General features: G+C 41.2%; 1 protein-coding gene across 4 annotated transcripts; it reads left to right on the forward strand.

Annotated features, from left to right (window-relative positions):
- Positions 1–42,875: 42,875 nt before the first annotated feature.
- On the forward strand, positions 42,876–114,277 carry PCGF5 (polycomb group ring finger 5). Of its 4 annotated transcripts, XR_007145336.1 has the most exons (11): positions 42,881–43,066; positions 45,097–45,390; positions 62,372–62,468; positions 70,952–71,007; positions 71,122–71,181; positions 73,685–73,833; positions 92,299–92,397; positions 95,257–95,346; positions 102,640–102,699; positions 108,547–108,668; positions 111,341–114,277. XR_007145336.1 is itself a non-coding variant. In XM_047825236.1 (10 exons), the coding sequence occupies exons 2-10, from the start codon at positions 45,279–45,281 to the stop codon at positions 103,233–103,235; spliced, it is 888 nt and encodes a 295-aa protein (XP_047681192.1). In that variant the 5' UTR covers positions 42,876–43,066; positions 45,097–45,278; the 3' UTR covers positions 103,236–103,250. The 4 variants fall into 4 exon arrangements, 3 of the variants coding, with proteins under 3 accessions (XP_047681192.1, XP_047681193.1, XP_047681194.1); XM_047825236.1 differs by lacking the exons at positions 108,547–108,668; positions 111,341–114,277 and adding an exon at positions 103,071–103,250 and having other exon boundaries at positions 42,876–43,066; XM_047825237.1 differs by having other exon boundaries at positions 42,882–43,066; positions 108,547–114,277.
- The last annotated feature ends 29,902 nt before the right edge of the window (positions 114,278–144,179 follow it).

The following is a 144,179-nucleotide window of genomic DNA, read 5'->3' on the forward strand; positions in this document are numbered from 1 at the left end:
CTCTCTGCCCCTCCCCTGCTCAGATGCTCTCTTGCTCTCTCTCTCTCTCTCTCTTTCTCTCCCCCTCCCTGCCTCTTAAAAATAAATAAACATTTAAAAACAAAAAGTCTTTTGTGGCATCCAGAAAAGGATTCTCTCGGATAAGGTTTCCTTATGACTAAAAAAAGAAAATGATGATAAACGTTAATTGGAAAAATATCTTAGCTGATCTGGTGTATGTATAAAAACAAAAGCTATGGGTGTTTGAAAATTGGTAAAAAAAAAAAAAAAAGAGGCTCATCTTTTGGGGCAGTTTCTGTGGTTGTAAGATTTGGATATGGCGGCTTCGGGTTAGAATTTGGTGGCCTGAACATGTGTTTAGTGTCAGTCCTGCCAAAACACCACTGTAATGATGGGGAACACAAGAGGCAACAGCAGATGGGCAACACCAAGTTTTTGGAGGATGAAAAGCAAACAGACCTGTGGCAACGGACTTAGTGCAGTGGAGAAAGTTGGTACTCAAGTGCCCTGAAAGGAATTTGGGACTAGATCCTGGGAAGAAACAGCCAGTTAATCTCCCAGAATCCCAGAAAGCCTCTGGAATGAGAGGCTCTGGAACGGGGTGATTGCAAGCCTGTGAAAGGAACCAGAGCCGCAGGTGACTTTCCCCATCCTGTGCGGTAAGATGAAATCCTTGCTGGACACTGGACATTTGTTTCTGGAGAAGCTAAAGTAAATTAGTGGTTTTGGATTTAGAGATACCAGGCAAAAAAGAGGATAAGGGCGAAATGCTCAATGAAAACAGACGAATGTAATGAAATTCAACATACTAAGCAGTGAGACCCTATGCTCTTTTTCCCCCTGCCCAGTCCTAGGAGAGCAAGGTGATGACCAACCCAGGTAGGATATTGAAGGACTCTTCTCTGGATGTAAAGAACAGCCCTAGGGAAAAGACCTAAAGTACAGGTACCGACATCTGAGGCCTCACGCTGAAAACACTGACTTACTACCCAGTGTTCCTAAAGTGAACCCACCAGGCAACAACCCTCTTCCCTCAACTCCATGAGCCTGCAACTTGCAACCAGCTTTTTAGGACCTTACTCTTGAATCCAATTAGACTATATATTCTCTTACTAGTATGATGTAATGCCTGCTGAACGGATCCTCTCATTGTATCTCTTCTGGTTTTCTATCGTTTTGCTTTTATTTCAGCTTTATCTTCTCCTTCCAATGGTTTTTTTTTGCCATCTGATTTTTAATTTCTAATATCTGTTTCTTATTCTCTGATGATTATTTTGTACAGCCTCATTCTTATTTTATGATTTATAGGTGGATTTAGGAATATGAAATTAAATATCTGAAGAGATAGCTAGAAGTTTTAAATGTAGTTTACCTTTAGAAAGTGGGTTTGGGGGTGACGAAGAGGTAAGACAGGCTACTGCTGTATTTTCATTTTAAACATGGTAGTAGTATATGAATTTTAAAGTAATCTATATGAGATGGACAGAAATGAAATTAGTTTTTTTTTTAATGTTTATTTAATTTTGAGAGTGAGAGCGAGCAGGGGAGGGGCAGAGAGAGAGGGAGACATAGAATCCAAAGCAGGCTCTAGGCTCTGAGCTGTCAGCACAGACCCCGATGCAGGGCTCGAACTCATGAACCGCGAGATCATGACCTGAACCAAAGTCAGATCTTTAACCAACTGAGCCACCCAGATGCCCCAGACAGAAATAAAATCGGTAAGAAAAAACTAGTGTGATGCCAGTAAGTGGATTAGGGAATGATTTACATGTATCCAGAGGTTAAAAAAGATAAATATTAAAAGTTAAGAAGTGATGTTTTGATGTTGGAATCCCCCGTCACAACTGGGATTCCAGCCCTCAGTCTGTCTCAGAATCATTTGAGGGAGCTTTTCAGAAACTCACATGATTCCCTTTAACCCAAGATTCTTATTTATTTGGCTTTGGGTGGACCCCTGGGAAGGAGACATTTTTAAAGGAACTCCAGCAGCTTCTGATACGTGGCTCAGGCTAACTCCTAGTCAAATAGTTTAAACACCTTTGTTGCTTTCTTCAGTGTTTCTTGTATTCTTCTTATTCTCTCTCTGTCTCTCTGCTTCTGCTTCTGCTTCTGCTTCAAGTCAGATCTTCCCTCTCTCCCAGTTCTGAATTGATACGGTCTATTTTAGGTCAGAAGAGTAGGAGGAAAGAAAGGGAGACATGGGAGAGGTCATTTGGATGACCATAAGTAATGAGAGTGGCTGCACACAGAGCCAATATTTATTTCCTTTCGTTTTGTAGAAACTACTTAAATTGATGACCTTATCTTGAATTTCCTATGGAGTAATTTTGGAGCTCAACTTGAAGTAAATTTGAACTTAATAGCATTTTGTTATTTGTGTACCTTTAGTGTTGCCTTTTGGGGGTAAATCAGCTGCACCTTCAGGTTCCCCTCAAGTTCTTTTACCTCCCTTGGGTTTTGCCCCTGCCTCTCCCAGCTGTGGTCTACCAGATGTTCACCAATTGCAGCATTTCCATTTTGCACCTGGAATCAACAGTAATTTTCATGGCTCTCTAGTTTTCTGTGAGGGAATTCTTAGAAGAGTGGTTAGCAGACAAGAGATGAAGGAATGTAAAAATTACATAATTTCCCAAGGGTGGAGGTCTTGTTGCATTGGATCTTTGACTACAGAGGATTTGTGTATCTAAAAGAAGAAATGTTTGTTGTGTGGAGGAGAGAAACATTTCAGACTCCAGGGAGAAACTTAAAAAAAAAAAAACCTGACTAACTTGAAGTTTATAAAAATACCAGTAATTACAGAGAGTTGAGGTTTCCTTTGTACCTTTTCCCAGTCCTACTCCCTGCCTCCCTGGACTCAACCACTCCTGTGAATCGGGTGTGTCCGTGACTTACTTGTCATTTCACATCAAGTAAGTCGTCAGGTAACGTCACATCAAGTAAGGCGTTTCATGCCCTGCTCCATAGAGTGGGAGGACTTACGTCTAGCATTCTGTCCAGTGTAGAGAGCTTTTTAGCTGGTGTCTGACGGATCACTTCACATTTAGTACATTTATACAGCTAGGCCAAAGAATGATCTTTAAGGTGAGGGATGGGTTCATCTCATCAATAAGTCTTATTTAGAGCTTGCCCACTTGATGCAAGACTTCTAGACTAGGGCTTCTCACACTTGACCGTGTACACACGTCACTGTGGATGGCATTACATTGCAGACTCCAATTCAGTTGATCTCAAGTGGGGCCTGAGCTTCTGCATGTCTAATCAGCTCCCAGGGGATGCCACTGGTCTGCAGACCACAGGTAGAGAAGCAAGATCCTGGCTAGTGGTTCTCAGCCCTCATTGCTCATGAGGATCACCTGGGTGCCTTTTGGACCTATCCTTAGTGATTCTGAATTGACTGGTCTACGGTGGGGCCCTGACGTGATATACACGTGTGTGTGTCCATGTGTAGTTTAACTCCCCAAGTGACACTAATGTGCAAATAGGGTTGAGAACCACTGTTAGAAGTTCTGCCCACCTTTGCTGTGACTCATAGGTAACGATCTTCATGGATAGACTTTTGTAGCAATCTGGGAAGCACCTTAAATAGCCTTTATGAGGTAGATTCACTTGCTTTGTAGATACAGTCCATGAAGAAGAGATTCCTCTTGGATTGCTAGGTTCCTAAAGATAAGGTGGAGGTGCCTATCAGAGGAGGACATATCTAGGAAGAAAAAAAAGTGGCCTTTTCATTGAAATCCAGTTGTCACCTGATACCAAAATGATATTTGAAGTGATGAACAAATGCAAAGTTGGGGTCTCTTCATTTAGCAGATCTTTCTGTTTTCTACATCCTTTCAGTAAGAGATTGGGGAAAAGTATGTTATAAACTTTGATGCTTTGTGTTTTCTTCAGAGAAGTCTATAAATTTACTTCTTACTATTTCTATGTATATGTTTGTCTATAAATATATGTACTTGCAAAGTTCCTGCATAGCCAGAATTCTAGTATGTATTTATATTTTTCCTTTGCCAATTATTTAGAAAAATTTAGAGTATTTTCTATGCATTTACTTTTAGGTCCTAATTTGTCCTAAAAAATTCAGTGACGGCATTCTGATGAAGGGACTGTTATTCTCAGGAGCTTCCAATGCTAATGGCAGATTAATGATTCAGTTTGCTCATAACTCATAGGCCTTAGCCCAGTTCAAATTTTGTTGTTTTATTATTATTACAAGGATGATCCTAGAAGCAAATAATACAGTTTTATGTACATTAAAATTATGTGATTACAATTTCTTGGAAACAATAAGCTTTAAAACCAGTGGGTTAAAGTTAAATATAATTGTGCTGCTGAAACTTTGGAATCCTCTCCTCTACCTCCCCACCATTCAATCATAAAGTAGGCCTTTGATTTTATTTCCTTAACATTACCTTGTCTGCTTCATAGCTCCTGACTTCAGTCAGATTGTCATTACTTCTCATTCACCTTAATTTCCTCCTTGGACCTCACTCCCTCGAGTCTTGCCCCTTTCTCTCTCGTGGAGGTAAATCTATGGGTCTCCTTTGTCTGAGGATAAAGTTCAAATCTCCAGAGTGTCATGTAGAGCCTCTGACCTGGCCCTCCCCTTTCTCTGCCCTCATCCCCTGTCACTTCTCTGGATGGCAGTGTATGCATTCCTTAACTCAGTTTGAGGACTGGGGAGGAAGTATTGGAGGCTTGAAGAGAAAGGGAAAGGCATGAACGAGTGGTTTAGGAGAGGGGGACAGGAGATGGCATGAGGGCCATGAAGTGTGGTTGCTGACAGGGGATGATGGACATAGACTGAGACCAGTTAGCCTACAGCTGCAGGGTTCCAGATGCACAGGAAGTGGCACCTTGACTAAGCCATTCTACTTTTTGTCTCTGTATTTGTGCATGCCAGGTCCTCCATCTAAAATACTCCTCGTATCTTCATTACCCAGAACAATCTTTCTCCTCCTTTGAGAAACCCCAGTTAATAGTATTCTCCTTTTTCCAGATATTCTCCCTTCATTCCCGTGGTATTTGATCATCGTCCTCCATTTTGGCCCCACTGTTCCTTTGACCAGTCCCTGTTAATTGCACTTACTACGCCACCTGCTTATACCTGGGTCTACTGGGCTGTGAGCTCAGCAAGGGCAGGGACACAGTCTTCTGAGATTCCAATTCATAACACAGTGCCTGGCACATAGTAGACACGTATAATAAATGCTGGATGCATTCATATAAGCTTTCTCTGTGAAGTCCTACTGGATTGGAGGTCATTTTATTTTTTTAAGATATTTATTTATTTATTTTGAGAGAGAAGAAAGAGCAAGAGAGAGAGGAAGGGGCAGAAAGAGAGAGAGAGAGAGAGAGAGAGAGAGAGAGAGAGAGAGAATCTGTGGTGACAGCACAGAGCCCGACATGAGGCTCGCCCTCAAAACCACGAGATTATGACCTGAGCCGAGATCAAGAGCTGGATGCTTAACTGACAGAACCACCCAGGTGCCCTTGGATTGGGGGTCATTTTAAAAATGAATTTCACTTAATAGTAAATGACATGAAATTTTTATTGCCTTAATTTTTAATTGATCTACCTCTACCAAATATCCAAGTTAATAAGATCTGTCCAAATATACACATGTATGTACACATGTGTGTGTATACACACACACACACACACACACACACACACACACACACACACACGAACTACATAAAAATGGAGGAAAGTTAGAGACCAAAGAGTATGAATAAATATTAAGTAACAGTTCGTAGAGGCCTGTACAATACACATGGCTTATCTGCCCCCTTGGCTAGCAGGGAACAGATTGAACACATCTGTATTTCAAGTTGCGTTGAAGTTACGAGTAGAAAAATGTAGTTTTGAAAAGGTTTTTCCCAATCATGTAGAAACATGGAGATTTTAACTGCCAAAACAATTTCATAGCATTTGCAAATGAAAAAACCCAGAGAGAAATTAAGAGGTACCTTTTTTCTGAGGTAATGGTTTCACATTTTTCCTTATGAATGAGGGGACTTGAGTTCTGTTGTGACGTGCCATGAAGGGGCCGTGTTGTCGGATGATCTTTACCACCTCTCTAAGCTTCAGTTTCTCCGTGGATAAAATACGAGATTTGGTCTAAATTATTACCAAGGTCATTTTGAATCATCTGTGATTCTGGAAAGTTATGAAACATGGCCTGTAACCATGGTGAGGCAAGTTGATTGGTGATTCCAAAAATAGACTTATTTTCTCCTTCTGTACAACATTGATGCTCTCCCATTGAATAAGTCACTCTGTGTACATTGCCATAATAAACCAGTTTCTTGATGTTTTTTTCTTGATGCCAAGCGCTCAAAAGTGAATGAAAGATTATCTGAAGAAATACCAAACAAGCTCTTGTCTCTTGTTTTAAATATAGATCTGAATTATTATGCTCTTTTGCATTCCTGTTGCAGGTATTCATAAAGCAGAAGGTGGTGATTTGGTAAATTAGAAACTATTTCGCATCAGTTCCTGCTGCCTTTTGTGTTTGTGTGGGAACCTCATTCAAAATATGTCTTGCCTATTCTTCCCTTAAAATATGCACTTTCCTTCATTTTTGCATTTGTACTTATAGATGTCCTCAAGGTCTTTGGGTAACAGTTATTTTTCTCTACTAACACGTAGATAATCTCATCAGATATCATTACATTTTCTTCCTGAAGCCCTTTAATATCTTGATATGTAGCATGATAAGCCTGTCCTCAGTGCAGTGATGTGTAGAGGGGCCCTCCTGGACTCACTCTGAGGTTGCAAGGTCTATGGCCATGCCTTGCCTTTCAGGGACTGTCCCCAGGCTGGAGCACTCCACCTGAACTAAGATATCTTGACCTAGTTGGGCTAGGCACAGTGCTGGTAGGCAGAATCTCCCTGTCTGTGAGCATCTGTGCTGGATCCAGCCCTTTGAAGCAGAGAATCAGCTCATTAAATGAACATTTTCAATGCCTAGAGAGATAACAGAAATTTAATTTTCACCATATTCTTTAATAATATATATCCAAAGAATCACATCACTGTCTAGCTCTGTGAGATTAGAGAAGTCATTTACCTTCTCTGAGCCTCAGTTTCCTCCTATAAAGTTTGGATTTGATTTCTAAAATGACTTTGGCTCCAAAATTCTTTTTTTTTTTTTCTTTATAGCTTTGTCATCATCCCTCTAGCCCTAAACTGACTGATGGCAATCTGTATTCTTAAACTCCAGTAAGTCTTAGTCCTTTTTGTGGTGCAGAACAGTTCATTTTTCCACCCACGGGCATTCGTAGAGATTTTTAAAGAGCATCTAGGATGATTTTAGTCCATTTATTTTTTTGTATGGTTTGAGACCAGATGATGTCAATAACTCAGTTGTTTTACTTGTGTACTTAGATACTGGCATAAAAGTAAAGCATGCTTATTTTTGTGGAAATAACCAACTTTTTTTTTTCAGCAACATTGCTCTGAGAACTGAGTTGGTTAGTGAGAACTGAGCTGTTAGTGAGAACTAGGCTGATTAGATGCGGGAATATTAAGAGAGCAGTTATTTGATACTTACCCATATTCCTCCCCATAAATCAAGAATCTTTGTTCTAATTAGTGTTTTAAAACCATTGAAGCTAAAAACAGTCTGTGGAAGTGGGGTTTGAAAATATTTCAGGATAGAATAAGTTTAGTTATTTATTCAAGAAATATTCACTGAGTGCCTACCAGGGACTCTTTGGACTATCAGTGAACCAAACAGAGATCCTTGACCTAATGGAGTTTATTTTCTAGCAAAGGAAGACAGGTAATAATCAATAAGCATAATAAGTATTTGTTATACGGTTTGTTATAAAGTGATAAGAGGTATGGAAAACAGAAAAAGTTGAGTAGGAAAAGGGGAATGAAAGGTGGGTGATGAGTGGAGAGCTGAGTTGCAGTGTAAATACCATGGTCAGGAAAGGAGGTGTGGAGCGCAGAATGGCCCCCAAAGACATCACTCCCTGATTCCTAGAATCTGTAGATGGGTTACATAGCAAAAAGGACTTTCAACCTTTAATTAAAGTTACAGACTTTGCAATATGGAGACCATCCTGGCTATGTGCGTGACCCAATCTACTCAGAGAGCCCTGGAGAGTAGAGTAATGGTTAGAATCAGAGAGATGTAGCTGATGTTGAAACATGAGAGAGACTGAACCCACAGTGCTGGAGGGCAGAGGCATGGAAAGCATGGGAAGGAAAGAGGGAGCCTCTAGGAGCAAAGAGCAACCTCCCAGTGATAGTCAGTGAGGACATGGGACCTCAGTACTACAGCTGTAAGAAACTGAATCTGGCCAACAACCTGGAAAATCCTGGAAGCAGATTTATCCTCAGAGCCTTCATAAAGGAATGCAGCCCTGCTGACAACTTAAATTTGGCCTTGTGAGACTCTGTGCAGCAGACTCAGCTGAGCCATGCTGTACCAGAACTTTTGACCTACAGAACTATGAGATAATAAACGAGTGTTGTTTTAAGCCACTGAATCTGTAGTAATTGCTCATGGCAGCAATAGAAAACTAATACAGGGACAAGGAAGTTAGCCAGGCTGGGAAAAGAATCTTCCAGGCAGAGGGAACAATGAGAGCCAAGTGCTAACGTGAAGTCTGCTTGGGGTGGTAGAGGCAGAACAAGTGGCCAGTGTGGCTGGAGTGAAGAGCACAAGGGAATGAGCAGTAGGAGATGAGGTCATGAAGGCAACTGGAGTGGAGAATGGAGACCACGAAGGGCTTTGGCTATAATTCCAAGTGAGCTAGAGAGTCATTGCAGCATTTTGATCAGAAAAGTGATCTGATGTGACTTAATTGTTGAGAGGATCATGCTGGCTGCTCTGACAATAGGTTGTAGGGGAGAAGCCAGGAGACCAGTTAGGAAGTGATAGTAGAAATCTTGGCACAAGGTGGTGGTGGCTTAGACCAGTGGTAGTGGAGATGATGAGAAGTGGTCAGATTATAGACCTATTTTGAAAATAAAATCTGTTTCTTTGTGACTTATATGTGAGATAAGCGAGAGAGAGGAGTCAAAGATGATACTATAATTTAGGTCCTGAATAACAGGAAAGATGAAATTGCTGTCAACTAAGAGGTGGAAAGCTGTGGGTGGAGGAGATCTAGGGTGGAGGGGAGAATTCAAGTTCAGTTTCAACACACCAAGGATAGCTTATCTTCTAGACATCCAATTGAAGATGCATAGTTTGGTAGCAGAATAATGGCTTCCAAGTATGTCCACACCCTAACCCCGGCACCTGTGAATATGATATCAAGAGGGACCTTGCAAGTGTGATTAAGTTAAGGATCTTGAGACAGAGAGACTTTTCTGGATTATCCAGGTGGGCCCAACCTTAAAAGTGGAAAACCTTTTCTGTGGTGGTAGGAGGGAGCTACGACTCTGGAAGAATGGTCAGAGAGATGCGGTGACTTTGAAGATGCAGGAAGTGGGGCACTGGTCAAGGCACATAGAGGTGGCCTCTAGAAGCTGGAAGTGGGAAAGAGATGAATTATCCCCTGGAGCCTCAGGAAAAGAACACAGCCTTGCCAGCGTCTTGATTTCAGCCCAGTCAGACCCATACCTGACCGACAGAACTGTAAGATAGTAAATTTGTGTTGCCTTAAGTCACTCAGTTCATGGTACTTTGTTACAACAGCCATAGAACATGAAGATACAGGATAAGCAGTTGGATATGAGTCTGGAGGTGTTGAAAGCATAGGGATGGTCCTTAAAGCTGTGGGACTGGATGAGATCTCCAGTAGAATGAACAGAGACTGGGAGGAGGAGGACAAAGCGCTCAACAGTTGGCACTGAAAGAAGGGAATAGCAAAGCACACCGAGAACGATCAACCAAGGAGGAAAGGGCTGTGTCCTGGAAAGTCAGTGAAGAAAGCGTATCAAGGAGGAGGGAGTGGTTGCTTGTGACCAATGCTGCTGCTGGGTTAGCTGAAGTGGAGAGTGGGGCAACGCTAATGAAGAGTTTTGTTGCAGAGGAGAGGAGGCATAAGGATGGTCTGAGGGCTTGAGTCGGGTGCCTACTTCGATAGGAGAATGGTGAGTTCTTTATGGTGTTCGTAGAGAAGGCAGAGAGTACAGAGTGGGTGAATGTGGTGGGAGTGTGGGGGGTTCTCTTCTGATGCTTCCATTTTCTCAGAGGAACAAGAAACAGTTGAGAATGAGGATGGGGAAGATGGTTTGGGTGATTTAACAGACTAGGGACATGTAGCAGGATTACCTGGCAGCATTAAAAGCCCATTAGAAGTTTATGGTCATGAATTCAAAGGAGTAAATACCACCACACACATTGGAGAAAAATGCCTCTTAATAGCTAGATACCTCCTCCCTCCAAAGGAAAAAGAAAAGCCAAATATTAAAGGAAAATTCCAAGTGGAATCATGTAAGGAAAGCCCAGTATTTCTTTATTTTCTTATCATTTCTATTGGCACCTAGATTCCTATAAGATAGCTGGCCTTATAAGGGTTATTAATACTTCTAAGTTGTTGAATATAAGTCATATCTTGCTAAATCAAATTTAAACACTGTCCTAGCCTGGGTTCCTCTGAATGTCATAATGTGGACAAGGGTTTAGGGACAATTTGTTTATTTGAGGAGTAATCTCAAAGAACAGGATTTGGGGACTGGGAAGACTTAACAAGGAAAGAAGAAAACCCAATTTAAGGTTCATTCAGTAACTTGGTCACCACTGTGGGCAGCTGGGGCGTGATCTCACAGGGGACTGATGATCCAAGATTATGCCTTAGAATTGCCCGATGGAAAGACAGAGTGAGGGAGGGGTAATTCATTTTCATCCCTTGCTCCCATCCCCTCCTGGTCAGGTGTTGCCCAGGGGGTGTAAAGTCCATCACAGGACCATGCTTGTGTCAGAATGCTCAGCAGGTTCCTACAGACGAGATGAGAGGAACTTGGCAGCAGTATCCCCAGGACTACCTGGAAGGAGCTAAGTTTCTACTCGTTGGGTGCATGGCTTCATCATTCATCTTCCTGTGTACTTTTTTCCATGCCGTGTGGCTCCTCTTGCCCAGTGAAGGTACTTGCTAGACGAGGAGCTGCTGGGGCTCTGGGAAGTCACTGGTGGACAAGACGCAGTCCCTGCCTTCACATCTCACAGTCTGTTGAGGAGCTTCCGGGTTCTTTTTATCCCACGCATGAGGTGGAGCCCCACTTGAATCCTTTTTTAAACAGAAGAATCACTTGGTATGGTTGCTGTATTAGAAGGAGACGAGGGAGTTGATTGGCAGTGTTCTGGTTATCTAATGGTGAGAGGCATGCCACCCCAAAACTTAATGATTTAAAACAACTGTTTTAACATCTGTTATCTCTCATATCTCTCAGATAACATCTGTTATCTCTCATGGTTTATTTGGGTCGGGAACTTAGACTGTGGTCGGCCGGGTGGCCTCTGTTCCGCTCAGCATCAGGAGGGAAGACTCAAAGACTGGGGGCTGGGACCACCTTAAGGTGTGCTCACTTATATGGTGCCGGGTCTGGGACACCTGGGCTCTTCGAACAAGCTCTTCACCCTGTGTGATGTCTCCATGTGGTCTCTCCAGCACAGAAGCATCATGGGAAGCAGACTTGCTAATGGTCACTGAGGGCTCCCAAGGAGCATGTCCCAAAAGAGAAAGAATCAGAGAAAAGCTGTATCACCTTTTATGACCTAGTCTTGGAAGTCACAGAGGGTCACTTCTGCCTAGTCAGAGGCCTGCCCAGATTCAGGAGGAAGGATCATAGACCCACCTCTCTCTGGGGGAGCATCACACTATAAGTAGAGCCTATGGGATGGGACATGTATGTCAGTGCCACATCTTGGGAAAATAAGGTCTCATGGGCAGTATTATCATCACAATTGCTGACATTTATTGAGAGCTTACTGAGGTCCAGGCATTGAGCTCTACATGCTGGATGTATTCTGTTATTTAACTCCTGGCAGGTGTGATTTGTAAAATAGCCCCCATTGTACAGTGAAACAGGAAGACCCTGCGAGGGTAAACAACTGATGTAAGTCCACAAAGAATTTCTAAATTTAGTGATAAAAAGGCGAATAGTTGTAAGGAGTGTGTGGGAACCTTGCTTCCAGAGGGGAAACGGAACCTTAGGCCCCTTGATTGACTCCTCCTTCAGCACCTCCTGGACAGCTTTCTGCCACCCCCATTCCCTCCTCACTTTTCCTCCCAGCATCAGCATATTTTCATTGTGTTCATTAAATTTCAGAGATGTTTTCCTACACCCTTTTTCCCACTATGCATGTAAATCATTTTAGTTATGTTTGAGTCTGTGGATTGATCTGAAAACATAAGTATTATGAAAAGGCACACAAACTGATTTAAAAAAAACTTTCTGGATCATAAACTATCGGTATGTTGAAAACTTTTATATATAAAAAGGACACGTTTTCTTAAACCAGTGAATCTCAAACATTTTTACATCCAGAAGGCACCCCTGAAAATCGTCTAGGTCAGTGATTTTCAAAGAAGAATCTCCATCCTGACAGGTTGGGAACTAGTGTAGTTTGGAAATACCCCACCCCCCCACCCCAACTTCCTCCCTCCTGCCTTGAGAATTGCCAGCCTATGGCACCCAGAAAGCCAGTGGCTCTGAAATCCTATTCATTTTACCCTTCATTTTTTAAAGTTTATTTATTTTGAGAGACAGAGAAAGAGAAAGAGTGCATGAGTAGGGGAGGAACAGAGAGAGGGGGGAAGAGAGAGGATCCCAAGTAGGCTCCTCGCTGTCAGAGAAGATCCTGACATGGGGCTTGAACTCATGAACCATGAGGTCATGACCTGAGCCTAAATCAAGAGTCAGTTGGCCAACCGAATAAGCCACCCATGCACCCTCCAATCCTATTCATTTTAAACCTCATTATTGAGCATCTCATAGACACTGTCACTCAATATGTATTTAATGAATGAATTCCATAAATGTAAAACCTCCCCCTCCCAAACTGTTGATGCTTTTGTCATTTCCTCCTGCATCTAGGCATCCGGTTCTTAGAAATTAGAAACATATTTGGTTTTAGGGCCTTGCCTAGGTGCCTAAAAGAGCAAATAAATAGTTATTTGGTATTTTGGCCTTACAGGACTGATTTAAACACACACCTTCCAAGGATGCAGAAATATTATTCTCCTTGTTTGGATTTGGATTCATATTGCCATTTAGAAAAGAGATCTTCAGCTTCTTCTCAAGACAATCCATTCATCCATTCAATAAATATTGATTATTAAGTGCCAGACACTGGTGTGGCCATGGAGAAGAGGGGTAGTCTACAGCAATGAATCCAGGTGACAAAATTTGTCTGCCCTCATGGAGCTCAGATTCTAATGTGTTGAGATAGCCAGTAAGTATATAACATATAATTTGTCAGATAGTCAGAACCGCTATGGAGAAAAATCAATCCAGAGAAGGGAATAGGAGTGTCAGAGCTTGTCGCTGTAGCTAGTTATGTTTCCCTGGCTTCCCATCTTCCCCACGTAGAAGGTCTTATGGTGGCCCAGAAGGCCCTGCATGATCTGGCCATTATCCTCCCTGACTTCAGCGCCTTCTCAGTTCTCAGTCACTCTGGCCTCCTTGCTGCTCCTTGGGCATCAGCATCCTTCCTGCTAGTGGCCCTTCCATGTCGCTGCTCATCACCACTCATTCTTCAGATAACCATAAGACTAACTACTCATCTCTTTTTGGTCTTGGCTCATGCGTCACCTTCTCAGTAATGCCTTCCTTGTTTTAAGTTTTAGTCACCCTCCTTACCCACCCCTTGCACTCTGTACTGTCCAGGAGGTCACAGTCCAGCAGAGGAGGTGACTGGATGCCACCAGTTGGGCACCACCATAGGCCAAACAGCATCACGGGCTTCCTCTCAAGAGGCAGACCTGCCTGTGGTCGGAGAGCCCTCTCTGACTTTCAGTGTTGTTGGAGAGTTCTCAGCAAAGGCCCCCCTAGGGGCAGTACCATGGGACTCTCCCTGGCCTCTTCAGTAGCAGTGATCCAACCCTGAGCTTAATTAGTGGGAATTCCCAGGATGGCACTTGCTTTTGTCATACCATGGCATAATACCTCTTATGCATTAGTTGTAGTCTCTTGAAATAGAGGGCCCTCTTTGAGATGGATTATTTCTACCCCATGATTTTTGACTGGGTGTGTTTGGTATGTTTAGTCTGTTTCTCCTCCTTGGCGAGGCCGTTCTTGTTTTGCTTCTCTCTCTCTCGTCACCCACTGTGACTGCCTCATCTGAGTCCTCAGCTTCCAGTTTCACTGACTATGCTGACCTTTTATATATTTCTTGTTTTTGTTCAGAAACCGAAACTGCATCTCATACATGACTGGCTTATATCTGCCTCATTCCCATTTTATTAAAAAAAAAAAATAGCTCTTTCCCTCCTTGTCTCTGGCTTCCTGGTCTTACAGCATTAAAAAGAACATCCCTGCTTCCACAGGCCAAGTTCAAAAGTCTATGACTTTCATGGCATAATAAACACAATTTAAAATGTGATTGTCATGGGTTGGGTTTCCCGGGAAACAGACTCTGAGGTGGAGCTTGGCATTCAGAATGTGTATTAGGGGGTAGGAAGGAAGGGGAAGAAGGAGAAGTTGGGCTGCGGTGCAGGCCCAGCGACAACCTTGGTCAGCCCCATGGGCATCTCTCTCTGGAGCTAGAATGGCTCTTCAGGGTTGTCTTGACTTGGCTGGGATGGTCAGGCCTTTACCCGCCAGTATCCCTCAGTCATTGCATGTTGGCCACCTTGGGAAAGTGTGTGACCTTGAGCAAAGAGGACCCTTGCAGCTGAGGTCATCCCTGTAGAGGCCAACAGCACCCCCGGCAAGTATGTTAAGAGGACCTCACTGAAAGGGAATCTGGGCAGTGCCTCTCAGCTCCTTCCACATTAACGGAGGTGCAGTGCGGCAATAGCTCCAGGATCTGGTGCAATGTTTTCATTAAGAAGTAGCCTCCATTGTTACTTTTAGTTTGTGATCGAAACTGGCTTTATTTCAACTGGAAGCATAGGATATTGGAGCCTGAAGAGGCCATAGAGATCCTCTATCCAGCCTTCTTGTTTAATGAATGGAGAAATGCAGTAATAAAGGAGAGGAGATCTCAGTTTGGTTTCCCCAGAAACATACCCTAAAGCAGGGTTTTGAAGAGGAAGTGGTTTATTGGAGAGGTTCTCCCCAGAAGCGGGCAAGTGGGACAGGGAAGAGAAGGAAGGCAACAAAGGTGCATTTGCGAAAGAGTGACTTCCGTGGGCGCCTAGAGCTCAGTCCCTTAGGGGAACTCGGGAGAACAGCGCACACGCTTCCAAGTTGCCCTCTGTAAAGGGCAAGGAAGCTGGGGTATTTGCTCAGCAGCTTGCCCCATCCATCCTTGACGGAGGATGGCACTAACTTCCCTGCATTCCCAGCTCGCTCAGTGAGTGGGCCCAGCCTCTTCCTGGAGCCAGAGGAAAAGCCACAGGTGTTCCCAGAAAGCTGCCTGCCACATGTAGAGGTGAGCCTTCAGGACATAGGAGGGAGCGAGAGACAGAAAGAGCAGGGGACATAGTCCCTCTTTTTGAGAAACAGTCTAACTGGAGGGCCAAGCACACACGCATGTCGGGGAGAGCACAGAAGTTCCCAGGCATCTGCAGCAACGTGCGCGGATGACACTGTATCCAAAGCTGTGGTGCGCATGCCAATGTTGAGAAGTATGAATCGCTGCCTCAGAAGGAAAGGTGTTCTTTTGTTTTGTTTTGTTTTGAAATTGATTTATTTATTTTGAGAGACAGAGAAAACAGGAGTACAGGAGGGGCAGAGAGAGAAGAGAGGGCGAGAATCCCAAGCAGGCTCCACACTGTCAGCACAGACCCCAGTGCAGGACTGGAAGTCAGAAACCATGAGATCATGACCCCAGCCGAAGTCGGACACTTAACTGAATAAGCCACCCAGGCGCCTCTTGGTTTTTTGTTTGTTTGTGTGTTTGCTGTTTGTTTTTAAGCACGAGTCTCAGTCAAAATTTTGCACGTGGATTGATGTGGACTGAGAGGCAGGGTAGAATACTGGTGACGAGTCAGGGGCCTTTGGAGTGGGCCGTCTAGTTTTTCATCCTGCTTCCATCACTCTTGGTCACTGGATGGTGGGCAAATTAAGCCTCAGTTTCCTCCTCTATAAAATGGGGACAGTAATAGAACCGAATTCCTAGAGAGCATATTCATGAAATAATTGATGCAAACACACTGAACCAAGAGCCTACCATGTGGGAAGGAGTTTGATAAACGTTGGCAGTGGTTGTGATAATTGTTGACAGAGAAGAATGGTAAGGTAAGGTCAAGTGGGAAAGTTATTAGGGCATGAGATTCAAGAAGCGAGAAGAGACATACTGTGAGGTACAGCCTCTGGGATGCTGGGGGAAGTGTTGGGGAAGGCTTTATAAGGTCGAGAAGGGCTGCCCACTCAGACTGAGTTCTCATGGGAGCCTAGGTCCCATCAAAATGAAAGTTTATGGGGAAACCCAGTAGGTTAAATATATAAACACAGCTACTCATTTGAAGGTGGAGTGGGGAAGCAAGGTCCTGTCTTCTCCCCTCCTCCCTCAACCACCCACAGCCCCTGAGGGAATTCTGAGAAACCCCAAAGCTATGAGAACAAAAACAATTTCTACAGAAGGATTTTAAAAAGCTACTGTAACACCTCATTTGTTCTGTATTGAGTTAGCTTTCCAGAAAAACATTTTTTTAGAAACTCATCTTGGTTGAAATTTTGTTTAAGTGTGTTACTTTTTTGCCTTCTTAACAAGGCTGAGTGAAAACCTTTTAATCTGTTCTTGATGATTTTTGATTATAGTAATGAACATTTAGTTATGGTTCTGTGCTTTAATGCGGTGATTTCCAACCTCAGAGGTTCTGAAGAGTTAGGACTGTTTACTTTACTCTGCTTTTTAAATTGTTGCAAGAAGCACCATGGCTTCAGGGAGGGTCTTGGATTTGGGAGCCAGACTACCCGGGTTTCTCCCCCAGCCTTGCATCTTTTTAACATAGTGACCTTGGGCAAGTACTTAACATCTCTTTGCCTCAATTTTTTCTTCTGTAAATTTGGAATAATAATCCTACTTACCCCATATGTTTATTGTGAGACATAGACAAGTTTTTGTATGTCCATTGTTAGAGTAATGCCTGCATATTAAAAAAATGCTATGAAAGTGCTGTTGTGATGATGATGATGGTGAGGATACCTGTTTTTAGAATCCTTCTGTTGTCTTCTTTGATGTAGCATAGTGGTTAAGCCTATGGGCTCTCAAGCTAAATAACCTGAACTTGACTCCCACCACCATTGTGATTTGGGGAAAGTTCACCAATTTTCTGTGATTCAGTTTATTCGTCTGAAAAACGGGGTTAATAACACAAACCAGTTCACAGGATTGTCGTAAGGATTACATTGGATAAAATTTGTAAAGCTTCTATTAGCACAGTGTCTGGCACATTGTGTCATAGCCATAATTAGTATTAATTATTAAGGCTCTAAATGAAGGATACTGAGTATAACATGTAATGTATACGTGTAATGTAATATAGAGCCGGAAGTTTTTACTACATTGACTCCTTAGAAGCCTTTTGAAAGTTCCTTCTTGTTACTCAATTGGTTTTCAGTTAGTAGAGGTTGTTAATCTTAAACAATAAACATTTTTTTTTCAACGTTTATTTATTTTGGGGACAGAGAGAGACAGAGCATGAACGGGGGAGGGGCAGAGAGAGAGGGAGACACAGAATCGGAAACAGGCTCCAGGCTCCGAGCCATCAGCCCAGAGCCTGACGCGGGGCTCGAACTCACGGACCGTGAGATCGTGACCTGGCCGAAGTCGGTCGCTCAACCGACTGCGCCACCCAGGCGCCCCCAATAAACATTTTCAATGTGCCTCTTAATTTTGGAACAAGGAGTGCATGGGCAAAGGGGTTAACCATTGATACTGCGTAATGTGGTGTTTATTATTAAACCCTGACTTAGAATGTTTAGATGTATTTATGTTGAAGGAGTTAGATATTTTTTGGTTAAAAGGTCGACATGATTGGGGCACCTGGATGGCTTAGTCAGTAGAGCATGAAACTCTTGATCTCCGCGTTGTGAGTTTGAGCCCCACGTTGGATGTAGAGATAACTTAAAATCTTTAACATAAAGTGAAATGAAATAAAGGTAGATATGACTAGTATTCATACAAAGGGATACTGTCAAAGGAAGAAAAACAGAAAAGAAATGTGTTGGTAGAAGCAACACATGATAGGCAGCAGATTCTCTGATATAGAAGAATAGAGACTAACCATGTGCTAAAAAGCAGGGAAGTGGATAAACTGATTTTGCAGCCTTGGTTGGGGGGCAGGGAGACTGTTCAGCCATCAACCATCAGTGTGCCCCTTAGTACTCAGCATTTCGAGGTCTAAATTAAAGTCTGTAGAGCATGTCACTTTCAAGACTAACTCTTGCACAAGGGTGTTGTATACCCAAGGTTTTATTGCATATCCAGGTCGTAAGAAAAACTATCCAGTACTTAGGAATAAGGCACAAGGATGACGCATGCCCTTTCCATGTTAGACTGGAACATTGTCAGACATACCCAGCCAAGGATCACATCATTCTCTAGGGAAACATACCTTTATGTAACTTACTATATGCTGTTGATTGAAACCCAGATTTTATGAAGTTAGATGTTAATTGTAGATAACTTGCAAATTATTTGTCTGATGGAGAAGATAATCCCCAAAGTTTAGAGTTTTATTGACCTATAGGACATTAACTAGTTTTATATCTAAACTATTTTTTAAAGCTTATTGTATTCTTTCATTGACTGTATATACTCCAGTCTTTCATATATTCACCGAACCAGATGTATCATCCTGCTGGTTTTCTCATTAATAGTTTAAATAAATGTTTGACAAATGTTCAGTTTATATTTGTGTAAGTCACATTTTTAACTTCTTGAAAACTATATGCCAACAAATAAACTACCTATTAATGGAAATTTTCTTTCTTACTGTTTTTTTACTTTCCCTAACATTTTTGTTTCCTTTTCATTGTAATTTCAAAATTGGAGTATATGTTATATGTCTTTTATTTTTTTAATGAAGGCATCATGTGAAGAACAGAAGCAAGTGTAGGAGTTAAAAAATTTTAAACCTTCTTTTAGGGTAAGTTTAATTGTGAATCTAATATTTTCAGTAAGATCCACATTTTTGAAGTGTGTGTAAGCTGATATAATGCTTTTATAGTTTTCATGTGACTGTACAACTAGTTGCTGTTTGTTGTAGTCGATTGAGTTTGTGGAGCATGACATCAAAAATTGTTAAGATGTTCAGGGCGCCTGGGTGGCTCAGTTGGTTAAGTGTCTGACTTCAGCTTGGGTCATGGTCCCGCAGTCCGCGGGTTTGAGCCCCACGTGGGGCTCTGTGCTGACAGCTCAGAGCCTGGAGCCTGCTTCGGATTCTGTGTCTCTCCCCTCTCTGCCCCTCCCCTGAGCACGTGTGCTCTCTCTCTCAAAAATAAGTGAACATTAAAAAAAAATTTTTTTTTAATTGTAAAAATGTTCCATTTTATGGAACTGGAACTACAAATGAAATAGTGTTAAATTTAGAGAAGGCATTTTTAAATAGTTACTCTCTTTTATAAAGAAATGTTTTAGAATTACCAATATAATGTTTCATTTACATACATTCCTGCCCACTCTTTACTCCTTATAAAATATTCTGACTAGCTTTGCAGTATAGAAGAGAGGTATTGTTAGGGACGTCTTAGACAGGGTGCCAGGCTTGGATAATAAATTTAATGTGTGACCTTTAAGGTCACTTGGATTGTTTACGTTATGTGATCCTAAGTTTTTCATGAAAAATTTCTCATGTTAGTCTCTCCTCCTTTTGTTAGAAGTTTGCTTTCAACTGTCTTAGATACCTTAACTAATATTTACTTTACAGATATTTAATATTTAATTCTTTTGGAATATAAGCTCCCTGAGGAAAGGGTCATGTCTGTGTAATTTACCATTGTTCTCAGACACCTGTCACAGTACCTGATATACAGTAGGCCTTCAGCAAAAATATTTCTATATTTCTATAATACACTCTATTATAAAATGATTTAGAATGCGATCATAGACAATTCCTGCTGAATCCACATGCTGAATGTGGCTAGAGATGTAGTCTGGGGCTTTCCCCAGCAGTGAGAATCATGCAGACACAGCACACCTTTCAAGTTCTCTTCATGGTCCTCCGTCTCAAACCCCTCTATTCTCTGCAGCATTGGTTGTCATTGTTGTTTAATTAGCCTGTTTGGCAACTACCAACATCGGAAACAAATTGATATGAAATGGTAGAGCCAGCTCTATCCAGACACACTTTTGGTTCTCAAAAATCTTGGGAGATGATTAGCATGAGAACCCCCAAAAAATACAAAGAGGGAAAGCTCAGAGAATAAAAGCAATTAGTTGTCATAGCAAAATTTCCCCCAGTCCCAGTTGATGGTTGCTCTGTCCTTGTTTTCTCTCTTCCTCCTCCAATTCCTTCCCCTGTTAACTGCCTCAGTTTCTGGTTCTGAAAATGAGTGCTCTGGGTATTGATTTAGTGCTGTGTAGGCCACCAAGTTTGAGAAATGTAACAAACTGCCTTTATCTGGGCGCAGTGTTAAAAGTTTTCTAACTGTACAAGTTTTAACTTCTTTCTCACAAAATGCCAGCAGTGAAGATTTTTGTAAAATTCAGAATGTGTGTTCAGTGTATTTAAATTGAGTATCTATATTATGTATATGTAATTGGATATATTATGTATTAAATTTGTAATCTTTCTAAAAACGGTTCTTTTTTAAATTTTTTTTTCAACATTTATTTATTATTAAGAGACACAGAGACAGAGTATGAGCATGGGAGGGGCAGAGAGAGGAGGAGACACAGAATCCAAAGCAGGTTCCAGGCTCTGAGCTGTTAGCACACAGCCTGACACGGGGCTCGAATTCACAAACCAGAGAACATGACCTGAGCTTAACCGACGCTTAACCGACTGAGCCACCCAGGCATCCCAAACCTATTCTTTAAAATTTTGTGGGCAAACCAAATTATAACAAATACAGATTTAGTACCCTAGTCCTTCCAGTCCAGTGGGATTAGATCTGTAAATATAATCTTTTTTTTTCAATTTTTTTAACGTTTATTTTTGAGACAGAGACAAAGCATGAACAGGGGAGGGCCAGAGAGAGAGGGAGACACAGAATCTGAAGCGGGCTCCAGGCTCTGAGCTGTCAGCACAGAGCCCGATGCAGGGCTTGAACTCACAGACCATGAGATCATGACCTAAGCTGAAGTCGAACGCTTAACCAACCGAGCCACCCAGGCGCCCCTAAATATAATCATTTTTAAAACATCAAATGTATTTCTGTCCCTCATTAGAGTCACTAAGTTGGGCAGAATCTTTATTTCCTTCATTCTCTGTCATCCATTCTTTTATTTTATTTTATTTTATTTTTTTTTATTTAAAAAAAAAATTTTTTTTTCAACGTTTATTTATTTTTGGGACAGAGAGAGACAGAGAATGAACGGGGGAGGGGCAGAGAGAGAGGGAGACACAGAATCGGAAACAGGCTCCAGGCTCTGAGCCATCAGCCCAGAGCCCGACGCGGGGCTCGAACTCGCGGACCGCGAGATAGTGACCTGGCTGAAGTCAGACGCTTAACTGACTGCACCACCCAGGCGCCCCTCTCTGTCATCCATTCTTGAGCACGGTTGCTCTCAAATAGTTTGAAAGCATATTATTGAATTAATTATCTTTTTTCTGAGTTTCCAAATTATGTGGCACACCTCTCTGCCACCGGTCCCCAATAGTATGTGAGTAAAAACGTACCTGTGGTCTCAGATACCAATATTACAAGTGACAGTATTGTATCCAAAGTTCATTTATGAACTAATTGCTATGAACCAAACTCAAAGTACTTTTTTTTCCTCTAAAAATTCTATTATAAATATTATAAGTGATGGGTTTCACAACTCCTATCTGATGTGTGGTCAGTCGTCCATCTAACCATCCCTCCATCCACCAAATGCCTGGCAAGGTCCCTACTATGTGCCAAGCAGCTTGCCCTGCATCAGACTGCATCTGAATAATTTACAGTTAATAGGAAAGGTACAGTATTAACATCTTGGCAGCCCTCATAACAAGCTTAACCAGAAATTGGCTTTTTAATCTTTTAATCTATAAACCAGTTCCACAAATATTTACAGAAGAACTTTTATGTGGCAGACTTTGTGCTCGTCACTGGGAAAAAAAGAGCGAACAGGGTGATCCCTGCCTTCAAGTAGCGTAACAGCAGAACTCTTAAAGAAAAGCGAGTTTGGTTAAAGGCAAATAGAGAGGTAGGCACAGTTTTCTGAAGCCTGTTCTGGGTTTTGTGAAAGACTTTTTTGTAGTGATGGCACCAATGGTTTATTGTGCTTCAGTCCCCTTCAAAACTGCACATCCAGGAAAGGGCGATGATTCTGTGAAAACCAGCACTGGACGTTGTAAATACAACTCTCAAGCTTGTCAGCTGTGATAGGGCTCATTTTTTTTAACCCCCCCAAACCAAAGAGAACATTTCTGAGGCCTTTGAGGGTTAACAGAGAGTGAAGGGAGGAAGGAATTAGGCAGAGTATGTTTCCTCGGACGTGGAAGAAATAACCTGAGATGGAGAAGGGGAGCTTGTATGGAGCTCTACACACTGAGCGGAGCAAACTTAGCTGTTTACCCACAGTGGCCCCTTCCTGGTGGTACTGCAAAGTTGGCTGGCCAGAGCACAGAGGACATTCACTGGACAAATGGAGAAGTGGGAGATAGCAATCAGACTAAACAAGAAGGCCTTGATACTGTCCTGTAAGGGATACTGACCTCTGATCTCATCTCCTACACCCTCCACCTCACTCTGTGATCGTGCCTCCGTGCCTTTGCACATGCTGTGCTGTCTGCCTGTTACACTCTTCCCCCAAGACACTCATATGGTTTAGTCCCTCACCTCATGTAGGTCTCTGCTCAGTGACCCTTGGCTGCAGTCCTCTGACCACCCTGTTTTAAACAGCACTCCTCTGCGGTCCCTCTCAGCTTTAGTTTTCTCTATAGCACTTAACTGCTATCTGACATTGTTTATTTGTTTATTGTCTGTTTCCTTCTACTTAAATGCAAGCTCCATGAGAACAGGCTCTTGGTCTGCCTCACCTTTCTATTTCCTGTGATGATAACAAGCCATGGCACATTGTAGAAGAATTATGTGGTGCATTTCCAGAAAGTGGGCTTTTAGCCCAAAAAGTGATTTTTCCTAAAAATCTTTTAAAGAGGGATTTTTTTGCAGCCTGCCATTTCATTGTATTCAATTTCAAGACTGCTCTGTGTGGGGAGAGGGTACAGTTAATTCTGATATTCTGTATCCTTCTACCAGAAGGTTGTGGGTTGGGGGGCCATTTGTGATTGAATTGTTTTTTGGTCTTTCACTGTTTTTTTTTTCTATTTCTAATTTTTTATTTTGACAAATTTGAACTCTACAGAAAATTTGCTACAGTCATTCAATGAATATCCATATACCTTTCACTTAGATTTATTGTTTAACATTTTGCCATATTGCTTTGTGTCTCTATATGCATATATTATTACAGTTCTCACTGAACTACTCAATGTTTAACAGTAGGTTGCAGATATGACCTTTGGCCTCTAAATGTTTCAGTTTGTATCTCCTCAAAAGGAGATACAGTTACCATGTTTAGGAAGGTAACATTGATACAATAGTAGTGTTACCTAATGTGCAGACCTGTCTCAATGATGTCTTTATAACAATATACATCTAACAACAGGAAGGAAGTCTTAATCCAGGAAACAGTCCTAAAACTATAATCTGTAATCACAGATTACATTTAGTTATGTAGTTTCTTTCATCTTTCTCAGTTTTCTTTGTTTTTCATGACATTGACATTTTTGAAAAGTACAGGCCATTTGTCTTATAAAATAAATGCCCCTTAGTATGGGCTTATTTTATATTTCCTCATGATTAGAGTCAGGTTATGCATTTCTGGCAGAAGTATTATGCAGGTGATCTCCTATCTCAGATCTCAGGACTCATATTCTCCTAAGTGTATCACCTCAGCAGGTACATTGACGTCAGGTGGTCTCATTACTGATGACATTAAATTTAATCACTTGGTTTAGGAAATGTCCAACAGAATTCTCCACTGTCAGGATACTGTTTTCCCTTTGTAATTTAGAAGTAATCTGCAGAGAGATAACTGTAAAACTATATATATATATATATATATATATATATATACACACACATATACGTATATGTATATATATACACGTATACGTGTATGTACATATATATACATATACATATATATACATATACATATATGTATATACATATATATACATATACATATATGTATATATACATATACATACATATATGTATATATCCTACTCCTCAAGAAACTTTCACCTAATGGTTTTAGGATCTCTGGAGATTCTTGCCTGAATCCATTACAACCGTGGTTGTTGCAAAATGGTGGTTCCTGACTCTTTCATTCCTTATATATTTATAAATCGTGAATTCTATTACACATTCCATTGTAAAGAAGAGCATCCACTTCACCCATTTGCTTATTTCCTTATTATAAGCATGGATTCATGCTTATTATACGCATTGATTTCCTTAAATTCAATGTGTGATAATTCATTACTGTCATTCATCTTGATGTTTGGATTGTCCTAGAAATGGCCTCACCGCATTGATCCCTCACATGTGGGGAGAGAAATACCTAATCACAGGAGTAAGAAATATTTTTAGTACATTCACAGTGCTTCTTAAATTTTAATTGCATACAAATCACCTAGGGCCCCAGATTCTGCATTCCTAGCAAGGTCCCTGGTCATGCTGATGATGATGGTCTGTGGACTACAGTTGTAGCAGTCTGTAGGCTGATCTGGAAGACTTTAAATACATCCTGCTCTCCCCATAAAATTCACCTCATTAGCATGGAAGAGACTGATCTTTTGAACAGTGTATGAGTTCTGGTAGGCATGGAGAGAGAGGAGGTACACCCCAGCTACTTGATTCCCAGAAATCATGATAATGTGAAACACTGTATTCCCACTCACATTTGCATTTCCCTAGAAATCCTGACCTTTCAGGAAGCTGTCTTCGGCTGGGATCCAACACCTGGGATCAGGGGACAATAGTGACAACGTTCATGGAGGATGTTTCTACCAGTGTTCTCCATTAGTCAGACCCAACTTTATTGATACCCAGGGAAGTTAGGCAGTTTGAACTCCCCTCCTCAAAAAATAAATATTTATTTATTTACTTATTTTGTTCCACAAGAGGTATGAGTTTTCTCTCATTGGAAGATTTCGATGGCTTTTGTTCAAATAATTTCCTTTTCCCCCTTTAAAGCCATTTTTAGATAGATTGTTGTTGGCACTCTGGCCCTTTGCAGTTTGCAACCACCCCATTCATAAACATTACAAATGTCCATGGAATTTTGTATTGCTTAGTCATATTGTCTAATCTGTTTACATTTTTTAAATCAGTAATCCTTTCTTCCCTTGGCATGATTTCATTTACCCATCTGTCATCTGACTTTTCTATTTCCCCTTATTTTCTTCTATTAAGAATGCATGGCATCTTCCTTAGAAGAAGAGAGCTTTACAGCTGAGGGGATCCCTCTGCGGAGGTTATAGAGGATGCGTCCGAAATCCGAGGCCATCTAGTGTTAGGGACTGAGTGTGTGTGCTGCTAATCACCGCTAGGGAGTGAGTGTGGAACCCATGGGCACATAGCAACTCATTTAACAGGATGCTGAGGATTACTAAAGTCAATGTTTTGTTTCTGACTGTATGTTTGTTTTAATCTCTGCCATTTGTATCTTCTGCTGTCTCTGGCATTTACATAGATAGCTGATAATAATAATAGAGTTGAGTAAAACTTGGGCAGTTTCTGGCTTAGGAATGATTCACAACTTCCTACATCCCAATTAGTGCTATTAGTGCCCACTTCCTTTCAGAAGGCCAGTCCCCACCTCCCCGCTAAAGGATGCAGGACACTCTTACCTTTATTGCAAAGAATCTGTCTGCTCCCAGAGCCTCCTTCTCTAAAAGAAAGTGCTACAGCTCTTGCGATCTTGTTCTTGGTCACGGCACATACTAACATGTCCATTGAATTAGGTGGGGCTACAGGGGGTTTTATTCCCCCTCTCTGAGTAACATATGTTATAGAGGGTGTTTAATATGGCCCCACTATGAAAACATTATGTCTAAAAGCTAACCTGAAAATCTCGTGAGATACACCAACAAGTAAGCAACTTTAGTGTTTTCTTTGTTAGAGGATGCAACCTGAAGATTTCTAGGATCAAACAGTATAATCGACTTAGCTTGGTGATAGATGGATTGCCCCACAGAGGGTCAGTGGTTGCTATAGAAGGTCAGGGCCAGAAGAACTGTGGTCTGTGCAGGCCACTTTCAGGGTATTCAGGGGCTTGGTCATGGCGGGTGCCAAGGCCCTGTGGAAAGCAGAGAGGCTGCGTCAGTGCCTCAAATGCTAGGCACCTGGTACCAATTAGACCACACCTGCTTTCTGCTGTTGGGTCTCTCCCTTCCTCCTGTGAGCTACTTATTTTTTTTAAGTAATTTATTTATTTTGAGAGAGAAACAGAGCAAGTGGGGGAGGGGGACAGAGAGAGGGAGAGAGAGAAACCCAAACAGGCTCTGCCGCATCAGTGTGGAGCCCAGTGCAGGGCTCGAACTCATAAACCATGAGGTCATGACCTGGGCTGAAATCAAGAGTCAAATGCTTAACTGACTGAGCCACCCAGTGCCCTTCTTGTGAGGTACTCTTAAAAAAACAAATCACTGAAAACCAGAAATGTTTCAGATTCTGACTCAGATCTCTGTGTATCTTTATAACCTCTGGAAACTGAATTCTGGTGATGGCAGTAAGTAGGAGAGAAGTTTCACCTCTTCTCTCCTTCAAATGTAGAGGAATATCTCATTCTAGCATTGAAAAATTCTCGGGTGAGCTGCTTCACACACATACAACACACACACACACACACACACACACACACACACACACACACACACAAAACCTCAGCAGGACGATGGCAGCATCCTTCACCATGTACAAAACAGTGTTTAACATGTAGGTACTGGGAAGTGCTTGTTAAATGATCCAAAGCAAAAAGGCCAATTGAGTGCCTTTTATTTCCATTTCCCATCTTATCAATTTTTTCAAAACATCATTTTAATTCCAACAAACTTGGATCCCTCATTATGTTTCTAATGTTGTATTTGAACGTTGCTTGAATGTCTGTCCCTGGCTGTTTAGGCGCACACATATGCATACACTGACTCTCTGTATCCAAACACAGAAATGCCTTAACTTAGTTGATGTGATTAGCTGGAGAAATTGGCTGTTAGGTTGAAGAATACCCTGGAAGTGAATATGTGCCTTTAATTTTACCCAAAAAGTCTTGCGATGATTTCTAGAGTGTTACTTTATGACCATGAGCTGCATGAATTTTACTTCCCATGTTGCTAGAGAGGTTATATAAATTCAGTCAACATTTACTGAGCATCTGCTAGGTTCACAGACCTGTGCTGGGCCCCGTCTGTCCATGCCTTCAGGTGTCCGTCTTACCTGACAGACTACATAAACACAAAACATTAAAACTCACACTAAACTAGTTAAATATCAGGTGCACAGGTTTCAGGAAACAGAGATTCCAACGAGGTAGAAAGGTTGGAAGAAGGAACAGTTTGGAAAGCTGTGTAATTGCCACTGGCCTTCATGGATGGTGAAAAGGAGGAGAAGGAGGGAGAGCATTCCATTTAGTGGCACATAGTGTAAGCAAAGGCTAGAGGTTGGCATTCACATTGTATTTGTGGGTCAGCGAGAGCTTGGTCCGGTTGTGGCGTAGAGGTTCTGTGTTGGAAAGAGCGGAGATAAGGTAGCGAAGCTTGTCTGGGTCCAGGTCCCAGGGGTATTATGCTGCCACAGAGCAGAGTAGTCTGGAACGTGGTTTCAGCAGCACCAGGACCTTCTCTGCTAGCTTCCGCCCTTGCCTCCATCAGTCCTCAGCTTTGTGATCCCGTTGTCCCACAAGCTCTGGGCCACTGCTTCTTCATCTGTAAAATGAGGGCAGTGATTTTATTTATCACGCAGGGTTGCTGTTGGGAGTAGAAGAAGTAATAGTCACACAAATTGCTTGGCACCGTTCTGGGTACTTGGTAGGGCTTATGACGTCATTAGTTCTTGGCAAGGGGAGAAGTAGTGGCAGCTATGCCTTAGAGAGCTGACTTTGATAGAGGATAAAGCTTTGGTACAGGACTGAAACTTGGAGGCTGGGTAGAATTGCCTCCCGCCTGGACGGAGTTGAAGATGGAATTTTAGAGCTGTCCCCACCATTTCCAGCCTCCACAGGAAGGCACAGGAAAGGGTACAGGGTGATGTGCTGTGCAAAGCCTTTCTGCTTCCACTGCATCTCCATTTCACAGATTTTAGGAATGATTATGCTTGCTCATCCTTCAAAAATGATTTGGTAAGAGTAATTGGCAATGTCCCTGAATCACTAACCACAGAGAACTCCTAATGCTGGTCAGTAGGCAGAAGTGAATCGTTGAGCCAGAGGTAACTGGAAGTTTATTTGCTTGCTCTTTTTTTGGTTAATATTTTATAGTGTGTACCCAGAGGCTGCTGTGCTGACAGGGATAAGATAGAGAATTGAATCTGAATAAATCAAAATGGAAAATAACTCTGAATATCCCTGTAAGAATTGCAGCGCCTAACTTCCATAACTCATGCATGCTAATTCTGCCTGTTGTATTTACACTTTGGGTGGACGAGAAAATGGAAGGCAGGCCTCTCTGTAAAGACGGGAATTCTGTTTCGGACCTTTCCTTGAAGCTTTTCTTTCTTCTAACCGTCAGGTTTTTAGCCTGAAGTAAGTTTAATTCATCTAGTCGGAGGTTTGCGTTTTTACTCAGCTTGTCTTTGTACAGGTATGAATAAGTTGCACTTTGGCCCTACCGTCATGGTGGCAAGTTGTATGAAAAAAATGTACAACATGAGCACTATGCTTCATGAAGAAACAGAATCTTCAAAGGGTAGCATTACAAAACATTTACATTTTTGCTTATCACAGTGAGTTTTACTTCCTAAGTGCTACTTGTCTATATTTTGATTCTGAATATTACAGATGGTCCCATCTATGGTTGGGAGTGCTCTTTTGTGCAATTTAAAAATGGATTCAGGAGTCAGGGCGTATAAATGTTGGTAGTTCGGGTACAGAGCTCCAAGTGTAATGCCCAGTGTGTACTGACATGTACAGTTGTTGATTAGTCTTGATGATATTTGTGCCTTACAAAAGAAAAGAGATAATCAGTTAAAATGAGTGTGACTGTACGTTTGAAGAAGCACATCTCTCTAGTTCTTTGCTCGTGCAGTCTTTAATATATACTACGCATATGTGTATACAAATACGTACATATGTGTATGTTTACGTATATACGTATCAAGTAATCTCTGTAACTGCTTAGCTCTGTATAGCACAGAGTAGTTCTATGCCAGGTATTTTAAGTATTAACCTATATCAGATTCCCTTGAACTGATCCAAAAGAATGTCTAGAATTAAGTACAGTATAACTTGGTTTTAAAATAAGCATATTTTAGCTTATATGCTTGGAAAGTCCGTTGATATAAGTGGGTATTCACTGCCCCTCCGTTTCTGTTTAGTCCAGCCAACCCTGTCTGGATCCCTCCCTTCCTTGTCTTCTTCAGCCCCCGGTGTGATCATCCTGACCCTTCTCTTAGCTCCTTCCTTCTACCCACTGTGTCCACAATCCTTTACCCTTTGGGCCGGTCCGTTTATCCATTTGTGCTGCTTCTCTACCACCATGGCTGTCTGCAAATCTGTACCGCTAGAAGTGTGTTATCCAATTCAACTGGGTTCTCAGTGCTGCTGGGTTTTGTTTTGGGTTTTTGTTTGTTTGTTTGTTTGTTTTGGTTTGGTTTTGGTTTTGGTTTTTTGTGGGAAGCGTTGTTTGTTTGTTTGTTTGTATTCTTCTTCTATATGTGCCTGGACAAATTGTCTCCCATTTCCTATAGCCGTGATCATAAACTCGATCAGTGTCCGTAAATTCTTTGACCCAGAGGTAGTTGAGCTGCGGTGCCCCCTTCTGGCGGAAACCTCCCTGGAGGAGGCTTCCCCTATGGCGTGTTAGTTGTGGTGCCGCTACCCCAGTCTCTGCCTGTGTCGTCATATGGCCTCCTCTGTGCGTCTGTGTCTGCACACGGCGTTCTCCCTGGGTTTCTCCTGCTCTTCCGAGGGCACCAGTCCTATTGGGTTACAGGCCCAACTACTCTGGTATGACCTCCTTGGAACTTCATTATGCCTTCAAAGACTTCACTTCCTAATAAAGCCACATACGCAGGTACCCCGGTCAGGACTTCAACATGTCTTTTTGAGGCACACAGTTCAACCTATAACAGGCATTTAGAATAAATGTGTGTAATATTTAACATGTATCCTTAACATGTGTGTTAAGGGTTTGTGTTTAATGTGGCATTTAAAGATCACGAAGTCAGGAAACAAGGTACAGAAGTGTGAAGCATTCACACCGGTGTTGGGTATGGGCGTTGTAGTATCATACAACTTTTAACTTTTAAAACTTTTTTTAACTTTTAAAACGAATTCTATTTATTCAATTTTATCAATGACTAGTTTCTTGTTGGATACTTCTAACGTGAATTAACTTACATAACGTAAAGTCTTCATGCAAGCATTCATGCCTATGCATATAAGTTCAGTTTCTAATTACAGAAATTCTTTCTTTTTCTAGCAGAAATGAGTACTCCACTTAAAACTTCAGACTTCACTGGTTAAAAAAAATGATTAAAAAATAAATTGTTCAGGAAATACTGTAAAGGAAATGGTGATCTACTAATTTATAATTATCAAGTTCCAATTAACCTCGTCAGTATTTGTGATAAGCATTATCCTTCCAAAATTTTTAGGAAGTGAAATACCACTGTAAGTTGTTCAAATCAAGAACAACAATTCTTGACAAAACTTACCTTTGAAAAACGTTAAGTGAACCCAATTTGACAATAAATTATATAAAGAGAGAGAGAGAGAGAGCGCACAAGTCGGGGAGGGGCAGAGAGAGAAGGAGACACAGAGTCCGAAGCAGGCTCCAGGCTCTGAGGTGTCAGCACAGAGCCTGACATGAGGCTTGAACCCACAAACCGTGAGATCATGACTTGAGCCTAGGAGCCCGATCTGATATCTCTGATAAGAGAGTTCTGTGTTCTATATTCATCGGCCTCTTTTCTGTGTGACCACCATTCAGCCTTATTTATGATGTTCTGCTTCTGCACAATCTGCTATTGTAATGATGAAAAAAGAGGGACAGGTTGCCTTTAATAAAAAGAGTAATTTTCTTATTGGGGAAGAAAAAAAAAGCGTTACGTGAATACATGTAACTACCTCTTTTCTTCTGATTTTTCTGCAGTTTTCTTAATTTAGTAAATTAAAATGCCAGTATTCAAATGATCCAATAGCAAAGCCTCCTCTTGTAATTCAGCAGTACAGTAGTGAATGGACCTCAGTTGTGATGACTTACGGGAAAAGTACTTTAAACTCTTTTACCCTTTTCGCAGATTCTTCTTGATTTGCCTGTAACAGTCATCCAAAAAAGCTAGAAGGGGAGAATATCATCTTGACCTATCAATTGCATCATAGGAATAGAAGCATCCCTCCTTCTCCTTAGGTTGTCAGGCCAGATCTAGTTCCCACAGTATCCTCATTTTAAATGTGCCCTCTCAGGCTGCCTGGGTGGCTCAGTTGGTTAAGCTACCGACTCTTGATTTTGGTTCAGGTCATGCTGTCATGGTTCATTAGATCGAGCCCTGCCTGGGGCTCTGCACTGACAGCATGGAGCCTGCTTGGATTCTCTCTCTCCCTCTCTCTCTGCCCCTCCCTATGCACATGCACACTTTCTCTCTCTCTCTCTCAAAATAAATAAACATTTAAAATAATAGTAAATAAATGTGCCCTCTCTCATTGGAGCTGCTGTTCTTCGAAGGAGATGGGATGGTGAACTCTTCCCACCCGGTCCTTCGTGGCCTCTTCTCAGACCAGGATCCAGGCTGCCAAAGCTGGCCACAGGGAGGCTGGCGGTGACATACACACACATTGCAGTGTGACTTGCCCAGGTCAGGCTAGCTTGCAGCACTGTCTCTAAGTATGTAAGCAGATAGCTTACCCCTTGAAGCCCTGTGTTTTCTCTTAAATCAGCACTCTAGAATCTCAGGTAAAATGGGAAAATATTTAAAAAAAATTTTTTTTAACGTTTATTTATTTTTGAGACAGAGAGAGACAGAGCATGAACGGGGGAGGGGCAGAGAGAGAGGGAGACACAGAATCCGAAGCAGGCTCCAGGCTCTGAGCTATCAGCCCAGAGCCCGACGCGGGGCTCGAACTCCCAGACCGCGAGATCGTGACCTGAGCTGAAGTTGGACGCCCAACCGACTGAGCCACCCAGGCGCCCCTTAAATATTTTTTATTTAGGGGCGCCTGGGTGGCGCAGTCGGTTAAGCGTCCGACTTCAGCCAGGTCACGATCTCGCGGTCCGTGAGTTCGAGCCCCGCGTCGGGCTCTGGGCTGATGGCTCGGAGCCTGGAGCCTGTTTCCGATTCTGTGTCTCCCTCTCTCTCTGCCCCTCCCCCGTTCATGCTTTGTCTCCTTCTGTCCCAAAAATAAATAAAAACGTTGAAAAAAAAATTTAAAAAAAAAAAAAAAAAAAAAAAAAAAAAAATAAATAAATAAATAAATATTTTTTATTTAAATGCCACTGGGACTATATGGTGTCTTTAAGTCAGAGGTGAGAGACTAAGTCTGCTCTTCAGCAAACAGGACAGAATGTGTTTATTTAATATTCTTTTTCTCTTTGTTGGTAGATTTTCTCCACTGTGACATAGGAGAAAGATCAGATTATGATAAACCTTTAAACTAAAAAACAATTTTTTTTTTGTTTTTTGAGAGAGAGAGTGAGAGAGCGCGTGCACATGAGCGGGGGAGGGACAGAGAGAGAGAGAGAGAGAGGGAGACACAGAATCTGAAGCAGGCTCCAGGCTCTGAGCTGTCAGTACAGAGCCCGACACAGGGCTTGAACCCAGGAGCCATGAGATCATGACCTGAGCCAAAGTCGGATACTTAGCCGACTGAACCACACAGGTGCCCCATGATTATGGTAAACCTTTACAAAGAATGAAAGATAGTTTCTAACTCTCTGAGCTGTTGATGGTGGTGGTGTTGGTGGTGATGAAGATGATGATACTACCACCATCTTTTGGTAGTTAAGCCACTGCATTCTACTCACTGCCTGGAAAATAGAAATCATAACATTAAAATGTTACACTAAAACAAGAGCTTATTGGAATTGTAAACATTATCAACCCTGGGACACAGAAGAATTTTAACTGCTATCCTCTATACATATTCACAGATATATGCTCTAGGTCAGGAATTGGCAAACAATAGTCCCAAAGGCCAAATCTGGCTTGCTGCCTGTTTTTTTTTTTTTTTTAAGTTTATTTATTTATTTTGAGGGACACAGAGACAGCAGTGAGGGACACAGACACAGTGAATGGGGGAGGGGCAGAGACAGGGAGAGATTGAAAATCCTAAGCAGGCTCCACGCTGTCAGCGCAGAGCCTGATGTGGGGCTCGAACTCACAGACCTCGAGATCATTACCTGAATCCAAACCAAGAGTCAGTCGCTTGACTGACAGAGCCACCCAGGTGCCCCTGCTGCTTGTTTCTTAAATAAAGTTTTATTAGAACATAGCTACAGCCATTCATTTGCATATTGTTTTTGGCAGCTTTTACCCTATATAGGCAGAGTGGCATTACAACAGAAACTATGTAGTCCACAAAGCCTAAAATACCTGCCATCTTGTCCATTGCAGATAAAATTTGCCAACCTCTGCTCTAGGTAATGCTTCCAAAGGGTCATTAGAGATCATGTAGCCCAAGTCTAGAGCAGTTTTATAGATGGGCAGATCAAGGCTCATGAAGTGATTTGCCAAGGGTCTTAACTATTTGCTGTGATTTACTTTTTCTTTTTTAAAAAAAAAAATTTTTTTTTTCAACGTTTATTTATTTTTGGGACAGAGAGAGACAGAGCATGAACGGGGGAGGGGCAGAAAGAGAGGGAGACACAGAATCGGAAACAGGCTCCAGGCTCTGAGCCATCAGCCCAGAGCCCGACGCGGGGCTCGAACTCCCGGACCGCGAGATCGTGACCTGGCTGAAGTCGGACGCTTAACCGACTGTGCCACCCAGGCGCCCCTACTTTTTCTTTTTAAAAAAACAAAGATTTTTTTCCCCTAACATTTTTTTATTGTGGCAAAATATACATAACAAATTTTACCATTTTAACCATATTTAAGTGCACAGTTCAGTGGCATTAGATACATTCATATTGTTGTGTGGCCATCTCCATCATCCATCTGCAGAACTTTTTCTTTAAAAAAAATTTTTTTAATGTTTATTTATTTTTGAGACAGAGAGAGACAGAGCATGAACGGGGGAGGGTCAGAGAGAGAGGGAGACACAGAATCCGAAGCAGGCTCCAGGCTCTGAGCCTGGTGTCAGCACAGAGCCTGATGTGGGGCTCAAACTCAAGGACCACGAGATCATGACCTGAGCTGAAGTCAGACGCTTAACCGACTGAGCCACCCAGGCACCCCCAAGCATCAGTAGTCTTTAACGTTTATTTATTTTTGAGACAGAGAGAGACAGAGCATGAACAGGGGAGGAGCAGACAGAGAGGGAGACACAGAATCTGAAACAGGCTCCAAGCTCTGAGCTGCCAGCACAGAGCCCGACGCGGGGCTCGAACCCACGGACCGTGAGATCATGACCTGAGCTGAAGTCGGATGCTTAATCGACTGAGCCACCCAGGCGCCCCTGCAGAACTTTTTCACCATCCTAAACTGCAACTCTGTCCCTATTAACCTAACTCTCCCCTCCCCTTCCCCCTAGTCCCTGGCAACCACCACAGTACTTTGTGTCTCTATGAATTTGACTACTCTAGATACTTCATATGAGTAGAATCATATAATAGTTGTCCGTTTGTGACTGGGTCATCTATAACTTTTTTTAATTGAAGGAAATGTGCTTTACAGAAACAAGAAAATTCTATCCTTACCCCTTACTTGACTTGGCCCAGGGTAAGCTGGCCAACCTTACTTCATGTCCCCAACTCTAAAATGGCACCTTTTAAGAGATATCTATGAAGAATTTAATACGATGTCATTCATGGTATTAGTCAGTTACAGTAAAAAAGAAAGATCTTAAACTTTACAGTGGAATAGTCACAAATATTAATTTTACAGTTCAAGTATTTGTTTTCAGAATTTTGGTATAGGAGAACACAAGTGCATACTTAGAGAAAGTAACTTTGTGGGCATTGGAATCAGGGCCAAAGATGAAGGGTGGTAATTCAGGTCTTAGGAACCACTGCTGGGTAGGATCAGAGCATGCTTCTCTGGTGACTGTTTCAGAGTTTGCCAGATTCAGTGTCTCCCTATCCTAGACAGAGCTGTCTACACACAGGTCACATCTTGCCCTTTGTTCATCATCCTTTGTCTATTTACATAAAGTTACCCCAGATGAGATAAACTATAATTGATTTTTAGTTTACTAACTGTCACATTTCAGTTCTGCCTCCCTAAGACTATATGCAGATCACTCAGTTGGAATTTTGAGTGTTCATAACACTCTTCAGACTTCTGTGCACATCCTATTTCTTGATTTCATCTTGAGTAGTAGAAGCTGTGAGTTTCATATTTTACTCATTTGCCGCTTAGAGAGTAAGCTTGTTTTAAAATTCTTCCAGGGCAAGGAAGGGCAACTAGCAGGAAAGTTAGGTGACTGAAAAGCAAATAAATTGTACAAGGCATTTGTTCAAAGTATTTGTTTGTCATCAGGCCTTAAATTCTGTCTTCTGTTTTACTGTTGTTTTGTCTAAATAGCAAGGAAGCGTATAGATCTGAAATTCTTAAACTTAAGTCAGCATTTTCTTGCTTACTAAGTGCATTGCTTGAATTGTCTCCTATAATCCCCTTAAAAACTCCTAAAATGTGTGCTTTTATTATATCCATTTAAGTCATGGGAAAGCTGAGACACAGAATAGTTCTTTGCCCTATGACATATAGCCAGGAAGAGACTGTGCCAAAATTTGAACACTGGCACTCTTGAGTGCGAAGTCAGATTTCACTTATTTGCTTGTTCATTTGTCCATTCATTTATTCAACAAATATTTAAGGAGAGCCTGTTATGTGTTAGACTTGATTTAAGGGCTACAGCAGTCATGATAAAAAGTCTTGCTCTCATGGAGCTTATGCTGTTAACCACTTTGCTGTGAACCATCTTGCATTCTCCTTCATCATCTAGTCTAAGATGCTTAGATGCTGGTGCTTTTTTCAGCTTCTCATCAAGAAGATATCAGGAAGTTTTGGTAACTGGTAGAAGCTTTTCCAGTCAGCTAGTATAACCCATTTCAACAGCCAGAAATTAAGAAACCATTGAAGACAAATGTATCATTTCTTTCTTCTTGAACTATCACAAGTTATCATGGCTTCTGAGACTGTTGTGGGGTTTATCACCCGGAAGGTAAAGAATTAAGAATATCTAATAGCTAATGTCCCCTTGCTTTAATTTAGGCCAGTGTTCTCTTATCTTCCTGCACACCTGAACACAAAGTAATCGGCATCTTAGTCATTAATTCTGAATAGTTGAAGACATTGTGAACATACCAATTTGCCTTTTGTTTTCAAGAGTGTTTTTGTTTTTGATCCAAGACAGAATTGTGTGAAGTACAAGAGAGAAGGTTGTTTTTGGTGGTTTGCTTTCCTCCTCTTGCAGTTAGGCTTTCCTTCCTCCTACTGGTTCCCCCACCTCCCAGCCAGCAAAGTGTTACAGTTAATATCCTGCTAAAGTGTTAAGTAATAACTAAAGCCTCCTGTCCTTCCCTGGCCTTTCTCCCTTCCTATGGCCTTTCTCCCTTCTACTAATCCTGGTGAGCTGGGAACCCATAGCTTAAGAGGTGGCTCATAAGAGCCTAACTGTGACCCCCTCCCCCCTGATATTTTGCATTTTAGTGGAAAACCTTAAATTTCTGCTACCCCTTCATTTGAGGGGAGTGAATAAAGATTTAACACATACCTCTGAGATGTTCAACTAACCCAAATTATTAAACATTTGGGGATTTAGTTTTCTTTGTCACTGAATTGCTTAGTGTGAAATATTTAGGGTTTCCCGTCTTGTTTTTAAGCATTGGGTGGGAGAAATACTGAGTTCAGAGGAAGGAATACTTTGTGGCCATTGCGTGCCTTACTTTATGCTGTGTCCTAGATCCGTTGCTTTGCCTGAAGTGTCTCATTCATCCTACAAACATTCTTTGGATATATCTCAGCATCAGGACCTCTGCTGGGTGGGACAAGATTACTAGGTACCGTTCAGTGCTGGTGGCCCACAAGATTACCACTTATACCTTTCATGTTTATAGTCCTTTATGGTTTATAATTTAAAAAACATTTCTCACTTACCATCTCATTTAATCTTCTATATGCTCATTATAATAACACAGAAGTATATAAAGAAAATAATCTTCCCTGTAGACCAGTGATTAAGATGATAATATTAATCGTAGTTTTTATAGGAGGAAAATGAAGCCAAGGGAAGTTAAGTGACTTGCCCTGACCGAAAATCAAGTTCTCTTATTAGGTCTAGTGTCCCTTCCTCCAAACCACAGCTACCTGTAAAATAAGGACTTTTTCAAATCATGTGCCTAGTCTCCTCTGGTATTTGAGTGTTTATATCACTAAATTTTCATATTGCATTTGCCCCATTTGAATTTCACATCTTTTTTTGGTAGGGCTTTTTTTCTAACTTTTCTATAATCATTCCTAACTTAGAATCATCTACATTCAGATTTGATGGAATATTCTTAGTTTCTGCATGTCAGTCACTTGTCCATTTATAATCCTCGGGGATTTAATCTGACCTCCCAAAATAACAGTTGTGGTTTTGTCATGATGTTTTAAAATATCCATAGCCCTGATGATTGGAGTAAATGCAGCTTTTCCTTATAGTCTGTACCTATTTTAGCTACATCTCTGTTCTTCCAGTATAAATGGAACTTGCTCTAGCCAACTGTTGAAATCGCAGTAAAGAAAATACAGCTAGTTTTTTCTGCCTCTCAAAAGAGGAAAAAAACAAGTTGTGTTGGTCTGTCTCTTTAGCATAGTGTATTTAAGGCACTTTAAAATATTTAGCTAGTTGCACTGTGTTTCACAGACTAATCTTGTCCCTATACCTAATGCTATTTATTTGTACTCACTTTTAGCATATTGACTTAATTTCCCTTTTTTTTCTGGCTTTCTCATTTATTTTTCATATCCATAGCTTTTGGTATTTTGCCTTGCTGTATTTATTACTGGTAGAGTCATAAGCATGTAGGACTAGTTTCTTGACCTCCAATAGCAGTGCCTCTTTCAGCTGGAGTTTTTGTCATTTAACACCTTATTAATAAGTTTGGTGTATTTGCTCCCTACTTGTTTCTTGTGGATAAGTCTCTGTTGCCTGTTGTGATTTCATTTAGTAGTCCTAGATGGCAGGGATTATGCCTAACATATCTTTGGAAAGGTCCCTCCAGGAAGAAACCAGAGAAAGAGTACACAGAATAGGTCTTAGAGTGCCTACAAATATTCAGCTTTCAGTCAGTGTTTATTTGAATGCTTACCATTTGCCATCCATAGTGCTAGTGAAGCACAGTCGAGCAGTGGATCCAGAAGGGGGCTCAGCCGCGTCAACCAGGTAACCCAAGACAGTGTGATATGAGACTTGAGAGAATAAGCTGAGTTGTCATGTAGGTACGCAGTGTATGTATATCATGGAAGTTCTTCAGCACCTTCAGGGTGTCTTGGAAAGTGGCCTTTGAGATTTCCTGATACCTAAAGGATAAACAAGGGCTGACAGATTTAGCAAGAGTGGGGAGGGGTGAGGGAACTGGGACAGGATGTAGTTCGAAGGTAAAAATGTTCATTAGGGCTGCAGCCTAGACTTCAAGGGAGAGGCTGTAGAAGGAATGGGAATCTGGGATGGGTTTATTAAGTGTTTGGGTCGTTAGCCTAAGAAGAGAGTTGTGTTTTTTCTTTGTTTTTTTTTTTTTAACTGGGGAGCAACACGATCCGATTTGTAGTTAGAGAGTCCTCTGGTTATGCTGTGGAGAAGGGTTTGACAGACAAGAGCCATAGCTTTCTAAGAGTTCGTTGAAGTGATGGAAGGTAGACATGGTAGTAATCTCAACCAGGGTAAGTGGAAGGATTCAAAGGCATTTAGTAGAGAGAGTCCTTGACAATTATTGATCATAAGGGAGGGCTGCATTAACAGGAAAAGAGACGTGGTTGAGGGGGATTGGAAGGCCTTCAGTTCTGTTCCCCTCTCATTCCACTGTCACTGATTTTAGGTAATCATAGATTTTGAGCTGTAATATCCATGGTTATAAAATAAATACATTTTATTTTATATGTCCCATTTATTTTATTTTATTTTATTTTTATTTGTTATTTTTATTTATTATTTATTTTATTTTAAATGTCCCAAGGGGCATTCAATTTGAATATTTCCTAAAATCTCTGTAGGAAGACTTTTAGATTACAGAGGATAGTTTTATGTTAGAGATATTCTGTATAAAACGATTAAATAGCATACTTAGGTAGATAAAATAATTTACAATAATGAAAAAGCCATCTTATTTAATATCCCAGGGGAAATGTAAATAAAGTTCTAACCCGATTTTTAAACATTATGCTATTAAACATCAGTTCATTGATAATATATTTATTAGCCAAGGACAGAATGTGAACTTTTCAGTATAGAATTACTTATCCATTACCAGGCCTTGACTGAAATAAAAATCTAGACATAAAATATAAAGTAATGAAAACATTTGTCAGATATACAGGTACCTCCAAATAGTTCCAAGAGTTATCAGGAGCCGTTTGTGGTTCCCTGGAAGAGTCTGGATCAATGATGAAATGAAGCAAGTTATTGCTTTGGGATGATGCTTCTTTGATAGGAGATCACCAGTGGCAGTTCCTCCTGCATGCCATATCAGCAGTAATTCCCCTCTCTCCCTTCATCCATTCTTCTCTCCCTTTGTTCCTTATTTTCTTGTAAGCTCATTTGTTTCTTACCAAACCTCCCCTAAAATCCCGGACTTAGGAAATTCCCTTTGAGAGATGTAAATGATATCGGTACCTTTGTTTAGGTGTTGGCTTTACCAAAAGCAGGTCTGTGATTACGAACTTGCCACTTCCCAGGATCTTGGTTTCTACGTTTGTAAAATGAGAAAGCTGAAGTAGATTAGTGATAAGGGGACTCTCAGCGATGATTCTTTTATCTGCCTTCCCCCCCGCCCCCAGTCCTGTATATCCAATTGCTTCCAGGCCTTTGTTTATTTGAGGGTCTACTGGTACTTGAGATTTGTTATCAGAGCACCTGCTCACATGGAAGCTTCTGTGGTTTGTTCCAACCCCATGTCAGAACCAAAGAACTAAGAGGTAAGTTACTGGCAAGTGTTCCCAGGGAAGAAAAGGAAACAGCCACCGAAAGTCCTATGTTTAGATGCTCAGAACCTACACCTAGGTCAGGAAACTTGTCTCTTTGTAACATTCTCTCTTACCATTTCTTTTGATACTAATTTTTTTAACCAGACAAATGTTTGAGGTTTTTTCTTATTTTTTTCACATGTGCATTTTTTTTTCTTGGGCTGGGAAAGGTGGGTGGTTGCTGAAGAAGGGAAAGGAGGCACCACCGAGCATTTTACTACATCTTGTGCTACCTCTGGGTACACAAGGCACAGATTTCCTTACCAAGGTTGTAATTCTTTGTTACCCCCAAGCCCACCATTTGTGGTTCTGATTGTGGCAATGCCACCTCTACATCCGTGTTCAGATACTGCTCTAGCATGTTCATCATCCCTCTTCCATTGCTAATAGAAGCCTTCCTAATATCCATCCTCAAGCTCATTTCCTCAGGGAATGCTGATTAACCCCACTTACTATTGACCACCAATTGCATTTAAGCCCCCCTGGACCTTCTGTAAGTGGTGTGTGTGTATGTGTGTGTGTGTATATATATATATATATATATACACACACACACATATATATATATATATACACCTATATATGTATATACACACACACATATATATACACATATATGTATACATATACATATGCATACATATACATACATATACAAGTGCATATACATATATGTATACATATATGTGTGTATATGTGTGTGTGTATATATACATTTTCCATTACATGTTTTACACGCACTTGAAATAGGGCGACTTTTCACATATTCATCTGTTTTGTCTCTAGGATGAAAGATTTGAAAGTAATCCTTCCACTCTAAAGTCATTTGACCAATGTACACATTGTGATTGCTGTGACTTATTGAAGTTGATCTTAGCATGGAAATTGGCATATATATTTTAGGTTCTTATAAGGATGATAAAAATGTCATTGAAAGCTGTTTGAGAAAATGTATTGCTCCTGCTGTAATATTAACAGTGGTATTTTTTAAATGTTATGTCCACTCTACATAAGTTTTATGATAAATTGGATATTTTTAAAAGCTGTCTTTGTCTACTTGTTTGGTGTATTCACATTTGAAATAGATCTTTGAACACCTGTATGGTTGCTGGACCGGTGGTTGTTGGGTTTGTTGGCCACTAGAACCATTTCCACAGTCTGTCCCTCTGGTGATAAGGAAGGTTACTCCTGTCAACAGGAGATCAAACAAATAACTTTGCATTAATCGCCCCCCCCAACTGTCAGTTCCCTAGCCCCCACTGCTCTCACTTCTGCAGAAGCAAAGATGATGTAATTGCAACACCTTTCCCTCTTATGCACAAATTGAAGCCACCTTTGCTGATTACCTTTGGGATGTTCACTTTGACTTTTGTTTTACTGGTGGAGACCACACGGATTTGCCTGCCACCGTAGGATTACTGGGTTGCAGTCTTCTAAGAAGCAAAGAACCAGGTCTAATTTAATGTTTAGCAAAAGAGTGGTTGTAGAAGAAATTTGTTAAATTTTTGGAGTGCAGTGGAATAGGATTGAATGACTTTAAGGAATCCTTTAATGCATGGTTTTGAATACATTTTTGCAGTAAGTGGTCTCTTGCAGGTCTCAAAGCCACTAGGAAGAGAACTGGGGTTTTTGTTTGTTTTGAACCTTGAAAATAGTAGTAACTCTTTACCTTTCTGCTAATACCCCCACCCCCACCGCGCTCCTTGCTCAGTTGTCCACGATCCCCACCCCACAGTAGTAAGTTCGTTAGTGATTTTTACATTAGGTGTAAATCAAGGAATGTCTTCGTCCCCGCTGCTGCGCAGGTGGGACTGGCTTGGGGAAGACGCAGTTGAGTAGACAGTTTCACAGGGTGACTCATTATCAGCACTGACCGTTGCTTTTAAACGCACCAGGGAAAATGTACCAGACATTGTTATGATGAAAACAACCGGGAGGGGTGGCGAGAAGAAGAACCGAGATGAAATTTGGCCAAGGCTGCGAGTCGCGCTGAAGCCAAGGAGGCCAGGGCGGGCGGCAGGCCTCAGCACCTGCGAGGAGCGCGGGCAGGCGGGCGTGGCCTGCGGGCGTGGCGCCGGGGGCGTGGCCGGCCGGCGGCGCCGGCGGTTGGAAGGGGGTGGAGTTGCCCTTGGAGGCGGCACCGGCTCTGGGCCCCGAGGCCCGCCGCGCCCTATCGGGCCCGAGCCGAGTGGCCCCGCGGAGCCGGCGCGCTCCCGCCTGCAGGGGGAGGGCGGACGGGGCGCGGGGACCGGCCAGGCCGCGGCGGGCGCTGTTTCTCTTTCACTTTCCTTCCCTCTGAGGCCGGCGCGCTGGCGGGCGAGGAGCGGCGGCGGCGGCGGCGGCGGCCGCGGGGTAGGTACCGGGCGGGCTTGAGAGCGGCCGAGGGGCCCCGGCCGCCCCCGCGCTCCCTGCCCAAGTTTGCGCCCGGGGCGGGAGCGGCACCTCCAGGCACCTGCCGCGGCCGGCCTCGCCTGGAGCCGGGAGTCTCTCGCAGCCGGGGGCGGGGTGTCCGGCCAGGGTCTGGGGGCTTCGGGGCCGCGTCCTGGCCTCGGGCGCGGAGAGGGCGGCGAGCTGCCGGCGCTCGGCCCCGGGAGAGGCGGCGCGTCTTCCCCGGCGCAGCCCCGGCCCGGCCCGAGCGGCGCGTCCTCCGGGCCCGGGCCCGCGCACCTGCCAGGCGGGCGGGGCGGACTTGTGCTTGGACCGCCCCGGGCCGTGCTGCCGGGTCCCGCCGGAGGACGCGGAAAAGTTCCCTTCCTCCCCGTCACTGCAAATACTTGCTTCCTTTAACCGTCGTGGTGACAGGACTCTGTGGCTCGGGACCGTGCATTTCCTCTTTCAGAAGACTTTCTCTTAACTTTGGAGCTTCCTGGCAAACCTGTGGACAAGGCAGGGCCCTTAGTCCCAATGTGTACAAGGAGAAGCCGAAACCCAGGCACGGATATTAAATGCCTTGCAGAAGGTCATAAAGGGCCGCAGACCAGACCCCCCCCCCCCCCGCCCCGGCCGGCTGTTATTTATGCTCCTTTTGTGTTACACTCTCGACACAGTTCTCCTGAGCGGTTAGGATGACACCCCCAGAACGTGTACCGTGCACATTCTTAATGGCGATGTGTCAATGGAGTGATGCCTTTTACCTCTCCCATTGCTTTATACTCACCTGTGAGTTAACCGCTAAGATAGGAGAAAAGTTCCTGTTCATAGGATTCACTTAGGAAATCAGTACCTTCCTTCATGCTGTTTTCTCCTAGAACACATTTGTTTGTAAGAAACCTTTAAAACTTTTTCTCCAGCAACTCCACGGACCAGCCAACTGTGCTAAACATTTCTGGGAAAAAAGTTAATGACGTTCAGTTCTTATTGTGTGCTAGCTTTATGTATCTGGTCTTATTTAATCCTTACCACTGTAGGGCGCGCGCACTCTTTTCATTAATAGTTTAAAAACTGAGATTTAGAGAGGATAAATAACATTGCCCATGTTATACATTTACTAAATGTGACCAGTTTCTATCAAAGAATTTGCAGTCTAATACAGGAGATAAAGAATGAATGGAACTATAAATTAAAAGAAAGATGTAATAGGAGAGCAGTAAGGGTTAAACCCGAGAAGAGAGTACACTGAGCATAACTTTGGAGAAGGGTTTCCAAGGATACAGGTAGGATTTAGAGGAGAGGAAGGGCTTGTTGGACGGTGGGTATATAGAGCCTGCAAAATGGACTATGAGAGATCCTTTCACTTTGCCTGAAGAAAAGTGTTGAAGGGTATGCTAAGGTCAGCCTGTGAAGGTCTTGTATGGAAAGCTAAGGAATGTAAATGTCTGTCTGTTTGTAAAGAGGGAACACTGACAATCTTTGAAAAGAGGACCTGAATGTGATAGAATAAACTAAATCTGGTAGAATGTAAGATGGACTGCAGGTGGAGAGGTAATATTCAAATAGGGTGGCTATGGATGGAATGGAAAAGGACATCAACTTGATTTCACTGGCTGGATGCAGGGTACAAAATGGAAATAGGAAGCATTTTGATAGGATAATGATTTCAATTTTGAATCTTGTAACTTGTATTGGTAAGGACTCCTACTAGAGAAGTCAAGCAGGTAGTTAAACTGCATTACTGAAGAGGTAAAGATATCAAAACTGGAGTTAACCGCTTTGGGTGTCACTTGTAGAATTGAGAGTTAAGGCTCCAGGATTGGATGAATTTGTCATTTTCCTGAATGACACCATAGCAGGTTTACAAATTAATGTGACAGTGAATGAAGTGTTCTGTTCACCCATACACCAAATTTGGAGCATATAACACTTGCTGCTAATATGTTATTAATACCGTATGAGGAATTTGACACTCTTTTTCTCTTATCTTTTTAAAATTACTGTGGAAACAGATATGGGAAAGCAGAACCACCAAAAGGAGTGATGACCAGCGATCTCATGATAAATCTGGATGTTAGTTCTCATGCCTCAGGACATCCAGTTGGGAACTCCACGCCGGCTCCTGGGATCAGACTTTGTCCGCTTACTACCCCTCTTTGCCTGAACTACTAAAGCCAGTCCTAGCTAACCACGAATGGCTACCCAAAGGAAACACTTGGTGAAAGATTTCAATCCTTATATCACCTGCTACATCTGTAAAGGGTACCTGATCAAGCCAACTACAGTGACAGAATGCCTCCATACCTGTGAGTATTCTTTTTTGTCATTTATGCCTCAGAAGTTATGGGCTACACTTGTTCTTCTAAAACCACCACATTTTGTTTTTATCTAGATTTTAGCTTTCAAAACAATGAGTATTCCAAGAATTAACTTTGAATCTATTTTCAGGATTGAATTTGTCATTAAGATACCAGGGGCATGAAATTTTTCTTGTATTATTATGTAATAGTTGACTTTTGTTTAATTTTCATGTTCTAAAAACCATAAACATATTATTGGATATAGTTTTTTGAAAAGCGAACCATTTTAGCTTTTTGATTTAAAAAAAATTATATTGCAGGAATTAATCTCACAGGTTTTGTTTGGGTATGCTTGCTTTAATTCTTTGGCTTTTTAAGACTTTATTGTATGGTTGACTTACAAAAAGCTGTACATATTCAGTGTATGCAACTTGATGAGTTTAGAGATAAGTATATGCCCATGAAATCATTACCATAGGTCATAAACCTATCTATTTCCTCTAAAAGTTTCCTCCCATGCTCTTGTTATTATTTTTTTGTGATATGACCACTGAATATAAAATCTATGCTCAGCAAATTTTAAGCATACAACACAGTAATATTAACTATAGGCTGTATGCCGTGCAGATCTCTAGGACTTCTTCGTCTTGTTGAACTGAAATTTTCTACCCTTTGACCAAAAAACCAGCAGCCTATGCGTCACTTGGGAACTTATAAGAAATGCACATTAACAAGCCCCACTCCAGAATTACTGAATCAAAAGGTCTGGGAGTGGACCCAGCAATCTGTGTTCAATAAGCCCTCTAGGTGATTTGGAAGCATGATCAAGTTTGAAAACCTCTGTTCTAATATGGTCATGTCTATGGAACTCCTGTCAAGTTTCTTTCTCACCTGGCCTATCAGTAGAAGTTTCATTGTTCTAGCCACTTATGCCAGGATTCCACATACTTTTTGTGTTTCTGCCCATATGAAACTGTTTTCCTGTTTCAGTGAAAGTAATTCTAGTAAGTTCTAGTTTAATGCCTATTATGTGCACCAAATAGATACTTTATTTTATATTATACATATATATATATATATATATTTTTTTTTTTTATATACTTGATTTCATTTTAGCTTTGCTTGAAACAGTCTGGAGTGGATATTGGGAAAGAGAGAGTATAGAGATTATCTTCATTTTGTGGGTGTGGAAACCTTGAGTTAAGTAACTTGCCCAGTGTCACAGCTAATGAGTGGTGAACCTTATTCAACTCCAAAGCTCGTGCTCTAAGATCCTCCCTTTCACCTGTTCTCCTGCTACGGAACTGACATAATACTACACCAGGAGTTTTAGATAGGTACAAAATAGAGAATCACCTGGAAATGGTTAAAATGGCAAATTTTATGTAATATATAGTGTACCACAATAAAAGCAAAATAGAATCATTCTAAGAAGCTGTTTAAAATACATACACTCAGGGGCACCTGGGTGGCTCAGTCGGTTGGGCGTCCGACTTCAGCCCACGTCACGATCTCGCGGTGAGTTCAAGCCCCGCATCGGGCTCTGTGCTGACAGCTCGGAGCCTGGAGCCTGCTTCTGATTCTGTGTCTCCCTCTCTTTCTGCCCCTCCCCTACTCATGCTCTGTCTCCCTCTGTCTCAGAAATAAATAAACATTAAAAAAAATTAAAAATAAAATAAAATAAAATACATACGCTCAGATTTCCACCTGGAGCGATTTGGTGAATCAGTTGTGGTGAGGTCTGTGTATGTGTATTTTGGAAAACCTCTCCAAGTGATGGAGATATGTATTACCTTTGGGTATTACTGGCCTATGCTATTCAATTAGCAATTAACTATGAACTGTCTTGAAATACTAATTTGCTGTTGCCCTGTATCATTACTTAACTTGAATAATTACCAGTTAAATGTCATCGAACAAATATTTATTGAATACCTATTGTGTGCCAGGCACTGTCCATTCTGGACACGGAGGATACCGCAGTGAACAGGATAGTCAAACATCTGGGCTCTCAAGAAGCTTAGATTCGAGTAGCTGAAACTAATAATAAATATGTGCCATGTAAGATAATGATAAATGCTATGAAGAGAAATAAAGAAGGGTTGTGGATAGGAGAGATGGGGTTATTTTATATACAGTGTCAGGGTTGGCCTCTTTGGTACGATGACATTTGAACACAAACCTGAAGGAATTGAGCTCTGTGTATATATGGGAAGAGCATTCTAGATGGAGGGAAAAGCAAGTATGAGGCCTTGAGGTGGGAATGCCCTTGGCAGGTTTATGGAACAGCAATCAGAAGGCTATCACTGCATGTCAGCTGAAAGATTATAGGGCCTTCAACCAGGGTAATCAGGTGTGCAGTGGAGGCGGGGAAGAGTGGATTGTGGATGTATTTTGGAGGAAGAGCCAATAGGATGTGAATACTCTAGGGCAAGGACTCAATCTTCTACTTACATGTTTCCCACTACACCAAGCATAGTACCCGGACCTGGTCCACGGTCTGTTTTGTTTTACTTCTTCTAACATTTGTGCATTATTTTCATATTTGGATTTCTCCAGCAAAAACTGCCAAATCTGGGAGATAAGAAGAAAGCACAAATTCTCCAATTTCTTCCTTTCTAATGCAGATTTTATATCTGTTTTTCTGAAAGAAAATTTTCTCTGGGACATAATAAAATCCCAATTTTAAATTGAGATGGAAAACAAAAGATTCCAGAAGTATAAACAGTCATGTTATAAGCAAGGGCTATGTTTATGTTTGCAACAGCAGTTTAAAGTCTAAAGGGGTAAGTGACAGTTTAACTGCACAAGTCATTCTGGCCTGAAAAACTCCTTGGCCATCATCAAGCCCCTTTGCTGAAAGAGAATGTATGTGGCAGAAGTGGGATTAAAAGACAGTGGTAAATAAATCATAAATGTGGCCTTTATCATCAGCAGAGAATACCAAATAGTAGAGTAAATGATGGAGTCAGATACTCAACCCAGTGTTTCTGGAGAGCTGAGGATCCTGTAGTACTCATCTTTATTCACTTTCTGGTCCTTGGATTTCTGGGTACTATTTTGCTTGTATTTATATTGGAGCTTGTAGGCAAAAACTATCCCATTTGCAAAGTATCTTATTTGTAATGATAAGATAATACTGCAACTCAGCGTTTCTCAGTCATCGGTTGGGTCTTTGATCTTACCCAGTTTTCTTTTTTTTTTAATAAGTTTTTTTTTTAATATTTATTCATTTTTGAGACAGAGAAAGACAGAGCATGAACGGGGGGAGGGTCAGAGAGAGGGAAACACAGAATCCGAAGCAGGCTCCAGGCTCCAAGCTGTCAGCACAGAGCCCGATGCGGGGCTCAAACCCACGAACCGTGATATCATGACCTGAGCCGAAGTCGGATGCTCAACCGACTGAGCCACCCAGGCGCCCTTACCCAGTTTTCTAATGTATAATATGGGTCAGATATAATGATGCTGTGATTTGAGATAGTATAAAATATAAAAGTAAGATGGCCAAATGGGACAGGAGGAAAGTGAGAAATGTTAAGTGACGCTGCAGTACATCATCGTATTTTTTATCTTGACTGATAGAATACAGAAAGAATATCTTATTAAAATAACTCTGTACAGGGGCGCCTGGGTGGCTCAGTCGGTTGAGCGGCCGACTTCGGCTCAGGTCATGATCTCGCGGTCCGTGAGTTCGAGCCCCGTGTCAGGCTCTGTGCTGACAGCTCAGAGCCTGGAGCCTGTTTCAGATTCTGTGTCTCCCTCTCTCTGACCCTCCCCCGTTCATGCTTTGTCTCTCTCTGTCTCAAAAATAAATAAACGTCAAAAAAAAATTTTTTTTTTTTAAATAAAATAACTCTGTACAAAGACTATGATTTTGTGATTCTTTAAGTAAAGCATGGGTAAAAAAAATAGTTCTTACTATGAAAATTCATGATATAAGATTCTGGTCTTACTTGAATTTTGAAAATTAAAATATATAAATGGAGCTTTACCGTTGATGAGTAAAACCAGACATGGAATCTGCCCTTCTGGACTTTCTGGTCAAATGAGGAAGGACAGAGTAATCAAGTTAAGAAATATATGAAATTTGGATGCTGATAAGTGCAGTGAAACTAATGAAACGGAATGATATAATAGCAGGTATGTGTCGGGATATTGCAGCAGAATGGCATGCAAGATAAGAAACTAGAGTGTTTTTTGAAATTCCTAAAGCCATAGGCCCTGGCCTTCTCAGGCAGAGATGTGAGTAAGCTTGGGCCTGGCTGCGGTAGAAATGCATGCAGCAGGGCGGGAGGTGGGAATCATGCATGATGCTCCCCACTGTCATATGGATACATGAAGTTACTTTTTTCCTTTGGGATACTCTGCAAATGCATTTCACCTCTTTGTCTCTCCTCCTCAGATCAGATAGGTTGATGCTCTCCCATTCTCCCAGTAAGTTCTGGAGCTAACACTGCCCGGCTTCCCTATTGATGTAGAAAGAAGGGCCAACAGAACCAGCATGATAAGTGACTGCAGCAGCCCTCGATGTTAGCACGCCAGCTGTGTGGAAGAAAGAGAAAGGGGCAAGCCAGTTAGAAGGATGTGGGAGGCAGAGGTGACAGGGCAGGCTGTGTCCCAGGCTCTGGGTAAGGAATTGCCAAAACAAACAGACAGACAAAGCTTACAAAAGCCCCCATTTTTAAGTAGGTTTGTACCTCACCTACTAACACCACTTCTCTAAAGCAGGCCAAGGACACTTGATAAAAAGATAAATTTTTTAAATTAGGTGGAAATTAACATACAAATGAGTTTTATCTTTGGTCACTTCATGCTAGATGAGCTAAATCCACATTAACCATGGTTGCAGATCTATGAGATCCTTTTAATAATCCAAAACTTAAGGAAGTAAACGTCCCTCCGAATAATTATTGAATTATTTAAAATATTTAGTTGTCAGTCACTTTGCTAGCCACTGGAGTAGAGTGGTAAACAAAAAAAGATTGATTTAGAACTTAAACTCTATCAAGCAAACTTCTCATAAGCCAAGAAAAAAATTCTATGTGTGTATTTGGATCTTTTTCTTTTCCATGTGAGCTCACCTACTCTGGGACTTCAGCTGCATGTGCTGATGTCTCCCAATCTTTATTTCTGGCATAAACCTTTCTTCTGAGTTTCAAAATCCTCCTGGTGTCCACCTGGATGTCCTGAAGCCATCTGGAGCTCAGCATGTCTAAAAATGAGTGAATGGGATACTGATCTTCAGTTATTCCAGCAGGAAATAAGCTCCACACTCGACTCTGTTTACCCTCCCTAACAGAATGGGGACCAAGTCCTGTCTGGTCTCTCTCTTTAATCCCTCTCAAATCTGTCCCTTCACTGCCACCCCCCTGTGACTGTTCAGGCCCTCATTACTTCTGCCCAAAGTCTCTGCAGCCCACTTCTAACCTGTGTCAAAGCATGATCGTTTAAGCAGTTTACTGTCTTCACTGCTCACTCATCAGCTGACCCAGAATTTCTTAGAGATACCCAGGTGCCTCGGGATAAATTGAAACTACTTAGCCGTGCCCACATCTTCCTCCCTCACTGCCTACTGCACATACATGCACATACTTGGTTCGGCAGTGTGCTCTGCTTTAGAATGCACTTCACCCATATGCCCAGTGAGCAGATGCACATCCTTTAAAACTCATCTCCTCCAAGATATGCCACCGACTTGCTACCATAGGTAGCTTTGGGTTACGTGTACCTTAGTGCCTGGTACTTAGGTGCTTGATAAAGGATTAAATGAATAAATAAATGGCCAATTTGTTGATTATTTTATTGTGTTTTTTCTGTCAGAGATTCATAACGCAGTAATAGGTAGCTTGAAAGGCATGTAGGCAATGTCAATTAGGAATTACATATTTTGAAAAACGTTCCTCTACAATTTAGGGGGAAGCGTCGTGGGTCTTAGGGAGAGAGAGACACTGGATTGGGGACCAGAGATTGGCAGTTCTAGATTAAAGGATGCTCTGTCTCTTGCACCAGGATCCTCAGAAACTTTTTGAGGTTGCTTAGGGTGTATTTGCTTGTGGCTGTATAGGTTGTTGACTTAAAATTAAAGACTTTTCACTTCAACTAAGAACAAAGGAGCTTTGTTCCGGCAGCTAAAATGTAGAGAATACAGTGCATTGGTTCTTAACTCTCTTGTGGTTAGCGGCCCCTGTAAGAGTGATGATTCTTTCCCCAGGAGAAAAAGAAGGTTATAGACGTAGAAATCTGTGGTACAGGAAAGGAAAGCTTTCTTCTTTGTGCCCTTTCAGAGATTGTGGCAGTAATCCCTGCACAGAGAACAAATTCTTTGGAAAAGTGTTGCTGTACTTAGTTTTTAACTTATGCAAAGAAGAAGGGTTAATTGGTAATTAAGTATAGTTGATGTGACAGTTAAGGGACTTGGTGATTTTATGTGGTAATAAGTAAAAATGAAGGAACAACACAATCATAAGGTGGTAAAATTTAAGTATAACCAACCATTTATTGTTTTTGAACAAGTATCATAAATATATTAGTACTTTAAGGTACAGAGATTTCTTGATATGTTCATACTCGATGTTTAAAAATCTCGGGCTACATCCACTTGCTATATCCAAAGCGCAGTCTCCATCTGCCAGCAACAACATCACCTGGGAACTTGTTAAAAGTGCAAATTCTTGGGCCTTACCGTAGACCTGCTGAATCAAAATCTCTGGGGACAAGGCCAGAAATCTGTGTAATAACAAGCTTTCAGGTGATTCTGTGATGTGCTAGTTTGAAAAGCACAGCTCATGACCAGACTTTTATAATACTAGCATACTTCAACTAGGCAGTCTGTAATCATACTGCAATTAAATCACACCATAATTAAAATAAATGCTAATAAAAGATTAAGCTAATGGTTATTATTTATTGAGTGTTTGTTGTATTTGGGGTCATGAGCTTTACATTTATTATCTTATTCAATCTTCCCAAGAACCCCTCAAGTTAGGTGGTATTATTTAATCATTCAACAGATGTTTATTAGCACCTACGTTGTGCCAGTCATTATTCTAGCCAATGGAAACACAGCAATAAACAAGACAGACCTAGTCTGCACCCTCCTGGAACTTCTGTTCTAATTGGAGAGACAGACAATAAGCAAGTAAACAGGATAATTTCAGATGCTATGTATAACAACAGCTATGAGAAACAATAAAACAGAGAAAGGTCTTTCTTGGGACTTACCATTTGAACAGAGACCAAAATAATAGGAAAGAGCAAGCTGTGAGAACGGTTGAGGGGAGAGTATTTCAGATGTTATCACAGTGTTTTTCACAGAAATAGGACTCAGAAAGGTTAAGTAACGAAGCTGATAAATGCTGGAGCTGGGTTTGGAATCCTGGACAGCTGACTCTGGCATATCTTCATAATAAATTATGATATTTTCCTAATTTTATTTTTTCTTCTTTCTGCTTGGCTTTGTTTCTGAAGCTTCTTTAAGCAAAGAGGTGAATTTAAATATACGTATATACAGAGAGAGAGCGTGCACACCCGTGCACATGAGCTCACACACACGGCTCTCCCAACTATGTTTGCATGACAGTATACCTGTCATTATGTACCCAATCATGATCTGAATTTATTAATTTATTAATATTAAATAGCCATTATATTGAAGGAAAGATACAAATTGAACTTTCCAATAAGGTATTCTTTATAAATTTCAATTTTTTGAGGCAAGACTTTTTCTTAGAATAAAAATCAAAGACCTAATTAGGAATTATATTTAAAGTCTCAACAGGTTGCACGTACAGTGTTTCAGGATTGTACTAGAAATGAGGTGAGGTCAATGGTATACTGATGTTACATGTTTCAAACAATATTTTGGCAGAAACTAGACATTCATTTATGAAAGTGGTTATAGTGTTCATTTTGATGGTTCTTTTTAAATAAGAAAATAATTATAGGTGTTAATCTAGGTGTTACTAGCAATAATGCTAAAGAAAAATCATTAAATTTATGGTTCTTTTAGCTTTTGAAACTGTGCATGAGATAATAAAGAATGTTTAAACAGTTGAGCAGAGCATCATAGTGGACACTAAAAGACAAAACTAGGGGTAACAAATTTAAAAATGAAATTGTCTTATATTGCCTTCTGAAAATAAATTATATCTAGGTCATAACCGTTTGTGATCAGTGACGGATTGAAAATAAAATATGTACCCTAAAATAAGTAAGTATTCAGAGTTAGAAATCATGGTTAGTGTACTGGTATGTTTAAGAGTCGAACACAATGGTTGAATGTAACCGTTATGAGTAAGTACAGTCCAAACATGTAGAAAAGGCAGAAGACAATTTCTATTTGGATACTTTGAAGACTTTTCATAACTACTAATTTTTTATAACATACTGGTTTTTTTTTTAAGTTTCTTCATTAGAGAGAGAGAGAGAGAATGAGTGGGAGAGGGGCAAAGAGAGAGGGAGACACAGAATCCGAAGCAGGCTCCAGGCTCTGAGCTTGGCTCGAGTCCATGAACTGTGAGATCATGACCTGAGCCGAAGTCAGATGCTTAACCGACTGAGCCACCCAGGCGCCCCGATTGGTTTTTACCAGGCTACTATATTGTATCAAAAAATTTAAAACCAATAGACAAAGCTTTGTTCTCTCAGAATGTGCAACTGCTGACATTTCATTATTCAGTTAACAGAAAATGATCATTGTATTTTAGAAAACTAAAATAGATTTTAATTTCTGTTGAATTAACTCTTTTTAATTGTCAAAAAAAATCACTAGTAAACTCAGAATCTCTTCCCTTGCTCTAGTTAAGTATGTAGGCTGATTTCTGACTTGACTACAATAGGACACTATAGGCCCTAAAATCCTGGCTCCCTTTATTATTCCTAACCCTTGTGTCCTCCTTTATTTCACAAATATGTACCGAGCACCACCTCCTCCAGGTACAATTCTGGGCACCTGGGACACATCAGGCAGCATAGTAGGCAATAGGTAAGTCATAGTGTATAGTGGTAGGAGGTGGTAAGTGCTCTAGAAAAAAGGAAAGTCAAACTGGGTAAAGGGAATTGGGCAGTGACATGTTACAATTTAAAATAAGCCTGGGGGCACCTGGGTGACTCAGTCGGTTGAGCATCTGACTCTTGATTTAGGCTCAGGTCATGATCTCATGGTTGTGAGGAGGGTGGGAGAACTGAGGGTGGGAGATCAAGTGGTTGTTTTTTGGAAATTGAACAAAAAGCTGTGAGGGACAGCTGTGAGACATCCAGAGATACTGAGTTGGGAGGTGGACATAGGAGTCCAGAGATTATCAGCATATAGATGTATGTAAACAATGGAAGCACCGAGGGAGGGAGTGTAGATAGAGAAAAAGAGCAAGGACTGACCCGGGGACGCTGAGAAGGAGAAGAGGAGGCCTGAGGTAGGAGGAAGACTGCACGTCACCTGGAGGAGGAGTCAGCTGAGTCAGCAGAGTTGAGGTAGACAGGACTGAAGTGTAGACCTCTAGGTTTAGCTACCTGGAGGTCACAGATCATCTCATCAAGCAGTTTCAGCGGAGGGGTCAGGAGTGAAAGTCTGGATAGATGTGAAAGGATGGAAATTTCTTAACTCCCTGGTTTTGATGATTGTAGTATGATTCTGTAAGTATTTAACCTTCATGAAGGTAAAGAAAAGGTGAAAAAAATCAGGAAGAGAGGAACTGGGGAGAATAAGTGTGGTACCTCTGAAATGGAGTGATAGCTCACAAGGGAAGTAGAGTCAACAGAAGTTTGTGGGTTGTTTTTTTTTTTAAGGTGGAGAAATAATACGTTTGCATGTTGACGGGAATCTCAGCAAAGACTAATGTAGGTGAAAGGGGAGACGCACTGGAGCAGTGTTCTTGGGCCATTGGGAGGGGATCTAGTCCACAGGCAGAGACTGGCGTGAGATAGACACGTGAATGTTTGGAAACAGGCAAGAGCACAAAGTAAAGATGCTAGTAAGTAAACAGATGTGGTATGAACTCTTTCAGTTTTGTTTTTTTTTTCTTTCCCTTTTGCTTTCAGTAAAAAGGAAGTGAGGCCATCGGTGGATAGTGAGGATGGGGGAGGAAATGTTGGGGATTTGAGCAGAGGAGAAGTTACGAAATATTAGCAAAGAGTGTAACGGACTTGGGGCAGATGCACGACCCACTGACGTTCACGGTCATGAGTTTAAGGGGAGAGACCAGTCAGCATGGTGCGTGTGTTTGCCCGTGATACAGTGTCCCACTGTAATCCTGTAGAAGCAGAGTATGTAGAGAGGTGGATTTTGTGGGGGTATAATAGTTTAAATGAACCAAGTATGTCGAAAAAGAGAGGCAAAAGAACTGAAGTAGAAGAGAGCAGAGCTATTCAAGGGCATGAATGAGGAAGTATAATTATTTTGATTGATCATGAAATTTATATGGATAAGGAGGGGGACAAGGGCAGTGCTGCACTGACTGAACTACCAGACTCTACCCTGACCTTGGAGTCCTGCTTGACTCCTTAAACCTTTCTGTGGAAGTGGGGTACCCTTTCTAGCCTTTCTGGACCTTTTGGTCTCCTGGACTGAGATCCCCCTTACCATGCTTAAATCCCAAGACTCTATCCTGATCCTGTTCAGAAAATTCTTTTTGCTACCTGTTCCTCTGTCCTGGCCAGATAATAATAATAATAATAAAGCATTCTGCTCAGTAGAAAGGAATGCTGTCCTTAGTGTTCACCATGAAACCACAACTCATGTAGGTCTTTGAAAGAAATATGCTATGTATGACATGAGAGAAATAAAGATGTTTATTAGTTTCTTATGGAAGTAAAACCAGAAGATACCATCTCATGGAAGCAAATGGCAGATATTCTGGAAAACTTTTTAAAAACTGTCAGTTTCACACATAAGAGTATGCATCAAAAGCAGGAAACTGATGCCTCTTCTCTTTGCAGATGACCACAGTTTACTTCCAGACTGTTAGCAGATAATAGATAAATTTTTCAAAGGCAAAAAGTATCAAATGAGTGCTATCAAGAAGGGCATATAAAGATAGTGATGTGTTTAAGGAAACTAGAAAAAACATGCTTCTGTGTTAACAGATAAAACTGACACATTCAGATGATTTTAACAAAGGAAGTCAGCATTTGATCACGTTCAATAAACAGGGCATTACTAATGAATGACTACACCAAGGACATGAGAGAAAAGAATATTATTGTTTTATTATCAGTGATAGCAGACTCTGCTCAAGAAGAGAAATTTGTGCAGATTAGTTTGTGTCATCAAAGCTGGGAAGCTAGCCCTCTGTGATACATAAGAGATGTGGGTGGACCATATATCTAAGATAGCAACAACAAATGGTCCTTGTACCTGTTGTGAAGAACTCTCTCCCTCAAGAATTTGAAAATAAAGTAAAATAGATAGCCCTTGAATAAACTGTGAAATCAACAGATGACAGTGCTTCAGAGCAGGTATGTGCAAAGTGATTGGGAAGAGACAGAACAAGGTAAGGCCTAGGCAAGTGGGGCTGTGCTGGAATTATATTAAACATATAAAGTTAAGGAAGGAATGTGTAGTGGAGAAATGTTGGTAAATCTTGGAACCTCCACCCCAGAAAAAGAAATACCACACATGCAGAGATAGGCAGTTCCCATTCAGGTGAAGGAGTGTGTCATAAATATCATAGCTGAATTGCAAGACTCTCTAGGGTGGAAATGGCTGCAGAGGATTGATCCCACTACATGATAGAGATTTCAAGTTTCGTTAGCAAGGTCATCTGGTATTTAAGATGGACACATGAAACTGATGCCGTTCAATATTCAATTTCTCTGATTCTCCTCCTCATTTTATGTTCATCCACTGATCAATATATAGTGGTAGCTCACATGTACTGAATATTTACAAGCTCTCTGCCACGCATTTCCATACTTTGCATATACTATCTCATTTAATCTTCACAAGAACCCTGTGAGATAGGAACCTTTGCTATCTTCCTCGTACATAGAAGTGCAAAGTAAGTAATTTGCCAAATGAGAGAACTGGGACTCAGCTCCAGGCAGTCTGCTGCAAGACCATTTTTATCTAGAACAACTGTGTTGTATACTACCTGGTTCTCAAGTAGATCTGCATTATGGGGAGAGTGAATTAATCCCACATTCTTTTGACTATGTTTTGTCCTGTGACAGTGATTTCCTTATGGTGAATAAGAAAGTAACTTCTGAAGGAATCCTTGGTCAGGATTTCCTGGTTGTTTTTTGGCTGCCTCAGTGAGAGAGCTTTGCAAGGTTAAAATCTCTGGTGCTAATCTCACAGAGATTCAGGCTTAATTGGTCTTGGATGTGGTCCACCAATCTATCTTTTAAAAAAATCTCACTGGTGATTGTGGTGATTTGAGAACCACTACTTTTTAAAAAAAAACGTATTTTTATTGAGGAATAATTGACATACGATATTATATTCGTTTCAGGTATACAACATAGTGATTTTATATTTACCTACATTACAAAATGGTCAACACAATAAGCCTAGTTACTATCTGTCACCATATAAAGTTGACACAGTAATATTGACTGTATTACTATATATATTACTGTACTATATATACATTACTATATATATTACCATATTATATAAACATATTCCCTATATTCTACCTTACAGCCCATGTCTTATTTATAACTGGAAGATTGTAGCCCTTAATCCCTTTTAACTATTTCATGCATCCCCCCCCATATTCATCCCCTCCTAACAAACTAACAACTATTAGTTTGTTCTCTATCAATCTCTTTGTTTTATTTGTTCCCTTTTTTTCTTTTTAGATTACACATATAAGTGGAATTTGGTTTTCTCTGACTTATTTCACTAACCATGTAGGTCCATCCATATTGTTGCCAAGGGCAAGATTTCATTCTTTTTTATGGTTCATATTCATATGTATGCATATTATGCATGCATATTATACATATTATGCATGCATACAATACACACATACATGTACATACAGACGCGTATATACATATATACATACCCCAGAAAAAAGAACCACTGCTCTTTTTTAAAAAAATTTTAATATTTATTTATTTGAGAGTGAGCACAGGTGTGCACAAGCAGGGGAAGGGCAGAGAGAGAGAGAGACAGAGAGAGACAGAGAGAGTTAGAGATCCCAAGCAGGCTCTCTGCTGTCAGTGCTGAGCCCAGTGTGGGGCTCCAACCCACCAACTGTGTGTGAGAACATGCCCCGAGCCGAAATCAAGAGTCCAACACTTAACTGACTGAGCCACCTAAGCACCCTGAGAACCACAGCTTTAGATGATACAATGATTTTTACTCTGTTTGTGCAACAACCTAGTTCAAATACAAGAAACGGTGAAAAGGAAAATTTTGCTTAGAAAGCTTTAGGCAGAAGTTTAAGGCTATTTTAGTGCTGGGCGAAATATAAGCATCAGTTAAAAAAATGCTTAAATGCCTTAAGTGAAATCTTTATGTCAAGGACCAAGTGTTACAGACATTAAGATTTGGTGTGTGGCACCTTGGATTTTAGGCCTGGGGCTGCACGGCCTGAGGATGGATGTCGTCTGCGCTAGGCAGCCGACCAGCTGCGGACAGCCGCTCCGCTCCGGCTCTCCAGTACTGCATTTCTCATTTGCCCAAGGGGGTGGTAAAAGTCCATCCTGTAATGACACAAAGCCTTGAGCCCAGAGCCTGGTATTTGGTTAGGCTCAGGAAATGTTAGCGCTTGTTGCTCTTTAAGTGTTTTCCAACTGGGGATCTTTGGTGAGCCTGATTCCCTTTCTCACCCAGGTGTTTCTTGTGGCTAGAACATCTGTCCGTAGAGGGGCTTGTGAGAGTGAAAACTCTAGTTGGTCTCCATACACAGTCTTAACCATGGGCCGGGACTTTTTCAACATCTTTCTCAGACTCGCTGATTTAACCAGTACAGCAGTTGAGCAATTAATTAGAAAGCTTGGTATTAAATCTTTAAGATATTTTTAAAATGTATTTTCCACCTAATATAAACAATTATAAACTAAGAGAGGTCAGTTTTGTAATGATGGATTTTTTAAGCATCTAAGGGAAAGTAAATCCTCCCTTTACTTTTTTCAGTTTTGCTAAAATCCTGGCCTGGATTTTCTCAGGTTCTAATTCATATAAGGTTGTGCTTTATTCAGCAGTTTTTAAAAGCATGTAGGAAATGTATTTTCTAGAGTTTTTCTTTATTTTAAGGAATAAATGAGCTATTAAAGGGGCTATTTTGTGCAAAATATTCAGCTTAAAAGGAGATCTGATTCTATACATAGACATTTTTAAGGTTTCCAAATTAAGTGGTAAGGCATTCTTTTTCTATATATTATAGGTCCATAGAAATAAAATCAGAAGAAACTATATCATGTAGACATGCATTAGTTAAGCAAATGGGCTCTTGACTCAAACCCTGGCTTTTCACACTTACTGACTATGATTTTTGCCAAATTATACTAAAGTTCTACTCTATTTCTTCAGCTGTAAGAGGCCTAATAATATTACCTAATTAATAGGGTTGAAGCATTTAGGGTAGTGCCTGGTACACCTGGTACTTTCCTCTGTAAAGTTAAAAAAATCTTTAAAATTTGTGATTTCATATCAGAAAACCTGGATTCAAGTCTCTGTGCTGCCATTCATCAGAGTAAGCAGGTAACTTGGCCTGTGGAAACCTCTTCTTCGTATTCAAAAGTAGAATAAAGTACTTTATCTCAAATGTTGGTGTGAAAAATAAATTCACCTCCTGATGGGGCTTTCTGCATCCCTCTAAAACAGCACTCATTCAGTAGAAATAAAATGTGACATTCCTGGTAGACAGCCAGGAATTCCTGAACTCTTTGAGTTTGATAAACCTTTTGAACCACAAGGATCAGAGCTCCAGGGTCGGATCAGAGATTTAGGATAGGATCAGGCTTTGTAATACTCTTCATTCTTGCCTCTTATCTGTCTTTTTTTTTTTTTTTTTTTTTTGCTTCTTTCCCAACTTTCAGAGACTTATCTTGTGTCCCTGGGAAAAGAGCAAATACTAGCAAGCTTTGAAAGAATTCAGCTTCTCTGCTCTCCACTTTAATATAGCTTACCAAGAAAGTCCTTTCTTCCCAAACATTGACTTTTTAAAAGACATTTAGAACCTTCTTGGGGCCAAGGGATTTGGAAGACAGAGGAAGTATTCATATCTAAGCTCTTTTATTTTTAAGGATTTTGATACTGTTTTCTCATCCAAATTTGGGGAGAATTTTAGTGAAGAGGTATTCTCCTAATAGCTATGTGCTGGGAAAAAGAGAGAATATGGGAATCAGGTGTACTTACCTAACAAAAAAATATCTGCTCATATGTCATCTTCTTAGAAAGCCCTACCCTGGCCACTCTGTCTAAAATAGCTGATAGTTCTTAGCACTCACTCTAGCTACTTTTTTTTTATATATAAATATCACTTATTACTAAAATTCTTTGCTTGCCTGTCCAAAGAAAATACAAGCTCCGTAAAGGTCTGGGCTTTGTTTTGTTTGCCCCCACATCCCCAACTCCTAGTACGATGCATGGCATTCGGTGTCTATTGAATCAATGAGTAAGTGAAAGGAAGTACCAAGATATCATTCTATATATGTACTAATGACTTTTTTTTTTTTATTTAAAAAAAAAATTTTTTTTTAACTTTTATTTATTTTTGAGACAGAGAGAGACACAGCATGAACGGGGGAGGGGCAGAGAAAGAGGGAGACACAGAATCGGAAGCAGGCTCCAGGCTCTGGGCCATCAGCCCAGAGCTCGACGCAGGGCTCGAACTCACGGACCGCGAGATCGTGACCTGAGCTGAAGTCGGACGCTTAACCGACTGAGCCACCCAGATGCCCCTGTACTAATGACTTTAAAATTAGAGACCTAGTAGAATTCTTCCTTGACCATTGATGCCCTGACCGACGTATGTGAGATGCTTGAATTTTCAGACCTAATCTCAGTGGGAGGAATCCTAGTGTGTACTTTTGATCAATTGTTTACATAAACTTTTTCCTTCTTTTAGTTAGTGTGGGGCATGAGGAGGGGGGAAAGTAGTAGTTTGTAGTGGAGTTGAAAAAGGGAGCTGGGGGAGCTGATCTGTACTGGGTAAGAATTTCAGATTATACAGGGTAATAAAATGGAGGAGGGGGTATTGAGACAGTGAATTAGATCCGTTTTTGTTTTTTTGTTTTTTTTTTATAGTTTAGGTGCTATAAATATGTTTAAGGTTTTTGGGCAAAACAGTTGACATAGTAGGTAATAGAAACCTAGGGAAAAGGTGAGAGAGATTCATAGCCAGAAAGATTTGTACTGTTAGAGGAAACATAGGGCTATATGGACTTGTGGCCAGAAATCCACATATCGTATTTCTGTTGTCTTTGTTTAGAACTTTTATTTAAAATCTTACTTACACCTGTCCGTTTCTCAGTTCTTCCACTTTAACGCTCATGCCTTTGTACCAACTTGATGCCACTACTGTACTTTGTGCTCCGTGGAGTTAGGGCACTTGGGAGCACAGACTCACCAGGCTCTGCCACGGCCGGCAGTTCCATTGTAACTCCCCACCTGTCTTAGGAATTTTCAAATGTGTTGAAAATTCTCAAGTTTTATTAAGAACTATTTATGTTGCATTCAAAAGTGCAGAGTTACCAGTTTGTGCTTCTTTTCCTTCTTTAAATGAGAAAACTGTTGTTTACGTAAATGCACCAGCTTTTTCATAGTAATATGAACAAATTATTTGGTTTCTGAATATATGTAAGAAGAGCAATCAGCAAAGTAGTATATACTTTTTATGTTGTTGACTGTAAGCTTCATTTCAGTTGGGTATTTATTTTATTATTTGGGTGTTAAAAAATTTTTTTTAAGGTTTTATAAAATTTGGTAAAAGAATAGTATTCTACCCATAGTAGGCAGTTTTTAAGGACTGTTTCTAATTACATTTGATTTAAGTTCAAATGATATGTTTCAACCTAACATCTTCTTCCTTCTTAGTCTGTAAGACTTGTATTGTCCAGCACTTTGAAGACAGCAATGATTGTCCAAGGTGTGGCAACCAAGTGCATGAGACAAATCCATTAGAAATGTTGAGGTAAGTAAATGTATTTTATAGTTTGTCTAACTTAAATTATATAAACTCTTAATATGTTTTATTGTGCATCATAATATTTGTTGGCACTTGACTCAGTTAATATAGGTTTTATGAATTTTTTTATTTTCAAAGTATTTTGTTTCACTTTAAAGCATTTTATTAAGAGGAATTTAAAAATAAGGCTGTGTATATTAAATACTTGAGAAATGTATTTCCAAACTAAAAATTATAACTTTATCTCATAGCTACTTTAGATGTAGTTATTTTTGGTGTTTTAATATTCCACACATACTCTGCTTTTACTGAGCAACATGGTAGTGGAAGAGAGGGCAGACCTGACAGTGAGGGAAACTGACCTCGGTACTGTTACTTTTCTAATTATATCAAAAAGTATACAAACATTTATGTAAACTTAGACTACCATTTACTTAAGAAGTGCAATCCTAGGGGCGTCTTGGTGGCTCAGTCGGTTGAGCATCCGACTCTTGGCTTCGGCTCAGGTCATGATCTCACCGTCGTCGGTTCAAGTCCTGCACTGGGTTTCTCTCTCTCCCTGTCCCTCTGCCCCGCCCCCAAATAAACTTTTTTTAAAAAGAGGTATAATTCTTTATTTTTAAAGCTGGAAGTAGTCCATAAGATCCTAAACTCTTTTTTTTTCCCAGATAAAATTGAAACTTACAGAAGTGACATAGCTTTTCCTAGGGCTTCAGCAAACTCAAATGTCCTTTCCCAAGCCCAGTGTCCTTACCACCTAACCCATTTGCTTCCTATTTTTCCTGCCCTAACTCTACCACAGATTGCCTGTGTGATCTTAGGGAAGCACACATCTAAAAACAGTACTAGATACTCCCTAAATAGCCCTTCTGTAACCCTCATGATCTGTGTGATGTTTGCCATCATTCTGTAAATCTGGATTTGCAAGTCTTCTCAGACTTTTTAAAATTAAAAAAAAATTTCTTTAAACCTTTATTTATTATTGAGAGAGACAGAGCATGAGCATGAGCATGGGAGGGGCAGAGAGAGGGAAACACAGAATCCGAAGCAGGCTCCAGGCTCTGAGCTGTCAGCACAGAGCCCGACGTGGGGCTTGAACTCACAAACCACGAGATCGTGACCTGAGCCGAAGTCGGACACTTTACCGACTGAGCCGCCCCAAGACTTTTTTAAATTTTATTGCCGTGTCTGTAGTTGGGAGTAATTTATCTATCAGTAAATGTCAAGCCTCGTGGTTTTCAAAATGTGGTCCCCAAACCATTAGTATCTTGTTGGAAACGATAGTGACTGGTCCCCCCTCAGACCTGCTGAAACGGAAACTGGAGAGGGGAGCCTATTTTAATTAGCAAACCTTCCAGATGCTTCTGATACACTCTTGTACTGTGGCCTGTAGTCCTGAGCAGGGCTTCTCCTACTTGGATTTACACCAGTGCTTCTCAAGCACCAATGGTTTTTCCCCCCACCCCCACCCCTGGTGTACTTTTAGCAATGTCTGGAGATATTTTTTTTTTTTAATTTTTTTTTTTCAACGTTTATTTATTTTTTGGGACAGAGAGAGACAGAACATGAATGGGGGAGGGGCAGAGAGAGAGGGAGACACAGAATCGGAAACAGGCTCCAGGCTCTGAGCCATCAGCCCAGAACCTGACGCGGGGCTCGAACTCACAGACCGCGAGATCGTGACCTGGCTGAAGTCGGACGCTTAACCGACTGCGCCACCCAGGCACCCCTGGAGATATTTTTGGTTGTCAGGACTGGGTGGGTGCTGCTGGCATCTAGTAGGTAGAGGCTAGAGAGGCTGGACACTACTGAGCATCCTGTGATTCATAGGACAGTCTCCTCCCACACCAGTCAACCCAAAATGTCAACAGTACGGGGGTCAAGAAACCCTGATTTAATTCACTCAGAGAAGAATAGGGCAAACTCTTTCTCTAAAATTTTTTCCTGATGCTTTTATCAAAAACTGTGTCAAAAGTTAATTATTACCTACTCCATTTTAAAGTGCTGTGTTGGAAGAAAAATTAACTTTTGGTTTTGACTGTTAGATACCCAAAGGACTCCAGTCACCATTTAATCAAATGTACTCCCGTGGCTAAAGTATGATAGCACATTTTTTTTCTATGTTTTTATTTGGAAAAAATTTAAAACAAAAAGTTCCCAAAAGTAGTACAAGGAGCACTTGTACTCTCTTTACCCAGGTTAGTCTGTTGTTAACATTTAATCTCATTTGCTTTGTCGTGTGCGTGCATGCATGCCTGCTCTGTTTTTTTCTGAATTTGAGAGTAAGTTACATACCTCATGGCCCCTTACCCCTAACTACTTTAGTATGTATTTCCTAAGACTAGAGATATTATGCACACTGCATAACCACAGTGTGCTTACAGGGGCATAATATTTTAATCTATCCTCCATATTCCAGTTTTGTCAGTTTATCTAATGATATCCTTTATAGATTTTTTCCCTCCTATCCCACTAAAATTATTCTACAAAGGAATAACTTTAAAGATGTAAACTCACAGAAATGATAAGAACGAAAACTTTAGTATTCTTGGCACCTCGGGATAACTCCTGGAACGCAATACATTCTCAGTAAATGCTTGTTGAAAGGATGAGAAGTGATGGGAATTGGAAATGGGAATTGGAAAGCAGATTGATGGTAGTGATGGTCCAGCAGACCCAAGAGAATGAGGTGGCAGGCAGAAGATCTTCCCCAAAGGGTACCCTCAGCAGCTTCCACACTAGGAAACATGCAAACCCTCGGTAAAGGAGTTTGGGGGGGGGGGCGGCGCAGGGTGGGTCTACAGGTGCCTTAGTAAATTCTCATTTATGCCTAAGGCTGGACATATTGCTGCCAGAACATAATCATATTTTGTTAGCAAGAAAAAAGAGGGATCAAGCCTTCTTCAGTAGGTAACATTGTGTCTGTTACAGAGGTATCAATTTTTTCTCCTACATACTTTCTCAGAAGGCTGCTGGAGGATGTGCTGGTGCATAAACCAAGGAGGAAGGGAGTCTAACATAGGAGGGAGATGAAGGGGTATGGCAGTTGTGCAGGAGGCCTGGACAAGTCTGTGTCCATGCTGTAGGGTCTGGTAGTCATTAGCCACATGTGGCTGTTGAGCACTTGGGATTTTGCTGGTACACCTGAGGAAAGGAATTTTAAGTTTTACTTAAATGGAACACTGCAACAGTATGAATACTTTCACATGAAATGGAACCTTATTGTCAAGGAAATTCAGATTACTAAACAAGCGCATTGTTAAATATTTTAATGCATTAACCTTATTAGAATTACCTTTACACAAAACATGTAAAATACTTTTGTTCTTGTGCCTACAAGAGAATTTAAAATTATTTCTACCGGATACAGAAGGTAGAAGGAAGATGGAGTACTCTATGAGGAATCATTCATTCAAATATTTACTGAATGCCTGCTGTGTTCAGGCACCGTACTAGGTGCTTGAGGTCCATTAGTGGGCAAAATAGATTAAGATTTTTGCCCTTGTAGGATTCATATTTTTGTGGGGAGAGACAGACAACAAACTGTATAATAAATAACTTATATGGTATACTAGAAAGTACAAAGGGGGAAAAGGAGGGGGTGCTGCAGGTGAGGGGGATCAGGAGTGTGAAGAGAGGGACAGATTGCAATTTTAATTACAATGGTGAGGATAGGCCTTGTTGAGAAGGTAAGCTTTGAGCAAAGAATTAATGGCCATGAGGGAGTTAGCCGTGTATAAATCTAGGGAAAGCAGGCCTGTTCCAGATAAAGGGAGAAGCCAGTGCAAAGGACCTAAGTCAGGAGTGCTCCTGAAACTTGTTTGAGGAACAGCAAGGAGACCAGTGTGGCCAGAGAACAGTGAGGGAGGGAGAAGATAGTGGGAGATGAGGGCAGAGAGACAATGGGAGCCTAGGGGCAACGTAGGCCACCGTAAAAAACATTATCTTTTACTCTGAGTGAAATGGGGAACCACTGCAAGGTTTTGGTTACAGGATGGACATGATCTGGTTTTGTTTTAAATCATTTTGATGACCATGTTGAGAATACACTGTACATCACAAGGCAAAGGCAGGAGCAGGGAGAGCAGTTAGAAGGCAATTGCAGTGATCCAGGTAAGAGATGGTGGCAGCGGAGGGTGCAAGAGAGGGTGCAAGGGATGGATATAGTTTGAAGGAAGATCCAGCAGGATTTGCCGGTGGATTAGATTGAGTATGAGAGGAAGAGCAGACCCTGACCTGAGATTCTGGACCTGAGCAACTGTAATAATGGAGCTGTCACTAACTGGGACAGGGAAGACTAATGATGGAGCAGCTTTGGGGGAGGGGTAGATTGGGAGTCTGGTTTGGGACATGTTGAGTTAATCATTTCAGAGAAGAAAGGAAGTTGGCAGGTGGAAATCCAAATCTATGATTCAAGGGAAAGGTCTGGCTGGAGATAAATATTTGATAGTCTTCAGCATATAGACGGTATTTAAACTGTGAGACAGGATGAGATCACCTGAGGGAATATAGATAGTGAAGAGTGGAGGACCAAGGATTGAGTCTTGGAGCAAACCAAGAGATCAGAGAGAGGAGGAGGAACCAGCAAAGGAAACTGAAAAGGTTCAGTCATTGACATAGAAGGAAAATCCGGGAGTGTGGGTTGGAAGCCAAGTACAGAATGTATATCCAAGAAGAGGGAACGATCAGCTGTGTCAGATGTTGTTCCTGGGGCCAGGTAAGGTGACGACAGAATTGATGCTCAGATTTCACAACATGGAGGTCACCAGCCTTGACAAGAGCACTTCAGTAGGGCCATGATGCAAAAACCTAACGGGATTGCTTCAAGAGAGAAAGGGAGAAAGAATAATTAGACATAGTGAATATGGACAACTCTTCCAAAGTTTTGCCACAAATAGGAGGAAAGAATGGGACAGTAGCTGTTAGGGGAAATACAGTCGAGAAGGTTTCTGTTTGATTTGATACAGGAGAAAAGATGTCATGTTTGAAGGGAATGGTCCAATAGACAGCAGAAAGTTAATGTAGGAGAGTAGGGTGGAGGGGGGACTGGTGAAACAATGTTCTTGGATAGATGAGAGGGAATGGAATCTTCTAGTATAAGAGAGGAGACAGATTTTATATAGGAGCACTGACAGGTCATCTGTAGCAACAGGCAGGAGGGCGGAGTATATGTGGGTACAGACACTGTAGGTAGATACGGTGGTCAGAGTCTGTGGAGGTTTCTCATTGAGGAGAAAATGTTTATCGGCCAAGAGGAAGGATGGAGAGGGGGATGTAATGGTTTGAGGAGAGAAAAAACGGTGAATCCAGGAAAGTGAGAGAGTAAGTTGACTAGGGAAGGGAAGTAGGATTCCTAACGACTTTAAAAGAACATTTGGATTATAGTTATGAAATTTGTAGGGGTGTGGTTGTGTTTTTTTCCAGCCACGGATGCAGGCACAGAGTTGATGGATAGTTGGATTTAGCCAGTGTTGTGGTTGTACTAAATAATTTTGAGCAAGTGAGAGAGGGACAGACAGGGGAATCAAAGGTACATGCAAAGGTGTGGTTTTAATGACTGACCTTGGAGTAAATCAGTCCTAAACTGGATAGGAGGACAGAGGGCATCAATTTGATGAGGGATGTCTCAGGGGAACAGAAATGAAACTAGTTGATTCCGGATCTGTTTGTTGAACAGTGAGAACAAATTCTTGTAAGAATTTGGGAATAGGTACTTAGAAAATGAAGAAAAGAAATCAATTTCTAGCTTTAGAGAAAGAAAAAAGTTGCCTGAGGTGATGTCTATAATCAGAGTACACTGCAAATATTTATATAACCATGTAAACTGGTTATTAAACCAAAAAATAATAATAAGAGTAAATCAGGGAGATGAGAGTAGTTTGGAGGAAAGGGGGCTGGCAAGATGATAGCAGAGAACCAAATCTTTATTTTCCATAAAAGGAAGTCAAAAGAATCTAGACAGCAGAAAAGGCGTGCCTACCAGAAGAAACAGGTTGGATTTAAAAGCGTTGTGAGCATCAGAAATGGAAGGGTGGCTCATCAAAATGTTGTATTTTAATATAAGTTTAATGGGCAAGTTTTATTTGGAAATTGTATGTGTGTATGTGTGTGTGTGTACATACATATATAATGTGTATAATTGTGTATGTATACATATAGGTATATGTATATATAATAGATGTGTATATATGTATGTGTATATATACAATTATGTATATATTTACCCATGTATATAGTACTCTGATTTAAAAAAATCAAGAAAAATACTGCTTCTCAAGTATTATTTCTATTAAATAGTCTGGGAAAACTTTGTGAACAAGTTAGTATTTGAGTTAAGTTTTGAAGAATAAGGTGACATTGGTTGGGTTGGAGAGCAAGAAAAGAGTGTATGAGCCAGGATGAAGAGCATGAGGGAGAAAACAGATGGGAATTGACAAGACATTCTTAGGGATAGTTAAGTAAGCCAGTTGGCTAGAGAAGAGAGACAGTAAGAGGGTAGCACCAGTTACGATTTGTGGGTTGGATTCAAGTTAGATAAACACTCAAACCAGCTGGTGGGAAGAAATCAGTCCTTGAGCAGGCAGATAATGGTCAAGTGACTGCTTAAGGAAAATTCACTAAGAGTATGTCAACTTAAAGAGAAGTAGTTATGTGCTGTCTTCTAAGTAGGGTGGTGACTGACAGTGGGAGCATGGGAGGTATGGAAAGACCAGGTGGGAGAGACATGGCGAAGGTGCAGCCAGCGGGGCTTGGTGAGTCAATGTACGCATTGTGAGGGGGGGTGGGGGAAGGCTTAGATAATTCTTGCATTTTGAGCCTGTTTGGGAGAGCTGTGGTATCATTTCTAAATTTCATTTTTAAAAAGTAAGACCATGAGAGAGGTATTCAGTATTTTGTTGAGGGATAGATGAGACAGTCTTGACACTGATGAGCAAAAGGAGGTGCTTGAGATATTCAACATCAGTTCGAAAAATGGAACTTGAGCTCAGCAGAGAACTGTAATGGATATGCATCTATGTTTGTGTATACACATGCACACACGTGCACATACAATCTGCCTGGATGTTAGCTTTCAAGCCACAGAGTGGATGTGATAGTCAGGGCATGCAGCCTGTAGAAGAGGTCAAGAGTGCACAGCAATGGAGAACAGTCAAATTGCGAGGTAGTCGGGAAAAGAAAGTACTTAGGGACAAAGAGAAGTAGAGAGAAAAAAGGAAAACCAGGAGGGGGAATTTTCAAGGAGGCAGTATCTGGCAACAGTGTCAAGCTGCAATATAAGAGAGAAATGACTTTTAAAAACCATTTTAAAACTTTAAACTGCAATTCTAAAGCAAGAATTTAAACCTGTGCACTATGGAAGCTATGGATGATTCCAGGAGTCCAGGAGAGTAAAAGAAACAAAACACAGAGTATGGGGCAGAACTAACATCGATTATGCTTTCAGACTTTTCCAGTTAGAAGAAAATATTGAGAAACTGCCAAAAGCTTGAAAAGACAGTAGATTAAGGAAAGGTTTAGGGGGTTTTGAGATGTGAGAAGATTGTCCATATTTGTATCCTAGAAGAGCGATGCTGCTGAGCAGGGTGTGGGGGTGGGGAGCAGAGGGGCTGTGGGAGCAGGGGGAGAGTGAAGAAACAGTCACAGAAAGGAGGCATTTCACTCTTACATGGCAGGAAAAGGAAACAGGAAAAATGTCAAGATAAGTGTTTACATGTATTATCTAGGAAGACAGAGTGACTAAAAGGTCTAAATTGCTCAGAAGAAAGGAATGGACATCATTTCCATTACAGCAAAGAGCCAGAATTGTGGTAGAGAGTTTGAGAACAGGTGTACCAGCTATTGCTGCATAACAAACGAGCCTTAAATTTAATGCTTAAAGCAGTAATAAAAGCGTTTGTTATTCCTCACAGTCCTGTGTGGTTCATAGATCTAGGTGGTTCTTCTGGTCTTGGCTGGACTCACTCAGAAGACTACAGTGAATGAATGAGTCAAAAGTGGTCTCATCAGGGCAGCTTGGCTCGTACGTGGTGTCCCGTCCTCCTGACTTGTTCTCATGATGGCAGGATTCTAAGAGAGAGAGCGCACGGAGCACAGGAGGCCTCTTAAGGCTTTGGCTCAGAACCCAGCACAGTGTCATTTGGGCCACATTCCGTTAGCCTAAGCACGTTTCAAGGCTAGCCCATATAGATTGTTGAGATGGGGAGATAGATGCCATCCTTTAATCAAGGGAGGGATTTCAAAGTCCTGATCAGAGGGTGGAGATGTAGAGAGCTGGGGACTCTGGGACCATTTTTGTCATGGATCTGACACTGTGGGAAAGGCTGGAAATGGGTGCACTCTAAATGCAGAGGAGTTTGGTATAGTGGATGTGCTAAAATTGTGTATGTTCTGAATTTTGCAATACATGTAAGATACAGATCTCAAACTCTTTACATATTGGATTTTGATATCTTCATTGTTAGTATATTCTCTTTTTTCCTCTTTGGAAGGTTGGATAATACATTAGAGGAAATTATATTTAAGCTGGTCCCTGGACTGCGAGAACGTAAGTTGCTTTTTGGCTTCTTGCAGATTTTTGTGTTCTGTGAAGTCAGCATTTCTATTAAAGATTTTGTGATTGTTTCTGTTATTCTTATACCTTTTTTTTCTTCTAAATTAGAAGAACTTGAGCGTGAATCTGAATTTTGGAAGAAAAATAAGCCTCAAGAAAATGGACAAGGTGACTTTTTCTTATTTCTCTGGTACAATCTCTCAAATCGGTTAGCTTTATGTAGCTTTGGTGAACTAATATCTCTTCAAGCTCAAATTTATCCTGTACAAAATTCATGTACCCCTTTATTTACATTGTGAACCTTTTACATAAAATCATGAGATGTTATATACATATATGTAAATCTGGAGTTACGGCAGTTGAAGGTAATTGGAAATAGAGGAAATTGGACTTTGGGAAGAGAAAAGGGAGTTAAGACTAAAAACTGACTACTGATTACAGCAATATTTGCTGGAGAGCTGAAGGAAACTCTAGTAGCCATAGTCTGCAGCTAAACATGGAGGGGTTTTCTGTTTTATTTATTTTAGTTTATGTGTTTATTTTAGTAAGAGAAGGAACCAAGATGTGGCTGAGTGCCAAAATAGGGGGTCTTTCTATGCTCTGATAATCTGGAATTAAGTTTTTATAGGTGGAACTCAGATGATACAGATTTGTATATTTTGGGATTTAAAAAATATTTCTAGTTGCTTATGGGGATTTTCTCCATCACTTATGCTGAGTGTCCAGATTTCTCTTTTGGATCCCAGGAGACTCAGCCATCAGTAATTTTTAATAACGTCAGCAAAATAGCAAACATTACTGGGCAGAGAAAAGGCTTTTAGTATGTATAATTCACACAAAGGGGGGGGGGAGTACACCATACCTGAAATTAGAAGGAACTAGTCCTTTCCCATTGTTCTCTAATACGATATTTATTTCAGGAGAGCCTGAATACCACTAAAATCTTTTAAGGATGTATGTTTTTATAGGCTCATTGTGAGCTCAGTCTCTTACCCTTGGTTTTCCCTTAAGATCATAGGATTGTCAATTATACATCATTAGTATGGGTGAGGAAATGCTCTCTTTCTCTTTTCATCTGTAAACTGAGGATCATAGTTTTATTAACTGTTCAAGGCTGGCTTCCAAAGCAGGGGAGGTTTGAGAATAGCTTTCAATGACTGGAATAAGATAGTAAAGGCTTATTATCTATAACAACAAAATGGGCAGAGAAGTCATATCAGACAAAAAAAAAAAAAAAAGACTTCACTAAAGGCTTTGTCTTACCAAGTGTACATTGCAGTTTAGACAGTAGTGCTCTAATAAAAGTGCAAATAATTTAAAGTTGACTAAATGTTCCAATTTTTGACTGTCTTTTCAAGAGGGCAGGAACCCAAGGGACTGTTATCAGAAGCTTTTACTTAGTAGGTTTAGTCGATAGCTCTGTATCTTACAAGACTCACAAAGGACCACAGCCTCCTGTGTGTGGACCTCTCTTTACCCATCTCTCTCTCTTTTTAAAGTATTTTACAATGTTTGCTCTTAGTTTGGGTAGAGAATTTGGATCTTTTCTTGGAGCCTGGGAGGTTGGTTCATAAAAACCCACCCTGTCTACTTGGGCTCCATATAAATATGTAGAAGAAAGAATGCAGAAGAAAGAGAACCCACCTGCCCTTTATGATATAACTGTGATGCTTTTACTAGTCATTAAAGAGGAGCTAACCTGTCATTTTTTTCTTTCTGGGATTTTGTATACTGTAATGCTTAACTGGCTAGCTCTTTCAGGTTTCAGCTTAGAGATAGTTTATCTGGAAATCTTCCCTGAATCTCTGCTTCACCCCAAAGTTTGGATTTATTACCTCTCTTACATGTTTCCACATAGTCTGTTTTTACCTCTTCCATCAAAGTCCTTATCATATTTCTCCATCTGTCTGTTTTCTTTACTTGCCTGTATCTCTTCCTGTACCCTGACCACTATGAGGGTGAGGATGATAACACTGTAGTTTCAATATTCCCTCAAGCCTAGCATAGTGCATATCCACCACAGAGTTAAAGGGACTCTGTAAATAAGGGAGTCAGCACGTGGAGTTGCAATGTAGGCTGCAGGTATTTCATAGGCTAAATACACTTGTGTAGAACACGACGTATGCTATCCAGACTTCCCTAATGGATTGTTAATGTTACACAGCTACGTACATGTTTCAAAAGCTAACTCATTCTACTCATTTCACTAACTGATTTTATGACTATTTAATAATTTGAAATGTTGAGAACTCAAAGAATATTTTATATTTTGAAAAGAGTACTTAGTTTCAAATTTGAATGTATATAGAAGTTGGAATATTTTTATGTCCTGCCTACTTTCTAAGTGATCTAATCACCAATTGCGATCACTTTTGTGGCCAGATATAGCTAGTCCTGAATCTTTCATTTGGATGTCCCAGTAAGTCTAGAAATTTTAGGCCATGTTAATGAGTCACTGATGGCTTTTTAAAAATATCTCCATTGTTGAATTGGTTGGAACATTTTAAAGATATTAAAATTTTTAGTTATTCTTCAATCAAAAACTAAGAAATGTCTTTTAAACATTTTTGTTTTGATGATTTTGTTTTTGTTTTGATGATGAATATACTGTTGCTTAACTTTAAAATCAACTTTGAGTTCCATCTAACTTAGTTTTGTTTAAATTATACAGATGATACTTCAAAAGTTGACAAACCTAAAGTAGATGAAGAAGGTGATGAAAATCAAGATGATAAAGACTATCACAGAAGTGACCCACAAATTGCTATATGTCTAGATTGTTTACGAAATAATGGACAGTCAGGAGACAATGTAGTAAAGGTGAGTGGATGAGCAAAGTTATATTTTTTAGTAATCATTTCATAGTAAACCTTTGATAATTTGTTGATGAATTTAGCTGGTGTTTGCTTTCAAAATTTTTGTTAACATTATCAGGTAGAATGTCATTCTCTCACAGTCTCGTAGCTACAAGGGACCACACGGTTGCTTACTCCAGGCGCCTGATTTCCAGCCCTCACAACTGAACAGTCCTGGGCCAATGCCACCACCTAGTGGCTAATTTCAAGAATCACGCCTCTTTTCTCTGTCACCTCCTTTTATACTTTTGTTGGGAGTTCATATACATTGTTTCTCCCTTCTTACGTGTAGTAACCAATTCAGACTCCCATCCTTACATCGTGGGCACTGCCTCCAACTCTTTCATTCATACCCTCTTCATTTTCCTATTTTTCTGTTTTTATTTGCAATTCAAAAAGCTATCCATGACATGACTAATACATTTCATACATAATATAATTAGTTTTGAAGTAAAATTGGGTGTCATAAAGTGCCTACGAACTTTTAAAGTTCTTGAAGTCTCCCAGACATTTCCTGTAGAATCTCTGTTTCTAATTCTGTTTCTCCCTGTATTTGCTAATTCAAACTTTTTTTAAAAAAATCTATATACTGAAGAGTTTAAAACACCCTATTCAGTTTTATTTATTTTCTTTGGTTTTTACATGGTGTTGTTTAAATATTGTTTTCTGCTTTTTTATTGCAAGGCACTTCCCTTTTCGTTATAAATGTTCACTACTTTAGCTCTTAAATAGATTTTTGTCCATTTGTCCTAGCAAATATCAGTGATTGAGAATATTGTTTCTCTCTTTATACTCCATGTTTTATTCAAATACCTATCTGTATTCATTGTTTCTTGTTTTCTTTTACTTACTTGCTCTGTATAAATCTGTAGGTGAGTGGGTTAGATTCTTCACTAATACATTTAATGATATTTTCCTATTAGGAAATTAAAAACAAATAATTTTCAACTCAGATTAAGTTTTCCTAGCATCTTACAACAGAAAGTATGTAGGAGCATGGGGATTCAGTGAAGATATAAGTGATAAGAAAAACAATTTTTCACTCAGGGAACTTTAGTTAGGACCTACGCGTGTAGCCAAACAGTTATAATAAAATAATGGGTTTAGTTAAGAGGGGCTGGTTGGACAAGGCATGTAATCAACAGCAGCAGTCTTTAGAGAAGTGGTTACCAGACCTATTTATCCTTCCAGGCTTCTCTGTTGTTTCTTATGTCCTGGTGCAGCACTCCTTGCTTTTTGTAAGTCTTTTTATTAACCTTACATTTCTCTCTTATTGCCAATCATTTCTGTAATCCTCTTTTTAAGAGATTCTTCTTAATAGCGATTGTGATCATCCTTTAGCTGTCTGACACATGAGTTTACTGTCTTGTAATGAAAATTAAATCAGTAGAAAAGCTGAATATCTTTTCATAAATAAATGTGAAGTCTACTTCCTGTAGGATTTCTAGTATGAAAGTTATAAAGCACTGAATTTAATAGATTCACCTGAAAAATTACCCCTTGCCTTGATACTCTCTTTTGACAACTTTGACACGTGGCCGTTCCAGTTGACCCTCTATCCATTCACTCTTTCCTTTATAGAGTTTTGTTCATCCTTGTGCCTTCTATTCATAAAACAGCTTTCACAGCTTATATGACTTTTGCTACCCTGATTCCCACCTTTCTCTCTGGCCCTTCCTCCACTGTCTCCACTTCTTCCAGTCCTCTACTTGATATATGTGAGTATCTCCTAATACTAGTCTTCCACTCAGTTATCCTTTCTCTGGATTTATCCTAGGAGTTCAGTACGATTCTCTGTGGCTTCAACTCTACAGAGAACTTTTAAACCCCCATTTCCAACTCTGTCATCCCTCCCATGTTGAAGTATTAAGTCTCTGACTATTAAATATCCCGGTTTAAAGTTTCACTAACACCTGAAACTTAGTATGTTTAAAGACAGATTCATTATACTTTCACCTAACTTTACTCCAAACGTTCTATTTCAATTAGGACTGCCATCTTTGTCCTAGTCCTACAAGTTCAAAACCTTGGAGTCATGTCTCACTTTTTACTGTCTCCCTTCAACAAGCCGTAAGTCCTGAAAACTTTGCCTCATCTAGTGCTGCTCACCTTTTTCCTAGATTTTTGTAAGCAGTCTTATCATCCATGGCTGAGGCTATAGCCTGAAGGTGTGGGCCAGAGTCATGGCCAATATTAGGGTCAGATAGAAAATATTTTAGGCTCTGTGGAACTCCCAACAAAGATACGAAAGGAGAGATGAAATACGTTCTCTTTTGCAACTTTTCAGCTTACTTATTGTAGCACTACAGCAGCCTTCGACCATAGTGAATGAACTGGCATGATTGTGTTCCAGTAAAACTTTACCTACAAAAATAGGTAATTTTGGCTTGAGGTCTGTGGCCGTCGTTTGCCACCTTCCAGCCTACGGAATCAAGTCTCACTTATGTTAGCATTCAGGGCCTTCCGCTAACTAAACCCCATCTTGATAAGTTTATCTCCCATTATACCTATGAGTGAACCCTCGTCTCAAGACAAATGATTATTGCCATATATCTGACAAAGGATTTGCATCCAGAATACATAAAGGCTCGTATTAAGAATATTTAAAACCCTCTCAAACTGAGAAACACTTCCTTTTCTGGCACGTTCTTGCCTCATTTCACCACTTTGCTATGTTTCTGTCAAGACCCAAGCAGAGACCTCCTTTTTGTGATGCAGTTTTCAACCCTACTCAGTCCCTTCTCTGAGATTCTGTAGGATTTGCATTTATAACTCAGGTTGCTATTTATCCAGTCAGCATTTATCGTGTTCTTGAAGTTTTCAGGTACTGATACTTTTATCTTTTGAGTATATGTCTTATCCTTCAGACTAGATTGTAAACCCCTTAAAGGCCAAGAAACCCTGTCTGTGTTTCTTGATAGCCTTCTCAGCCACCTCACTTCTGTGGAGTAGGCTGTGCTTTTCAAATGTGGGGGTGATGTAGTTGCACATACAGTTTATATAGTATACCTGCTGTTTTTGTAATTCCAAAAATCAAAGTCGGGAGCAGGAAGACTGTGAAAATGGTAGAGTGAGGACCTTCAAAAATTCACTCCTCCATAAAAGCAGTGAAAAAACTGCCAAAAAAAAAAAAAAAGAAAGAAAGAAAGAAAGAAAGAAAAGAAATTACCTCTCAAAAGCTTGCAGAAGCCCATGGAACATTTAATCAAGAAAACGGTGTGAACAGTGAGTTTTGTGGCATTTTAACTTGCCTTAGTCCAATCCCCTGCTCTCCAGCTCAGGAGTAGCCTTGAGAAAGAAGAGCCCACTTTTCCACTGCAACCTCTCAGGCACCAAAGGGACAAAACAAAGGTGGAGCTCTTTCAAAGCCGAATTGCCAAATAATTATCATTATTTGACCAGACTGGTGGTTCCTCGAATACCCCGCTTACAAGGCTGTCCATATTAGACATGATATGGACCTTGCCCAGTAGAAAACACCTCTGTGGTCTGGGAAGGGTGGAGCATTTTTCAGAACCAATTACAAATACTTTAACTTCATGGCTGTCTGAGGTATAGCTAACATTTGGGGCAAACCATAGACAACCAAAAAGCTTAAAAGAAAAAGCTGGTGAATAAGAGGTCCATAGATATCAAAGTCTATAGGGACTTTGAAAAGCTCTAACAATCTACAATTTTAAGCATGTAGATAGGACTGTGTACATGCTCAAGAAAGACCTAAGTAGGCCTTAAGCTCTCACCTCTGGCTGACCTTGAGGCTCTGTACAGAGTCAGGATGTGAAAGACTAAGGCAGAATCATCAACAGCCTGGTTGAATGTTGAAGGTGTGCCCTCAAACAGTCGATTAGCAAAGATTGGGAGATTTATTGGTTCCAAGTGTATAAGGAAATCTCTGTTCAATCACTAGCCAGCCATTAGGTGGAAACTTAAGTGGGTACATACTGTAAAGAATACCAGCTTCACAGAATTAGTTTAGGAAAGTCACTAAACAAAGAGAAACAGCAAGATATAGACACAATAACAAACCCTAAGAGGCAGGTGGGAACCTGATTCCATTGTTGCCACATTCTATTACTTTAAACATCAAGTTTTCAACAAAAAATTACGAGATGAATAGAAATAAAGCACAACTCATATACAGGGCAAAAAAAAAAAAAAAAGTCAATTAAAACTGTCCCTGAAGGGGCGCCTGGGTGGCTCAGTCACTTGAACATCCGACTCTTGATTTTGGCTCAGATCATGAGCCTAGTGTCATGGGATCAAGCCCTGCATCCTGCATCAGGCTCCATGCTGAGTGTAGAGCCTGCCTCTCTCCCTCCCTCTCTCTCTCTCTCTGTCTCTCTCTCTTCCTCTCCCCTCCACCCCTGACCCTTTCCCCCATCCACACACTTACTCTCTGTAAATTAAAAAAAAAAAAAAAATCTGCCCCTGGAGAAGTCCAGACATTGGACTTATTACTAGATATAGATTTTAAGTAATCCATTTTAAATGTGTACATAGAACTAAAAGAAACCATCTGTAAACATTTAAATGAAAGTGTAAGAGCAGAGCAAAGCTGAGGGCCAAACAGGATCTTGAGCTCGCCACGTCCCAGAGACACACCAAGACAGCCACTACGTTGATTATGACTAACTCTAAAACTGACTTCAAGACTGGCAGAACAGATCTTCCATAGCTAGTCATAGAAAGAAGGCTACATCAAAAAGGGTAAAAGGAGTGAAGATTTTGTTGGGAACCATGCTAACCACAGACAAGAGGGATATCACAAGCACAGAGGAGCAAGGGGATTAGACCCCTTACACGTCACCCCAGCCCTGGGGATGCACACTGGGAAGATGAGTCCCTATAATGCCTTTGAAAATAAGTGGGACTTAACCCTAGGAGAGCCAGAGGGTGATAGGAAACCAAGTCCCCACACTTAGTGCATTGGCTCTCTAAATAACGTGCCCTGAGACACAGCACAGCACACAGCATTTTGAAAAGTATTTGAGGTATACGTGAAGGATATTTATTGACTAATCTTAGGACCTGTACCAGAAGGGGAGGGATCTGCAGAAGATTTCTCTGGGAACAAAACTGCTTGCAGGTGCTGTATTTCTTGCCCTCTCCCAGCCTAGGCAGCTGGACGCCTGCAGAAGCCAGTTCTGACACTCTACATCTACCTTGCTAGCACCACAAGACACACCCCAGGATTCCCCTGCAGATTTGCCCCACCCGACACATTCAGTTCTGCAGACATCCCTCCAAAGTGGCACTTGCCCTGCCATGCCCAATAGGCAACCCCAGCCAGGACTGGCACCACTCCAAAGTGACTCCTGCTCTGGAGAGGGGGACAATTAACCCCACAAACCAGCACACGCTTAGTTTCTACAGCCAGGCTTTTTAGCTGGCTACCAAGGGAGCAAGCCCTGCCTGTCAGTGCACCTGCAGCTGATGCAGAAACTAATTGCAGATGGCTAAGCTCAGTACCAGCCCCACCCACCAGTGAGCCCATGGCAGCTGCAGCCAAGCCTCTGAGTTGGCCATGCAAGAATCAAGCCCTGCCCATCATTGCACATTTCCCTGCAGCTAAGTGAAGACAGCTAGCCTGTGTGCTGGCTCCACCCACCAGCAAGCCCATGACAGCTTCAGACAGACCTCTTAACAGCATGGGGAACAAACCCTGCACAGTGTGCCCACGGCAAGTGAAGTGGGTCATTGTGGTCAGCTAGGCTGAAGACCGGCTTCACTCACAAGCATGTCCACAGCAATCACAGCTCAGCCACAACAGGAAGGTGCACACAGCCCACACAGGGACACCCCTGGAGTACCTTGTTCTATTGTGCTACAGGGCACCACAGAACCTCTTCTACACAGGGCCAGTTATTTCAAGACCAGGAGGTGTAGCTGACTTGGCTAATACATAGAAGCAGAGAGTTAGACAAAATGAGGAGACAGAGGAATATGTCCCAAATGAAAAAAAAAACCCAGAAAATCACAGAAGAGCTAAATGAAATGGAGATAAGAAACATCCCTGATAAAGAGTTCAAAATAATGGTCATAAAGGTTCTCATAAGACTTGAGAAAAGAGTGGAGGAACTCACTGAGAACTTTTTAACAAAGAGGTAGATATAAAAAAGAACTAGTTAGAGCTAAGCATACAGGAACTGAAATGAAGAATACATTCGAGAGAATCAGCAGCAGATTAGAGGCTGCAGAAGAATGGGTCAGCAATCTGAAAGGCTAATAGAAAGCAACCAGGCTGAAACACAAAAAGAAAAAAATGATAAAAAATAAAAATTAAGGTTAAGGGAAATTTGCCGCATCATCAAGTATAAAAACATTCATATTATAGCGATTCCAGAAGTAGAAGAGAGAAGAGGGCAGAAAACTTATTTGAAGAAATAATTGCTGAAAACTTTCCTAATCCGGGGAAGGAAATAGACATCCACATCCAGGAATTACAGAGAGTCCCTCACAAGGTGAACCCAAGGAAGTCCACATGACAACAGGTAATAATTAAAATGGCAAAAAGTAATGACAAAGAATCTTAAAAGTAGTGAAAAAACTGAGTTACATACAAGGGAAACCCTTTAAGAATATCAGCTGATTTTTCAACAGAAATTTTGCAGTCCAGAAGGGAGTGGCATGATATATTCAAAGTGCTAAAGGAAAAAACATAAAACCTACAGCCAAGAATACTCTACCTGGAAAATTTGTCTTTCGGAAATGAGGGAGAGATAAGAGTTTCTCAGACAAAAAAGTTAAAAGATTTAATCACCACTAAACTAACCTTATAAGAAATACTACAGGAAACTCTTTAAGTAGAAAAAAAAAAGGCCATAACTAGAAATAAGAAAAGTATGAAAGCAGGGGGAACCTGTATTGCTTTACACAGAGTAGTAAAATCAGTTCTATCTACAAAAATTAGTCAAGGGATACATAAAATAGAAAGGTGTAGGGGCACCTGGGTGGCTCAGTTGGTTAAGTGTCCGACTTCGGCTCAGGTCATGATCTCACAGCTCCTGAGTTTGAGCCGCACGTCGGGCTCTGTGCTGACAGCTCAGAGCCTGGAGCCTGCTTCCAATTCTGTGTCTCCCCCTCTCTCAGCCCCTCCCCTGCTCATGCTCTGTCTCTCAATAATAAATAAATGTTAAAAAATAAAAAAAAAAAAGAAAATGTTTAAAAAAAATAGAATACACATTCTTTTGAAGTGCACATGGAACATTATTTTTTTTTAATGTTTATTTTTGAGAGACAGCACTAAGTGGGGGAGGGGCAGAGAGCGAGGGAGACACAGAATCTGAAGCAGGCCTCAAGCTCTGAGCTGTCAGCACAGAGCCTGATGGCGGGGCTCAAACCCACAAACCGTGAGATCATGACCTGAGCTGAAGTCAGACGCTTAACTGACTGAGCCACCCAGGCACCCCATGCACATGGAACATTCTTTAGGACAGACTGCATATTGGGCCACAAAACAAGTCTTGATAAACTTAAAACTAAAATCATACCAAGCATCTTCCTCAATCATAATGGTATGAAACAATCTTTCATAACTCTTCTATAGTTTTCAGAGTACAGATCTTTTGTCTCTTTAGAAAGGTTTATTCCTAGGTATCTTATTGTTTTGGGTACAATTGTAAATGGGATTGATTCCTTGATTTCTTTTTCTGCTCCTTCATTATTGGCATATAAAAATGCAACAGATTTCTTCCTGATTTTTATCCTGCAACTTTGCTGAATTCATGTGTTCTAGCAATTTTTTTGGTGGAGTCTTTAGGGTTTTCTACATATAGTACCATGTCATTTGTGAAGAGTGAAAGTTTGACTTCTTTATTGCCAATTTGTATGCCTTTTATTTCTTTTTATTGTCTGATTGCTGAGGCTAAGACTTCCAGTACTGTATTAAATAGTAATGGTGGGAGTGGACATCTTGTCTTGTTTCTGACCATAGGGGAAAGCTCTCAGTTTTTCCCCATTGAAGATATTAGCTGTGGGTCTTTTCATATATGGCCTTTATGATGTTTAGGTATGCTCCATCTATCCCTACTTTATCGAGGGTTTTTACCAAGAACAGATGCTGTATTTTGACAGATGCTTTGTCTGTATCTATTGACAGGATCATATGGTTCTTACCCTTTCTTTTATTAGTGGGGTGTATCACACTGATTGGTTTGCAAATACTGAACCAGCCCTGCAATCCAGGAATAAATCCCACTTGCTCATGGTGAATAATTCTTTTAATGTACTGTTGAATTCAATTTGCTAGGAACTTGTTGAGAATTTTTGCACCCAGCTTCATCAGAGATATTAGCCTGTAATTCTCCTTTTTAGTGAGGTCTGGTTTTGGAATTAATGCTGCCTGGCTTCATAGGAGTTTGGAAACTTTCCTTCCATTTCTATTTTTTTGGAACAGTTTGAGAATAAGTTTAACTCTTTTTAAATGTCTGGTAGAATTCCCCAGGGTAGCCATCTGGCCCAGGACTCTTGTTTGTTGGGAGATTTTTGATAACAAATTCAATTTCTTTGCTGGTTATGGGTCTGTTCAAATTTTCTATTTCTTCCTGTTTCAGTTTTGGTAGTTTGTGAGTTTCTAGGAGTTTGTCCATTTCTTCCAGATTGCCTAATTTGTTGGCATATAATTTTTCATATTATTCTCTTATAATTGTATTTCCGTGGTGTTGGTTGTGATCTCTTTTGTTTGTGATCTCTTTGGGTCCTTTCTCTTTTCTTTTTGGTAAGTCTGGCTAGGGGTTTATCAATTTTGTGAATTCTTTCAAAGAATCAGCTTTTAGTTTCATTCATCTGTTCTACTGGCTTTTTTTCGTTTGTTTTCTATATTATTTCTGCTCTAATCTTTATTATTTCCCTTCTGCTGGCTTTAGGTTTATTTGCTGTTCCTTTTCTGGCTCCTTTAGGTATAAGGTTAGATTGTATATTTGAGACCTTTCTTGCTTCTTGAAATAGGCCTGAATTGCTATATACTTTCCTCTAGGATTGCCTTTGCTTCATTCCAAAGGGTTTGACTGTCATGTTTTCATTTGCTTTCATGTATTTTTTTATTTCTTCATTCATTTCCTGTTTAACCCATTCATTCTTTAGTGGGATGTTCTCTAATCTCCATGTGTTTTTTTTTTTTTAACGTTTATTTATTTTTGAGAGAGAGAGAGAGACACAGCATGAACGGGGGAGGGGCAGAGAGAGAGGGAGACACAGAATCGGAAGCAGGCTCCAGGCTCTGAGCCATCAGCCCAGAGCCTGACGCGGGGCTCGAACTCACAGACCGCGAGATCGTGACCTGAGCTGCAGTCGGACACGCTTAACCGACTGAGCCACCCAGGCGCCCCTAATCTCCATGTATTTAAGGGCTTTCAAAATTTTTTCCTGTGGTTGAATTCAAGTTTCATAGCATTGCGATCTGAAAATATGCATGGTATGATCTCGATCTTTTTGTACCTATTCAGGGCTGATTTGTGACCCAGTATGTGATCTATTCTGGAGAATGTTCCATGTGCATTTGAGAAAAATGTGTATTCTGCTGCTTTAGAATGAAATGTTCTCAATGTATCTGTTAAGTACATCCAGGCAGGCCAATGTGTCATTCATAGCCATTGTTTCCTTACTGATTTTCTGCTTAGATAATCTGTCCATTGCTGTATGTGAGGTATTAAAGTCCCTTACTATTATTGTATCATTATTGGGTTTCTGGGTGTTTGTCATTAATTGATTTATATACTTTGAAGAGGACATAAAGAAATGGAAAACATTCCATGCTCATGGATTAGAAGAACAAACACTGTTAAAATGTTTATGCTACCCAAAACAATCTATACATTTAATGCAATCCCTATCAATATACCACCAGTGTTCTTCACAGAGCTAGATCAAACAATCCTAAAATTTGTGTGGAACCGCTTAAGACCCTGAATAGCCAAAACAGTCCTGAAAAAGAAAAACAAAACTTGGAGACATCACGATCCTGGATTTCAAGCTATATTACAAAGCTGTAGTCATTGAGACAGTCTGATACTGGCACAAAAACCGGCACATAGATCAATGAAATGGAATAGAAACCCCAGAAATGGACCCACAACTATACAGCCAACTCATCTTCAACAAAGCAGGAAAGAACTCCAATGGAAAATAGTCTCTTCAATAAATGGTGTTGGGAAAACTGAACAGCGACATGCAAAAGAATGAACCTGGACCACTGTCTTATAACATACACAAAAATAAATTAAAAATGGATGAAAGACCTAAATGTGAGACAGGAAACCATCAGAATCCTAGAGGAGAACACAGACAGCAACCTCTTTGACCTTAGCCAGAGCAACTTCTTACTAGACACATCACCAAAGGCAAGGGAAACGAAAGCAAACATGAACCATTGGGACCTCATCAGATAAAAAGCTTCTACACAGTGAAGGAATCAATCAACAAAACTAAAAGGCAGCCTACACAATGGGAGAAGTTATTTGCAAACAACGTATCTGATAAAGGGTTGGTATCCAAAATCAATAAAGAACTTATCTAGCTCAACACCCAAAAAACAAACAACCTGGTTAAGAAATAGGCAGAAGACATAAATAGACACTTTTCCAAAGAAGACGTCCAGGTGGGTAACAGACACATGAAAAGATGCTCAACATCACTCACCATCAGTGAAATACAAATCAAAACCACAATGAGATACCACCTCACACCTGTCAGAATGGCTAAAATTAACAACACAAGAAACAACAAACATTGGCAAGGATGTTGAAAAGGGGGAACCTTCTTGCACTGTTGGTGGGAATGCAAACTGGTGTAGCCATTCTGAAGAACAGTCTGGAGGTTCCTCAAAAAACCAAAAACAGAGCTACCCTACCATCCAGCAATTGCACTCTTAGGTGTTTACCCAAAGGATACAAAAATACTCAACGGGGTACATGCACCCCAATGTTTATAGCAGCATTGTCAACAGCAGCCAAACTTTGGAGAGGGCCCAAATGTCCATCAACTGATGAATGGATAAAGAAGATGTGGTATATATGTACAATGGAATATTACTCAGCCATCAAAAAATGAAATCTTGCCATTTGCAACAACGTGGATGGAGTTAGAATGTATTATGCTAAGCAAAATAAGTCAATCAGAGAAAGACAAATATATGATTTCACTCATGTGGAATTTAAGAAACAAAACAGATGAACATATGGGAAGGGAGAGGAAAAAAGAGAAGAAAGGAAAACAGACCGCAAAAGACTCTTAACAATACAGAACAAACTGAGTTGACGAAGGAGGAGAGTAGGAGATGGGCTAGATCATTCGATGGGTATTAAGGAGGGCACTTGTGATGAGCACTGGATATTGTATGTAAGTGATGAATCACTGAAATCTACTTGTGACACCCATGTTGCGCTATATATTAAAATATAACTAAAATATGAAAAAAGGACTTCTCAAATTAAAAAAAAATAAACATAATGGTGTGAAACTAGAAACCAATTACAAGAAAAATACTGAAAAAAAAAAAAAAACAACCAAACACATGGAGGCTAAGCAACAGGATACTAAACAACCATTGGGTCATTAAAGAACTTACAGAGGAAATCAAAAAATACATGGAGACAAATGAAAATGGAAACACAGCTATCCAAAATTATTGGGATGCAGCAAATGTTCTAAGAGGGACATTTATAGGAATACAGGACTATCTCAAGAAACAAGAAAAATCTCAAACAATTATACTTAAAGGCACTAGAAAAAGAACAAAGCCTTGAAGTTAGCAAAGGAAGGAACTAATAAAGATTAGAGTGGAAGTAAATGAAATCGAGATTAAAAAAAAAATCTCAATGAAATCAAGAGCTGTTTCTTTGAAAAGGTAAACAAAATTTGATAAACTTTTAGCTAGACTCATCACGAAAAAAAAGATGAAGATTCAAATATACCAGAAATGAAAAAAGAGAAATAACAACTAACACCACAGAAATACAAAGAATTATAAGAGAATATTATGAAAAATCCTATGCGAACAAATTGGGACAACCTAGAAGAAATGAATAAATTTCTAAAAACATACAGTCTTCCAAAACTGAATCAGGGAAAGGTAAAAAATTTGAACAGACTGGTTAATAGTAACAGAATTGAAAAAACAAAAAAAACAGAGGATCAGATAGTTTCAGAGATAAATTCTACCAAACATTTAAATTTTTTTAATAATTTTTTAATTATAAAATTATTTTTAAGAAGAGAAATAGAGTGCGAGTGGGGGAGGGGCAAAGAGAGAGGGGGACACAGATTCCAAAGCAGGCTCCAGGCTCCAAGCTGTCAGCACAGAGCCCGACGTGCGGCTCAAACTCAGGAGCTGTGAGATCATGACCTGAGCTGAAGTTGGACACTTAACTGACTGAGCCACCCAGACGCCCCAGATTTTACCTGCATTTAAAGAAGAGTTAATACCTATTCTTCTCAAACTATTACAAAAAATAGAAGAGGAAGGAAATCTTCAAAATTCATTCTATGAGGCCAGCATTACCCTGATACCAAAACCAGAAAAAGACACTACAGAAAAAGAAAACTACAGGCCAACATCCCTGATGAGCATAGATTTAAAATTCCTCAATAAAATATTAGCAAGCTGAATTCAATGATACATTAAAAGCATCATTTACCATGATCAAGTGGGATTCCAGGGATTAAAGGGTGGATGAATATTGGCAAATCAGTGTTATATCACATTAACAAGAGGAAGGATGAAAACCACAATTATCTCATTAGATTAAGAAAAACCATTTGACAAAAATACAACCTTTGTTCACGATAAAAACTCTCAACAACATGGATTTTAGGGAACATACTTCAAAATAATAAAGGCCATATGTGAAAAACCCATAGCTAGCATCATATTCAGTGATGAAAAACAGAACTTTTCCTCTGAGATCAGGAACAAGACAAGGATGTCCACTCTCACCACTTTTATTCATCATGTACTAGAAATCCTAGCTGAGCAATCAGACAAGAAAAAGAAATAAAAGGTATCCAAATTGATAGGGAAGAAGTTAAACTCATTAATTGCAGATGAATGATACTATATATGGAAAACCACCAGAAACCTATAGAATACATGAATTCAGTAAAGTTTCATTAAAATTAATATATTAATATAAAGAAATCTGTTGCATTTTTGTACATGAATAATAAAGTAGCAGAAAGAGAAATTAGGAAAACAATCTCATTGACAGTTGTACCAGAAATAATAAATTATCTAGGGAATTTAAAGAGGTGAAAGACCTATACTCTGAAAACTAGAAGACACTGATGAAAGAAATTGAAGATACCACAAATGTAAAGATATTTTCATGGATTGGAAGAATTAATATTGCTAAAATGTCCATACTACTGAAACAATCTACAGATTTAAATGTAATTCCTATAAAAATACAAATAGCATTTTTCACATAACTGGAACAAATAATCCTAAAATTTGTATGAAACCACAAGATTTTGAATATCCAAAGCAATTTTAAGAATAACCAAGCTGGAGGCACCACGATCCCAGATTTCAGGATCTACTACAAAGCTATGGTAATCAAAATGGTGTGATACTGGCACAAAAACAGACACATAGATCAATGAAACAGAATGGAAAGCCCATACTTACAAGGTCAATTAACCTATAACAAAGGGGACAGAGATATACAATCAGGAAAAGATCATCTTTTCAATAAATGGTGCTAAGAAAACTGGACAGTTACATGCAAAAGAGTAACATTGGACCACTTTATTACATCATACACAAAAACTCAGAATGGATTAAGGACTTAAATGTGAGATCTGAAACCATAAAATTCTATGTTTTCTAAAAAAACATAGGCAGTAGTATCTTGGACATCATTCTTCCAACATATTTGCAGATATGTCTCCTTGAGCAAGGGGGATAAAGCAAAAATAAACTGTTGGGACTATACCAGAATAAAAAGCTTTGACACAGCAAAGGAGACTGCCAGCAAAACAAAAAGGCAACCTACTGAATAGGAGAAGATATTTGCAAATGATGTATCTGGTTAGGAGTTTATATCCAAAATATATAAAGAACTTAAGCAACTCAACACCAAACAACCCAATTTTTTTAAATGGAGAAAGGACCTGAATAGACATTTTTCCAAGGACATAGAGATAGCCAACAGACACACGAAAAAATATTCAACATAATAATCATCAGAGAAATGCAAATCAAAACCACAATAACATATTACCTCACGCCCATTAGGATGGCTACTATCAAAAACAAAACAGAAAATACCAAGTGTTGGTGAGAATGTAGAGGATGACAGATGTATTGGAACCCTTATCCACTAATAGTATCAAAAAGAGAAATACTTAATATATTTAAGAAAGCATAAGATTTATATGCTGAAAACTGCAAAACATTAATAGAAATGAAGAAGGCCTAAGAAATGGAAATATATCCCATGTTCATAGATTAGAAGACTTAATATTGTTAAGACAGCAGTCCTGCCCCAATTGGTCAGATTTAGTGAAAACCCTGACCCAAATTCTAACTGCTGTTTCTACAGAAATTGACAAGCTGATCCTATTTGCCTTATAGAAATCCAAGGGACCTGGAATAGTCAAAACAATCTTGAGAAAGTACAACAAGCTGGAGGACTCAAAGTCCCGTTTTCAAAACTTGCTTCAAAACTACAGTAATCAAGAGAGTATGGTACTGGACAAAGGGTAGATATATAGGTCAGTGAAAAGAATTGAAGGTCAGAAATAAACACATGTGTCGATTATGAATTTATTTTTGACTTGAGGGCCAAGCTAACTCAAGGGAAAGAATAGTCTTTTCAAGAAATGGTGCTGGAACAATTGAATATCCACATGCAAGAAATGAAGTTGGGTTTCTACCTCATGTCATAGACAAAAATTAACTCAAAATGGACCCATACCTAAATGTAACAGCTAAAACAGTAAAACTCTTAGAAGAAACATAGAGAGAAAATCTCATGACCTTGGATTTGGCAGTAGATTCTTAAAAAGGATACCATCAGCAAAAGCATCAAAAGAAAAAATATAGATAAATTAGATTCTATCAAAAGTAAAAACTTCTGTGCTTTTCAGAGAGCACTATCAGGGCCCCCTGGGTAGCTCAGTCAGTTAAGCATCCAACTCTTGATCTCAGGGTTTTGAGTTCAAGGCCCACACTGGGCTTTGAGCTTCGCATGAAGCCTACTTAAAAAGGTGGGGGAGGTGTATGGGTGGCTCAGTTGGTTAAGTGTCAGATTCTTGATTTCAGCTCAGGTCATGATCTCATTTGTGAACTACCAAGAAAGTGAAAAGACAACATATAGAATGGGAGAAAGTATTTGCAGATCAGGTATCTGATAAATCTTTAGTATTTAGAATATATAAAGAATTCTTACCAATCAACAAAAACATAACCCATTTTTTTAAAGTGGGCAAAGGATTTAAATAGACATTTCTCCAAAGATGTACAAATGGCCAATGAACACATGAAAAGATGCTAAACATCATTAGTCATTAGGGCTGTGCAAACCAACATCACATGACACTTCACACCCACTAGGATGCATGTAATTTTTTTTTTACAAAAAGGAAAATATGATAGTTTTTAATAAACTATAAGCTAGAATCAAATACTGTAACATGCTATGACATGAACGAACCTTGAAAACATTATGCCAAGTGAAAGAAGCCAGAAACAAAAGCCACATATTGTATGATTTCATTGCTATGAAATGTCCAGAAAAGGCAGTCCATAGACACAGAAAGTAGATTGGCTTTTGTCAGGTCTAGGGAAAAGGAAGGAGAAGTGACTGCTAATAAGTAAGTTTCCTAGTGGGGTAATGAAATGCCTTGGAATTAGATAATGGTAATGGTTGCATAACCTCATGAATATACTGGTATTACTGAATTGTACATTTTAAATGGTGACTTTTATGGTATTTGAATTTCAATTTAAAAAAAAGTTGAAGTCGGGGTGCCTGGGTGGTTCAGTTGGTTAAGCGTCTGACTCTCCGTTTCGGCTCAGGTCATGATCTCACGGTTCGTGAGTTCAGGCCCCATGTCACACTCTGTGCTGGCAGTGCGGAGTCTGCTTGGGTTTCTCTCTCCCTCTCTCTCTCCCCCTCTCCTGCTCACACTCTCTCTCTAAATAAACTTTAAAAAACTTTAAAAGTATATATATCCATCACCACACCTAGTTACAAATTAAAAAAAAAAAAAAAAGTCGAAGTCAAGCTTGATAGCCGTTTTAGCTGGTGAAGATACTAGCCCTACCATTCCAAAGATGACAGAAGAAACGGGGTTGGGTTTAAAAAAATAAGCTCAAATAATCGTTATCATAAGAACTAGAATTTGTTGCATTATATTCTACATAACTGGAAACCCGTATAACTCATGATTTTGACCACTAGCTGATTTCAAATCTAGTCTCTTACATCTTTTAAAACAAAGAGATAAAAAAAAAAGTAAAAGTGCCTCTAGGGTAACCACCTTAGAAGCAGAAAGGAGCCCTTTTTTTTTTTTTTTTTTAACTGTTCCTCTTCTGGTTTGAGTTTAGGGAACAGGTTAGAAGGCAAGGCACTGTGCCATGCAAGAGAAAGGTAATATTTCTTCAGATATACAGGGGAGCCTGAAATGTTGATCCCACCAGAGCAGCTGACTACACAGCTGCTGTCCCAGCCAGCAGTCTCCCGTTAACCCCCTGTGTGTAGTCCAGATGTTTCCATTTTCTGTGTGTTCTGAAAGGGAATGCCGGGAAGATGCACTGCTCTTAGGCTCACCTCTTCCTGGTCATCTACTCAGCACTCTTGTCATTGCCTCTCTTAAAACGTGTTGATTACTTGTTGATTCAGAGGTCTGTATAGCAGTTTCCAGGTGTACCTATCTAGGAAACAGCAAGATTAATTTGGTATAATTGTAAAATGTTTCTGTAGAGGGAGAATGCATAATTGTTATATTGTCATTTTCTAAGTACTTATAAATCAAATATTAAATAATTCAGGCTGGAATTTTGTTAGAGAATAATGTCAAAGTTTATTGAGTTATAAATTCCAGAGACAAGCTTTTGCCTAATTTTTAAAATCTTCTCTTAACTCTTCTGACAGCTCTCTCCTTATTAACAATTTCCAAAAAGTAGTGATGTCATGTTCATTTCTGTAGGTTATTTTAACAAGCTGAGATTTCTCTGCAGATGATAATATACTTAGAGGGTCTTCTAGTACCTTCACATTATACTCTAACTTAACTGGGACCTATAAAATGTACCAAGAATTCTTTATAAACCGTTTGGAACAATAGACTGGAAACATTGGGGTAGTTTAGAGGATGGGAATAGATAACAGGGAAGATCTGTGTGAATATTTATCCCTTCATTTTCACGCTATCTGGAGTATCAGTCTTTCCATTTGAAATGGCTAGTGTGTGTTTTGCTTTAGATGTAACTTTTGACTTCTGTTTTCTTTTAATGGTTACTTTATCATGTAAATAGTGACCAAGTATCATTTGTAAATTTGTTTCTGTTGGTCTTTGCTAGGAAATATATTTTGCCAGGAACACATTTGCTAAGAATACATACTGACTGGATGGCTCTACTTTGGGCTTAGTGAATTTAAGAATATCCTGTATACATAAGTAGAAGTAATACCTTATACCTTTAAAAGATTCAGTTGCTGGTTTTTGTTTTACTGTTGAAAACTTTTAAGGTTTGGAGATGTAATTTTGTTTCACACATTGGTTCGTGTTTATCATGTCTCCACACCTCATTTTGACTAATTTTAGTTTGAGCATTCATTCTGGATTGCTAAAAGAGTAAGTCAGTACTGCTAATAAAATGAGAAAAATCCAGGTACAAAGAACATGTTTTTCCAGTAAAGTAGTCACAGCCCATCAGACACTGACTGGGACATGTTTCTCCAGAACCAGAGTCCGTTCCACATGACTTTTACTTGCTAGGGATCTTGTGGCCTGACTGGCCTCTACTGAACTCTGGAGCTCCTTATGGCCCCATCTGAGATCACTGCTCTTTTAAAAAACATTTAAAAGTTTATGAGACTTTTAAAAAATATCCCTAATTCTTTTAGAAGTGACATTCTTTAATAAAATATTTTATATTCTTTTTGTGACCTTTATTTTTGATTAAATTCATAATGCGTTGTTAACTAAACAAATTGACAAACTGCATACCTCTAGACATTTCTAGACATGTCTAGAGGTATGAAGATTTTCAATTTCCCAGGATTTTCTGAGTGTACATAATAGTACATTCTTGAAGAATACCATGTAAGTATCTAAAAATTAGAAACATTTTTTATTTAGTAGTACTAAAGAGTATAATTTGAAACATTTTCAGAATATATTTTGAAAATCCTCAAAGTGATAGTGGGAAAGGACACCTGTGGTTTCATTACAAGATATATTTTAACTAATAATCTGTTTCCTTTAGGGTTTAATGAAGAAATTCATTCGATGTTCTACCCGTGTAACTGTGGGAACTATTAAAAAATTTTTAAGTTTAAAACTAAAACTTCCAAGTTCTTATGAGGTAAGTTAACAATACAATCTTGATCATTTTGTTAATTCTAATCTGAAGTAAAATTCTAACAAAAGAAGTAAAAATTAACAATAATTTTGTGGAAACTTGGGTTATTTTCATGTCAAAAATTAATTTTGAGAATGTAATATTCTGTTTATGTAATGTGTATTTTTTAACATCCTGACTAAAGCATACAAATGCATTTAGTGTTTTACCATTAGAGGAGATACCTAAATAAAATTAAGTGATCCAAAAATAAATATCTCAGCTAACTGGACTTTAATGCCAACATGCTTTAGGGTCTTTTTTTTTTTTAATCTGAGACCTTTGAGATCCAGTTTTACCAATTCTTTATAGACTTCTTTTTCAGAATGTAAAACATTGTCTTTTTATGAAAAGGGATTTTACAAATAGTGTTCCTTTAATTATGTGATTTGCAAAAGTGATATTGTTTAGCAGAAGGTAAAACCAATGTAATTGCATCTGCATAAATGCAGTCTACCAGTTTCCTTACAGGAGAGGTAAATTGCCCTGATATTGATCACAGCACAGCTTGTAATGTGTTCAATGTTTAGAGAATGTTTAAGATGCTAGAATTACAGCTATAACGTAATGAGGAGATACGGTCACCATTTCTCACCTGCCCAAATGGCAGTCTTACAACTTCTATTAATTTTCTCTTGCTCCCCTTTGGGTTCTGAGAATAGCTTCTGAAAAAAACCAAAGACCAAACTAGTGTTCTGTATAAACAAAGACATCAAAGGCAACATAGTTCTTCAGGCTTAGGTATAGTAATATTAATATGAATAGTTTATCATAGTAGAAATAAAATAGGATTTGAACATAGGCATTGACGGGTATTAAGACTGTATTATGAGGAAGCCTCTGATCCTAAATTTATTTAAAAACTTCTCTCAGACAACTAATTAATCTATGGATTAAAAATTCTTACTATGGTTTGGTCCCACACATATTAAAACATTTCCAGAGACATCAACTTTTACATTAGGGAAAAAAAGTATGAGAGTTAATCAAAGCCCTATGTACTTGGTAAAGTAAAAGATAACAATTTATAGATACAACAGTGAAAATAGAAAATGAAACTGTTTTTGTACTTTATTATCTTCTTACAAAATACCACATGCAGTTTTATTTCCTTACTTTCAGGTGTGACTCAGTTATTTTCTAGTTTCCAGGAAGTTGTTAGAGCTGAGAGGATGAGTTCTCTCACAGTCTTACTGCGGGCACTTATCATCTCTCTCCATAGAAAACAGCAAGGCAGGAGACTTAGTCCACTGACAGCTCCTTGTCTATCCCAGTGTAAAGGACTTTTCCTGTGATTTTTAGAAGGATTTACTGGTTCCTCCCTTATTTTGCTGTCTTAACATATAGGGGGATGTAGTAATGAAATACTTATGAGCTGAAGCCTTTTGCAACAGCATTGCTCATTGGGGGAGATAGTTTCATTTGTAAATGACAACAGAAGCAGCATACCGAATTAGGGATTGCATCCTAAATCTCTTTACTTCTTTGCTTAGGAGTTTATTTTACAGGCAAGATTAAAAAAAAAAAAAAAAAATCATCGGGGCACCTTGGTGGCCCAGTCAGTTAAGCATCTGATGCTTGATTTCAGTTCAGGTCATGATCTCACAGTTGGTGGGTTCAAGCCCCACATCAGGCTCTGTGCTGACAGTGAAGAATCTGCTTGGGATTCTCTCTTTCTCCCTCTCTCTGCCCCTCCTGTGCTCTCTCTCTTTGAAATAAATAAAATAAACTTAAAAAAATAAAAATAAAACTATTTTGTCTTTTTAAAAATGTCTAAAAAACATTTTGAGGTCCATGTAAGTCACCATAAATCATCAAAAAATCAATATAATTTAGCTAAACATTTGTGTAATACAATTGGAACTCTACTCATTTTAGACTTTTAAAGTTCAGGACTCTCTAATCTCTATCTAGCCAAACACAGAATTATTTAAAACCCATTCTTCTTCCCCCTTTCCACACTTTAAATTAAACTCTTATCAGTTTGCTTTTAATAGCTAAAGAACTGAAATGTTTTACTTTGGGGGCCTATGATAAATGTTTGTTTATGTTTTGTTGAATTGGCAAATCATAGCCACAGTTCTTGGGGCCTTCTTAATTAAGGATTTGGGGGGTTGTTTGGTTCCTGCAACTCTAGAGCAAAAGTGAGCTTTGAAACACGCAACCTTTTTTGAAGTTTGATGCAAGGTGAGAAGAGGGTCCTGGAAGTATTATGCAAGTTACCAACCAAGCAAAACAGGCCAGAGAGCCCTAGAAGACACAGGCCTGTGGCGTGGTCCTAACTGTTCTGTCGACTTTAGCTACAGGTAATTACCAGAAGTTCTCATATGCCTTGACGTCCCCAAAAATCTTGTATCCACATTCATTCATTTACCCTCTTGGAATACAAACTAATGAGAGGAAAGCAAGTCCTCTAAATCTTGGGAAGGTGAAAGGATTCTGAGAGGTGAGCTCATAAGCCCCAGGTGCTGTGAGGTCTCCACACTTCCTCCTCATTCTGTAAGAGACAATCATGGAAATATGTCTAAACCTGTAAGTGCACAGAGACATGGACTAAAAAATCTTACACTGCATTTCAAAATTATGTGTATAGACTTGAGTGACAGGTATGTGGGACAAGACAAGCAGTCCTTCATGTTACTTCTATCTGAATTGTTAATACTTATGAAATGGACCAGTGCTTTTAATAAAAATATTCAATGCTCTTTTTAAATAATGGATAATACCTCTATTTTTTATAACTATTTGAATCTTTTTTTGAAATTTGGAAAAAAGTGTAAGACACGAACTACTTACGTTAATGGATCTGTATTCTTTTTAAAGTTGGATGTGCTGTGCAATGGTGAAATTATGGGGAAGGATCACACTATGGAATTCATCTACATGACAAGATGGCGACTAAGAGGCGAAAACGTAAATTGCTTTTATATTTACCTATGTGTATATTTAGTTCTATGTCATTTTATTACTCATATTTAACAGTATTACTTAGAAACAAAAAACTAGCTTGGGAAAGAGAAGAAACTGATTCCTTTTACTGTTTACACCCAGCTACTCCATGCTAATTGGTCCCAAGTACAAGACCAAGGTCTGTGTTAAATATGGTTTTGTTATATTGAAGGTGAGTTAAAAGTCCCATCTAAATATGTTCAGAACGCTACTAACCTCAAGACAGAGATGATGGCATGTAAATGCTTTTAAACCCCAGTAAGATATGGGAATTTCTAACTATATGGAGTTGAGTGGGGAGACTGAGTTTTGCCATGATTAGTACGTCTAATTGATGTTATTTTTTTTTGGTTGTGCTAGAAGGGACAGATAGGGTAGAATCTAGGTAATCCTTTTTTTCAGGTACCTCCTTTTCGTGAAAGTGTAAAATCGGACCAACGGGTAAGTGAGTTTGCAGTGGTTTCTGATGCCAGAATTAGACTATTGTGAGTTAGACCCTAGACAATACAGGAGAAATGATTTAAAAGGAGAAACCTGAGAAAAATCCAAGAAACCCCAAAGGAGAATTTTATATTTTGAAATGTATCTTTGCTTAGGGTTAATGAGAAGGTTCAAGCATATCTTACCTGAGTTATATATTACATTGATATTATGGAAATCCGAGGGACTAGGGATTATGACACTGATATAGATCAGTGAGGAATGTAGTGGTGATGCTACCAGAAATTCTCTTCATAATCTGAGTACATGAATACACACTGAGAATGACTAGAAGGTTGTGCTAGGTGACCTACAAGGTCCTCTCAGACATTGAGACTCTGTGGTGGTTATGGTATAATATGTCATACTTCAAAACTCAGTAGTTTTAATCTCTCTAATAAACTAGGCTTTATTATATTTTTGTGAAAACCTGAGTTATGAAAGAATACTAAAGAAATGTAACCTCAGTCAAGGACAAGTGATACAGAATCTGAATATAATGAGGGTTGCCATATTCCAGTGGTTCAAAAACATACTTGTGTGGATTGGAAACATCTATGGAACATTAATGAAACAGACCTCAAAAAATCATTTTTGTGTGTTCTGTTCAATGGATAGGATAATTGGCTACATTTTTCAGAAATGTCTTGATATAACGATAAACGAAGCACCCAACTTCTAAGGTCAGACTTTTTTTTTTTTCTGAGTCCTACTTGGGTAAAATCTTCCTTTTGAGGCGGAATTCTCATGACCGGGAAGAAGAAATGATGTTTGAGGACCAGTCACCAGAGAGTTGTGTGCCCTAGAAAAACATATTAGACCTCTCTAAGCCTCATCTTTTAAAAACCAAATCTAATTGTATTTGGTAAATTACTACTTGACTTTCGAGGATATTTTATAGTTTTTTAAAAAATGGTTCTACATACATCACCCTCACTGAATCCTTCCAGCCAAAGTGTTTCAGGTCCCAGGTGCAGCTAAACAGAGGTAGTCAGTTCTTTCTTACCCAGCACAGTTGGGGCCTAGACATTGTGATAGTACATATAATTTCGTAACGCTATAATTGCAGCTTTCTTTCTTTGATAAGTCATTGGGCATTTTAAGTATGTGTTAATGATTTTCAGACACTATGAATAGGTTTGCCTTAGGGTTGAAGAGATGTAAGAAGTCATCCACTGCAAGACCTCTGCCAGCACTCACTTGTCCTTCACACGACCCCCCTCCCAGCAGTCGCCCACACTGCCAGTTATTTTAATGTCAAAGTGTGAAGGAGCTAATGCATAGAAATTGATATTAATAGACCATCAGTTAAATCAGTCTTTACTACAGTTATGTTTCTGATTACACATGTTTGACAGTTTAAATTCCTTGGTTGTTTAAGGCATATTTTAATAAAAGTTGCTTGGAAAAATGGTTTGGTACCTTATGATTTTTCATTCCAGTAAAAACGAAACCAATAGATAGAAAAGTTAACCACATTTTATATTTAGTACAATGATAAAGTAATGTATTAGCCCAATTAATTTTTTCAACACGACAGCCCTGTTTTTTGTTTGCTCTCCTCCAAGCCTGTTTGCCCCTCAGTCTTCACAATCTCAATAGTTCCAAAATTTGTCATCCCATTTTTCCAGTTTCTCACACCAAAATCCTTGAAGTCAGTCCTCATTAGTTTCTTTTTCTTTCTTCTATCCTTAGCAGATTCTGTGACCTCTGCTATCAGAACACCACCATCAGAATCCAGTTATATCTTACTACCTCCACTCTGCCACTCTGGTCCCAGCCACTGTCACCATTTTCCAGAACATCTGTAAAAATCTCCTGCCTGAGCTCCATGCTTCCACTCTTGCCTCCACCTGGGGTCCACATACTGTCTTTGGCCGGCATAGTGATCCTCCTAAAACAAGTTAGAATATGTCGCTTCTCTGCTCCGAGCTCTCCAGTGACCTCTAATCTCACTTAGATAAAAACTGAAGTCCTTCCAGGGTCCTGTAGATACTGACCCCCATCATTTTCCCCAGACATCTCTCTGATCCTATGCTTTACTTTCCGTTGGCTCATCACATTCTGACCCCACTCACTCCTGTTTCCTCTAACATGCCAGGCTTTCTCCTGCCACCCTAGGTATCCACCTATTTTCTTTACCCTCTTCACTTAAAAGAATTTTGCTTCTATATCACCTTTTCAGTGAGGGCTCTGACCTTCCTTAATATCACAGCCACCACTCCCATTCTGGCATTCTCCTAATCCGTTTTCAGGTTTGACTGTTTTCCGTAGTATTTTTTTCATACCATCTGACACACTATGCCACTTAGTTATGTTATTATCTGTCCCCCAACTAAAATGTAATCTGAGGATGGGGATGATTATTTGTTCCCTGCTGAGTCTCCAGTAGCTAGAGCAGTGCCTAGTACAAATACTCAAAAAAATATTTGTTCAAAGAATAAATTAAATGCAGAGTTTGTCTTTTATAAGGTAATAGTTATGCAAAATATATCCTAAAGATCATCTCATTTATTTGGATCTCCATTTCCCATTTGTTTTCTGTTAAACAGATTTTAAATTTTGGCTCATGTTCCAATTAATTAGGAGTTATAATAATAATTGGTGAATTCTGACAGTTGGAGTGAATGGAAAAATAAGCAACAAAACAGTCATTTCTTGATCAAGCCCCTACTAGTGTACTTGTTGCAGTCACATCTGTCCCCATCTCTGCCCCCCACTCTGTCCCCATCAGTGCCCCTCCACTGCCAGCGGGATGCCAGGATGTCGGTCTGAAAAGTTCACCTTATCTACTGCTTTTGCTCCCTGGCTGTGCCTCCTGCTGGGGTCAGCTGATTTCCTACCTTGTGATTCTTTTACTTGTCTCTGGTACTTTTTTACGGTCAACATTTTGATCTACCTGGGATTTATTTCCTTACACACACATACCTACCACTAGGCTAAGACTCAGGCTCCTGGGTGACTCAGTGGGTTAAGCAACCGACTCTTGGTTTTGGCTCAGGTCATGGTCTCATGGTTCACAAGATGGAGCCCTGTGTCGGACTCTGTGCCGATAGCCTAAAGCCCGCTTGGGATTCTGTCTCTCCCCCCTCTCTTTCTTCCCCTCCCCAGCTCACACGTGCTCTCTCGCTCTCTCAAACATTTAAAAATTTTCTATTAAAAAAAATAAACCAAGACTAAGACTAAATTATTCTAAGATTTTTTTGCCAAAAATATCATTCATTGAATAATCCATACTTTATCTCCGTGTTTTGAGCTGTCAGCGTTATCTATGCAGATGTTACCTGTACACGTTTGTACACACACAGGTATGTACATTGTGTTCCTGGACATTGTTTTGTTCTTCTGAGTGGGTCTTATCCCTGCACCGCATTACACATCATATATAGCTTTTATAAAAATCTGATCACATACCACCCCTAATTTAAAGCCCCTAAGTTGTCCATTTTCTTTGGGATAAGTTTGAATGAAGTTCAGACTAATTTATAAGGCAAATAGGTTGCTTCTATCCTAGGTTGCTCCTTATTACCCTTTTAAAAATTGTGTTGGCTCGCTTTACCCATTTGTTTTTTCAGGTGAGCTCTAGAATGGGACTGTGATTGGCATTGGAATAAATTTTTAGATTGACTTGGCTAGAATTGGCATCTTGGCAACTGTTTTCTTCTCTTCGGTGCCGTGGGGTGTTTCTCATAGGTGCTATGTTCTCCTGGGTCTCTGAGTAAACCCTGTGGCTGTCTTCCCTTTTCACACGGGATGCTGCCCTGCCCCCTGGCTCTTCTGCCTCAGGCAAGGCCAGTCATACTCCAGTCACCTCCTGACTTTAGACCTACATCTAGACTCCCAGGAAGAATCTCAGAGAAGCCAGCTTTGCCTCCGCTTCTCCAGGGCTGCAGCGCACCTCCGGTGCCACAGGGCCTCGGTGCCGCTTCTTCCTCCTGGGGCAGCTCCCCTTCAGACTCGGTCTGTTTTCTCAAGTCCTAGCACTTTCTGAATTCTTCAGTGTGATGCATTTTTAAAAGGTTTTTATCATTAGGAATCAAACATCTGGTTGCACTTAGCAAATCCTTAAGAGATTTTTCAGTTCATAACGATACTGCCGCCTGAAGATGTTATACTCAGGATTGGTGTTTCATCTTTTGCTTATGAATGGGAGAAAATGTACCTTTTTTAAAAGCCAGTGCTTCTCAAACTTTAATGTGAATAGAAATCATGTGGGGATCTTGGTAAAATACAGATTCTGACTCAGTAGGTCTGGGGTGGGGCCCAAAATTCTGCATTTGTAACAAGCTCCCAGGGAATGCCAGTGCATCCGATCTTTGGACCATCCTTTGAGTAATAGAACTTTAGGAAACATGATCCATGACCACTGGCTTGCCTGTGGCTTCCAAATCTGTAAATTGAGGGTATAGAATCACAGAATCTGATCTCAATCTAGAAGGGACTTAGTTATCTAGACTAATCACCAATAATACATGATCCTGTTATAATATCCAGGGTTCATCACAGTTCTGAAACATAAACGGACTCATATGTACTCTTCTGCAACTTTTTTTTATCATTTGATGATGTGTCTTATGGAGAATCAACAAACTTTGATACAATTCTTTATACCACATTTGATAGTATTCCATTTGTGTGTCTGTAGCATAATCTGATTAACACACTCCTTTGGTGGAAATTTAGACTTTTTCAAGGTTTTTTTTAACATTACAAGCAATAGTTACTCCAGTACATAGATCTTTTTACACATGTGCAAGCATATTCATTGGTTAGATTCCAGGTGTGGGATTTACAAGAGTATGCATATTTAACTTTTTGGTAGATAATAACTATCCTCTTAAAAGATTTTAGCAGTGTATAATTCTACCAGTAATACACGAGAGTGCCCATTTTCTGACACCCTCACCAACACAGCGTATTATCAATTATGTATTTTTTCTGTGAAGTTTCTTTTCATATCAGTTGCCTTGTTGTTTTTCTATTGTGGTGTTTGTCTTTTCCTTACTAACTTCTAAGAGCTCCTTATGAATTCTAGAAATGAATCTCTGGTCATATGTGTTGTAGCCATTTCCTCCCAGTTGTGTTCTGCTTCCTAGTTTTGACTCAATTTTTTGATCCCTAAAATTTGAGTAACAATACTTGTCTCGAAATGTCTTAGTAAGAATGAAATACTATGTAATAAAGTACGTGGCAGAATGCCTGACATAATAAATGTTAGTAAGTTTACGAATAGCTTATGTATCTTACATTTTACCATTATTGTAACTCTCTCTAGTACCTCCTCTCATCCCTGAGAGCTTACTTACTATTCCTATCTTCCCATTCGGCCTCAGCTTTCGTCATGAGCTCGTGTTCTTCCTGCTCTCCTTTTCTTGGGTAGGTTGAATACTAAGCCTCAGTACAGCCCATCTTTCCCAGATGATCCTGGTTGATTTTAGGTCTTGTAGCAAGCCCCTGCCAGGACGTACCTACAGTTACTGTACCACATTTGTCTTACTTTGCGTTATTTGCATTATTAAGCACTTTTAGGAAAAACAAACATCCTTCGTGGCTGGTACCAAAAGAGATTAATAGGAAAAAATAATCATCACTCTAGTGAAATAGCCTCTTTTTACCTGAACTCTTCCCTTAAATGCTGTTTGGGACTCGGCACAGTTGAGGACGTGCAAGGTCTGATAGGCCAGAGCATGGGGACTCCAGAGTGAAAAGGGAAGGTTGCCAGGGCATATCCTTACAGCATGTTGGTGAACCCTGGACACAAAGTCAAGAACTCACTTCTGGAAAAAATTGCTAGTCTTTTGAGGAAATGGATAATTTCTAACATTTTATTTAAAAGGCCACCAATACATTTGTTTTAATCATTGCTTACTTTAATATTCTTTCAAAAAGGTGGCTTGCTTTGGCTAGATTTATCCTGGTTAATTTACACCTCACATGTTTTTTATGCATTTTTCCCCATTTTGAAGAGGCATACAATGTTGAACTCATATATACATAAGTTTAAAGTATATAATCTCAATTATAATGTTTACGTTTAATAAGTATTTAACCCAGTATTGAAAAATCAAGATTTGGGAATGATTTCTTTCTTTAAATATGAATGGTTAAACTGTTAGAACTTAGCAGGTTTACAAATGAATCCACTCAGTAGTTTTAAGATGTGTTCATTCATTGATTTACTCACAAAACCTTCTGTAAGAAGCTGCTGTGTGCCGCTCAAGGAGCTCACAATCTCATGCTATTAAAATAGAGACAGAGACTAAACACCTCATCTGAGCAACATGAAGAGCCTAGCCTAATACGTAAAATGGACCTCTTACAGGTTGGGGCAAGCCTCATGCCCCTTTCAGAGTTCCTGAGGTCCTTAAGCAGTGTTCTTTTCACGGGTAGTGGAAAGGAGAGCTAAGCGAGATCAATCACAGGAAGGGGTGGAAGAAAGAGAATACCCCTCCTGAACTGAAGATGTGAGGGTTTTCCCAGAAATCATTATTTGAAGAGGAAATGGAAAGGATAGCCACCATTTTGGTAAATATTTGCAGAATAGTAACAAAACTGATATTTTAGATACTAAAGTTGTTTCAAGCTACGTTTTACCAGCCACTAAGTTCTTAAAATCTTTTTTTTTTTTTTCCAAAAACAACTACCATATTTTGGAAAGTGTTTACTTAAACTAATCATGTTGACTCATGTTTGACGTTAAGATAGTTTAAATAATCAGTTTTAAATATGTATCCAGTTGTGGATGCCTCTTATCTGATGAGTTCATCTCCTCCGCAGTTTCGGTGTCTGAACTGCTCAGCTTCGCAAGTCTGCTCTCAGGATGGCCCTTTGTATCAGGTAAGAGGCACTCACGACTGTACATATGACCCTGACGATGCCCGCCAAGATGGTGATCGCTCTCATCCCAAATTCAAGTTTCTAAGACATGTCACTTTGCCAAACTAATATTTATTTGAGCTACAAAACGTCATTTTTCAATTTACGTCCCCAGATTTCCCATTATTTTAGTCATCTTGTATTATCTGTTTAATTTCACAGAACTAAAAAATGAAATTATAAATGTTAAGGCCATTATTTAGGAGTCAGAAATTTTCAATAATTACTAGTTTCAGCCCTTGAGAAATCTCTGCTCCATATTGGATCTCTGCTCCATACTTAACACTTCTTTGTGGAAGTTTTTGTTTGTTTGTTTTTTGTGTTTTAATCAGTCCCCTACAAGCGAAAGATGCAACGCCGGGTTAGGTGAGGCTCAGCAGCGGCAACAGCCACATGTAACTGTGAGCTTGCTCGGGTCACTTACTACAGATGATAGTGGACAAGTTTTAAAACGCACTGACAAAGACTCTCCTCAGATGCACATCCCAGTTATCTAATAAAAGTACATCTTATATTGGGATGATGAGTTGTAGTGATGCTTCTGCCTTTAACCGTAACTCCTACATGTGTGGTTTTATGCTTTCACTCTTGGCACTGATGTCTGTTCCTTAGAAATAAAGATGTTCTTAAACTCCCATCTAAAGTATCAGAGAAGAACCGGAATAAGATCGGATTTTTCAAAATCCTTACAAATTCCCTTTTCTTCCTTCAACACTTCATTATGGAGTATATGGTCCTGTCGCAGAGTTGAACTTGTGATTAACAGGATGCACCTTTAGCCAAAATTCAGCTACAAGTTTTCAAGGGAAAAGTTATCACTTTTTTATTTCAAGAAAATATTATGTATATACTCTTTACACTATTTCATTTTTAAATTAAAAAAATTTTTAAATTCCACCAAATGGACAGTTTTCTAGGAAAATACCAGTGGACTAAAATTCACCCACGAAGAAAGAAAATTTAAATCTGTAAGCCATGAAAGAAAATAATTATTCAAAAATTACTTCCTCAAAGGATGCCTAAATAGCTTGATGGTCATGCTCTCTCAAATTTTCAAGCAATAGATCATTCCCATTGTAAACTGTTTTAAATTATTGAAAAAGATGGAATTCTTTTCAAATTTATTTTACAAAAGTAACATAATCATGATACCAAAAACTGACAGAAAACCCAACTAGAAAACCAGTATCAATCTCATTTTGAATACAAATACAAAGATGATAAGTAATATACTAAAAGAATAATAAACCAAGACTAAATAGTATTTTTATCAGAAATGGAAGAATGGCTTAATATTGGGAGGAAGGAAGTAATATATATTATGTAATATAAACATTTTATATATATACACACACACAGAGTCAAGTAAAAACCATCAGTAGATACTGAAAAGGCATTTGATAAAATTCACTAAGTCCCAGTTTTTCCTACCAGCTTATTTTAAGTTTTCCAAAAAACAAAACAATTGAAATAATACAAAGGAATATCCTTTACTTGTGCTTAGATTTTACCAGTTAACATTTTGCTACATTTTATGCTCCCTCTTTCCTTCTCTTCCCTTCTCCTTATCTTATTAATCTCTTTATCATTCTGTCTATTGTTTCTTTGTGCAACTATTTGAAAGTAAATTGCAAGTATCATGACAGTTGACTACCAAATATTTCAGCATATACTTCCTAAGATCAAAGACTTCCTCATAAATAACCAAAATGCCACTTCACACACAAGAAATTTAAATAGTAAATTAAATATTACAGAGATGTCATTTCTCCCCATAATTAAATTATCAAGTTTGATATAGTTCCAGACACACTTTTTACCAGATTCTTGTTTAACTTAACAGAATCAGTCATTCTAAAGTTCATCAGGAAGTACGAGCCAGTGCTTCTGGTCCGTCACAGTTTTTGGTGGGTAATCAGGGGGCATGTGCACCGCCACATCCTAAAATGCATTTGTAAGCTGAAGTAATTAAAATAGGGCACTGAATTAAACACAGACCTATGAGTCAAAAGAATAGCTCAGGGCTCAGGGACAGACTCTAGTATTGTATGAATCTGTAAAGAGAGTATTTCACGTTATTGGAAGAAAAAAGATTTATTTAGCAAATACCTACTGAACACTTAACTATGCACTGGGTACTCTTTTAGGCCCAAGTACTCTTTTAGGACACAAGTAAAAATGAACAACTTCCTCACAGAGCTTACACTCTAATGACGGTAACAGATGAAAAATAAATGAGTCAGATTTGTAGTGTTAGAAGAAAAATTAAAGTAGGGAAGTAGAATATTTTAGATAAGATAGCCAAAGGAAGACTTCTTTGAGGTGGAGTTTCTTGATCAAAAGCAAGTGAGAGAAATAGCTATGTGTGTATCTGGGATCGGATGCTTCAGGCCAAGGGAACACAGTGGAAAGATCTGGAGAAGTGGTCATAGCTGGTTGTTTGAGGGTTGCAAGGAGGCCAGCAGGGCTGGACCGGAGACAGTATTTGGCAGTCGGCAGGGCTAATCGGTGAACTCAGAGTATAGATTTTGGGGGGAGGCTGTGATCTAGTAGGGTTAGTTTTCAATAAATTTTACTGAGACTTCGTGGTGGTGATGGAGATTCAGTTCATACCTCACATTATAGGAGATTCTCATGGCTTAAAGTGGTAAATATTAAAATAGATACCATCAAAGATCAAGAAGAAATACAGTTGAATAATTTCAGAGTGGGGATGGCCTTTTTCACTGTACATACAAAAGGAAAAAAAGACAAAGCAAGTTGACTGTTAATATTGAAAAGTACATGGCAAAAATATCATAACTAAGGAAATATTTGCAGTATACGCAGAGAGGTTTAATGGCCTTAATACATGAAAGAATTCATGCAAATCTGTAAGACAGAGTTCAACTTATCACAGAAAAATGAACAAAGACCTGCTTAGGAAAGTCACAAAAGAAGGAAACAAAACTGGCTAATCAGCATTCAAAAATGGTTAATTTCTTTAGAAGAAATAAAATACTATTTTATGCTTATTAAATTGCCATATTAAGAGGGAAGAAAAGATAGTACTCATTATTGATGAGACCAGTGAAGAATGAGCATTTATATTTCTTTTGGAAACGTAAAGATAGAATAACTTCCCTGAAGTTCAGGGTGACGGTATTTATGCTGTTTGAACCAGCAGTTCCACTCTAGGAACCAGCCCTGATCCTTGGGGCAGGATTAATCTATAATCACAAAAAAAAAAAAAAAAGGGAGGGGGGGAGGGCACCTGGGTGGCTCAGTCAGTTGGGCATCTGACTTCGGCTCAGGTCATGATCTCACAGCTTGTGAGTTCGAGCCCCACTTCAGGCTCTGTGCTGACAGCTCAGAGCCTGGAACCTGCTTCAGATTCTGTGTCTCCCTGTCTCTCTGCCCCTCCCCTATTTGCACTCTGTCTCTCTCTCTCAAATAAACATTACAAAATTAAAAAAAAAAAAGGAATTAACTAAAATATACAGCAAAAGGAAATTTTTTGGTAACTTATGATTCTTTTCTACAAAGCTGTTATGTTCTTCCTTTAAAAATGATCAAGGATATTAAATGGTGTCAAAATAAGTTATGGAATTTTTAAATGGAAATTAAAATTTTACACGGACAAAATGATTTACCAAACAATATGTGTAGCTTGATTACAGTCTTGAAAAAAAAAAATATGTATACAGACAGAAAGACCAGAAGGATAGACACTAAAATAATTATGGTAGTTATCTTTGGATGGTGGTATTTAAGTGAGTTTCCTTTTTTCTTGGTGCTTTTCTGTATTTTCCAAATCTATCATGAAACCACATTCACTTTTATGATAAAGATTTTTTACGAAAAGCAGTACATCAGTCAAGGTCGATGTGATTTATCACTTTCCAAAGTTATCACATTTGAAATGGATACTGTGGGAGTATCTTTTATTTTAGCACATGATGAGACTGACGACTAGCAACTCTCCAAGTAGGCCCATTTGGGGCAGTCGCTCAACACTGTGGGGTGGTGCGCCACATTCCCTGATACTAAGCACGGCGCTGTTTTACTTCAGAAAGCAAACTGAAATACAAATAGAACTTAAAGTAGATCTTAGTGGTTCCCAGCATTGTAAAACACTTCAGTAAGATTAAACTTCAGCTGTCATCATAGAACAAACACAAGTGGTTACTTGGAGAAAGCAAACCATTTTCAACCAAAACCAGAAAATCCTGACCACCGACAAGCCATTTTACTTCCCTCTCTGCCTTCATCCCAGTAGAACTGCTGATGGATTCTTCTATATATTATGAAGGAATTCTAGAGTGAGTGCCTTAATCATTTGCAGAAAGCGTGCAGACTCCACAGAGTCCGGGATGAAGAACAAAGCTAGGAAGGTTGTTGTGGCGGAGGGAGGGCAAGCCGTGGGCTGGGCCAGAACAGGAAGTAGATCCTACCCTACTGCAGAGTGTAGGGAGTCTGGGTAGCAGTCTCCACAGCTGGCTCAGTTTCACAAGACCCAGGGAGTTTTCTAAAATGCACATTCCTGTTTCTCCCAGATATTGTCATTCAGAGGGAACAAAGTTTAAATAAAACCAAGTAAACAAAATATAAACCAAAATAGATTTAAGACCGTGGAAATCTTGAGACACTGTGACTTTTACTCCAGCCCTCAGAACTGGTGGTGGCATCCCCCTACGTCCTCAGCTGGGAAGAGCAAAACCTAGAAATTTCCATTCCCACCTCCAGTCCCATCCTGAGCTGAATGGCTAAAGACCAATGAGGAGTTTTCTCAGGATAGAACCTAGCTATACGGGCAGAAATAGTCCTTTTTAGGATTATAGAGCCTCCGCCCACCCCTTTCACCTGTATGAAAGAGTACACAATTTCGTGGCCTGGATTTTTGTGTCCACTTACACTGAGATGAAGGGGAACCATCAATGACAGTCTCAGCACTTTCTTGGTTTCATAAAAGGAGCTTCTCAATGAAATTTCACTTAAAAGGGGGAATCTGAAGCTTTTGGGAAGGGAAAACCAGTGGTTCTCCAGACCAGACTTTGTGATGTTAGGTTCTGTATGAAAAGGTACAATAGCAGGTGAAAACAGATACTGAAGTGGCAATGTGGCCTATGCCTTTTATGCCCAGGAAGTAGTTTCCTCTCTAGTCTGTTGATGTAGGGATACCTTGTCTGTAGTCACAGCAATGAAGAACAGTCCGTACCTTTCAGTTGTGCGTCCACCCAGAATATATAATAGTATCAACTGACTATTGAAAGGAGGTAGCAACCTGAATGTTCCATGTAACAATTCGCTACTTGTTTTTCAGTTTTTAAAGGACCATTAAAGTTTCAATGCTAAAAAAAAAAGTGTCAAATTTACCAAAAACAAATGTGATTTGTGAAAACTACCCCAGTTTTCATAGCAAGAGGTCTCTGTTAACTTGTGACTCAGCGGGCCCTCACAAACAGCAGCTTGGGTGGAATGCAGCCCCACGAGGTACATGATTGAACGAACACCTTCAGGCAGGGCACAGAGCCTTCAGTCCTCCCTATTACTTTCGTGCAAATACCCAGCCAGCGTGACCTCGTGAGCCTTTGAACTTGACCTTTGTTACATATCAGAGAAAACTTGCCTGATTCTAGAAAAATAATGGTAATTTAAAAATAAAGCATTTTAATGGTAACTAGTCTTTAATTGTCATAATCACTAGTAGTACTAGGAAATATTGTAAATAATAATCCTGCATTCTTAAAGCCTTTTGTATGTAATCTATATTGTTTTCATTTTTCATATAAACACAGTCTTATTCATCATCATGTTTTTATTTTATAGTCCTACCCCATGGTATTGCAGTATCGACCAAGAATTGATTTCGGTTAGACCAAGGGGCCTAGATCCCGCGGAGATGACTCCTGCACTCTTTGTTTACTCATCAGCAGATCGCACAGGGAACGGTGTGTGGACGAGAGGGACACAACCAGATTTTCAGCATGCAAATAAGGCCATTGTCTGTCTCTAAATTGTCAGTTGCATTTATGTTGTTTCTATTAAGAGTGAACCAAGTGCCATTCTGCTACTGAATCATCCGCATACGGTATTTGTGCTGTCTCAGTGTACAAGTCGTGGTGGCAATCAGCTACGGGTGCAGCCACGATTCAGCCTCCCGGATATTTTGCTTGCCTGTTCCAAGACCGTTCTAACGTTTGATTACACTAGTAATATGACTCAATCTGTGTGGTGTTGCAGTTTTCACATACTTAATATTTTATTAATTTTTGTTTAAATAGAGTACTGTACAAGAAATAATTCTTATATCTTGAAGTTATTTTGTATGGGAAAGTATTTAGAAGAGTGGTTTTTGAGCCACGGTCCTGTTCTAAGCTTTTTCTGTGTGAAATAGTTCACTTTTGAGTGTGCAAGACTTTGGGGGAAGAATTCCAATTATTCTCGTCATTAGAGCACATTATAGTTGTAGACATGTTAAGTCCTCCAGCTGTGTGGTCTACCTACCATTGCACAAGGAGGCATGCTAGCCCTCCAGATTGAAAGTGTGTGTGACCGGGTGGACTACTGAAGTCCGATTCAGAACCATTGGAAAGGTCGACAGCTGGCCACACTTACTTCTAACAAAATTACTGCATCAGCAAGGTCAGTCTTTCGTAATGCCTTATGACGAGCAGGTGCTGCTTCGTGAAACATCACTGTGTAGCCCGTTCTATGTATGCGTCATTCTATTGTGGCTCTCATTTAATGAGTAGAATGTCTCTCTTTTTAAGTTGGCCTTAGGTGTGTGTCATTGTGGCATGCAGAGGGTTATGATGATTTTAAATATTAGGATTTTTAGAGCAGATAACATTAGCTATTTTATGGATTTTAGAAGTCTCAAGGCAATTATAAATTAAAACTGTTACCTATCGCAGCTCCAAGCCACATGCGTCTAATAGAGTAACTGCAGTGTAGTAGGTGAACATGCTAACCCAAATTAATGATTTGAGGAGATTCCATTTTAGATCCTGTAGTCAGCAGGGGGAAATGGGATTCTTGTTTTATACATAAACCCTTTAAGGTCAGAGCTGGGATAATGTCCTTGATTTTGCAGTTTTGTTAAGTCTTCCATTCATTTTGAGATTAGTCTGCAAGTCAGAGAAAGTCTCATTACCTGAAATTATGTGAAGAACTTCGTTTTAAACCTTTAAATCGACAGTTGTTTTCAAAAAAACTTATTTGGAAATTAAGTTTTGTTAATTGCCTCAAAATAAACAAGTTAACCTCCGAAACTTAGTAAAAGTCTTGAAAGCTAGGAAAAACTGTTTTAGAAATCTGACACGAGCACAATCTGTGTGTTACACACATAGTTTTTATACTGTATACATTGTAGACGTGCTACATTTTCCAGTAAAATGTATCACGGATTAATGCCTTCTGAATCTCAAAATGCTTCTTAGGAATAAAACATTGTACAACTCTAAAAAACACATACAAAATACAGCTAAATCTTGATGCATTTCACACTATAAAAGGCTGAAACTTCCTAAATTACCTTTTCATGTGTCATTGTTTCAAGTCAGGAAGCCTCTATCAGAGTTTTCTGTCGTTATTGTTTGGACTTTTGTGAAAAAGGTTATGGCAGTGCTTTCTTAATTTCATTCTGTTAGATTCTGTTTGTGCCTGGAGGGACTCAGAAGCAGAATTTAAAAGGCAGATTATTGTGAACTCTTTCAAGATGGTTAGAACAGACCATTACACTCAACCAAAAACAGCATCTACTCTCTAGCTACAGAAATTATTTTGCTGTGCTGTGAAATCCGATTCCCTGACATCCCTAGGAAATTCTAATATTATAAATTTGTCACATCTAGGTCAGTGATTAAAATAGTGTTTTACATATGGAAGTTAACTAACTCAAAATGAATTGAGAGTGCATTTTAAAATAAAACCGCAAATGAGACCTGTGTGTTTTGGGGTCCCCAGCCAAAACTTAGAGCCTTCAGTGAGTTTTAGACACATGAGCTCTTTAAGTTGGGTCTGTTGCCGCCTCATCACATGTCATTTTACTGTTTTCCAAGGAAATATGTAGGAAGCAATTATGGAATTGAGAATCGTTTTATGTAAAATTCCTTTATTCACTGTTCACATGTTAACATTTTTATGGAAATGCAGTGGAATATGTGCCAAAACATGTGAAAGGAAACCATAAGGGAAGCAGGGCATCAGTTGGCATTTAGGGAAACGTACAGTTTAGGACCGTCCTGAGTGATACAGCATTACTATTCAGAACTGTAGACTTCTTCAACCCACCTCTTGTGGTATATTCAGCTATAATTTCCTAAGTATGGGACTGCTTTCATGTCTGAGCAATACACTAATTATCCCCTAAGTCAGCTTAAGGAATTTGCAAGAAACCAGATACAAGAAACATATACAGGTGACTTTTGCAGTTAGTTTTATAAACTTAGGGTGCTAATAAAGCTCTTATATAAGTAAACTGTAGGAATAATCCTCTGAATCTGCAAAACTGGAGAACAAAACTCCATTAAATTTGTTTAAATCTGTTGTCTCTTAAGCAAGAAACCGAAAGAACTTTACCTTCCATAAAGGACTTTGTAATCGCTTTTCTCTGCCCTAGGATGTCAGAGATATAAGAGGGCCAAGGAAGCTTGGATATAAAGAAGGACTGTGGTTCATGCATACCACTTTAACTGAAGTAATCACATCAGTTAACAGAAAAATCAGAATATGGCCTTTTCTCTAGATGAATGGAATACTTTTAAGAGGTATAAAAAATAAACTAAAAGGCTCACTGATGAGGTAAGATAAGGTCATTCAGTCTGGGGTGCGGGTACTTTGGGTAAGGTCTTTTAACTACTTTTAGAAAAATGTATTATTTATCCATTGAAAAATCTGTCCCATACTCAACTACATTATACACTAAAACGAAATCCAAATTTAAGTGATTCTTGAAGGGGGAAAAGTGTGTTATATAATATTGTCAACTCTTTAGCTTTAGTGAAATATTTAAGAGAAAGTGCCTCTTTTGCTAAAAGTGCATTTCTGTTTAGATTTGCTGCATAACTTTTGAGTTCTCTGTACCTGTCTCTTATGAATGGTTTTATATCCAAATAGGCACTCATAAGTGAGAGTAATCTCTTTTTGAAAGATTTTCATAAGAAGTAGAGATCACCAAAGACATTCTACTGTTGATTAACAATCATGCTAGAGAGACAGTTTTAACAGTTTGGAGGGTGGAATTTTTTAGGTTGCAATTTAATTTTATATAGTTAGGCAATAACCTTAAGTAACCTTAACTGCTACAATATCACCAAAGAAAGGCTTTAAACTGATTTTTGTGGTGAGATCAATCAAATGTAGGTTTTTCTTGCAATAATCAGAGCACACTTCCTCTCCAATAATGGCCCTTGTTTTTCCAGCACCATCTGACAGATCTTAGGAAATCCTCAAAGGTGAGAAAGAGATAAAGCACCACAGTTAGCTCCCCCTTTGGATTCAAGTGGGAGAAATACATCCTTTGAAGAGAATATTGAAATTGAGATTTTAAAGTTTAATTTGAGAAGCTCTTTAATTCACTTCATTAGAGTCCATATAAACGAAATTTATGCTTATTTGGTTCCTGGGTTCTTAGTAAAAAGAGAAATTTCATTACAGACAGACTTTGGTAAAAGTGCTGACATGCTTACTTGTATAAGAAATAGTACATTCTATTGGACTTACGTAAGTGGGGTTTTTTTTTTTTTTTGTATTCAAAAGCAAAGTTTTCATAAAGGCTGATTTTTTTTTTTCTTAAAAAGCAACTCTTTGTCTTCTTTCTTAGTGATTACCTTATTGTGATTAGAATGTAGCCATACAGCCATATTTGGCAAAATAAGTCCCAGATCAAGAACATATACATCAAGTTAGGCACTGCCCATCCGCCGTTCTCCCTGGGAGCTTATGCTGTGGCCACCTTGAAGGTCAAACTCACATGATGCAGCCTGATAGGCCACTGGGTCAACCTCCTTGGATGTAGTCTGCCACATACTCTGGTTTATCGTAAGGAATCTTCCCTCCGGCTAAGCTTTATACCAGTAAGATGTTGGTTGTAGGAATTGCAAAAATGAATCCGTTTGCTATAACTTTAATCTTTTGGATTAGAAACAAAAACGTGAAAACGCTATTAATACTGTAAGACATAGATCCTTACAGTAAGGAACGTAACATGCCCGCCAGATCTGGTCTATGGAAAAGTCAAAAAAGATGATATATACTAGAGATGCAGAAACCCTTCGAAAGCACAAAAACACCATCCAGTTCTGGATTCACTTGGCGTACCTAGGTCTGTAGTATTTTTGATGGAAAAACTTCAGATTGAAAGGTCATTAAAATGTACTTCTGCATTACAGGGTTTTCATGGTTTTCTTTTTCCTAAAACAGAGGTATTTTCCCAATAATTTAAAATGATTCTCTTCCTAGGGAAGAGTCTTCACAGATGGTATATTTACTCACTATCCTTAAACTGTATTTGCAAACAGAATTAAAATGCTTCAGCACTTCCTTTTCAGAAAGTTATGAAACTTTAAAATAATTTATTTTAAATGCTCATTCAAATATGTATACTCATTGTGCCCCTTTTTCTAGGATTCAGTACTGAGACATTATTCAGAAATGCCTTTTAATTTTAATTGTCTTTAAATATAGAATCAAATGAAAGATCTGTTAAAATACTGGGTCTAGTTTTCTTCCATCTTTCAGAGCTTCATGGAATAAGAAACTAATCTAGTACAGACGAAGATTAAATATTTCTGGGCACATTGTACAGACAGTAAACAGATCATCTGTCCCTAGACTGCACCTCAGTCCACTGGAGCAGAAGTTCTACACGTTAGAAATGTAATGGGATCAGCCTCACATTTTGGGGGGTCGGTTTTATTTTGCTGTATTTTTTAGAATGGGGATGGGGGCCTAAGTGTCCTTACGAAGCTGTGGCCCACGACGAGAGCTTGTGGGAGAGCGCCAGCCTTCGGCTGCGTTCCTGTACTTGGCGACAACAGCAAGCACCAGAGTTTGGTAGAGTAGCCCTCCCGTCAGACAAGACCGTCACAGGATATACTGTATAGTTATGTTGCTAATTTTCCTTTGAAATATAAAATATTTTAAGCTTTTTTTGTCAAAAGTGGTAACATCTTAATACAAATAAAAACCTTTTTGTGGTTGTAAGATTTAGCTTATAAATCATTCAAATTGAAGTGAAAGATTACCAGGTCATTGTTAATGACTTCGTCTATTAAGAATATATGTATTTTTGTAAAGGAAAAGCACTTGTAGATATTTAATCAGTACAAGATATATGTCTGTTTTGCAGAAATAAAATGCTGCTTAGAGATTCTCTTTAAATATTTTTATTTTTGTGCTCAAATGTATTTTCTGTTGATCTATGGAATGTTCTGTATAAAGCTGTATGGTTGTACCGTTGGGCTAGATTCTTTTGTTTTTTAAAATCTGGACTTAGCCGAGTATATTTGACCATGTTAAAAATAGTATCTTTGTTATTAAAATTCTGATTGCATAATTTCTTGTTGCCTGTCATCCTTAATATTAGTGGTTGTAGACCGCAGCCTCCGATAATTACTGCTGTGGCAAATTTTATGACAGTTTTGAGTGTCTGAGATCATAAATCTTCTCTAGAGGTTCTCGAGCTGCTTAGTTTTGAGACGGTGGGCTGTCCCCAAGTAATACTTGAGGCCTGCACACACACGCACACTTTAGAACAGTTTATTTTGTTAGCTTCATCCAATCGAAATAACCCTTCGAAAGGAACTGTCAAAAGAAAGGCCCACGTGAATTGAAAGCTGCTGTCGTCGGCCAGTTAGAGAAGAGTTTTGTTTTATTAATGCATCCGTAGGTTCTCGCCCTAGGAGTTCTAGTTAGGACGCGTCAGACATTCAGGTCCGGAAGGTTGCCGTGACTCCGCTCTCTTTCCCGTCGTTACTGTGGTGCCTGAGCTCTGTCTCCTGTTACTGACACCATGGTGCTCCCCGGCGCCACCGGGCACACAGCGAGACATGGGGAGTGGCACCCGCTGAGCAAGGCTGGACTCCTTCCTTCCGAGGCCGTTGCAGAATGGGAACAAACACGGAGCCCCGTGCGTGGGAAGTGCTCAGAAAGGCAGCACAGGTTACTTCGGTCACGTGTCACTGGCCGGGACTCACTGCCACAGCCCCCCCTCGCTGAGGCGAAGGCCTCCGGGAAGGCCGGGGGACGCGGCTAAGCCACGTCCCAAAGGGAAGAGATCAGAAACCTGCTGATCGGTGTCTGGCAAACCTCCGTGTGAGAAAAGGGGTCACGGTTTCCCAGCTCTTAGAAGCGTTCTGTCAACAGGTTCAGCTCTTCCCACTGGTTTAGAAAGGTGTGGAGACGTCTTGTTCTCCCACGAGGCCTGAGAAGCCGGGGTCAGCCCCTGCTTTCTACGTGGCCGGGAGATTTGCAGGCAGTATTTGGCTGGAAACCACACAGAACCCTGCCGGACACCCAACCCCCTGCCACGGAATGTGGGGCGCCAGGACCGCCACCGTAACAGCCAAGCGCAGAATCATGTCCAGGAGAGAGAAACAGGCGACAAATGATCACCACTAGCTCCGACCCACCAAAGCCCTGCGCCTCCTACAAAGCCCGGTTCCGATCCAGCAACTCAGGCGGGCTTATCCGGACCCGCTCCCTCTTCTCTACCACTCAGCGCTCCCAGCGCAAGCACAGCCATGGGCGTTTGTCCTCACACTAGATCGTGAGCATCGGGAGGGATGTTGACAGCCGTCGTTGGATAGCCCCACGCCCACGCGACACGCCCACCCCACGTAACTGGCACCCACCAAACCACAGTGGAAGAATCCAGATTCTACAAAGAGGCAATGCTGCTGACAGAGTCTCCAGGTGTCCCTCCCCTTCTTACAAGGACACCAGTCCTACTGATTGGATTAGAGCCCCACCCTCATGACCTCATTCAACTTAGTCACCCCTCGAAGGTCCTATCTCAAGACACCCTTCAGAGAGCCATGTGGCTGCCCGCAGACCGGGGTTCAAATTCAGGGTCACTGTTGTATAACTTTTGGCAGTTTACTTAACCCGGCCTAGTCTCTTGTTTCCTCAGGGTAAAGCACAACCGCCCCAACTCACCCCATACGTTTGTGGAGGAAGAGTTGCCTTGGCTCTCAGAGCGACCCCAGAAGGAACAGGGACAGTTCTCCATGTGCTCGCGTGCAGATCAACCTGGGTTACATCCCTGTCCTCCCCGTTGGCTGCAAGTATAATGCAGTCAACTCAAATCTTGGGACACCTGGGCGGCTTAGTCAGTTGAACATCTGACTCTTGATCTTGGCTCAGGTCACGATCGCACAGTTCGTGAGTTCAAGCCCCACATCGGGCTCTGCGCTGACAGCATGGAGCCTGCTTGGAATTCTCTCTCTCCTACTCTCTCTGCCCCTTCCCTGATCACATGCTTGCCTTCTCAAAATAAATAAACTTAAAAAAAAAACAAAAACAAAAAACCTCACATCTTGCTTACCTAGAGCTATTTCAATCCCACGGTAGCTCACAAAACTCATTCCCACTGAATGTGCTAATCCATGAAGGATCCAGCACAGAATCTAGCACATAGTAGGCACTTTACAGATGTCTTCCTTTTCTCTCACACCCATGTAATCAGCCGAACAAAGCTATTTTGGCCCAATTTTAATGGTGTGAAAGGGAGTCTCAATAACTCACCATCCACAGAATGTATTTGGGTCTCCAACACAGGACTTCTTTGTCCGAGGGGGATTCTGCTCTCAGAGGCACGGCCTGGGTCTGAGGGCTGAGACATGCAGGGAAGTTGTGCTCAGGCCCTCGGAGCCCCTCCGGGATGGCCCACATACAGGGTAAACACTTGCCAGCCAGTGTGTGCCTCAGACGACACAGCAGGCAGGTCACTCCTGTGTTCGACACACTGTTTGAGCACCCGCTGTGTACCAGGTGCTGTGCGGGGCGTGGAGATGTAGGTGGTGAGCCGAACAGGTGCCACCCTTGACACTAATGGAGCCTCCAGTACGGGGAATAGAGAGACAGGGAACACACAATAAATAAATACACAATAATAAGAACACAGAGGGGCGCCTGGGTGGCTCAGTCGGTCAAGCGTCCGACTTTGGCTCAGGTCATGATCTCACGGTCCGGGAGTTCGAGCTCTGTATCAGGCTCTGTGCTGGCAGCTCAGAGCCTGGAGCCTGCTTCGGATTCTGTGTCTCCCCTCTCTCTCTGCCCCTCCCTCGTTCATGCTCTCTGTCTCAAAAATAAACATTAAAAAAATTAAAAAAAAAAAAAAAAAGAACGCAGAGTGTTCATGTAAGAATGCAAGGTCCAGACTTTTCTGAGAAAATGATGTTTACGCTGAGACCTGAAAGATAGGGTAGAGCAAGCCAGGCCAAGTGCAGGGGGAAGCGTGTCCCTGAGGGCAAGAGCGAGCATGGAGGGCTCCGTGCAGCACAGCCAGCTGCGGGAAGCCGGTGTGGCCAGAGAGGAGCCACAAGGCAGAGAGCAAGGAGAGAGGATTCCGGAGAAGGTGGTAGAGGCCGGGTCGGTAGACACATCTGGCCCTGTTTAGAAGCTTGTATTTTACTCTGAGCACAAGAGGAGGATTGGATTTTAAACAGAGGACTGACATCTTTTTTATATTTTAAAATTATCACTCTGGGAGCGTTGCAGAGACTAGAGTGTTACGGGTGTAGGACTAGAGAACAGAAATGGAAACAGGTTAAAAGCCCAGAGCAGTAGTGCAGGTAAGAAAAACAGAAGGGGCCCAAGCCAGTGTTGGTGGCACTTGAGGTGAACTTAAGTGGCCAGAAGACATGCTGGTTTCTTTTTTTTTTGTTGTTTTCTTTTTCTTTGAGAGAGACAGAGAGGGAACAGTGAACAAGTACATGAGAGCAGGGGAAGGCCAGAGAGAGACAGAGAGAGAGGGAGAGAGAGAATCCCAAGGAGGCTCTGCACTCACAGCATGGAGCCTGATGTGGGACTCGATCCCACGAACCATGAGATCATGGCCTAAGCCAAAAGTCACGAGTCAGACCCTCAACTGACTGAGCCACCCAGGTGCCCCCAAAAGCAGATTTCTTTACACACATCCGCCCCATCCCAGGGGCCCAGGTTCATTGTAACCTAAGTTTTCAGGTCTTGGGTGAAGCTCTGGATGGGGGTGGGGGATTCAGAACAAGAGGATGGGGAGAAACCTTGGAACCAGAGGGTATCGGCCACGTCCGAGCTCCCGCTCTTCCTTAGGAAACCTGGGCTGGGCAGAGGACGGGAGCAGGGAGGTAGGTCGGTCCTGTTTGAAAGGAGAGAAAGGATCCCGAAAAGCCTTCTCTGCCAGCCCAGTCCAGGGCCTGCCACCAGGACTCTCACGGGACCTGCTCCCAGCCAAGCGCCCAGACTTGTCCAGTGAGGCCCCTACTCAGCCCTCGAGGCCCAGCCTCCAGCACCTGCGGAGATGTTTCTCCAGGAGCCATCACCCAACCTCCCTCTCTGGGGGTGGTCTCGCCTGCCCTCCACCCAGCCCTTATGGAACCCTGTCCTGTCACAGGGGTTGGAGGGACACAGCCCGACGCCCGCTTGGGTCCCACTGATGAGCTGCAAGAGGGTAAATGGCAGCGTCTCTTCTCAGAGGTGCCCGAGGCCCTGATGCAAATGTGACCTTCCACTAGCAGAACTCACACGATGTAACTGCAACTGACTTACTTGTGTCTCTCCAGTCCCCTTCCACTGGATAAACATCAGCAGTCCCCCAACTTTCTTGGTGCATTTTATTTTTTTTATCTTTTTTTATTTTTTTTTTCAACGTTTTATTTTATTTTTGGGACAGAGAGAGACAGAGCATGAACGGGGGAGGGGCAGAGAGAGAGGGAGACACAGAATCGGAAGCAGGCTCCAGGCTCTGAGCCATCAGCCCAGAGCCCGACGCGGGGCTCGAACTCACGGACCGCGAGATCGTGACCTGGCCGAAGTCGGACGCTTAACCGACTGCGCCACCCAGGCGCCCCTCTTGGTGCATTTTAAATCCCAAAACCCTGTCTTAACTCAGAAACCAGAATGTCCACTTAAGTATATTAATCAATGCTTCAACATTCTTTGCAAGATGACCCTTCTCTGTTCCTCACCAAGACCTGGAAAAGTCACCTTCCTTCCAGAAATAGAGGGTGGTCGATTTCCCTCCTCCTCTTGCCCTCTCTGGTTTGGGAGTGGGAAACAGCACAACAGATCGGGCTGTGAGCCAGCTCCACGCCACCCGGGCCTGACATTTAAAGCTCCCTCTCCCGGCCATCTCTCTGGGTTCTTTGGAGGATCCCTCTTGGACCTTTCAGCCACCACTCGCTTTGCCAGGGGCCATGCCTTGATTTCAGTGGGCTGCTCCTGGTGGCCTTCACCTTCTATTCCGGGCAGTTCTCTCCTCTCACAGGCTGCCATCTTGTGCGGGATCCCTCATTAGTGGCTCCTGGCTGATATTCATAGCTGATATCCCTCAGGGGGTCCTGAACAGCCCTGCAACACCACCCCACTGTCAAAGACAACTCTGTTTCTTACCAGCCTGGCAGTAACTCTCCCTCCCTCCCTCCCTCTTCCCCTCTCTCCCCAGTCTAGATGCCTCAGGACTGAGAGTCACAGCCTCTGGCCTCTAGATTCCTCTGTGTGTGTCAGTTCCAGGCAAAATGTCCCCACAGCCACAGTACACACAGCAAGTCTCCATGGGGTGCTATTGCTGTCCCACCCTCACCAGACCTGGGGGCAGGGCCCAGCGCCCACCACCTTTCTGCCCTGAGGAATGGAGTTCACAGCCGAGCTCACTGCCCAGAAGACCTCTGCCTAAATCTTTTGACTCCTGCAGCTGGTGAAGGATGGCCCACCCGGTAACCAGAAGCCTTGGCCAGTCTATGGTCACTGGGCACAAGCAGACTCCTCCCTCTGCTTTCCCTCTACTTCATGCCCTTCATGTCCCAAGGAACAGAGGCTCTCCAGGCTCCCAAGAGAACACAGCTTGCTCCTGGTCATCTTGTCCAGCCACAATATAGCTCTGAATGGCACCAGCAGATCGAAAGAGACCCACCTGCACCCCGCCTTGCAGTGCACCCCCCAGACTGAGGGACTGAGCCCTGGCGCCAGCCCAGGCCAGGCTCTCCAACAGCGGCCCCCTGAGAGCAGAGGGCACGGCCGAAGGAAGGGAAAGCCGAATCCCACCTGAACCGCCAGAGTCCAAGACGGCTGACCTGGTCACTGAGAGCAGTGACCCACCCGGGGACCAGGTCGGAACAAGCAAGTCCTGCATTAGGTTGTGCAGATCCCCACAATGCAGAGGGCTCTGCTCCCTGACTGTGGACTCGGTGCCAGCTGTTCTGGGCTGGTCGATACAATCTACTGGCATCAAACTGCCTTTACTTCTCAACTCCCCACGTAGAAGCAGTTGGGTGAAAAGTCAAAGGGCAGGGCTGTTCTGCGAAGTTTTCCCAAGGGTGCTGATCAAGAAGGGAGATGGAAACAGCTCAAGGACAGGATTGCCTGCTGATTCTTAAAAATGTGCACACTGAGAGGCGCCGGCGGGGGGCTCGGTCGGTTAAGAGTCTGACTCTTGATTTCGGCTCAGGTCATGATCTCTTGGTTCACAAGATGAAGCCCCGCACTGGGCTCCGTGCTGACAGCGTGAAGCCTGCTTGGGATGCTCTCTCTCCTTTTCTCTGCTCCTCTCAAAATAAATAAACTTTTTTTTTAAAATATGTACACACTGAAGGTACCTCTCAGGGCTGCCACTGGGGGTGGGGGGGGGTTGCACCTGAGGCAGCCCCAGAGCTCTGGGCTTGAGTGGGGTGCTGACAAGGAAATGAGAAGGGATCCAGAAGCATAACGAAGGAAGACTTCATTTCTAGCTCGGCACTCACTAGCTGTGTGACCTCGGGCAAGCCACCTGGCCTCTCTGGTCTCTGCCGTGGCTCCGTTGCCCTGGGCCTCCCTTCCTGGAGCACATCTCAGCTACAGGGACCTGTGCAGCATCTGTCTCCGCAGGCAGGCTACAAACTCCCTGAGCAGACAAGCCAGTCTATGTGGCTCTGCCCCGTGGCCCAGCCCCCGGCACAGCTGGAGAATGGCGGGGACTCCCCCACACTTCGAACTCACACGTGCTGCTCTCAGTGGAGACGAAGGAGGTGCCCTCCCACTGGGGCGAGAAGGGGCCTGCTCCGTGCCTGCCTTTTAGCAAGCCCTGCACATCACAAGCTCCACAACACGTTTTGGAGGTTTTTTTCTTCTTCTTTTTTTTTTTTTTGGTCTTTCAGGAAACTTTGTTGAAGGTTCAAAGACCACATGAGTGAACAGGAATTAGGGGAGAGGAACATGCCATCTGATTTGGTCTCTCCGGCCACAGGATGCTGGGGGGGAAGGGTCATGGTCTCTGTCCTGGGAACTATGGAAGGGGGGTGCTGCCTGGTTAAAGTCACAGGCCCCAGATCACCCCCAAGTGAGTGTCCCGGCGGACAGCGGCGTCCTCTCCCTCGCCTCTGCTGGGGTCGAATAATTTTGGGAAGCCCTGGCTCCCTGGGGATCCTGACGAGTCAGTCTCCATCCTGGGTTCAGGCGGGTTCCAGTGGGTCCAGAGAACGTGGGAGCCCGGGCCAGTACCCAGCTTCTGTGCCCCCTGCCCCAGGGGGCCCATGAAACCACTCAAGCTCACAGAGAACAGGACTGCCTGGGGGAACAATGCCTCTTCTATCCTCTGGGGATCCGTCTGCTGGGTCCTGAGTGAGAACAGAGGCTGGCTTGGGTGGTAAGATGCTATAAATAACTAAGATATTTAGGCACGTGCCATGTGGCCTCCATTTGTACTCTGGCTTCAAACCCTGCAAATTTAGGGCTGTGTCTGTGTGGTTGCTCAACGCTCAGGGTTAATTAGTCAGGAGCCATCACTCCTTATGCGCTAGGTACTGTGTTAGTACCAGGTCCTTCAAAGATCTCAATGTCCGGTGAAGTTGACAGACACATGGATAAGTAGATTATAATGTTGTGTGCCCAGAGCAGGGATAGAGATGCATAGAGGCTACAGGGAGAGCACGGAGAAAAGTGTCTAATGCAGGAAGGGGTCAGGTTATTTTAGACTTAAGTGCCTCCCCAGCCGACAGGTCGAGAACAAATTAGACTGCCAATCTGGAATCCAAGTGCTTCCTGGAAAAGCTAAAAGAAGCCAAAAAAAAAAAAAAAATCAAATAAAAATAGTAACAACAGCAGCAAAAACTGCTGCTGTGATTCTTCAGAGTGGAACCTGGGCCAGGCACTGTGCTAGACCCCTTCCACGGGTTAGCTCATTTAATCCTCATAGTGACCGTTCGGGGTGTGGTGATGGCCCTCATTTGGCAGAGGAGGAAACTCTGACTCAGAGAGGTTAAGTGACTTGCCTAACATCACAAAGCTAGTGACAGAGCTGGGATTTGAACCCAGGTCTGTCACATTCCAGAGTCTATGTCTTTAACCACTGTGGCTCGTGCACCGTCTGTGTGCCCAGCACCGTGCTGGGTCATGCACACAAAAGGATCTGCCAGGCGTTCACTATTCCAGAGGGGAGACCTTACAGCACACGCTTAGCTGCTAAGATCTATCCAGCAACTTCAACCACAGTAGGAGGGGAATCTGTGACAGATGAAGAGCCCCCCTCACGAAAAGGGATAAGATGACTAAGGTGGGAGGCTGGGGGGAGGCCGTGCTAGGAGAGATATGGGCCATTAGGACTGCTCAGTGGGGAATGGTGAGGAAAGAGAAGGGCACCAGGGGCATCTATAAAAGAGGACGGAGCCAAGATGAGGGGACCTTCAACGTCTTCACCCCTCCATCTCACACAGGACACAGTGCCTAGGCACACAGGTAAAGGCTAACTTTTTTTTCAGTGCCTAGATGATCTGTCCCCTTAGCACAATGAAACAACGGTGACCATTGCTTCCTTCTTGAAAACAATTTCTCTTTTCCTGGCTTTGCCTTGCAACTCTCTGATTTTCTCTCTTCCTCTCTGGCCAGCAGGAAAGGGACTGGGGGGGGACAGGTGGAATGTCTAGGCTGGGTTCTCTCTTCCGGTCAGCCTAACTTGCTTCCCTGGGTGATTTCACCCAAGCCCACGGCTTCGCTGACCCCATCGGCTCCAAGGACATGCAAACCCCATCATTCCTCTGAGCTCCTGAGCCAAATATCCAGTAGCCTACCCGGGAGTCCCTCTTGGTTGTTTCAAACTAAACATTCTCAAAGTAAAATGTAAAGTCCCCTGTCCCCAAACCATCTTTTCCAGTGCTCACAGACTCAGTCAATGTTTCCACCATCTGTCAAGTCCCCCATACCTGAAACCTTGGGGTCATCCTAGACACAATCCTCTTCCATTAAATCCACCAACCCCAGTAGGTCTACCTCCTTAATATCTCTTCAATGTGGTGCACATCTAGTCCGCCGTCACCATAGTCTAATCCGCCATGTTCTCTCAACTGGATAGCTGTAAAAGCCTTTTCTTCCGGCTCCCCATAGTGGCTCTCACCAACACCCCGTCCCGTGCCCATGCTCGGTTTTCGCAACACTATTTACAAATTGCAAATCTGATTACGTTTCCCTATCCTCCACACCTACCCCCACTTTTGCTGAGAGCCTTTTAAAGGCTTCTCATTGGTCTTAGGAGAATCAAAATCCTTTAACATGGCCTCTGAGGACCTACATATTCTGAGCTCTGCCTACCTCTCCAGCCTCATTGTGCCTCCACTTGGTCATTAATGATTCTTAATCCAATTCCAATGTGCATGTGTGGGTGGAGGGGAGTCCCCCGCACCAACAAATTCTTTGTGACATGAGCCGGGTGTCCTACAATTCAGTTCAACTGTGAGGTTTCTACCTGGAGATAGTGTCAAATCCTGCAGGTGAAAAGTTCAGTCCTAGAAGATTACCCCCCACCTCAGATGCCAACCACAAGTCCAGATTGTCACCTCTGCTTCCGACAGACTGGCCAGAGACTGGAGGTTTCAACAACGTCCTCCTTGGGGTCAATTAATCTGATCGAGTGACTCACAGAACTCAGAGAATTATTTTACTTACTAAATCGCCAGTTTATCATAAAAGGAATTAACTCAGAAACCACCAGAGAGAGGAGTTGCAAAGGCACAGTATTGGGACAGACATAGAACTTCCATGCCCTCTCTGAGCATGTCCCTCTCCCCAGATCTCTCCAGGTTCACCAACCTGGGAGCTCTCTGAACCCCACCTTTCGGGGCTTTGCTGGGGCTTCCTTACATAGGCACGGCGGATTAAATCATTGGCCATCAGTGATCAATTCAACCTCCTGCCCCTTTCTCTGGAGGGTAGGACTGAAAGTTTCAACCCTTCAACCACATGGTGGTGCTTCAACCACCATATTCAGGTGCTTTCCAAAAGTCACCTTATTAACAAACTCAGATGTGGTTGAAAGGGGTTATGAATATTAAGACTCTCTTATCATTCCTATCGTTTAAGAAATTCCAAGAATTTGGGGGGAGGGGGGCTCTGTGCCAAAAACAGGGATGAAGACCAAACACATAAATTGCGATATCACAGTCACGATCTACAAGGTCCATCCAGACATACCTGGCCCCTTAGCCTTGCTAGTTTCTCCCCATCACTGAGGTTTTGCTCACATCTCCCCTTCCCTTGACCTAAGTAACTCCCAACAACCATTCGCTCAGCTTAGTCATCATTACCTAATGAACCAACCCTTCCCAGTTCCACTCGGGAGAACCTACTTCAGGGAAATCTTTCCTGAGTTCCACGGCTGGGCTCTTCCCAGTTCCGGTAGGTATCAGATACCTTATGTAACAGGGGCAACTTGATGTTTGCGGGATGAGTTTAATAGCTCTCTCCCATGCTAGCCTGTTAAGTGTGATATTGTCGGATGGATCCCCTGTGGCATCTCCAGGGCCCAGCACAGTGCCTGACACACAGAAGGCACTCCAGGAATATTTGCTGAATGCTTGAATGAAATAAATTCAGTGTAATGGACGGTAGGATTCAATACATGTTTGACGGTTTGAATTTATCAGTGTTTACTGGGCTTCCATAAAACATATCAAGTGGACCCTTGAGCAACACAGGGGTTAGGGGCACTAACACCCCAGGATCAGAAATCTGTGTACACCTTTTGACTCTCCCAAAAGTTAACTACTAACAGTCTACTGTTGACTAGAGGCCTTACCCATAATACAAACAGATGATGGACATATTGTCCATATGCATACGGACATAGCATATGTATGCTATATGTATTATATACTATATTCTTACAATAAAGTGACTGGAGAAAAGATGGCATTATTAAGAAAATCGTAAGGAAGTACCCTACAGTGACAGATGGTAACTGCACTTGTGGACACAGCATAATGTATAAACTTGTTGAATCACTATATTGGATCCCAGGAACTAATATAACTCTGTGTGCTAACAATACTCAAAAAAAATTTTTAAAGCATTACAAGGGTGCTTGGGATTCTCTCTCCCTCTCTCTCTGCCCTCCTCCACTCATGCTCACTCACCCTCTCAAAATAAATAAACTTTAAAAGAAGCATTACAGAGAAGTATTTGCAAAAATGAAAATCATGTCATGTTGTTTTGCATAACTTTATACTTTCATTTTGGAATACACAGACATGTGATGAGCTATGTACTTTTGTATAAATGTAATAAAACACAAATTTAAGGTGATAACTACTTCTTGCAAGCAAAGTTGGGATGCAAAGTTTTCAACCATTTCAGCACTATTTTATTTTGTAAACATGTTCTGAAGAAAATGTGGAAGATTTATCAGAATTGATAAAACAGGACAACAGCAAAACAAATGTTGGGTTTAGTATACACCATAATTTTCTATAATATTAAAATATTTTATAATTTGGGGGCGCCTGGGTGGCTCAGTCGGTTAGGCATCCAACCTCAGCTCAGGTCACGATCTCGCAGTTCGTGAGTTCGAGCCCCGCATCGGGCTCTGTGCTGACAACTCAGAGCCTGGAGCCTGCTTCGGATTCTGTGTCTCCCTCTCTGCCTCACCCCCAACTCACGCTTGCATGCACACTCTCTCTCTCTCTCAAAAATAAACATTAAAAAAATTCAAATACTTTATAATTTCAAAAAGGAAATCATAAGGAAAATATATTTACACAACTATATAAAAAAAATCCGCGTATGAGGCAGACCCGTGCAGTTCAAACCCATGTCGTTCCAGGGTCAGCCGCAGTCTGAGTGAGGGCAAATGAGAACCATCTGATACCACAGTTGATTCCTGAACACCATGGGCCGCCCTGCAGAGATCACTGATACACAGATTTTTTTTTTTTTCAATGCTTATTTATTTTTGGGACAGAGAGAGACAGAGCATGAACGGGGGAGGGGCAGAGAGAGAGGGAGACACAGAATCGGAAACAGGCTCCAGGCTCTGAGCCATCAGCCCAGAGCCCGACGCGGGGCTCGAACTCCCAGACCGCGAGATCATGACCTGGCTGAAGTCGGAGGCTTAACCGACTGCGCCACCCAGGCGCCCCACTGATACACAGATTTTTTGCAATAAATGTACTAGAAAAATTTTGGACAGGTGCAACAATTTGAAAAAACTTGCAGAACCACATAGGTTATAAACATCCAAAAAATTAAGAAAATTTAGGTATTATGGGAAGAATACGGTGTACCATACATATGTGTATACAGTATACAGAAATATGTGTTGATCAACGGTTTAGGTTACCGGTAAGGCTTCTGGTCAACAGTAGGCTATTACTTATTTTAGGGGGAGTCAAAAGTTACAAGCAGATTTTTGACTGTGTGGGGGACTGGTGCCCCTAACCTCTGTGTTATTCAAGGATCAACCGTAATTTCATGGTGTTCAGATCGGATAATTTGGTCCAACTGTGGAATTTATGAGAAATTCATGAGAGAAGATTGGACAATTACATTCTGTGGTTAATTACACTCTCCTCTTCTTCACCAAGAGATGCTTTTCCAGATATTCTGTTCTTATGACTCTTCACCTAGCCTTTCCTTTCTCTCTCCTAGGTGACTTTCCAATGACTTCACCATCAGAAAAATCAATCTAATATGCATGGCCTTTGATCCAGACATGCTGGTTTGAAGGATCCTAGCTTATAGAAATACTATTACCACTGCAAATGATATTACCACTTGCAAAAGGGTATTCAGTGCAGCATTTTTTGTAATGGCAGGAAAATGCAAACAATATAAATACCACCAATAGGGGAATGGATTAATAAATCCATGAAGAACACAACAGGTCCTGATGAGGAGAGTTGCATAGAATATCTTGACAAGGAGGAACAAAGTTAAAGCACAATATGTGCATCATGATCCCTCACCCACAATAAATATATGAGTAGGTGCTTGTCTGAACTTGGGAAAAATCTGGAAGGACACACATTAAAGCACAACGGCGGTTATGTGTCAGGAAGAAGTTGGAGGAAGCCTGGGAAGGAGACCTCATTTCTTGCTTTATACTACTCTGCATTATTAGAACAACAATATAAATAACATACTTATTTGTTTATCATCTGTCCTTGCTAATAAGTAAACCACACGTGGTCAGCAACGTTGTCCATCTTTTCTCAGTGTAGTACCCCCCACCCCCATGCCTAGAATGGTACCTGACGCAATGGTAAGTACTCAATACCCATTCTTTATGAATGAAAAATCTATTTTTAAAAAAGAAAGTTGCATTTTCACGAAAGCGGCCTTCCATGTATTTTCCTGCTGGGTGTCCTTGCCTGTGAAACTGATCAGGTCCTGAGAAATCTGAAATTCTCTGCACCCCTGCGATAGGCCCGGAATCAAGGTTGGCCTCTTCCCCACGAGTGAGTTGAAAACCCACAACGTCCCCCCCAGTTACAAGTGTGGAAAACCCTGACACGCTCAGAGTTTTCAAGTGAGGACACTTCAAAGTAACCAAGAATGAGTAGTTTTAAGAGAAACATTGATATTGGAACAAAGTTGATCCGTTCAAAAAATAAGAGCTAAAAAAAAGAACACACTGAGTAACAAAGAATGTGTTGTCATGTTACAAGCTCAGTCATTCAAAGGTCACAGCTGCTTCACCACCAAGCTAGTTAGAAGAATTAAAAAAAAAAAAAAAAACCCACAGAAGTATAACAGATTATAGCTTAGGAGGAAATCTGCAAAAATATGCCCTGAACAGTGTTCCGTGGTTAGAGTTTCTTTTCAACCTGCCTTTTGCTTTACTGCAGAACACACAGCAGGGCAAAGGAGAAGCATGATCTCGGGACACATGGGCTCTCTCCCCTTTTCTCCACAGAGGCACTCCTAACATTTGGGGGCCACAGCATAGAGAGAGAAATTGGTCAGGTCATGGTACCCAAAAACTCACTATGGATCTACCTTTTGGACAAGCAGGGAGGAGAAAGGAGGTTGTTTGTCCATATCACCTGGACCTAATAGTTTTGGGTCTCGCACATGACATTCAAAGAACCCATAACTGCTGTGTTTTTGATTTTTTCCTTCCTGCATCGACAGGCTACTGGAGAGGTCAGTACACAGTCTGGCTATGGCCAACCAGGAAGATACTCGATGAATTCTTAACGGAAGAATATAAACACACTTATTCCCCATTTAGAACTACAGAAAAGGGTAATTTGCTAATTTAACTTCTAGAACCTACTGGAAATAAAATGCTAACAGCTTAAAGAATTTCCAACTCAATCTCTGATTGTTTTTCTTTATTTATAAAAGAGAAAACTGTTGTCTTTCCCTTGTCCTTTCCCTGCAGCAGCAGCAGCTCAATGCAACCTCCTCCCATATGGGTGAAAGTTAAATATTCTTTACAAAGTAAGCTTATAAGAATAAGTCCCAGAAGTAGAAAAGGATGTGAAGGAATTTTATTTTAAGGGAAATATTTACAGGAAAATTAAATGAGGTGTGTGATTTGAGGTGGGGAGAAAGCAAGAGAGAAATTTTCACCTTTAGCTTCATTCTGCTCTATGTTATTTGAATTTGTGTCAAGGACCAGGAAACACATAGCAAACATAAAGGAATAAAAAGTGAATTCAGATCGGATAAAATCTATAATTTTCTCCAAGTGCTATAGCTAACATTGCCTCATAAGGTACTTGGAGTCCTTTCCCAAGACATCATTCCCCTGCCCCATCAGCACCAGCCAGCATATGTGGCTTCTCTCCAAAGGCCTCCCTAACACTCGGCTCAAGTCTGATCTCTCTGGGCAGACTGGGTAACTTACAAGGGATATTTGCACTGATCAGAGAGCAAAACTTCAAGCCACAGGCAAGAAACTGGAGGGCAATGAACTGTAGACTATGGAAAAAGTACTGGGATGAGAGCAGAGGGAGCTATTTATTCAATTTCAAGCAGTATGTTATTTCGATAGGAGAATATGTGTGGTTAAGAACACAAGCTTGGTGGTCAGAGAGACCTGGGTGCAAATGTTTCCCTGCCCCTTGCTTTGGGCAAATTATCTGCCCAAGACTCAGTTTTCTTACCTACCAATTAGGTATAATAAAAAGACAGTGTTTTTCTAAGGAGTACATCCAAGTGTTCAGTAAAAGGTAGCCATTAACCCAAAGCTATCTACAGGTTCAGTGTAATCTCTATCAAAATTCCAATGGCATTTTTTCACAAAATTGGAATAAAAAATTCTAAAATTTGTATGACTCCACAAAAGACCCTAACTAACCAAAGCAATCTTTAGAAAGAAGAACAAAGCAGGAGGCATTGCACTCCCTGATTTCAAACTATATTACAAAGCTATAGTAAGCAAAACAGTTTGGTATTGGCATTAAAAACAGAGAGAGAGAACAGAATAGAGAGAGCCAAGAAATAAACCCATGCATATACAGTAAATTAATAATGACAGAGAAAACACATTGAACATACAATTCGGATTTATAATTATAATTTATAATTATATATTCTTGAATAATAAACCAAGGATATACAATGGGGAAAGGACAATCTCTTCAATAAACGGTGTTGGGAAAACTGGACAGCCACATGCAAAAGAATAAACTGGACCATTATACCATACCCCCAAATTAAGTCAAAATGGATTAAAGACTGAATGTAACATCTGAGACCATAAAACTCCTAGAAGAAAATATAGGCAGTAAGCTCTTTGACGTTGGTCTTGGCGATGATCTTTTTTTTTCGATTTAACGCTAAAAGTAATTAAGGCACAGCAAAGGAAACCATCAACAAAATGAAACGGCAACCTACCAAATGGGAGAAAATATTTGCAAATCATATCTGATAAAGTGTTAATATCCAAAATACATATGGAAGCCATGCAACTTTAAAAAAATTTTTTTTAATGTTCATTTTTGACAGAGAGAGAGAGACACAGCATGAGTGGGGGAGGAGCAGAGAGAGGGAGACACAGAATTGGAAGCAGGCTCCAGGCTCTGAGCTGTCAGCACAGAGCCCGACACGGGGCTTGAACTCATCAACTGCGAGATCATGACCTGAGCTAAAGTCGGACGCTCAACCAACTGAGCCACCCAGGCACCCCGGAAGCCATACAACTTAATAGCAAAGAAATAAAGTCATACAACTTAATAGCACAGAAATAATCCAATTAAAAATGGGCAGAGGATCTGAATAAACATTTCTCTAATGACACACAGTTGACCAACAGGTACATGAAAAAAAAGCCTCAACACTACTAATCACCAGGGAAATGCAAATTAAAACCACAATGTGGTGTCACCTCACACCTGTTAGAATGGATATTACCAAAAAGACTAGAGATAACAATGCTGGTGAGGATGTGGAGAAAGGGAACCCTTGGGCATTGTTGGTGGGAATATAATTTGGTACAGCCACTATGGAAACAGATGGGGGTTCCTCAAAAAATTAAAAATAGAACTACCATATTATCTAGTAATTCTATTTCTGGGTATTTATCTGAAGAAAATGAAAACACTAACTCAAAAGGATATCTGCACCCTCATGTTCACTGCAGCCCTTTTTACAATAGCCAAGACATGAAGGAACCTAAGTGTCCATCAATGGATGAATGAATAAAGAAGCTGTGGTGTGCATATGTGTGTGTGTGTATACACACACATATATATGTATACATATATATACACATATATATACATATGTATATACACATACATACACGCACACATAAAATGGAATATTACTCAGCCATAAAAAGGGAAATTTTGCCATTTTACAACATGGATGGACCCTGAGAGCATTATGCTGAGCGAAATAAGTCCGACATAGAAAGCCAAATACTGTATGATCTTTCTTACATATGAAATCTAAAAATAAATTAAAATTAAAATTAAAAAAAAAAAGCTCATAGATACAGAGAATAGATTGGTGGGCCAGGGGGAGGGGTGGGTAAAATGGGTAAAGGTAGTCTAAAAGCACAAACACCTAGTTATAAAATAAATAAGCCTTGGGGATGTAATGCACAGCATGGTGACCGTAGTTAACAATACCTCACTGCGTATCTCAGAGTTGCTAAGAGAGCCAGTCTTAAAAAATGTTCTCACAAGGAAAAAAAATGTGTAACGATGCACCGTACTGGGTGTTAACCAGACTTACTGTGGTGGTCACTTCGCATATATACACATATTGAATTATGTTGTGCACCTGAAACTAATGTTATATGTCAATTATTTCCCAACAAAAAAGTAGCCATTCCTTTTTTTTTTTTTTTTTTTAGCTTTATGAGATGCATAAGCTATTTAGAGTCATAAGGAATTACACAAAACGCACAGAAATAAAAAGGATTCATGTTTCTTTGGCAAAAATTCTGGGTTGCTTTTATGTTGTCTAAGGAATTTGACTATGAGAGATTCGAAAAGGGAGTACTAGGCCAGCGTAAATGTTAAGTCAAGGCCACACCTTCCTGACTGTGGGAGCATGGGTGTCCCCCAAACTCCCAGAATTTACAGGAGTTGCTTGTTTTCTCTTTTCCGGCCTCTCTCAGAGCCCTTCTGCCTCTCCTTTCTGCAGAAGGCCCTGCACTGCCCCGGAATCCTGGGAGTACGGTGACCAAGGTCCCAGCTTTCCCAGAACTGCCCCAGTGTTAGCACGTAAAGCCCCGCAGCCGAGGAGACCCCTCAGTCCCGTGCACCGAGACGGCTGTTCACCCGGGTGCCTGCGCGGCGGCACCCAGATCAAGCCCTGTGGGATTAGCTCTTGTCTGCACCCAATTTTACTTCAAAGCCAGTACTTTCTTTCCTTTGGTAATCTCACTAACGCTCCTGTGAGTCTTGTCAGAGATGATTAGAGTGAAATTTGGGCAACACAAATGGAATGAAAAAGGGAGATGGAATTCCGCCCGCCCCCCCCCCCCCGAAATAACTGGTGCACACGTGGGGGAGGGAGAACGTGTGTAATATACTCGGGAAGAGACAGAACAGGCCAAGTTTCTGACCTGGGAGGCGGGGTAAGGCCTTGGTGGTTGCCACGCCCGGTCACACAATTCCCCGCACTGGCCTGCAGGGGGCGCCATCAGCCCGCAATAGTAGTGTTGCCTTGGGGGCAAATTGGGAGGAAGCCGGTGGATCCGGAGGGTGAAGACTAACAGGATGCACCTCTCCCCGCCTCCCCCCCCCCCACCTCACCAGCTTTAGGGGTGGGGCGTGCAAGAAAGAGGTGCTTACTAGGAGGGGAGCACCTGATTTCCTGCTCGTTAACCCTAGCGGTGATAAACATGTCCATCTCATCAGACCCAAGTTCTTTCATCATGGCTGTAATTTGTGGGCCCCGTTTACTTTGGAAAGAATGAGAAACCTCATCCTCTCTATCTCAGGCATCTGTATCCCCAAGGGAAAGAACTCCGAAAGCCGGTTACAGCAGGTAGCAGTGAGGCCAGGCCTCCCACACGGTGTCCCTGCCGCCCAGCTGCCTTTACAGGGAGCCTCTGGGTCACCAGCCTGAATGAATAGAGGGCTGATTGCTGATTGCCACTCCGCCCCGGTTGCTGTGTGTTGATTCCATTTGAAATGTTCTGAGAAAAGGACCGTCACTTGAAAGGAGAAATGCGGGTGAGCACAATGAACATTACGGAGAGATTCCAAAACCACTAGGAGGTCAGGCTCCTTACCGAGCGAGAATGTGGAGCGAGAATGTGCCACGGAAAGCATGAGAGGGTTTCCAGCAGCCTCTAGTAATTTAGGAACCCCTGTAACAAAGGCTTTACATCGTCTCCTTGTCACAAGCCCACGGGTGTAAATTGTTAAAAGACAAGCCAACAGGCCCAAACTGGAGTCCCTTATGCTAGGTCCCACGCACCAAACCGAAGGCACCCAATTAGTTTCAGCCCTCCCAGAAATGGAATCTTAAACCAGTCCATCAGGACCTGCCTATCAACACTACTTAGGAAACCTGCCTGATAGACTCCTGCCATCCCCTAAAGGCAAGTAGCCTTGCAATAAACAACCCGCTTTGGGGCCCGATATAACTACCTTGTCCTGCTCCTTTCTGTCTGTGCAAGTCATTTACTGCGTACAGCTCCTCAGAGCTCCTTTCTCTCTGCCGGATTGGATGCTGCTTGTTCCAAATCAGTTTTTTGCTCTTAAAATGTTGACTATGCCTCAGTGAACGGGTCTTTTAATAGAATCAAAAAGTACAGAAGCTGGTCCAGTGCTAGTTCTGCCGTTGCCCTTTGTGTGATCTCTGGACAAGCCACGTGAATATGGGCCTCAGTTTCCCCGTCTGTAAAATGGCGGCGCTGGGCTGGATGGTACCCAAAGTCCCCCCAGGGCGGCACTTCAGGCGGGGGATCTCACTCACCACGGAAGCGGGACCAGTTCTCAGACATTTTGCTCTTGACACTTCATCACAACTCTTAAAAGTATCAAGAACTCCAAGGAGTTTTTCTGTCTGCGGGTTAAATCTGTCAATAGCTATCGTATTAAATTTGAGAATTTTTCAAATTTGATTTGCGATTTGGGAAGTCAAAAGTTATCCAATTAAAGCTGAGAAAAATTTAAAACAGGAATACGTGACTACACATGCAGAACTCTCATCATCCATTACATATTCTGTGGAAAATTCCTCTGTAAGAAGGAAAGTGACATGTAATAACTCCTTCGTCTTATGATGAAAGTTTTGATCTCATTGATCCCCCTCCCCCCATAAGGGTCTAAGACCCCAGAGGCCCCCAGACCACACCACTGTGAGCACTGCTGATGTCAGGAACACCCCTGGCGCCTGAACTTGCGTTTGAATCTTGGTTGTGCTACTTGCTAAATATGTGACCTTTACAATTTCCTGTCAAACTGTAATAATAAGAGTACCTCATTCACAGGCTTTCAGAGGGTTAAGTAAAATAACGCATGAAAAGCACCTCAACGTATGTAAGTGCACCATAAATGTAGATGATTGTTAATCCACTAAAGATACATTTCCATCAAAGAACTACATTTAGCAACTTAACAACAGAAAAAAGAAAAGAAAACTTACTGGTACCAAAGTTGCTACCTTTTCAGACAGCAGCCAGACTACAGGCCTGTGCAGAGACTTCGGGCCAAGCCTTCTGGTCTCCGAGCTGGAGCCCTGTCTGCGTTAGCAAAGTCCGGGCAGAGTGACCCGGGCCCGACCAGAGCTCTGTCTTTACCATGTTCAGCGGTAACTGCGGCCGGCGCAGATCTTCCCACTTAGGCCGAAGTGTTTTCACCGGTGGCGTCCCCCACAGCTGCATGTGCCCAGCACCTATTTGGAAACTACCTCATTGAACAATTTCCTTACTCTCAACACCTGAGCCCCCACAGATACATGGTGGGGGGGGGGGCTTCTTTCGCTATTTGGCAGTCAGTACCCATCACTGGGTACCCATCACTGACTCGTTGACATACAGGAATTTCAGTCTATACTCCCTAGGTGCAAGGTTCTCTCCAGGCCCCTATCTCTGCCCCTTAAATTTTCCATTTGTCTTGTTTGATGTCATGTACAGGTCGTAACTCTGGATGTACGGTGGAATCATCTGGAAGGCTGAAATACAGCCTGGGACCCACTTCCCAGAGATTCTGATATGTCTCTGGTGGGGCTCCCTGGGGATTCTCATGTAGCCCTAGACTTGAGAACCACTGTTCTGATTGCCTTGTGGTTCTCGAAGTGTGGTCGTGGCCAACAACATCGGCATCACCTGGACCCTTGTTAGAAATGCAGGTTCTCAGGCCACCCCAGACCTACTAACGCGGGACCCAGCGATCTGTGTTTTACCAAGCCCTCCAGGTGACTCTAATGCACGCAAGTTCGAGACTCCGTGCTCTTGATTGCCGCATCTCCATGGCTTCCACATCCACCATCACCATCACCATCACCTCCATTAACTAGACAAGCCCACGAAAGGAAGGTATCAGTTTCCTGTCTTCCAGTGTGCAGATGCCCATGTGCCCTGCGGTGGCACAGCTTGGGTGACTCTGATGGCATTTGTATGCAAAGTCCTTCTGCAGAGCTGCTGGCTTCTGGAATAAGAGGATGAAGCAGAGGTCACTAGGGGTCATACACACACACACACACACACACACACACACACAGCCAATTCCCCAAGTAATAATTGCACAAATGTTCACTGAGACATCAGGCTACTGCTAAGGGTATCAGAAAGGCAGGTAAATCTTGGGGCGCCCCGGTGGCTCAGTTGGTTGAGCGTCTGACTTCAGCTCAGGTCATGATCTCATGGTTTGTGACTTGGGGCTCTGCATAGGGCTGTCTGCTGTCAGCATGGAGTCTACTTCGGCTCCTCTGTCCCCCTCTCTCTCTGCACCTCCCCCGCTCGTGTGCTCTCCCTCTCAAAGTAAATACATAAATAATAAAACATTAAAAAAACAAAACAAAACAAAGACAGGTAAATCTCAGCCCCTGCCCCAAGGAGCAAATGGTCTAATAGGCACAAGACACACATACAAACAAAAAGGCAGAATACCAGGGACTTCAGAGAGACATAGCAATGCTAAGATCACATGATAGCTAACATTGACTGAGTGCCCTCTAGGCCAGGTCAAGCGCAGAGGGCTGGTGGTGTAAATCCTCACAAAACCTCACTTAATCCTCACAACAAACTGAGACTTACATGCTAGTATCACTCCTCTTTTATAGATGAGGAGACAGGGTTACAAAGAGTGACTCCATTGTTAGGGGACACAGTTAGCAAGTCTGACCTTCAATCCTGGCAATCATGTCCCTACATGTGCTATTTGTAACAGGCAGAGGGTATAAGAGAGACTTGGTGAACATTTCCCAGCCAATGCTAAAAAAAGAAACTTTCCTAGGGTTTGTGCAAATGGGTTGAGACAATGGCAGGATTCAAACAGCTTCCGGTTAGACTAAGAAAACCAGAGGAAACCAGGTGTTGAATTTTCATAGCCTTTCACCTGCAGAGTGCTTGGAGCGTAGAAGAGGGTCAGAAATGCCAGCTTAAAGAATCCTCAGCCGTTCTTCCTGGTGCACAGGGGCTCTGCATAGGGCTTCGTGTCTGCTCTGTCCCGCCTTCGGCATCTAAGAGAGGCTCTCAGCCTTAGGAATCCCGAACAACAAGGCTCCCTCTGGCACAACAACCAAGAGGAAAATCACAACCACCTCTACGCCGTGCCTGCCTTCTCAACAAATTTGCTAAAAAGAATGGAAAATATTTACAAGTACGAAACAATATTTGCATGTTCGATAATTAATCTAATTCTTAGTTATTCTTTATAGAAGTGCCATTTTATTGTGGAAACCAATATACTGAAGATCTGTAGGACTGCCTGCCCATACTTGTTCTGTTAGAAACTGCCACTCACCCCATCCATGTCTCTCGTGGGAGCTACTGTGTGTGTGTGTGTGTGTGTGTGTGTGTGTGTGTGTGTATTTACATGACCCACCAAAAGTAATCACAGTTCATTTGTACAAGAGTTGACACTCAATCCAAAGTGGGCTATTAACTCCCATGCTCGGGAATTTTTGGACTCCACGCTGACAGTCTCCCTCTGGTGACCAAAGCTGGAAGGTACACAGCACAAAGTTGGACACTTTTCCTGGCCTTGTGCAATTATCCCGTCTGCAAGCAAAGAGAAGGAAACTGACAACCTACAGACAGAGCAGCAGAGACGAGGGAGAGTGTCCTCCTGCTCTCTGAGAACCTGACTTTGGTCATTCCTGAGACTGGCCTGCATCCCTGCTCTTTCCCGGATGTGGTTTTTCAACATTTCCTTAGACTGTGTGATTCCGTCAAATCCCCTTTGAAATAAAGCTGATTGGAATTTTGATTCCATCACTTTTACAACAGCTCTGACCAAAGCAGATGTTTGAGCAGCTTTCGGGTGAGTAAAATGAATACAAAACAGAAATCAAGCCGTAGCTCTAACTTCTCATTTTCTGCTGCCTCATGTTTTTCTTAATTTTAAACATATGGATTTCAGTAGATATCCTCGAAGGGCGAGTTTTGTAATTTTTTTAAGCAATTTTTTTAATTGAATTATCACACACACACACACACACACACCAAAGTTGCAATCACGACTTCTCACAAAATATATCCACCCATGTAACTAACACCCTGATCAGGAATCAGAACCTTTCCAGTGACCCAGAAGGCTCCCTTGTACCCCACTACCACAGGATACCTTCTCCCAAGATAGCCAGCCACTCTTCTGACTTCTGACCTCAGAGATTAGTTTTGCCTGCATTGGTACTTTAAGGAATCACACACCATGTTCTCTTTCATGTCTGGTTTCTGTCTCACTCGTGAGACACATCCATGCATGTGAGGTAGTCCATTCTTTGCTGAGTAGTACCCCCAGCTTTGAATTTTAAATCTAATTTTTACGTACATAAAGAAACCAGATATTATATGGGGTCATCTAGCAGAAGTGGCTGTTTGTTCTCCCGATGACTTGTGGATTGCGATGGCGAAAGAGCTACGTCAGGCAAGCTGCCTGGAACTTCGCAGCAGAGAGAAACTGGTCTTGAGAAGTTTAAAGTTTTATTGAGATTATTATCCCGCTCAGCTCAGGTGAGGACGCGGGCTGCTTCCTTTTTATGAAGGAGGAGAAACAACAAATGACCTGGCTCCTATCCTCCTTGGTTGGAAAAGAGCTTCTAAAAGAAAAACATGGCACAGCTCTCCTTGGAAGTGACCCTTCCAAAAGCCTAATCAGACCGCATATTGTTTATTTCAGAAATAGCGTATGGTGACTCTCAAGACAAATAACCCTTTACTGCAAGTTGTATCGTAATTTCTGGAAGACAACAGTATCCTCATTTTTACCAAGCAAGGAAACAGTAGTTTATCCACAGGGCCCTTCTGTCAGCCCTTCCTTCACCGGCCCTGAGTTACAGATTCTGAATATAATTGCCATCAGTCCTGTAGTTTTCCATCCTTATGCTCCATGGGAATTAGAATGCAAACAATTACAAGCCCTACTTCAGCTGGTTTTAAAACTAAGAAAAATTTAGGGGCTCCTGGGTGGTTCGGTCAGGTGAGCATCCAACTCTTGATTTTGGCTCAGGTCATGGTCCCAGGCACGTGGGTTGCAGCCCTGTGTCAGGCTCTGCTTAAGATTCTCTCTCTCGCTCCCTCTCCCACTTGTGCTCTCTCTCTCAAATAAAAAAAAATTTTTTCAACTTGAAAAATTTATTATTTTCCATCCCAAGAAATATGGAACTAGATTAAGTAGACTCAATGAAACTGATAAGGACCTGGGTTCTTTCTGAATCAGACTGTCCAAAGGAGAGCACCCCACAGATCCAAGGAGACTGAGGCTACTCCAGGAATTACGTCCAGAAACAACAACTTCCAGCAGCAAAAGAAGCTGTGTTCTCTGCCGTCCTCCCTCTCTCTTTGTCTCTGAAGAAACCTTCCTCAGAAACGTACCACTCCTCATCAGCTAGAACTACATTCAGACCCTTTGGTAAAACTAACCAATGGCAGAAGGCAGAGGGAATGGGATTACTACACTTAGCCTATAACAGCAGTGTTATCCCTAAAACTAGGAATAGAGTCCTCTTACCTGAGTCACTTTCAAGCAAACAATGGTCCTGCTGGCAACAAAGGAAAGGAGAAGATCACTGGTCTGCCAGCAACGCAACTATTGTCTTCCACAGTCCACCTCTTTGGCTTTCCAACATCTATACATACCCCATGTTCAACACATCATTCAAAACATGCTCATACTACCACGAAATACAAAGAGTCCCTCCATAAGTAAACATAACCTAATCTCATTGAGAACAAACAAGGTAAATCCAATAAAAACTGTCACCCCTGGTCTAAGGCATATATTATTCCCCGCGGGACAGATACAGCAAATATAATTTCCATGACCAAGCCAATCCCACCATCCTTGGTTCTGCTCTCCTGGAGGGCTTCCCCTGCCTCCTTGGCCTTTATGGCCACCTCTGAGATAATCATTGAAGAAGATATTCTCCTGAATCTGCTGGATTTAGCAGCCCACTTCTTACAGGTACAAATTCTATAGCCTCAGGACCACCTTAGGGCTTAAATGTCCCAGACTTTCATCAACCGAGTTTGGAAATAACTTCTGGTTCACTCTAGGGATCAGTACTAGCCAATGATATTGTCTGAATGAGGTCTCTGTGTCCCACAACCCCTGTCTCCTCACAATGCTTCTCTGCGCTTTCCCACCTCAAGCCCAAAGTTGCATGGCCTTCACTTCGACACAGTTGATAACAATCACCCAGTGCTGGTTGGGGGAGCAGGGCAGAGGTGGGGAGAGGAGGCAGCACCGGAATCCCAGCCCTCCCAGGCACATCTCAGCCACATTGTGCCTCTTTTCTTATGAAGATGTGAGCAGGGCTATTAAGGGGAGGTGTGGAGAATCACATTTGCTTTCGTCTCAACCCTTTCAGTTTTATTTCCTTCTACATTTCTTTCTTCCCTACCTTTTTTTGGGAAAGAAGGCAGATCAATTTTGGACCAAATTGGAATTTCGAACTTTAAAGTCAACTTAGATTGCAGGTTACAAGCCGAAAGAGTCTATATTAGAAATTGTTGCACTATATGCTAACATGGATGTAAATTTTAAAAAAGAAAAAAAAGAAAAAAAAAAGAAAACTCTATTTTCTTCCCTTTTTGCATTCAAGCAAGCCTCTATTCATCTAATTTTTCCCCAAGACTTCTCTTTCTGGAAGCCTGCAAGAAATAGACAACACATGCCAATATCCCCAAATTTCCTACCATTACCTCTAATCCTATAGTCTCTACAGGCAGATGATCAGGAGCCTGAGGTCCAACAAGTGACAATTGGGTCAAAAGACCTCAGACTCAGAAATTCTGAAATATGCCTTTTGCCGTTACAAAATGTATAAATGCTTCCTATAGGAAGAAGTCAAGGAGCTGACCACCAGCGGTAGCCACGTACTACCAAACCTCAGTTCTTGAAATACCAGATCTATCTTTCCTCTTTATGCATGAATGAACTCCAGTTTTCTCTGCCCACTCCACGTTTCCAGATATTCTTTCAGAATCTATAGCAAAGGGAGGCTTTTCTGAAAAGCCACCCTTCTGAAAAAGGATTTGAATCCACATTCTGAAAACAAGGTGAGTCACAGCAAACAATGGAATATATACATCTGAAAACAGATTAAGGTACACTTCCTACAATAAAAGAGGGGAATCATTCTTTTGAGCAGAAGAAGGAAGGGGACTATAACAGGGTTTCTTTGTTCACTGAGATTTTTCTCTTTTAGAAAATATGACACAAAGTCTAAGTTAGCTTTTGTTTTAAGAAGGATGCTTGTCTGGGGCACCCGGGTGGCTTAGTCGGTTGAGCATCTGGCTCTTGATTTGGGCTCAGGTCATGATCTCACGGTTTGTGGGAGCAAGCCCCGCATCGGGCTCTGTGCTGATAGTGTTGAGCTTTCTTGGGATTCTCTCTCTCCCTCTCTCTGACCCTCCCCCCTCTCTCAATCTCTCTCTCTCTCTTAAAATAAAGAAAAAACTTTGCTTTTTTTTTTGTTTTTTTAAAGAAGGATGCTTGTGTTCATCAGTGTTCCACTAATGGCCAGTTCATTTTCCTCCACGAGCCCTGGGAGAAAGATTGGTGCCGGTTCGGCACTCTTATCAAAGCCAGCATTTAACCCGGAAACATGTTGCGCCTACAGGGAAGGCACACTGAATCCCACGGGACTGGAAAGTCTCAATGTTCCCAGCATTAACACCAGCATCCTGGGACTCACCACATGGTTCTAGTGGCATAATTTTCATCACACATGGGTTTGACAGTTTTTGACATTATTCAAACCAAGCCAAATTCCCTACCCAAAGTGAATACTCCTATCCTGTTTTGAATTGAATGTTAATCAGTTCTACCACTTTTACAAGTTCAGCACATTTGTCGAAAATACAGCCATGTGCCAAAAGCAAGGTGGCTACAGTATATCATGTTCGCCAGTTCATCCCTCATGGTTGGCATGTCCCTGGCACATGGCAGGGGCTCAACAGTACTTACTGTGTTGATGTGAAAGGGTCGGTCTACGCCAGCCGACTCCATCTTGTTCTGTGTCCTCCACCTTGAGTGACTATGTCCCCGACATGACCCCTTTTCCGGGAAAATCACAGAAACCTCAGACCGTGCCTCCTCTCCTTGAATAACCTCCCGCTCACCCATTCAAACTTCCTGATCAAAACAGCCCAGCGACCTGCGTAACAGGACTCCGACCCTTCCCCAGCCAATCGGTGGAGGCCATGACCCTTCCCCAGCCAATCAGCTGAGGCCACAGCCATTAACCTCACCAACTGCCCCTAGGCCCCAATAAAACCTTTGTCCTTTTGAAACTCGCTCTCTCTCCCTGGTATCTCACCGCTGCATCGGTGCAGGTAGGGGATTGAGCTGGAGCTAGCTCGAATAAAGGCTCTTTTGCTTTTACATCGGACTCGGCTCCCTGGCGGTATTTGGGGATCACGAATTCTGGGCATAACAGATGACTAGCTGAAAAGAGACATGTGGGGGCACCTGGGTGGCTCAGTCAGTTAAACATCTGACTTTTGGTTTCAGCTCAGGTCATGATCTCTCAGTTCGTGAGTTCGAGCCCCGCGTTGGTCTCTTCACTGACAGTGTGGAGTCTGCTTGGGGTTCTCTCTCTGCCCCTCCCCAGCGCTTTCCCTCTCTCTGCCTCACTCAATATAAAGGATTAAACATTTAAAAAAAAAAAAAAAAAAAAAAGGAAAGGAAAGAGACACGCCCATTCAGACATTTCACTGGTCACATGGAGTTGTTTGCAGTTTACTAACAATGCAGAGGAGCCGGACGTGGCAAAGCCAGGTTTTTGTACATCTGAAATCTTTTATAGCTTCATCAGACTTGGAGTCTTGCGTTTCTTGTCAGATATTGTCTATTCACATCCGTTCCCTCCCAGGCAGCCCTGCAGGCAGAGAGCAGAAAGTAAAAAAAAAAAAAAAAAAAAAAAAAATCCAGAATGAATCTTTCTACATTTTTCTTTCTCCACCCTAAATTCCTGATTCTGAGCCAGGTGGCTGTGAGGTCTCGGCCTGAAACGGCCACGATGATTGGCCCCGGCGAGACTCCTTAAACCCTGCCTCTCCTTCCTTCTTCCCTCACTCTCAGAAGTAACTGCTGCCTCCCAATTCCCACGACTTTGTCCTCACCGCGGGAAGAGTCGTTATTACGGAGAGTCGCACGCCCAGGACTGTAAAAATGACTGAGAACACACAGCTGTTTCTCGCTTTGCCGGGTCAGGCCTTCCTTGCGGGCGGCGCCCGTTTGTAGTTCTACCGACCGGTACAGTGCTGAGCGCATCCTTTGTCACGTGAAAGAAGAAAGAAATGAATGAATGAATAAATAAATAAATAAATAAATAAATAAATAGCGGAGATACATTGTTTTCCTCTCTGTGAACTGAGAATTTAAAGGCCAAAAAGGAAAGCCCGAGAAAATGCCTTTCTTTTGTATGGCACGAAGGGACAAAAGTAAGGGGAAATTCAGGACTTAATTCGGTGGAAAACCAATGAAAGGGAAGAGGAGTCTAATTCTCCTCGGGCTGTTATTCTAGAGAATGTATCCAGTACGCGAAAAGCTCTTGACGCTCTTCTTATCAAGACACGGGGGTCTACTCCGTTCCTTCCCCTTGAACCTGGGCCTCTCTTAGGGACTTGGTTGTAAGCAATGGAGGCAATGGAAGTGATAGAAAATCACTATGGAGGCTAAGCCAGAGAAGTCTCTGCTGCTTGCACCTGGTTCTCTTAGGAGGCTCACCCCCGGGGCAGCCTGCCCCTGCCACCACGTAAAAGCCCGACAAGGTGGGACCACCATGCTGGAGAAGCCACCTGTGGGCCTCTGGGCAGCCCCGGCTGAGTTGCCCGTCAACAGCCGGAGTCCGTTGTCAGCCCTGTGTGGGAGCCGCCTGGGACATCTGGCTCACCGGAGCCTTGGGACGACTGACCCCTGCGGACTTCTGATGGCAACCTCTCCAAAGACCCCAGCAAGGGCTACTCTGATGAACATTTCTCCATCTGACTCACAAGATCACGACCAAAATATCGCGATCGTTTTAAACCACTAAATGTGGGGACAGTTTGCTCCACATCGAGGATTCCGACTGGAGAAAACCCCAGAAATTTCCTCCCATTCCTGAAGGGGGCGGCTGAGCCCTCTGTCGACGTTCAGACCCAGCATGCACGAGGACATACAAGCGCACCATGTATCGGCGAGTGTCTCAGCCCTGAAGTAAGAGCAGCTTCAGAGCTTGCAAACGTAGAACCCATCAACATGTAAATTAAAATCACAAAGGACTTCTGGAATGGAAGCAGTCGCTCCTTAATTAAGAAATGCAAAAACTCAGAGGAGAGTCGTTAGGGTGATTATTCGAGGCTTCCGGGAAGTGATGTTTCTCAGTTACTGAACAAAGACTTGGTTACTAGAAAGGCTCCGAAATTACTCTCCTCTGAAAGGAACGGAAGGAGGGGGGGAAAAAAAACATTCACAGAAATATCTTGTGATTGAAGCCAGTTCTGCCCCCAGGCGGGGACGCAGAGCTGGCTTCACCCCCTCCAGCGTCCCCGCGACTGATCTCGCGACAATGAGTCCAAACTTCCTAATACTCCCTCCAGCCAAGGCAGTGGTGGGAAACCTTTCCCCACCGCCAAATCTTTCCACGGGTTGGCAGGGTTCGTAACTCAGAGCTTTCACTCGCTCAAAAGGGACGCAGCACCCGCGGGACCGTTTGCTCCTCCTTGCTTCGTTCCCCTTGCCATCCACCTGTGGCTGAGGAGGAGGCTTTCTGAAGCTTGGGCGCCTTTCTGCTGTGGGCCCTTCAGGACACCCCACGTTTGGGGGGGGGGGGTGCGGGGGTTGGCGCAGCCTGACCTGAGGGCCACCTAAAAGGAGAGCTGAGCTGTGCTCACAGCCTGGCGGTCCAGCGCGCAGAGCACAGGAGGCAGGGGGTTGGTTCCCAGCAAGGCT

This window comes from Prionailurus viverrinus, chromosome D2, assembly GCF_022837055.1.
Source record: "Prionailurus viverrinus isolate Anna chromosome D2, UM_Priviv_1.0, whole genome shotgun sequence".
NCBI lineage: Eukaryota > Metazoa > Chordata > Mammalia > Carnivora > Felidae > Prionailurus > Prionailurus viverrinus.

What these genes read in the sequence shown, in the direction of transcription:
- PCGF5 (XM_047825236.1), top strand. Translation starts at nt 45,279, where the DNA reads ATGGCTACCCAAAGGAAACACTTGGTGAAAGATTTCAATCCTTATATC. An exon ending in GCCTCAAGAAAATGGACAAG is followed by an intron (nt 71,182 to 73,684) that starts GTGACTTTTTCT and finishes TAAATTATACAG; the next exon opens with ATGATACTTCAAAAGTTGAC. An exon ending in AACTTCCAAGTTCTTATGAG is followed by an intron (nt 92,398 to 95,256) that starts GTAAGTTAACAA and finishes TTCTTTTTAAAG; the next exon opens with TTGGATGTGCTGTGCAATGG.